This window comes from Anomaloglossus baeobatrachus, chromosome 1 (assembly GCF_048569485.1).
Source record: "Anomaloglossus baeobatrachus isolate aAnoBae1 chromosome 1, aAnoBae1.hap1, whole genome shotgun sequence".
NCBI lineage: Eukaryota > Metazoa > Chordata > Amphibia > Anura > Aromobatidae > Anomaloglossus > Anomaloglossus baeobatrachus.
In genome coordinates, this window is record NC_134353.1 from 862015825 (window position 1) to 862153216 (window position 137392).

Sequence of the window (137392 nt, forward strand, 5' to 3'; positions counted from 1 at the left end):
ACGTTCCTCTCTGCGTCCTGTGCGGCCACCGGAGTGACGATTTTTGCCGCAACAGGCCAAAACCGATTCAAACATGAGTACATGCGGCACAATCCGGAGCTAATAAAAGTCTATGAGGTAAAAACGCACCTATTGGCAAAAAGAACCCGGATGCGTTTTTCCCACAAAGCGCTGGATTGTGGCGCACAGCAAAAAACTGATGTGTGAAAGCAGCCTAAGGGCTTACTTGCCTGAAACGCATCAGTTTTTCCACCTTCATAGATGGATCTGTTTGGTTTTTCACTTTTTTCAATAAATGATTGATTTTATTACCGAATGGTCATGCCATTAACCTTCCTTCATTTTCCATTGTGGATTACTGTGCTCCACCAGTGAAATCAGCACCCACTGGTTACTTCTATCCCATTTGGAATATTCACCAAACATGGTGAGCTTTCAATAATTATTTTATTTATAATGGTGTAAGGCTTGTGCGCTTGTTGCGTAGTGTCCATGCTGAAAAATCTGCAGCGATTTGGCAGTGCACGTGCGCTTCAAATCGCTGCAGAAACATTGCATAATGGATGCGGTGTGTCTGCAGAATAGATGCCGATTGCATGCGCTCGGGATGCTGCCTCTCCCATAGACAGAGTGGGTGCGGCATCCAAAGTGCACGAAATAAGTGACATGTTACTTTGAGCGGTGATTTGGATCAAAATTTCAGCATGCAAATCGCTGCGCTCTCAAACGCAACGTGCAGATGGATTATGCACAACCTTCATATTGTCCTGGGGACGCATGCGTTTATGTTGCAGTGCAATACGTAGCGTAAACGCATGAAATTACACAATGTGCGCACATATCCTTAGATGGCAGCCAGACATGTATTCAAGGGAAGGCATGTATCGCAGTGGTGGTTATCCTCTGTGATGCAAGCTCTAGTACAGTTAGTACTAAAAGAGTTCTTGGGATGCATCAGGGACAGGTTTTACGAGCAGTCAGAGAGATGGGCCAATCTGGCTGCTCACATACCTTACCCATGGGTGTGGTACATTTGTTAAAATACGGACTGTTTGTCTCACCCATGGTCTGTGTGTGGAGGATGCTACACCTCCAGAGAGAAACTCCGCGTGAAAGGAGGGTTTCTTATCCTGATCGGGTGAGTCCACAGTGAAATGGACTTCTTATTTTTCGGTTTTGTATCTTTATGCTGGAAAGGCTTGCTTTATATTTTTTCTTCCGGAGCAGTTTATGGTATCTGAAAATAAACCAGTCGGACTGTTTAACTAGAAGGTGTTCCTGTTGTTACTTCAATAAGCAGCTGAGTGAGTAGCATCATCACATTGGGTATTGTCACGTGTGCGTCATGTGTGTCAGAAAGTCATGTGGTTTCAGGCAATCGAAGGTCACAGCGTTTGGCTGCGCAGAATGCTCCCTGACCTTCCATTGTTCCTGCTGTCACTATTCATTGGTATAGGTAGCTTTTCTGCTGGATTCATGTCTCTCCCTTTTGGACTCAACAGGAGCTTGCCTTCCACCCAACTGTTGATGGTCAGTATTCCCTTGGTGATTAAATTCCCCTTCCTTCCTTTGGACTGTGCTTTCAGTCCTCGGCAGTTCTTTCAAGCCGAGGTTGCAAGCAGGTGGCTTGTACTCCTTTGTGGTAATGTTGCTGAAAGCTCTGCTGAAATTCTACCTGACTCAACTAATAAGTAGTTCATGCTTTTCCCCGTGGGCCTCCTTTTGGTCTTCAATAGATGTTTAGTGGGGTTGATGAAGAGCTCAACTTACCTGTTCCCTATTTAGGGCCCAGTACTAGGGATACCTAGGGTCAGGTATCTGGCTCGGCGTATAGGTGCAGAACCTATTTAGGATGGTGAGGGACCCCAGGGACCAGCAGTAGGTTCGGTCAGGGTCACCATCTTCTCTCTCCCTAGACACAGAGTTTCCCTTCCCTTTCACCGTGCGCTTGGTATTGCCCATAACTAGCGTGAAAGACTAAATTACTTACGGTAATGGGATTTTCCAGAGTCCACGACAGCACCCACGAGAGAGGGATCCGCCCCCTTCAGGACAGGAAACCTACGGATAAAAAGGGGCGGTCCCCCTCCCTCATCAGTTGGTTTCAGAGAAAAATGGAGAGGAACCGCCAGAAATTAGTCACAATACAAGACAAAAAGTAGAACCATCAACCCCAAAGGGTGAAGAAAACAAAGGGTAGGGGTGTAAAGGGTGCTGTCGTGGACTCTGGAAAATCCCATTACCGTAAGTAATTTAGTCTTTTCCTTTCGCCACGACAGCACCCACGAGAGACTTATAGAGATAACACACTTAGGGAGGGACCACCATCTGAAGAACCGATCTCCCAAAGGAAAGGTCAGAGGAGGAAGAAAGGTCCAACCGGTAGTGCTTATAAAAAGTAGAAGGAGAGGACCAGGTAGCAGCCTTACAAATACTGTCAATGGAGACATTCGACATGGCAGCCCAAGATGAAGCCATCGCCCTAGTAGAGTGAGTCTGTACAGGAGATGGAAGGGGTTCCTGTTTTGATTCATATGCAACAGCAATAGCATCTCGCATCCATCGGGCCAATGACTGTTTCGACACTTGATGACCACGTCTGGAACCCTGAAAGGCAATAAACAAAGCCCTATCCTGTCTCCAAGGGGCTGTCCTAGAGATATATGTGAGAATAACTTCCTTGACGTCTTGTGTATGAAACCTGCATTCCTCTGGTGTGGAAGGGTCAGGAAAGAAGGAAGGAAGAATGATTTCCGCATTTCGGTGAAACTGTGATGCTACTTTAGGCAAATATGCCGGGTCAGTCCTAAGAACAATATGATCTGGGAAGACCCTAAGGAAAGGAGGATCTACAGAAAGAGCCTGAAGATCACTAACACGCCGAGCCGAAGTGAGTGCAACTAAGAGGCAAGTCTTAAAAGAGAGCAATTTGTCAGACGCCTTGGTAAGTGGTTCAAAGGGTGGACGGGTTAGGGAATCCAGAACCAGAGTGAGATCCCAGGGTGGTGTACACGGGAGACGAATCGGCTGACCCCGGTCACAGGCCTTGATGAAACGCATGACCCATTTATCTCCCGCTATATTAGAATTATAGAGGGCGCCCAGAGCTGACACATGACCCCTAAGGGTACTGACTGACAGACCCAGATCTCGCCCAGACTGGAGAAATTCCAGAATGGAGGAAATGGGGACCACCGAAGGCACGGCATCAGGGAAGGAGAGAAGGAACCGGTGCCATACCCGACCATACTGACGGGTAGTTACCGGTTTCCGACTCTGCAGTAAGGTATCTACCAGTCGACCGGAAAACCCCCGTGAGTCTAGTAATGCCCTTTCAAATTCCATGCCGTCAAGTGGAGTCCCTTGACGTGTGGATGCAGGAAAGGACCCTGTGATAGGAGATCCGGACGGGATGGGAGAACCCAGGGATCCGTCACTGACATCTGTCTCAGGAGGGAGAACCAGGGACGCCTGGGCCAGAAGGGAGCTATAAGGAGAATGCGAGCCTGGTCTTCCCTGATTTTCCGAAGTACTGTTGGGAGAAGAATAATGGGAGGAAAGGCATAAGCAAGACTGTACTGCCAGGGAACCTGAAGAGCATCTAACACTGTTGGCTGATCCGCCCTGTTCAGGGATCCAAACAGCTTCAACTGCCTGTTGGCTCTGGTAGCAAACAAATCTATAACCGGGAGGCCCCAGTACTGTATGATTTGAGCAAACACTTCCTGATGTAAGACCCATTCTCCCTGATAGAGAGTTTGCCTGCTGAGAAAATCCGCCTTGACATTGTCCACCCCTCGGATGTGGACTGCAGAGAGGGATAATAGATGAGTCTCGGCAAGTTCCAACAGTTGAACCGCCGTGGACATGAGGGAAGACGATCTCGTTCCCCCTTGGTGGTTGATGTATGCCACCACCGTCTGATTGTCCGTACAAAGTCGTACATGGGTTCCCCTGAGGAGGGGAAGAAACGACATCAGAGCCTGAGAGACCGCCATCAGTTCTTTCCAGTTGGAGGACTCGTCTGATTCTTGCTGGGACCAAAGACCCTGGGTCATAGAATCTCCCAGGTGAGCCCCCCACCCCCAGGGACTGGCGTCCGTCGTGAGGACATTGGTGGGGTGAACATGCCATTCCTTCCCCTTGGTTAAGTTCTCCTCCCGAAGCCACCAAGTCAGGGATGCACGTGTAGTGTCTGTCAATCTCAGAGGATGATCGAGTGACCCTGGATGGGATCGTGCAGCTGCCAGAACCTCCCACTGAAGTTGTCGGGAGTGAAGTTGGGCCCATTGGACAGCGGGGATACACGAGGTCAGGGACCCCAACAGGGACATTGCAGAACGGAGGGATAGAGACGTGTGAGTCTGTGTGCGCCGTACAATCCTCTGGATTTTTGCTATTTTGTCCACTGGTAGAAAACAACGCTGTTGTCGAGAATCCAGAAGCATGCCTAGGAAAGACTGAAAAGTTGATGGCGTGAGTCTAGATTTTTGGAGATTCAAAAGCCACCCCAGACTACCCAAAGTTGACATAGTATTATGGAGACGGAGAGAACACTGTGCCGCCGTGTTACCCACAACCAGTAGGTCATCTAGATAGGGGATCACGAAAGTCTGCTGCTCGCGAAGGTAAGCGGTGACTTCCGCCATTACCTTAGTGAAAATCCGAGGGGCGAGTAAAACACCGAAGGGCATGGCCGTGAACTGGAAATGGTGAACAGAGTTGTGCATAAAGAGTGCCACCCGGAAGTATTGCTGATAAAGTGCGTGAATCGGGACGTGGTAATATGCATCTTTGAGATCAAGGACCGCCATGTAGCAGTTGGGATAGAGCAACTTTATGGTGGTCAGGAGTGATTCCATTTTAAACCGTCGGTATGTAAGAAAGAGATTAAGTTTTCGTAAATTAATTATGGTCCTAAATGACCCATCAGGCTTTGGAACTAAGAAAAGAGGGGAGTAAAACCCTCGTCCCCTCTCATGTAACGGGACAGGCGTAAGAACCCTTTTGTCCACCAGAGTGAGAACCTCCGTCACCAGTGCATTATGTTGATCCTCCGACTTCCTAGTGGGTGTCAGACAATACCATTGTGGAGGTAGGGAAGTGAATTCTAGCCGGAGACCGTGAGAAATCAAATCAAGTATAAAGGAGCTGGACGTGATGGTTTTCCAAAGGGGTGCAAAAAACCTTAGTCTGCCTCCCACCGGAACCCCCCCATCATTGTTTATGGAACTTCCTACGGGAGGAAGGGTTTCCAAACAGGGTCCCCTTGGACCCAGAGGCGGGGTTGTCCGATCTATCCCTGCGATCAGGTCGTGTGGCCTGGAAACGACGTTTGCGATACGGGAGCCTAGAAGGAGGAGCAAATGCATTAGGGAACCCCTTTTTACTATCACCCGCCTTGGTGAGGATGTCATCCAGCTGTGGACCAAAGAGGAACTCACCCTCACATGGAAGTGCACATAGTCTCGATTTTGAGGATGTGTCTCCCTTCCATGATTTTAACCAGAGTGCTCTCCGGGCTGCATTAGAAGACCCTGCCGCTCTGGCCGCCAGGCGAACAGAGTCGGCAGAAGCATCCGCCAAGTAATTAGCTGCGTCTTTGAGTAAGGGCAGCGAGGAAACTATCTTATCCCTGGAGGTACCCGACTTAAGCTGCTTGTCTAGGGTATCTAGCCAGACTGAAAGTGACCTGGCTGTACATGTTGCAGAAATTGCTGGTTTCAGTGCCCCAGCAGAGGCTTCCCAGGTTTTACGCAGGAAGGCATCCGCTTTACGGTCTAGAGGGTCTCGTAGAAATCCCATATCCTCGAAAGGCAAGGCTGATTTTTTTAGAGGATTTCGCTATGGCCACATCTACTTTTGGTACCTTGCACCATTGAGACAAGTCTGCATCATCAAAGGGGTATCTCCGTTTTGAGGAAGACGGGAGAAACCCACGATGATCTTGTTTCTGCCACTCCTTGAGAACAAGGGTTTTTAGAGCCTCATTCACAGGAAAGGATTTCCTTTTCTTCTGAGTGAGACCCGCAAACAGGGTATGATCAGCAGTCTTGGTGAATTTCTCTTCTGCAATCCCCATGGTAGATCGAACAGCCTTTACTAATGAGTCCATCCCATCCAATGAAAAACACGCCTTTCCAGCCTCGTCAGAAGAGGATGAGGTAGAGGCCGAAGAAGCATCACTCTGGCTGTCAGCTGAGTCAGATGGGGGGGAATCATGCTGACGGTGAGATTTCTTAGATTTTTTAGGGCCGTGCAGTGACTGAAGAGAAGCCTGAATTTCAGTACGTATCAGTTCCCTGAGATCCGGAGGGGGGTTGGTGGAAGCTGAAGCCTCCCCCCGAATAGCTTGGATACAGGACCTACAAAGCTTCTGTATATAGTCCTTGGGGAGGGGACAGGCACACAGTGGGCATTCCTTATTATTATTTTTAGCGGTGCTTTTCTTAGGACCCTGGAACAGAACCGGAAGGGAACATCAGTATAGGGTACCATTCATGAAGGTCACTCACCCATATCAGTAAAAGAACGGATACCGGCTTTGGAGGTGGGGATGAACGATTTGTCCGGTCCTTGGAGGATGCAGAGTCCTCGGTCCGTTTACGACCCGTGGAACTCCTGGTGTCACTCGAGTCCTTACGTCCAGTATCTCTGGATGGAGAGGTGTCCCGGGCAGGGGAGTCGCGGGGATCTTCCATCTTTGAAGTCCGCTCTTATCTCACCACTCCTGCATCTCTGTAACTCTGAGACAATGAGTGCCGACGCAGCAAGTCCCGGACACGCCACCCCCCCGTGCGCGTACACGTTACCGCACGCACGTGGTGCAGGGGAAGCGCCAGACTCGCTGCACACAGCAACTCACCGGCCCTTGATTACTCCAGGCACGTCATCAGGAGAAGTCCACGTCCCAGCCATCCGTTCTCCCGGAAGTGTCCTCACTTCCGGGTCCTGCCGGAAGTCGCGCGTGAGCTGCGTGGCAGTTTCCGGACACGCCCCCCCCGGCACACGCTCCACGCTCCGAAGGAGCTGGAAGCATGCAGCACAGGGAGAGCACCGTTCCACAAACAGCCTACTTACCGGCGCGATCCTGCAGGCGCCATTTCCCCAGAGGTCAGCCTAAGCCGAGGGAAAGAGGACGGGATGCACCGGAGGATGGAGTCCACGAGGGGAGCTCCACCGACCGTGCTTCTGGAATCCTGAGCTCCGCCGTTCCCTCAGACACCGCACGGACTCCTGGACCCAGGTATGGTAGGTTCCGATCCTTCCAGGACAGGAAACCAACTGATGAGGGAGGGGGACCGCCCCTTTTTATCCGTAGGTTTCCTGTCCTGAAGGGGGCGAATCCCTCTCTCGTGGGTGCTGTCGTGGCGAAAGGAAAAAAACGGATTTTTGTGTACTCACCGTAAAATCATTTTCTCTTAGCCATCATTGGGGGACACAGGACCATGGGTGTTATGCTGCCTATCCATAGGACGACACCAAGTAGATGCAAAATCATAGCTCCTCCTCTGCAGTATACACCCCCTGGCTGGGCCAGGCAAGCTCAGTTTTAGTACACAAGCAGTAGGAGAAAAAGCCAGTAAAAACTTACCTAAACAGAGGAACATGAGGAAAGGAAAAAAAAAAAAAAGTGTCATAACCAAGTAAGGTACTGAGAGAACCAAGGCACAACAGGGTGGGTGCCGTTTTTCTCTGACGCCTCATTGGGGGACACAGGACCATGGAACGTCCTAAAGCAGTCCATGAGTGGGAAAAATAAAAACAAGACAACGCAACCCAAGGACTAGGAACCAGTCCCAGACAGCCTGGAGCACCTACTGACAGAAGGTGCTCTACTGTCGTTTGCAGAATTGTCCTACCCAGATTTGCCTCAGCTGAAACCTGGGTATGGACTCTGTAATGCTTTGAAAACGTATGTAGGCTAGACCAGGTCACAACCTTACACACCTGTTCCACTGAAGCCTGATGCCGAATGGCCCAGGAGGCGCCAACTGCTCGCGTGGAATGAGCTCGTAGCCCACTAGGAATGGGCTTGAGTTGCTAGCGGTAGACTTCCTGGATCGCAGAGTGAATCCAGCGAGCCAGAGTCGCCTGTCCCTTTTTAGGCCCATCAGGAATGACGAACAAGGAGTCAGTTTTCCTAAAGGGGGCTATCCTGGATATGTAATATCTGAGAGCTCTGACGAGGTCTAACGAATGCAGAGACCTTTCCACCCTATGAACTGGATGTGGACAAAAGGAAGGCAGAACAATGTCCTCGTTCAAATGAAACGGGGTAGGAACCTTTGGAAGAAAATACGGAAGGGGGCACAGAACCACCTTGTCCTGGTGAAAAATCAGAAAAGGCTCGCGGCAAGAGAGTGCTGCTAGCTCCAAAACCCGTCTGATGGACGTAATTGCCACCAGGAACGTTACCTTCCAGGACAGAAAAGCAAGGGAGGATTCCTTGAGAGGTTCAAAGGGAGACCTCTGGAGACCGTCCAGAACAAGATTGAGGTCCCATGGTTCCAGCGGCCGTTTGTACGGGGGAACTAGATGGGAAACGCCCTGGAGGAAGGTCTTGACCTGCGTTTTTTGAGCCAGGCGGTATTGGTAGAAGATTGAGAGTGCTGAGACCTGCCGTTTAAGGGAACTGAGAGCCAACCTGCAGAAAATCGAGAATTCTGCGGATGGCCAGAGGCAGAGACTGGACGTTACTTTCCCTGCACCATGAAAGGAAGATTTTCCACGTATGGTGGTAAATGCGGGATGAAGCAGGCTTTCGGGCGCTGATCATGGTGGAGATAACCGCGGGGGAGAATCCTGCTCTTGTTAATACCCAGGTCTCAATGGCCAAGCCGTCAGCTTCAGGGCTCTGGAGTTCTGATGGGAAATGGGCCCTTGTGTCTGCAAGTCTGGGATGTCTGGAAGGCACCACGGTACGTCTACAAGCATTTGTACTAATTCGGCGTACCAGGCGCGCCTGGGCCAGTCCGGTGCTATCAGTATCACCGGGACTCCCTCTGCCTTGATTTTCCTGATTACCCGCGGCAGCAGAGGTAGGGGTGGAAATATGTAAGGCAGGCGGAGGTGGAGCCAGGAGCAGACTAGAGCATCTGCGCCGATGGACTGCGGATCGCGTGACCTGGCTATGAACGCGGGTACCTTTGCGTTCAACCTTGAGGCCATTACATCCATGTCTGGTGTACCGCAGCGAGTGCGGATGTGTAGGAACACTTGTGGGTGGAGAGACCACTCTCCGGCGGCCAGGCCTTGGCGACTTAGAAGTCTGCTGCGCAGTTCTCTACTCCCGGTATGTGTACCGCTGATATCACTGACCTTGTCGATTCGGCCCAGCTGAGGATCCTGTGGGCCTCGAGATAAGCTGCCTTGCTGCAGGTGTACCCCTTGGCGATTGACGTAGGCTACAGCTGTCGCATTGTCCGATTGGACTCGAATCTGATGACCCGCTAGCAGAGGGCAGAATGCCCTGAACGAGAGGGAGATCGCGCAGATTTCCAGGATGTTTATGGGTAGGGAAGACTCCTGGGGCGTCCAACGTCCTTGAGCAGTGTGGTGCCGGTACACTGCTCCCCAGCCTAGGAGGCTGGCGTCCGTGGTCAGGACCAGCCAGTTCACTGGGAGAAAAGATCTCTCCTTCGATAGGGATGAGGACCGAAGCCACCAGCGGAGTGCGTACCTGACTGAAGGCGTCAGGTGAAGATGTCTGTCCGGGGAGAAGGGGCTCTTGTCCCAGGCCGCTAGAAGGGCTAGTTGCAGTGGGCGGAGGTGCAGTTGAGCAAAGGGTACTGCTTCCATAGCCGCCACCATCCTGCCGAGCACCTTCATGCTGAATCGATTGGAGCGAGACGGAGGACGTAGAAGGCAGCGTACCGCTCGTTGAAGAGCGATCGCCTTGTCCAGGGGGAGATGGATCAAGCCCCGACAGGTGTCCAGGGACATGCCCAGGAAGGTGAAGGATCGTGATGGGATCGGGGATGATTTGTCTAGATTCACTAGCCACCCTAAGCGAGATAGGGTGTCCACAGTGATCTGTACGCTGGTTGAGCAGTCGCGGAAGAAGGGGGCCTTGATGAGGAAATCGTCCAAGTAAGGAAGAACGACTACTCCCCTGGCGTGAAGGACGCTCATGGTGGCCGCCATGACTTTGGTGAAGACCCTTGGTGCGGTGGCAAGGCCGAAGGGTAGAACTACGAATTGAAAGTGGGAGTCCTGAACTGCGAAGCGGAGGAACGTTTGGTGATCTGGAGCGATGGGTATGTGCAGGTACGCGTCCTTGATATCTATGGAGGCGAGGAATTCCCCTTCGACCATGGATGCAATAATGGACCTTAGGGACTCCATTCTAAATCTCCGTACGTGCACATGTTTGTTCAGGTGTTTGAGGTCCAGGATGGGTCGAACTGACCCATCCTTTTTGGGGACCACAAAGAGGTTGGAATAAAAACCCCTGAACTTCACGTCGTCCGGGACAGGTATTATCACTCCTCCTGTTTGGAGCGAGTGGATTGCTGAGAAAAAAGCTTTGCGTCGTTTTCGAGTCTTTGGGGGGTTTGAGAGAAAGAACCGACTCGGGGGTCGGGTCCTGGTAACCGGAAGACACAAGGTCTCGCACCCATTTGTCGTCTCAGGTGGAGATGTGTTGAAAAGAGCCGCAGTCGAACTCCTACAATGAGTGTGTCTTCTGGGGCGCCGAAGGAGTCATGAGGGGAGAAAACGTCGTGGACGAGTCTCCCTAGTCCTGGACTGTTTCCGTCTAGGCTGCCATGACGAAGTGGGTTTCGGGGAGAGCTGAGGTCGGTCCCTGCGTAGTCCGCGGCTGGCGGCGGGAACAGCACGGGATGTCGGCCAACCAATGAGTTCCGAAGGAGCGGAACGAGGACTGTGGATGTCTGGTGAAGGACGTCCTTGACTTCAGCTGGGGGAAGGAGGTACTCTTTCCTCCCGTGGCGTCAGAAATGAGCTTGTCCAGATGTTCGCCAAACAGTCTGGAAAAAAGGGAAGGTGAGCTTGTCCAGACGCGTGAGAGACTTCTTGGAGGCAGAGTCCTCTCGCCATTGTCAGAGCCAGAGAGCTCTACGGATGGCTATGGTATTTGAGGCAGCAAACGCTGCGCAGGTAGCAGCGTCCATGGAGGCCTGCATGAGGTACTCCGCCGCAGCGGCAATTTTGAGCTGTTACCTCTGTGAAGGTATGAGGGAACTGGGATTCCTCAAGTGAAGTGTTAAGGGATTCTGCCCAGACCGAGATCGCCTTTGCGACCCACACAGAGGCAAAGGAGGGCGAGAGGGAAGAACCCGCAGCCTTAAAAAGCAGAGCGGGTGAGGTGCTCCAACTGTCTGTCGGGTCCTTGATGGAGGAACCATCCGGTAAAGACAGGAGCGTCTTTGTGGCAAGGCGGGAGACCGGGGAGGTCAACCGAGGGCGGATCGGCCCAGCCCTTAGGGGCAGGTGAGGCAAAAGGGTACCGGGACTCCATGAGTTTTCGGTTACCGAAGCGCCTGTCAGGCTTCTCCCTTTGCTTTGTATGGATATCCTGAAACTCTGGGTTATCAGCGAAAACCTTTTGGGGTTTCCTTGCCCTCTTAAAGGAGACCACATGGTCAGTGGTAGTGGACGGGGGATCCTGCACATGCAGTTTGGTTGACTGCTGCTATAAGGGAGTCTATTGCAGTTTGATCATCTGGGGAGGCTGAAACCAAGGAATCCTCGTGGTGTAAACCGCATTCTCCCTCCTCCAGCTCTTCAGAAGCCGTGGAGCATGGGGGAGAGTCTGCCCTGTGTGCTCACGAGGGAGAGCCATGGGGGCCATGAGAGGGTGCTGGAGACACCCGGCCGGCTCTTTTCCTGATCCCTGCAACCGGTGAAGCATGTGCACGGATTACCTCAGAAGGATCCTCCATAGGGGTATCCTCAGGCTGCGTTCCGTCCAGGGGCCCAGAAGGGTGTGGAGGACGACATTGCATAGCCAGAACCAGGTTTTGTGACAGTTTTTCCATGGATTGGGACAGAAACTGTGCCCATTCCGGTGGGCTGGGAGCCCTAGGCTCTGGGCTGACTGCTGCGGCGGTGGTGTCTTGGGGAGGCTATAAGGGCATAGGAACCACAGAGAGGTGTGTTTACGTGGTAGCTCAGCGTGGCAGGCAGTGCAGGCTGAATAGTAGACTATGTGAGCCTTAGCGCTCTTAGTGCCCTTAGCATTCTGCATGTTCCCAATAGGAGTATGCCAGGAGGGGGAGCAATGGTCAGCAGAGCTACAAGTGAAGCAAGTACCTCACCAGAATCAGCCAATGGCCCTGCGTCCTCAGGAAGGAGTAAGCTCTGATTTGAACTGTTACCTCTGTGTGGAGATCTTCGCACGCTTTCCGGGAGGGGGTGGGGGGGGGCTTAGCGCTAAAAATAAGTCAGTGTGCCCCTCTGCTGTTGGTAGCAAAAAAACGGCGGGAAGGGAGCTTATGTGACATCTCCCTCCAGTCAGCACACAGCTTGTCACCGAAGGATAATCTCTGCCGGCTTTCTATAATCAGAGCCGCAGCTGGAGCAAATAAACAGAGCAAATAAACAGTGTGAGTTCCTGAGCTCTTGGCCCTTCCCCCCGCCACCGGTAAATTATCTGTGCAGATTTTCTGCAAACAGCGAGGGACTATACCCCACCCCCCCCCCCTCCACCAGCACGCAGCTAGGGAAAGAATTAACACTGTGTTCAGGATCCCTGGGGCTCTCCTCCTTGCAATCAGCAAGGGACTTTCTGCACTGTCTTTTCTCCCTTTGCCTGGGAAACCAGTCAGGGGGGATCTCACCTTAAACACTGCCTCAGTCCAGGCAGTGGGAATAGCAGAGTCAGCCTGCTGTATCCGGTCACACAGTGCAATGTTCAACTCAGAGCCTGCAAAGAGGGGCTGAAGAATTGTGCTTCTGCCCTGGGCTCTGGAAAATCGGTGCCATCAGACCTGTCGTCCAGTGAGATGCAGCCCAGGATCCAGCGTAGCAGAAGGGGGTACGTGGAGGCAGCACTCAGTGTTCCCGCCCGTTGATGGTATTAGAAGATCGGTCCCAAAAGGAAACTGTCGCCCTCAAAAAATAACAAACCTTGGAAGATGTGCCTCCTACAGACACTAAGCTAAAACTGAGCTTGCCTGGCCCGGCCAGGGGGTGTATACTGCAGAGGAGGAGCTATGCTTTTGCATCTACTTAGTGTCCTCCTATGGATAGGCAGCATAACACCCATGGTCCTGTGTCCCCCAATGAGGCGTCAGATAAAGTATATGTTCTATCTATGAAAAACACAAACAAAACTCAATGTCTCAATAAAGCTTATAGCTGACAGAAGAACATTTTGACTGTAACAGGCGATGTTCAGAAGGCTGGTTGCTTGGTGTAAGCAGTGTGTGCAGGCATGCATGAAAAGGTCTTGATTAGATGACCATAAAATCTGACTTAACTCAGGTCCTGAGGAACGTAATAAATCCTTGCCATTAGCTCAGATCACAGGGAAGGCCCAGAAACCGTCCGTGATAATCCATATAAAACGAAGCAGTGAAAGAAGTTGTGATCACACTGTGGGCAAAACTTTTTTTTTTCCCCTTTTTAGCTTTCCTTTAAAAATCGGATTATAAAAGAATGAAGTTTCCTGGGAGAATGTCTGATATCCGGAGGTTTTATTGAACAATTATAGAAAAATAAAGCCTAATTATAAATATTCATCTCTCAAAGTCTCACATCCCTGTATAAAATGAAGACATTGGTCCTTCCAACCTCCGAGAACGCGAGTGCCATGCATGGTTACATTGTAGGTGTCTGCAGACACCGACCCCATCATGTTTGTTCTTGTCAATCTATATCCCCTCTAAATTTCATTCAGGTGGAAACCTGGAACACAAGGCCCAGACCTCAGATGCTGATGAAGTGTCCTGGGCAGGCCACAAAATGTACATTTTACTGAAAGGCACAATACAAAGGAAGAGGTAAAAGGACAAAAATAAAATATATTATATCCCATATGATGAACACATAAAACGTTCCACTTCTGTAGGTCTGTGCAATACAGCGGTAAATCCCTTGTCTGTGGGTGGATGAATCAAAGAAAAAAAAAAGGAATGGTAGATTGGCGGTGACTTTACCACTGTGGCATCCTTCTGGTATGACAGGTACACACAATCCCCTCCAGGATAAAGCTCCTCTTGTCCGAGAAGTAAATGGTAAATTCAGCTTTATATCATTGTATAAAAACATCCTGATTTACATTACACAAAGACAAGAAAATAAAAAGGGATGTATAAAATCCAGGTCTATACAACATATGATTTCTGAACACTTGGGCTCAAGTCTGTGGTTTCCCTTGTGGTATACAGGTAGAATACTATGTGTGGGGCGGCCGGGCGGTCACATAATGTAGGTCCCATCCTTATAATACTTGATGGTGTCCATCTGCTGGGTCATCACCAGGACTTCTTGAAAGCCGGTGCTAAGGCCGGACATGTGCTGGAAATAAGCTTCCTTCTCCACCTGGATTGTGAGGTTATTGACGCCAACGTCTTTCAGAACTGAAGTTACCTATAGGAATACAAAGACATGGGGATCATCATAACTGGGTGAGCAGGTTGGGAGGGAAAAAAAAAAAAAAAAAAAAAAAAGACATGTCCATCGAGTTCAACCTTTCTCCACAAGCTACACACTATTAAATCACTAGATTATTTACCATTTGTTGGGTGAAAAGCTTTCAACCCTTTTTTAAATGCTGTAGTACAGTTCTGTTTTTCCGAAAATAAACCCTACCCTGAAAATAAGCCCTAGTTGCGGTTCAATAATGAAGTGTCCATGCAGATTAAGAAAAAAAAAAAAGAAGGGAAAGAATATTGCAGGACACGTCTTATAAAAAGCAGTCACCAGACCCCAGACGGTAGGAAGGTTGTAGAACGTATCGAGGACCGTGATACTGTACTGCTTCAGGCACCTGGGACGCAGTGAAATGCGAGGACCTGAGGTGGAATGCATTGATACGTTCCACCACAGGTCCTTGCGTTCCACAGTGCTACCGTCCAAAAGCAGAACGGTACCACCGGATGTTTCTGTGTATGTCGCTGTTCCTGCAATCTGATGTGTGTGGGCCGGAAGCAGGGGAGGACCGCTGTGGAGCACACAAGGACCTGCTGGGAGCACCTGCACCTGCCTTTTTTGTGCAGTAAACTTACACCTCCAAACCATGATCCCCACAAATAAGCCGCTCCCGAAAATAAGCCCTAGCACATTTTTCGGCTCAAAAATAATACAAGACAATGTCTTATTTTTGGGGAAACATGGTATCTGCCATTATTACCTCTTGTGGTTGGACATTCCACAGTCTAAGCTGCTCTAACTGTAAAGAATCCTTTGATATTTAGCTGTTGTAATTGCCTTTCCTTCACATGTAATAAATGTCTTCTGGAGGGAAAGTGATTACAGCAACTTAATAAACGGATTTTTGTGTACTCACCGTAAAATTGTTTTCTCTTAGCCATCATTGGGGGGACACAGGACCATAGGTGTTATGCTGCTTATCCATAGGAGGACACTAAGTAGATGCAAAGATGTTAGCTCCTCCCCTGCAGTATACACCCCCTGGCCAAGCCAGGCTACTTCAGTTTTAGTACACAAGCAGTAGGAGAAAAAGTAACAAAAAACTGAGTGAATACTCATAACAAAAAAAGTACTGAGACAGAAAAAAGCTAAGGCCCAACAGGGCAAAAGGGAGGGTGCTGTGTCCCCCAATGATGGCTAAGAGAAAACGATTTTATGGTGAGTACACAAAAATCCGTTTTTCTCCGACACCTCATTGGGGGACACAGGACCATGGGACGTCCTAAAGCAGTCCATGGGTGGGTCGCAGCCTTACACCTCTGTTCCACTGAAGCCTGATGCCTAATGGCCCAAGAGGCGCCAACTGCTCGCATGGAATGAGTCCGCAGCCCACTAGGAATGGGCTTGAGTTGCAAGCGGTAGACCTCCTGGATCGCAGAGCGAATCCAGCTAGCCAGCGTTGCCTATGAAGCTGCCTCTCCTTTCTTAGGCCTTTCAAGAATGACGAACAAGGAGTCTATGTTCCTAAAGGGGCTGTCCTGGGTACGCAATATCTGAGAGCCCTCACAAGGTCTAGCAAATATAGAACCCTTTCCACCCCATGGACTGGGTGTGGACAAAAGGAAGGCAGAACAATGTCCTCGTTCATATGAAACGGGGAAGTAACCTTCGGAAGAAAATCCGGAAGGGGGCGTAGAACCAACTTGTCCTGATGAAAGATCAGAAAGGATTCGCGGCAAGAGAGTGCTGCCAGTTATGAAACTTGTCTGATGGACGTAATCGCCACTAAGAGTGTTACCTTCCAGGAGAGAAGAGCAAGAGAAGATTCCTTAAGAGGTTCAAAAGGGGACCTCTGGATACCGTCCAAAACGAGATTGAGGTCCCATGGGTCCAGCGACCGTTTATACAGGGAAACTAGATGGGAAACACCCTTGAGGAAAATCTTGACTTGCGGATTGCAAGCTAGGCGGTATTGATAAAATATTGAGAGATGAAACCTGCCCCTTAAGGGAGCTGAGGGCCAACCCCTTTTGCAACCTGACTGCAAAAAAAAAAAAAAAAAGAAAAAATATCAAGAATTCTGGGGATCGCCAGAGGCATAGGTTGGACATTAGATTCCCTGCACTGGGAAAGGAAAGTTTTCCACGTACGGTGGTAAATACGGGATGAAGGCCGGCTTTCGGGCACTGTACATGGTGGAGATGACCGCAGGAGAGAATCTCGCTCTTGTTAAAGTCCAGGTCTCCATGGCCAGGCCGTCAGCTTCAGGGCTCTGGAGTTCTGATGGGAAATGGGGAAATGGGCCCTTGAGTCAGCAGGTCTGGGATGCTTACGAGGCGCCATGAGCAATTGTACTAATTCAGCATACCAGGCGCACCTGGGCTAGTCCGGTGCTATTAGTATCACCGGGACTCCTTCTGTCTTGATCTTCCTGATTACTTGCGGCAGCAGGGGCAGAAGCGAAAAACATGTTAGGCAGACTGAAACGACTTCAGGAGACTAGAGCATCCGCGCCAATGGACTGTGGATCACGTGACCTGGCTAAGAACGCGGGTACCTTTGCGTTCAACCTTGAGGCCATTAGAGCCACGTCTGGTGTACTCCAGTGAGTGCAGATGTGTGGCAACACTTCTGGGTGGAGAAACCACTCTCCGGCAGCCAGGCCTTGGCGACTTAGAAGGTCCGCCGCCCAGTTCTCTACTCCCGGTATGTGTAACGCTGAAAACACAGATCCCCGTCGATTCGGCCCAGGTGAGGATCCTGAGGACCTCGAGATAAGCTGTCTTGCTGCTGGTACCTCCCTGCCGATTGACATAGGCCACAGCTGTTGCATTGTCCAATTGGACCCGAATCCAACAACCTGCTAGCAGAAGGGGGGAATGACCTGAGCGCGAGAAGATCGAGCTGATTTTCAGGATGATTTCTGGGAAGGGAAGACTCCTGGGGTGTCCAAAGTCCCGAAGCAGTGTGGAGCCAGTACGCTGCTCCCCAGACTAAGAGGCTGACGTCCGTGGTCAGGAGTAGCCAGTCCACTTGGGGGAGAAAAACTGCTTCTCGATATGGAAGAGGACTGAAGCCACCAGCAAAGCGCATACCTGACTGAAGGTGTCAGGTGAAAAGTTCGTCCAAGGAAAAGGGGCTCTTGTCCCAGGCAGCTAGAAGCGCAAGCTGCAGTGGGCGGTGGTGTGGCTAAGCGAGCAGCACTGCCTCTATAGCTGCCGCTATCCTACCTAGCACTCTCATACTGAATCGTATGGAGCGAGAGGAGTACGTAGAGGGCAGTGTACCGCTTGTTGTAGAGCAGTCGCCTTGTCTTGAGGGGAAAATATCAAGCCCCGAAGAGTGTCCAGGGACATGCCCAGGGAGGTGACGGATTTTGACGGGACCGGGGATGATTTGACTGGAGTCAGAAGTCGCCCTAAGAGGGATAGGGTACCCACAGAGATCTGCATGCTGGTTGAGCCCTTGTTGAGGAGGTCATCCAAGCAAGGCAGAACAGCCACTCTCCTGGCGTGAAGGTCACTTATGGCGGCCGCCATGACCTTAGTTAAGACCCTTGGTGCTGTGGAAGAGTCGAGGGTAGGCCCACAAATGTAAAAGAAAAAAAAAAGAAGTCCTGAACCGCGAAGCGGAGGAACTTTTGGTGAGCTGGAGTGATGGGTATGTGCAGGTACGCGTCCCTGATAGCTAGGGAGGCAAGGAATTCTCCTTCGACCATAAAGGTAATAATGGACCCTAGGAAGTCCATTCTGATCTCCTTACGTGCACGTTTGCTCAGGTGTTAGAGGTCCAAGATGGGACTGACCCGTCCTTTTTTGAGGACCACGAGAGGTTGTAATAGAAGGCCTTGAACCTCTCGCCGTCCAGAACAGGTACCATCACCCCCGCCGTTTGGAGAGAGTGGATTGCTGAGGAGAAGGCCTCGTGGTGTTTTGGAGCCTTTGGCGGGGTTTGAGAGAAAAGACTGACCAGGGGATCAGGTCCAGAATTCAATGTGGTAACCGGAAGACACAAGGTATCACACCCATTTGTGGTCTGAGGCGGCGGCCCAGATGGAGGAGGACGAGACTCCTCGGTCTTTGTCTAGACTGCCAGGACGAGGTGAACTCTGGGAGCGCTGAGAAGGTCGGGCCCTGCGTGTCTAGTAAAAAACATCCTGGGCTAGAGTTGGGGGAGGGAGGTACTCTTTTCCTCCCGTGGCGTCAGACAAAAAAAAAAAAAAAAAAAAGCCTGTCCAGATGATCGGCAAACCATCGGTCTGGAAAGCAGTACTGTGAGAGGCTTCTTAGAGACAGAGTCCGCTCTCCATTATCGGAACCAGAGGGCCTTACGGATGGCTATGGTATTTGAGGCGGCAATAACTGCGCAGGTAGCAGCGCCGAGGGAGGCCTGCATGAGGTACTCTGCCGACGCAGCAATGTGAACTGTTACATCTGTGAGGGTCTGAGGGAAACTGGTAGTCCTGGTGCCTGTGCGACCCACACGGAAGGGGAGAGGGACCCGCGGCCTCGAGGCAGAGCGATCGAGCTGCTCCACTTGTCTGTCTGTCGGGTCCTTGAAGGAGGATCCATCAAGTAAAAGACAGGAGTGGTCCTTCAGGCAGGCGGAAGCCGGGTGAGGGTCCACCGAGGCCGGATCATCCCAGCCCTTAGAGACCGCTAAGCCAAAGGGTTACCGGGACTCCATAAGTTTACGGATACCGAAGCGGCGTTAAAATACTTTTTTTTTTTTTTTTTTGCGGTTTCTTCACCCTTTTAAAGGAGACCGCAGGGTCAGTAATAGTGGATGGGAGATCTTCCACATGCAGAGTTTTGGTTGATTGCTGCAATAAGTCCATCGCTGCTTGATCGCTCGGGGAGGTTGAAACCAAGGAATCATCCCGATACAAACCTCATTCCCCTTCCTCCGGCTCCTCAGAGACCGCGGAACATGTGGGAGAACCCCATCTGTGTACCCCAGAGGGAGAACCATGGGGGTCATGCCCTTTTTCTGATCTGCAACCGGTGAAGCAGAGGGCTGATTCTTATCAGAAGGTGTATATAGAGGTGTCATCAGGCTGCGTTCTGTCCAGGGGCCCCAAGGGGTGTGAGGACGATGTTGCATAGACAGCACCAGGTTCTGGGAACTGTGCCCATTCCGGGGGGCTGGGAGCCGTAGGCTCTGGGCTGGCAGCGGTTGCTGCGGTGGTGGCGGGGGAGGGGGGGGTAAGCTACAGGGGCACCGGACTCACAGAAGGAAGAGGTGCTATCATCCCCTAGTAGCTCAGCGTCTTATAGTTGTTGCTGTAGTTGTGCAGGGCATAAAACGTGACTGCAGGCCCTGGCTGATGAGCCACAAACTCTGATTGTAATGAGGGAGCAATGCTCTGCAGAGGTAATATGCAAGTGAGGCTATAACTCACCCAGAACCCTGATGACCCCTCCCCCCCTCCTCCTGCGTCCCAGTTCTGGGAAGGAGGAAGCCAGCTCAGAGACGCCCACAGGCTCTGATCACAACAAGAGGGAGCAATGCTCTGCAGATCCTGTGTGAGGGATCCATCAAGTAAAAGACAGGGGGGTGTGGCTTATCGAGTGTCGGAGAGGACGGGGCTTAGCTCTGACAAGAACGCATGAGAAAATATAATAAACAAAAAACAAAAAATGGTGGGAAGGGACTCCCCTTCCCTCCTCCAGCCCTGCACAACAATGGTGGACAGAAAAACCTCTATAAGTGTACCACAGCTGCGGCTGCACTGAGTCCTGGGAGCTCTCCCCTCCCCCCGCCACAGGTGGAATGCTATGCAGGAGTCTGCAATCACAGCCCATGTGCCTCCAGTCAGTGTCACCTTTGCTCCAATATCCTGTCAGGGAGCCAGTGTGCAGATTCTGACGCCTGCTGTGCCTGGTCACAGAATGTGTATCAACTCAGAGCCTGCCAGAGGGACTGAGGAAGTTTTTCATCTGCTCTGAGCTCTGGAAAAATCGGAATGATCTCACCTCAGCTCCTGTGGAGATGGCAGTCTGATGCCTGGTGACACTTGGTGCAGAACGTGTATCAACTCAGAGCCTGCAAGAGGGGCTGAGGAAGTTTTCATCTGCTCTGGGCTCTGGAAAATCAGTGCCATGAGACCTGTCGTCCAGTGAGTAACAGCCCAGGATCCAGCGTCGCAGGAGGGGGTACGGGGAGGCGATACTCCGCGTTCCCGCCTGTTGATGGTTTTGGGAAATCGGTCCCCGAAGGAACTGTCACCCTCTAAAAACAAAAAATTCTTGCTGTAGTAGTCTGCAGAGATGTGCCTCCTATAGACACTAAGCTAAAACTGGAGTAGCCAGGGGGTGTATACTGCAGGGGAGGAGCTAACATCTTTGCATCTACTTAGTGTCCTCCTATGGATAAGCAGCATAACACCCATGGTCCTGTGTCCCCCAATGAGGCGTCAGAGAAAGGAAATATTTCTTTACAGAGAAGTTACACTACTGTAAGAAGGAAAATAGGCAGATACTGGATCAGCATTTATGGCCATCCAGTAATCATGGACAAGTCAGATCCGCCAGAGCTAGAGTCACTGTATGTAGCATTTCTTTGCTGTAACAAAGAGAGGGGAATAAAGTAAGGTAGACAAAGGGTTCATCTTATGCGGTGACCCTATTACAGCTGTAAATTCTTTACCATTTCCCATAGGAGGATCAGACATTAGATATTATACTGTATTATACCTGTTGAATGATCCGCTGTTCCACCACATCTGACATCACTTGCACGTGTATAGTCCCTGCAACGATCGAGGCCGAGTGGCGCCAAAAATGTGGATCCCGATAAGAAATCAGACCATCAATATTAGAGATCTGTAAGGAGAACAGACTGGTTCACTGGCGGCTCATGAGTTATGTGCAGAAAACAAAAGCCTGAGACACAAATTACTGCAGTGGACACTTGTAATAAATATATATAGCCAAGGAGGAGAATCATAGTACTAATTCAATATACTAGTGCATGAGTGTGTGTGATATTCATATTTTCCTATTTATGCAATAAATCATTGCTATAACTTATATGAAGGGTGTGTGCCCATGATCAGTGTTTGCAGTATTTTGCATGCGGCGTGCATTTGCTGCATCCAAAACGCTGCGGTGTACAGTACAAGCACAGTGGATGGGATTTCTAGAAATCTCGTGCTCACTGTGAGTGTACGGCCCACAGAGAAAAATGACCTGCGGTCTGGCTTTCAGAACCACAAGCTTGTCAATTCTTTGCTGCGGAGTCACAAGCGTCCTCCATAGGGAGAACACAAGCGAGAGACCGCAGCACCCCAAATCCTGATTGTGGGCGCAGGCAGCTGTGGTCTCTTGCAGAGGAGACTCGCAGCCCCGCAGGTCAGGACCCGCCACGTCTAGGATGCAGCGGATCCTGATCGTGGACACCTACCCTAAGGCCTCCATGAATAAATAGGCAGATTCTGAGTGAATCTCCCCGAATCACAGACATGCACAACCCACATAAAAGGATTATCTCCAGGATGTCCCAGGAACGGATCAGCCTTGGTTCCTGCCCCAATCTCATCAGACTCATACATTACTATGGGGCTGAGTTCAGGTCTGGGCACTCACTGCTGCTCCGTGCATCATGGTCCGTACCTCGACTGTGACAAATGTATGTGTGAATCTAGCCAAAAGCCAAGCTTACACCTTACTTAGCAAATCAATAAAGATGTAACATGATGGCAATATCTCCTATTTAGGGCAACATGAATGAGAACTATTCTACAATTTCTACCATTTTTTTTTTTGTTCAAAGCAAGATCATAGTCAATGTAAAAATCCTTCCAATTCATAAAAAGCTTTCAAAAAAAACCTTCTACATGTACCAAGGCACAGAAATCCACAACGATGATCTATTGGCACAAGCAGACAGTCGCCCGTGCACGGAGGTGTACTTAAATAGTCACTTCTGCAGCCCGTGCCAAAAACAATCATGTGGCTGAACACTAGTGCCGTGATGCATCCGTCAGTACCGTATATGCCGGCGTATAAGACGACTGGGCGTATAAGACGACCCCCAACTTCTGCCCTAAAAATATAGAATTTGGGATATACTCACTGTATAAGACTACCCCGCTCCCAAATGAAAAAAAGTCTGCTTTGATTGCAACATGTTAATTTTAATTCCGCGAGAGCCGTACAATATGTTTTTAAAGGGCCATTGACAGATCAATCGCTCCAATGTTCACTTAGTACAGCAGGAATGCTCCTCCCTGCTGTAAAAAGCCACAACTGGACTGAAACAATGGTACTACACTCTGCTACAAACAGACACACACAACTCTGCTAAAAACAGACAAACACACACAACTCTGCTACAAACAGACAAACACACACAACTCTGCTACAAACAGACAAACACACACAACTCTGCTACATACAGACAAACACATAACTCTGCTACATACAGACAAACACATACAACTCTGCTACATACAGACAAACACATACAACTCTGCTACATACAGACAAACACATACAACTCTGCTACATACAGACAAACACATACAACTCTGCTACATACAGACAAACACATACAACTCTGCTACATACAGACAAACACATACAACTCTGCTACATACAGACAAACACATACAACTCTGCTACATACAGACAAATACACACAACTCTGCTGCTCTGTGGGGCCTGCACCCGCGGCTCGGCGGGTACAGCACCCGCGGCATCGGCGGGGGGGGGGGGATTGGCAGGGCATACATCTGGGGGGTTAGAAGCAGCTCACCGGGGCCCATAATGGGGAGGCGGGGAGGGCATTTACCCGATTAGGTCACGGTGGAGAGGGGGCCCACACAGCGCCGGACAGAAGCTCGCCTCCTTCATCTGTGGGACTGAGAAGGCGGTAGCTCCGCCCACAGATGAAATTCAAAACAGGATGTCTGCGCGCCTTAAAGTGACGGCGCCGCAGATTGCTGCCGAGGACTGCGGTCCCCGGAACTCGGCCGGGGGCAGCAGAACTATAAAGGCGAGTGGGCCCCGGCCAAGGGACAGGAGAACTGACGAGGCCGAGTGGGCCCCCCGGCTCTCCAGGGCCCCGGCATTTGCCCATAGACAGGTAGGAGCCCTGTCTGCGAGCCAGATACGGCCATCAAAAGAGCCATATCTGGCTCGCGAGCCATAGGTTCCCGACCCCTGCTGTATGATATATACCGTATTTTTCGCTTTATAAGACGCACCTGATTATAAGACGCACCCCCAAATTTGGTGAAGGAAAAGATAATTTTTTTTTTTTAATGTTAAAATGGGGTCCATCTTATAATGCCAGTGTCCCTCTAACAAATCATATAGGGTATATGTCCCTCATAGCCCCCCATCCTAAACTTAGCCCCCTTAATCTGGATATGGCCCCCTTATATTGAATATAGCCCCCTTGTGATGGCACACGTTCCCCTGTGCTGCCTATGGTCCCCTATGGATTGCACACGTTCCCGTGTTAGATAACGCCCCCATGCTGCTGCCCATGGCCCCTATAGATCGCACAAGTCCCCCTGTGTTAGATATCGCCCCCATAGTGCTGCCCATGGCCCCTATAGATCGCACAAGTCCCCCTGTGTTATATATCGCCCCCATAGTGCTGCCCATGGTCCCTATAGATCGCACAAGTCCCCCTGTGTTAGATATCGCCCCCATAGTGCTGCCCATGGCCCCTATATAGATCGCACAAGTCCCCCTGTGTTAGATATCTCCCCCATAGTGCTGCCCATGGTCCCTATAGATCGCACAAGTCCCCCTGTGTTAGATATCGCCCCCATAGTGCTGCCCATGGCCCCTATATAGATCGCACAAGTCCCCCTGTGTTAGATATCTCTCCCATAGTGCTGCCCATGGCCCCTATATAGATCGCACAAGTCCCCCTGTGTCAGATATCGCCCCCATAGTGCTGCCCATGGCCCCTATAGATCGCACAAGTCCCCCTGTGTCAGATATGGCCCCTAGGCTGCTGCCCAAAGTAAAATAAAACCCTCTTTCCTTATCTCCTGCAGCGCTGAGCTCCCTCCTGTCTGGCTCCGTGCTTCTGTTCTTCCACTTCCTGGTTCTCAGTGCGGTCATGTGATCGGCACAGCAGGCTGAGCTCTCTGCCTGCCTGATCACAGTGGAAGCTGGGACACGGGGAGAAACGCTGCAGGGGTAAGTAAAGCTTTTTTATTTTAGAATGAGCAGCAGCCTGGGGGCCAAATCTAACACAGGGGTGGGCATGTGCGATCACACTGGGACGCAGGCTCATATAATATGCACCGCTGCCCCAGCCCCTCACTGCGTGCGATTTCAGCACCATTGGAGATGGACAGCGGCTGTGCATATTATATGAGCGGGTGCAGGAGATCAAAGGCTGCCGCAGCAGTGTTCACCTGCTCCCAGCACAGTGCCCCCACCTCCCCTGGACGCTGCAGTGTACATATATATATACACCCCCCCCCCCCCGTATATCCGGCGTATAAGATGACCCCCCACTGTAGCCATTATTTTAAGGGGGTAAAAGAAGGGAATTTTGTTTACTTACCGTAAATTCCTTTTCTTCTAGCTCCAATTGGGAGACCCAGACAATTGGGTGTATAGCTTCTGCCTCCGGAGGCCACACAAAGTATTACACTTAAAAGTGTAAAGCCCCTCCCCTTCTGCCTATACACCCCCCGTGCCTCACGGGCACCTCAGTTTTGGTGCAAAAGCAAGAAGGAGGAAAGTTATAAATTGGTTTAAAGTGAATTCAATCCGAAGAAATTTCGGAGAACTGAAACCATTCAACATGAACAACATGTGTACACAAAGAACAACAGCCCGAAGGGAACAGGGGCGGGTGCTGGGTCTCCCAATTGGAGCTAGAAGAAAAGGAATTTACGGTAAGTAAACAAAATTCTCTTCTTCTTTGTCGCTCCATTGGGAGACCCAGACAATTGGGACGTCCAAAAGCAGTCCCTGGGTGGGTAAAATAATACCTCTTAATAGAGCCGTAAAAACGGCCCTTTCCTACAGGTGGGCAACCGCCGCCTGAAGGACTCGCCTACCTAGGCTGGCATCTGCCGAAGCATAGGCATGCACCTGATAGTGTTTCGTGAAAGTGTGCAGGCTCGACCAGGTAGCCGCCTGACACACCTGCTGAGCCGTAGCCTGGTGCCGCAAAGCCCAGGACGCACCCACGGCTCTGGTAGAATGGGCCTTCAGCCCTGATGGAACCGGAAGCCCAGAAGAACGGTAGGCTTCGAGAATTGGTTCCTTAATCCACCGAGCCAGGGTTGATTTGGAAGCCTGTGACCCCTTACGCTGGCCAGCGACAAGGACAAAGAGTGCATCCGAGCGGCGCAGGGGCGCCGTACAAGAAATGTAGAATCTGAGCGCTCTCACCAGATCCAACAAGTGCAAATCCTTTTCACATTGGTGAACTGGATGTGGACAAAGAGAAGGTAAGGAGATATCCTGATTGAGGTGAAAGGGTGATACCACCTTATTATTATTATTATTATTGTTTATTTATAGAGCACCATTGATTCCATGGTGCTGTACATGAGGGGGTTACATACAGAATACATGTACACGTTACAATAGACAGACTAGCACAGGGGGAAGAGGGCCCTGCCCTTGCGGGCTTACATCCTAAAGGATTTTGGGGAGGAGACAGTAGGTGGGGTGTAGGTGGGGCGGCAGCTCCGCACGGGGGTGGGGCGGCAGCTCCGCACGGGGGTGGGGCGGCAGCTCCGCACGGGGGTGGGGCGGCAGCTCCGCACGGGGGTGGGGCGGCAGCTCCGCACGGGGGTGGGGCGGCAGCTCCGCACGGGGGTGGGGCGGCAGCTCCGCACGGGGGTGGGGCGGCAGCTCCGCACGGGGGTGGGGCGGCAGCTCCGCACGGGGGTGGGGCGGCAGCTCCGCACGGGGGTGGGGGCGGCAGCTCCGCACGGGGGTGGGGGCGGCAGCTCCGCACGGGGGTGGGGCGGCAGCTCCGCACGGGGGTGGGGCGGCAGCTCCGCACGGGGGTGGGGCGGCAGCTCCGCACGGTGGTGGGGCGGCAGCTCCGCACGGTGGTGGGGCGGCAGCTCCGCACGGGGGTGAAGCAGTGAGGTCATTGAAGGTTATAGGCATTTCTGAACAGATGAGTCTTTAGGTTCCGTTTGAAGCTTGCGAGTGTAGTAGATAGTCTGACGTGTTGAGGCAGTGAGTTCCAGGAGACTGGGGATGCTCGGGAGAAGTCTTGGAGTCGGTTGCATGAGGAGCGAATGAGAGAGGAGGATAGAAGGAGATCTTGGGAGGACCGGAGGTTACGTTTTGGAGTGTAGCGAGAGATTAGTTCAGAGATATATGGAGGAGACAGATTATGGATAGCTTTGTAGGTCAGTGTTAGTAATTTGAATTGGATACCACCTTAGGGAGAAATTCCGGAACGGGCCGCAGAACCACCTTGTCCTGGTGAAACACCAGGAAAGGAGCTTTGCATGACAGCGCTGCTAGCTCAGACACTCTGCGAAGCGATGTGACTGCTACTAGGAAGACAACTTTCTGCGAAAGGCGTGAAAGAGAAATATCTTTCATTGGCTCGAAGGGCGGTTTCTGAAGAGCCATCAGAACCCTGTTCAGATCCCAGGGCTCTAACGGACGCTTGTAAGGAGGGACTATGTGACAAACCCCCTGCAGGAACGTGCGTACCTTTGGAAGTCTGGCTAGGCGCTTCTGGAAAAAGACAGAGAGCGCTGAGACTTGTCCCTTAAGGGAGCCAAGCGACAAACCTTTTTCCAATCCGGATTGAAGGAAGGAAAGAAAGGTAGGTAAGGCAAATGGCCAGGGAGTAAAACCCTGATCAGAGCACCAGGATAAGAATATTCTCCACGTCCTGTGGTAGATCTTGGCGGACGTTGGTTTCCTGGCCTGTCTCATAGTGGCAATGACCTCTTGAGACAACCCTGAAGACGCTAGGACTCAGGACTCAATGGCCACACAGTCAGGTTGAGGGCCGCAGAATTCAGATGGAAAAACGGACCTTGAGATAGCAAGTCTGGTCGGTCTGGTAGTGCCCACGGTTGACCCACCGTGAGATGCCACAGATCCGGGTACCACGACCTCCTCGGCCAGTCTGGGGCGACGAGGATGGCGCGGCGGCAGTCGGACCTGATCTTGCGTAACACTCTGGGAAACAGTGCCAGAGGAGGAAACACATAAGGCAGTTGAAACTGCGACCAATCCTGCACTAATGAGTCTGCCGCCAGAGCTCTGTGATCTTGAGACCGTGCCATGAATGCCGGGACCTTGTTGTTGTGCCGGGACGCCATTAGGTCGACGTCCGGCATCCCCCAGCAGCAACAGATCTCTTGAAACACGTCCGGGTGAAGGGACCATTCCCCTGCGTCCATGCCCTGGCGACTGAGAAAGTCTGCTTCCCAGTTTTCTACGCCCGGGATGTGAACTGCGGATATGGTGGATGCTGTGGCTTCCACCCACAGTAGAATCCGTCGGACCTCTTGGAAGGCTTGCCGACTGCGTGTTCCGCCTTGGTGGTTGATGTATGCCACCGCTGTGGAGTTGTCCGACTGAATTCGGATCTGTTTGCCTTTCAGCCACGGCTGGAACGCTTTTAGGGCTAGGTATACTGCCCTTATCTCCAGAACATTGATCTGCAGGGAGGACTCTGGCTGAGTCCAGGTACCCTGAGCTCTGTGGTGGAGAAAGACCGCTCCCCATCCTGACAGACTCGCGTCCGTCGTGACCACCGCCCAGGATGGGGGTAGGAAGGATTTCCCCTTCGACAATGAAGTGGGAAGAAGCCACCACCGAAGGGAGGCTTTGGCTGCCTGAGAAAGGGAGACGTTCCTGTCGAGGGACGTCGACTTCCTGTCCCATTTGCGGAGAATGTCCCATTGAAGTGGACGCAGATGAAACTGCGCAAAAGGAACTGCCTCCATTGCTGCCACCATCTTCCCTAGGAAGTGCATGAGGCGCCTCAAGGGGTGTGATTGGCCTTGAAGGAGAGATTGCACCCCTGTCTGTAGTGAACGCTGTTTGTCCAGCGGAAGCTTCACTATCGCTGAGAGAGTATGAAACTCCATGCCAAGATATGTCAGTAATTGGGCCGGTGTCAGATTTGACTTTGGGAAATTGATGATCCACCCGAATCTCTGGAGAGTCTCCAGAGCAATGTTCAGGCTGTGTTGGCATGCCCCTCGAGAGGGTGCCTTGACAAGCAGATCGTCCAAGTAAGGTATCACCGAGTGTCCCTGAGAGTGTAGGACTGCTACCACTGTAGCCATGACCTTGGTGAAGACCCGTGGTGCTGTCGCCAAGCCGAAAGGCAGTGCCACGAACTGAAGGTGTTCGTTTCCTATGGCGAAACGTAGGAAGCACTGATGCTCTGGTGCAATCGGTACGTGGAGATGAGCATCTTTGATGTCGATTGATGCCAGGAAGTCTCCTTGGGACATTGAGGCGATGACGGAGCGGAGCGATTCCATCCGGAACCGCCTGGTTTTCACGTGTTTGTTGAGCAGTTTTAGGTCCAGAACAGGACGGAAAGATCCGTCCTTTTTTGGCACCACAAACAGGTTGGAGTAAAAACCGTGATCCTGTTGCTGTAGAGGAACAGGGATCACCACTCCTTCTGCCTTCAAAGTGCACACCGCCTGAAGAAGAGCATCTGCTCGCTCGGGGGGCGGAGATGTTCTGAAAAAACGAGTCGGAGGACGAGAGCTGAACTCTATCCTGTAACCGTGAGACAGAATGTCTCTCACCCAACGGTCTTGTACCTGTGGCAGCCAGGCGTCGCAAAAGCGGGAGAGCCTGCCACCGACCGAGGATGCGGTGTGAAGAGGCCGAAAGTCATGAGGAGGCCGCTTTAGAAGCGGTTCCTCCGGCGGTCTTTTTAGGACGTGACTTAGACCGCCATGAATCGGAGTTCGACTGACTCTTCTGTGGCCTGTTGGACGATGAGAATTGAGACCTGCCCGCGGGCCGAAAGGACCGAAATCTCGATTGTCCCTTCCGTTGTTGAGGTCTCTTCTGTTTGGGCTGGGGTAAGGAAGAATCCTTTCCCTTGGATTGTTTAATGATTTCATCCAATCGCTCACCAAACAGCCGGTCGCCAGAAAATGGCAACCCGGTTAAGAATTTTTTGGAAGCCGAGTCTGCCTTCCATTCACGTAGCCACATGGCCCTGCGGACCACCACCGAATTGGCGGATGCTACCGCCGTACGGCTCGTAGAGTCCAGGATAGCATTAATGGCGTAGGCCGCAAACGCCGACGCCTGAGTGGTTAATGACACCACCTGCGGAGTAGAGGCACGTGTGACTGCATTAATCTGCGAGTGACAAGCTGAAATAGCTTGGAGGGCCCATACGGCTGCGAATGCCGGAGCAAAGAACGCGCCGATAGCCTCATAGATGGATTTCAACCAGAGCTCCATCTGTCTGTCAGTGGCATCTTTGAGTGAAGCCCCATCTTCCACTGCAACTATGGATCTAGCCGCCAGTCTGGAGACTAGAGGATCCACTTTGGGACACTGAGCCCAAACCTTGACAACGTCAGGGGGGAAAGGGTAACGTGTGTCCTTAAGGCGCTTAGAAAAGCGTTTATCTGGACAAGCTCGGTGCTTCTGGACTGCCTCTCTGAAGTCGGAGTGATCCAGAAACGTACTCAATGTACGCTTAGGAAACCTAAAACGGAATTTCTCCTGCTGAGAAGCTGACTCCTCAATTGGAGGCGCTGGGGGAGAAAGCTCCAACACCTGATTGATGGACGCTATAAGGTCATTCACTATGGCGTCTCCCTCTGGCGTATCTAGGTTGAGAGCGGCTTCAGGATCAGAATCCTGATCTGCCACCTCCGCTTCATCCTCCAGAGAGTCCTCCTGCTGAGACCCTGAGCAGTGTGATGAAGTCGAGGGAATTTCCCAGCGAGCCCGCTTAGGCGGTCTGGGACTGCGGTCCATGTCAGAGATCTCATTTTGGGACCTATAAGTCACCCCAGGAGCATTTTGCTGCTCCAACTGAGGGGGGCCTGGGGTCAATGAAACAACAGTGCCCGGGGCCTGAGTTACCGGCCTGGACTGCAAGGCTTCTAGTATCTTAGCAGACCATTTATCCATACTCTCAGACAGCTTGTCAGCAAATATTGCAAACTCTGTCCCTGTCACCTGGACAGTGGTAACAGGTGGTTCCCCTTGGGCCACCAGTGGCAGAGGCTCCGGCTGAGTAAGTGCCACAGGGGCAGAGCATTGCACACAATGAGGATCGGTGGAACCTGCCGGTAGTATAGCCGCACATGAAGTACAGGTGGCAAAGTAAGCCTGTGCTTTGGCACCCTTGCTTTTTGAAGACGACATGCTGTTGTCTCCTCTGAGTACAATGCAGGAGGTATATAGCCAAAAATCAACAGTGCGACCGTACAGTGTAAGTGTACAGCATATAAGCATATATATATATATGTACACTTCGGCACTCAGTGGGGCCAGCACCCAGGTGCTGCTTACCGACCGCTAAAAGCGGTTGTGTGATCAACAGATTCCCTTGCCTGGGTCTCCCAGAGCCGTGCTTTCTCTCCTCTCCAGCGTCAGAGTTGCTGACAGTAATGGCTGTCGGCGTTCTGTGGGGAGGAGGGGGCCGTGGGCGTGCCCCAGAAAGTGCGGGAATCTGATGCCCCACTGTGCTGTATGAGGGGGGAGGAGAATACACAGTATGCTCCAGCCCTCAGCGCTGACGTCCTGTGCAGCGTCCCGCCCTTCCCCTGACTGGCAGGCCTGGGGGCGGGAGAAAGCGAAACTAGGCCGCAAAAGCCGGGGACTAAAGTTATAAGCGCGGCCGGCAAACAAGCGCGGCCGGCGCGGTAGTCCCCGGCGCACTAACACACCCAGCAGCGCTGCGGTGTGTATGGCACAAGCGCTTCATGCGCGGTCCCCCAGGGGGACACAGAGTACCTCCAGTAGCAGGGCCTTGTCCCTGACGATACCCAGCTCCTGTCCAGCAGATTCCCCAGGGGCTGCGGAGGGAGCACGGCCTCAGTGCCTGGAGACCGAATAGGATCCCACTTCACCCAGAGCCCTGCAGGGATGGGGAAGGAAAACAGCATGTTGGCTCCTGCCTGTGTACCCGCAATGGGTACCTCAACCTTAACCGCACCGCCGACCAAAGTGGGGTGAGAAGGGAGCATGCTGGGGACCCTGTTATGGGTCCTCTTTTCTTCCATCCGACCTAGTCAGCAGCTGCTGCTGACTAAGATGTGGAGATATGCGTGCATGTGTGCCTCCTTCGCACAAAGCATAAAAACTGAGGTGCCCGTGAGGCACGGGGGGTGTATAGGCAGAAGGGGAGGGGCTTTACACTTTTAAGTGTAATACTTTGTGTGGCCTCCGGAGGCAGAAGCTATACACCCAATTGTCTGGGTCTCCCAATGGAGCGACAAAGAAAGTCGTCTTATACGCCAGTATATACGGTAATAGCATTAATGTTACCTCTGCTCCCACATATTTGCCAAACTAAATTCTACATATTTCCAAATTGTGGTATGATTCTTGGTGAACCTCCTCCTTTTACTGCAGATTTAGGATTGTGCCATCTGCTTTCATTGATCTGAACTATACACTAAAGAAAATCTGACCTATTCATACTGGGTAGGTCACCAGATGAGGCTGGTGTACTTACTTTGATGGATGTAAAATTCATTTCTAAGGTTTTCCAGCCCGATATTCAAATGAGCATCTCACTGGACTCATAAGCAGCTAAAAATGTATTAACGTAAAAATAAAAAAATCTAATATATAAAGCTGAGTATGTATGTATGTATGTATGTATGTGTACACGTATGTCCGCTAAAGGAATCAGCACCGTCGCATTTACAATCACAAAATTTTGCACAGACACTCCATGTGACTCAGGGAATGTCATAGACTATGTTTGGGTGGGAAAATTTTACCCCGCGATTTACAGTTACTCTCTAAAAATCCTGCCTCCATTAAACTGAGTGGAGGTGGGAGCTATAGGTTATTAATAGCAACTGTCAGTGGTTGCTATAGGAACAAAGAAGGGAATTTTGTTTACTTACCGTAAATTCCTTTTCTTCTAGCTCCTATTGGGAGACCCAGACAATTGGGTGTATAGCTTCTGCCTCCGGAGGCCACACAAAGTATTACACTTTAAAAAGTGTAACCCCTCCCCTCTGCCTATACACCCTCCCGTGCATCACGGGCTCCTCAGTTTTGGTGCAAAAGCAGGAAGGAGAAAACTTATAAATTGGTCTAAGGTAAATTCAATCCGAAGGATGTTCGGAGAACTGAAGACCATGAACCAAAAGAACAATTCAACATGAACAACATGTGTAAACAAAAGAACAACAGCCCGAAGGGAACAGGGGCGGGTGCTGGGTCTCCCAATAGGAGCTAGAAGAAAAGGAATTTACGGTAAGTAAACAAAATTCCCTTCTTCTTTGTCGCTCCATTGGGAGACCCAGAGAATTGGGACGTCCAAAAGCAGTCCCTGGGTGGGTAAAAGAATACCTCGATAAAAAGAGCCGAAAAACGGCCCCCTCTTACAGGTGGGCAACCGCCGCCTGAAGGACTCGCCTACCTAGGCTGGCATCTGCCGAAGCATAGGCATGCACCTGATAGTGTTTCGTGAAAGTGTGCAGACTCGACCAGGTAGCCGCCTGACACACCTGCTGAGCCGTAACCTGGTGCCGCAATGCCCAGGATGCACCCACGGCTCTGGTAGAATGGGCTTTCAGCCCTGAAGGAAACGGAAGCCCAGAAGAACGGTAGGCTTCAAGAATCGGTTCCTTGATCCACCGAGCCAAGGTTGACTTGGAAGCCTGCGACCCCTTACGCTGGCCAGCGACAAGGACAAAGAGCGCATCAGAACGGCGCAGGGGCGCCATGCGAGAAATGTAGAGCCGGAGTGCTCTCACGAGATCTAACAAGTGCAAATCCTTTTCACATTGGTGAACTGGATGAGGGCAAAAAGAAGGTAAGGAGATATCCTGATTGAGATGAAAAGGGGATACCACCTTAGGGAGAAATTCCGGGACCGGACGCAGAACCACCTTATCCTGGTGAAACACCAGGAAGGGGGTTTTGCATGACAGCGCTGCTAGCTCAGACACTCTCCGAAGTGATGTGACTGCCACTAGGAAGGCCACCTTCTGCGAAAGGCGTGATAGAGAGACATCCCGCATCGGCTCGAAAGGTGGTTTCTGAAGAGCCGTTAGCACCCTGTTAAGATCCCAGGGTTCCAGCGGACGCTTGTAAGGTGGGACTATGTGGCAAACTCCCTGCAGGAACGTGCGGACCTGCGGAAGCCTGGCTAGACGCTTTTGACAAAACACGGAAAGCGCCGATACTTGTCCCTTGAGAGAGCCGAGAGACAAACCCTTGTCCATTCCGGATTGAAGGAAAGAAAGAAAAGTGGGTAAGGCAAACGGCCAGGGGGTAAAACCCCGATCAGAGCACCAGGATAAGAAGATCCTCCAAGCCCTGTGATAGATCTTGGTGGACGTTGGTTTCCTGGCTTGTCTCATAGTGGCAATGACATCTTGAGATAACCCTGAGGACGCTAGGAGCCAGGACTCAATGGCCACACAGTCAGGTTGAGGGCCGCAGAATTCAGGTGGAAAAATGGCCCTTGAGACAGCAAGTCAGGTCGGTCTGGGAGTGCCCACGGTTGACCCACCGTGAGGTGCCACAGATCCGGGTACCACGACCTCCTCGGCCAGTCTGGAGCGACGAGGATGGCGCGACGGCAGTCGGACCTGATCTTGCGTAACACTCTGGGCAGCAGTGCCAGAGGAGGAAATACATAAGGCAGTCGAAACTGCGACCAATCCTGAACTAATGCGTCCGCCGCCAGAGCTCTGTGATCTTGAGACCATGCCATGAATGCCGGGACTTTGTGGTTGTGCCGAGACGCCATGAGGTCGACGTCCGGCGTTCCCCAGCGGCAACAGATCTCTTGAAACACGTCCGGGTGAAGAGACCATTCCCCTGCGTCCATGCCCTGGCGACTGAGAAAGTCTGCTTCCCAGTTTTCTACGCCCGGGATGTGAACTGCGGTGATGGTGGAGGCTGTGGCTTCCGCCCACAGCAGAATCCGCCGAACTTCTTGGAAGGCTTGACAACTGCGTGTGCCGCCCTGGTGGTTGATGTACGCGACCGCCGTGGCGTTGTCCGACTGTATGCGGATCTGCCTGCCCTCCAGCCACCGATGGAACGCCTTTAGGGCTAGATACACTGCCCTTATCTCCAGAACATTGATCTGAAGGGAGGACTCTGTCGGAGTCCAGGTTCCCTGAGCCCTGTGGTGGAGGAAGACCGCTCCCCACCCTGACAGACTCGCGTCCGTCGTGACCACAGCCCAGGATGGGGGCAGGAAGGATTTTCCCTTCGACAAAGAAGTGGGAAGAAGCCACCACTGAAGAGAGGTTTTGGCTGCCAGTGAAAGAGAGACGTTCCTGTCTAGGGACGTCGACCTCCTGTCCCATTTGCGGAGAATGTCCCATTGAAGTGGACGCAGATGAAACTGCGCAAAGGGAACTGCCTCCATTGCTGCCACCATCTTCCCTAGGAAGTGCATGAGGCGCCTCAAGGGGTGTGACTGGGCCCGAAGGAGAGAGTGTACCCCTGTCTGCAGCGAACGCTGTTTGTCCAGCGGAAGCTTCACTATCGCTGAGAGAGTATGAAACTCCATCCCGAGGTAAGTCAGTGATTGGGTCGGTGTCAATTTTGACTTTGGGAAATTGATGATCCACCCGAACCTCTGGAGAGTCTCCAGAGCAATGGTCAGGCTGTGTTGACATGCCACCCGGGAGGGTGCCTTGACTAGGAGATCGTCTAAGTAAGGGATCACCGAGTGGCCCTGAGAGTGTAGGACCGCCACCATGGATGCCATGACCTTGGTGAAGACCCGTGGGGCTGTCGCCAGGCCGAAAGGCAGTGCCACGAACTGAAGGTGTTCGTCCCCGATGGCGAAACGCAGGAAGCGTTGATGCTCTGGTGCAATCGGCACATGGAGATAAGCATCCCTGATGTCGATTGATGCTAGGAAGTCTCCTTGGGACATCGAGGCGATGACAGAGCGGAGAGATTCCATCTGGAACCGTCTGGTTCTCACGTGTCTGTTGAGCAGTTTGAGGTCCAGAACGGGACGGAATGATCCGTCCTTTTTTGGCACCACGAACAAGTTGGAGTAAAAACCGCGACCACGTTCTTGAAGGGGAACGGGGATCACAACTCCTTCTGCCTTCAGAGTGTTCACCGCCTGAAAAAGTGCATCGGCTCGCTCGGGGGGCGGAGATGTTCTGAAGAAACGAGTCGGAGGACGAGAGCTGAGCTCTATCCTGTAACCGTGAGACAGAATGTCTCTCACCCATCGGTCTTGGACATGTGGCCACCAGGCGTCGCAAAAGCGGGGGAGCCTGCCACCGACCGAGGATGCGGTTAGGGGAGGCCGAAAGTCATGAGGAGGCCGCCTTGGAGGCGGCTCCTCCGGCGGTCTTTGGAGGACGTGACTTAGACCGCCATGCAGAAGAGTTCCTCTGGCCCTTCTCTGACCTGTTGGACGTGGAAGATTGGGACCTGGCTGAGGGCCGAAAGGACCGAAACCTCGATTGAATTTTTCGTTGCTGAGGTTTGTTTGGTTTGGACTGGGGTAAGGACGAGTCCTTTCCCTTGGATTGTTTAATAATTTCATCCAATTGCTCACCAAACAAACGGTCGCCAGAAAATGGCAAACCGGTTAAGAACTTCTTGGAAGCAGAGTCTGCCTTCCATTCGTGTAGCCACATGGCCCTGCGGACTGCCACCGAGTTGGCGGACGCTACCGCTGTACGGCTCGCAGAGTCCAGGACGGCGTTCATGGCGTAGGACGAAAAGGCCGACGCCTGAGAAGTCAAAGACACAACTTGCGGAGCAGAGGTACGTGTGACCGCATTAATCTCAGACAGACAAGCTGAGATAGCTTGGAGTGCCCACACGGCTGCAAAGGCCGGAGCAAAAGACGCGCCTATGGCTTCATAGATGGTCTCATCAGGAGCTCTATTTGCCTGTCAGTGGCATCCTTGAGCAATGAACCATCTGCCACTGATACTACGGATCTAGCCGCCAGTCTGGAGACTGGAGGATCCACCTTGGGACACTGAGCCCAACCCTTAACTACGTCAGGGGGGAAGGGGTAACGTGTGTCATTAAGGCGCTTAGTAAAGCGCTTGTCCGGAAATGCTCTGTGCTTCTGGACAGCATCTCTGAAGTTAGAGTGATCGAAAAACGCACTCCGTGTACGTTTGGGAAACCTAAACTGGTGTTTCTCCTGCTGCGAAGCCGACTCCTCTATAGGTGGAGTTGGGGGAGAAAGATCTAGCACCTGGTTGATGGACACTATAAGGTCATTTACTATGGCGCCCCCTTCAGGTGTATCCAGATTGAGAGCAACGTCAGGATCAGAGCCCTGAGCTGCGACCTCCGCTTCATCCTCCAGAGAGTCCTCATGCTGAGACCCTGAACAGCGTGATGAAGTCGGGGAAGGTTCCCAGCGAGCCCGCTTAGCCGGTCTGGGACTGCGGTCCGTGTCGGAGTCCTCCCCGTGGGACCTAGGTGTCACCCCAGGAGCACTCTGCTGCGCCGACCGAGAGGGGCCTGGGGGCGATGAACTCACAGTGCCCGGGGCCTGTGTTACCGATCTGGACTGCAAGGCTTCTAGTATCTTAGCAGACCATCTGTCCATAGACTGAGCCATGGATTGTGAAAGCGACTCAGAGAGTTTCTCAGCCAAAACTGCAAATTCTGTCCCTGCCACCTGGACAGTGGAAGCCGGCGGTTCTACCTGAGCCGAGGGCCCCACCAGTGCCCGAGGCTCCGGCTGAGTGAGTGCCACAGGGGCCGAGCATTGCACACAGTGAGGGTAGGTGGAACCTGCAGGTAACAGAGCCGCACAAGAGGTACAGGTTGCAAAATAAGCCTGTGCCTTGGCACCCTTGCTCTTTGCGGACGACATGCTGTTGTCTCCTCTGAGAGTGATCAGTGAGGGTATATAGCCAAAAGCAAAACCATGCGGCCGAACAGAGAAATGTATACAAAGATATATATATACATACACTTCGGCACCCTAGGGGGGCCAGCACCGGTTAACCGGTGTGGCTTACCGACCGCCCAAAGCGGTTGTGTGTCCACCAGATTCCCTGCCTGGGCCTCCCAGAGCTGCAGAGCTCGTTCTGAAATCCTCCACCGGCAGAAGTGATTGTAAAAATGTCTGCCAGAGCTCTCAGGGGAGGAGGGAGCCGTGGGCGGTGACTAATGAAGTGCGGGAATCTGGTGCCCCACAGTGCTCAGTGAGGGGGGAGGAGGACACCTAAGTATGCTCCAGCCCTCACTGCCGACGTCCAGTCGACCGTCCCGCCCTTACCCCTGACTGGCAGGCCCGGGGGCGGGAGTTATGGTACTAGGCCGCAGAAGCCGGGGACTAAATTTAATAACGCGGCCGGCAAACAGGCGCGGTCGGCGCGGTAGTCCCGGTCGTCACAAAAAAACAGCAGCCGCTGCAGCGTCTGTAACACAGGCGCTCCATGCACCGTCCCCAAGGGGACACAGAGTACCTTTTAGATACAGGGCCTGTCCCTGATGATACCCAGTCTCCTGTCCGGCAGATTCCCCCAGGGGCTGCGGAGGGAGCCCGGTCCCAGTGAATGGTGACCGGTTAGGATCCCACTTCTCCCAGAGCCTCTAAGGGATGGGGAAGGAAAAACGGCATGTGGCTCCAGCCTTTGTACCCGCAATGGGTACCTCAACCTTAACAGCACCGCCGACTTAGTGGGGTGAGAAGGGAGCATGCCGGGGGCCCTGTTGGGGGCCCTCTTTTCTTCCATCCGATACAATCAGCAGCTGCTGCTGACTAAAATGGGAGCTTGAGTGAATGTGTGCCTACTTCCACACAAAGCATAAAACTGAGGAGCCCGTGATGCACGGGAGGGTGTATAGGCAGAGGGGAGGGGTTACACTTTTTAAAGTGTAATACTTTGTGTGGCCTCCGGAGGCAGAAGCTATACACCCAATTGTCTGGGTCTCCCAATGGAGCGACAAAGAAATAAACTGTTAGTATAAGAAGCTTATATGTGAGGTAATATGATGTCAGTGGGGAGACGGATAGAGAGAGACAGAAAAAGACAGAGACAGACAGACAGACAGACATACACAGACAGAGACAGATCGGGAAAGAGACAGAGAGATAAAGACAGAGACAGCCCGGGCAAAGAGACAGCCCGGGCAAAGAAACAGCCCGGGCAAAGAAACAGCCCGGGCAAAGAGACAGCCCGGGCAAAGAGACAGCCCGGGCAAAGAGACAGCCCGGGCAAAGAGACAGCCCGGGCAAAGAGACAGCCCGGGCAAAGAGACAGCCCGGCCAAAGAAACAGCCCGGCCAAAGAGACAGCCCGGCCAAAGAGACAGCCCGGCCAAAGAGACAGCCCGGCCAAAGAGACAGCCCGGCCAAAGAGACAGCCCGGCCAAAGAGACAGCCCGGCCAAAGAGACAGCCCGGCCAAAGAGACAGCCCGGCCAAAGAGACAGCCCGGCCAAAGAGACAGCCCGGCCAAAGAGACAGCCCGGCCAAAGAGACAGCCCGGCCAAAGAGACAGCCCGGCCAAAGAGACAGCCCGGCCAAAGAGACAGCCCGGCCAAAGAGACAGCCCGGCCAAAGAGACAGCCCGGCCAAAGAGACAGACAGAAAGACACACACAGACAGATACAGAGATGGAGACAGATAGACTGATACAAATACAGACAGAGATAGAAACAGACAGATAAGGCAAGAGACAGACAGAGAGACAGACAGAGACTGGGAAAGAGACAGAGAGACAGTTACTATCCCGGGCAACGCCCTGGTACTACAGCTAGTAAATGAATAAAATTGACATCCAGTCTGACAGTTTGAAAGTATGTACACCCTCAGGTCTAACTGAATTTCTCAACTTCTTTGGCTGATTCGCACCAGTCTCCTGCTTTCCGGGGGGTGGAGAGCTCATGTTTGATTGACAGTTAGATCCAGTAGCATCATTGAGCGGCCGACCCAAACTATGTACTATATGATGCTGGAAGCAGAGGCAAGCATTGGAAAAGTGAAGAGGCACTGAAGCCGGCCAGCTTAAGAGTTGCATTTACAAGCTCTAACATAAGGAGCTTGTAAAAGCTGCGCTCATTGCTTGGAGACAGACCACCGCTGATATATTGCAGAGGCAGCTGGTAACATAAGCAACAAGTAGTAAACATAACTTTCAATAATGAAGAGGATTTTTATTAAACAGTTACCTGCAAAGTTGAAAGGTTGCTTATTGTTACAAGCACTTTACAATTTTAATAATTTATGGATATGAGAATACATATTTAATGATATTGTAAAATCCTGTGACAGAGCCACTTAACACCCATTACACGTGGTCAATTAATAGCAGAGGAAACCTGCTAAGAAATAAATAATTGAATTCACCTTCTCAAGCGCCACATTGATCCCCTTCTCAATTTCAGGGGGAATTCTCAGGAGGATCACTTGGCAAGCATCCTTCAGGAGAGGCAGGACGCTCCCAAATATCAAGACAGAAATGAACAGGGAGCACAGAGGATCTGCTATCAGCCAGCCGAACTGTCGGATCAATATGGTGGATGCAATGACACCCACGCTGCCTAGCGTGTCAGCCAGCACATGTAGAAACACACCTGCAGAGAAGCGAGAGGGGTCACAACAAACTACAACCCGGCCTCAGGCATCAAATCATTGCCGAAGTGCACCATGAACGCTGTACTCACCACGCATGTTTGCATTCATTCCTGCTCCAGCGGATCCATGAGAATGACCATGGTTGTGCGCATGTCCGTGTTCAACCTGAGAATGGCCATGACCGTGTCCGTGACTATGGCCGTGTCCATGGTGCGAATGACCATGATCGTGGGAAGAACACCCTCCTCCGCGGGAGCCACCGTGGGAGTGGGCGTGACTAAAGGCACAGATACCAACGAGATTGACAAGAAGGCCCCCGACTGACACTGGCTGTTGAGACAGAACAGATCATTTAGTATTTGGACTTATTTTTATCAGGAAATACGACTAATGAGATAAATGGAGTGTACAAGATTATAAAAAAAAAAAAAAAAAAAAAAAAAAAAAAGCCCCCATATGTCACCACCCATGAAGAAGAAACTATAACAGACTTTTTATTTGTTTGCAGATGTACCAGATCTCCAGACCGGTTCAGTTGCAGAGGAGCCCAGAAGTTAAGTAGGTAGCCATCACCAAGCAGCCAGCAGCCTAGTGTCTGCTGGATTGCAGGTATTCTTCCTAGAGTAGCAACTACCAGAAACCTCTGATGGCCACTTATTTTCTTGGGGCTCACAACTATTGGGTATATTGAAATTTAACAGCCCTATACTTCTCTCTTCCATTATCTGCCATCATGAAGAGTGAGGAGACCAAGTATTTTAAAGAGGTGGTTCACTACTTAGCTTTACTAGCCACATAGATAAAAGGTTCGGAAACAAGGCTTCTCTCAAATACCTTGTGTAGGCAACGGTGCATCCGAGCTGCGCTATTACGGTTTGCTCATCCCCATCGCGTGACCGCCGGGCTCCGTGACCTGTGAGATCCGGTCATGTCACATCAATTTCCTGTTCCCCTGACATCACCACAGCCGGCCCCAGTCTCTGTGAGTGACTGGGCTGTGGTTGGAGTTCCACCACTCAGCACAGTGGTTGCGGCGCTCTGCAGTGAAGGAGGTAGGTCTTGAGATGCTGGGCTGTGATGAGCGGGGAAAACCTGCTCACAGCCCAGTCACTCACAGAGACAGTGGCCGGCCGCCTCGGTGATGTCGGGTCAACTGGAAGTTGACATTACACAACCAGATCTCAGAGTTCACAGAGCCTGGGGGTCACGCGATGGGGATGAGTGGACCACAATAGCGCCGCTCAGAGGCACTATTGCCAACACAATTTGAGAGAAGCCTTGTATGTGAACCTTATATCGATGTGGTTAGTAAAGCTAAGTAGTGAATCTCCCCTTTAAATAGTTCACAGATGAGTGAATAGATTTGCAGAATCCTAGTCTGGTAGCCACATCACTATTTCATGGTGGCTGTAAAGGTAGCCCTGGATATTGGCTACTTCGTTACCCCTTATATACATACAACATTATTCTTCAGCCCATAGAGTGAGGCATTTTAACTCTTGTAACGATTAATGGAAACACTTCCATACTTACTGTTAACATATCTGTATTGATGTCAGGGGGATCAAAGATCCGGCCCACGGCCTCAATAAACACAAAGAATGAGATCACAACCAGGAAGAGGCCATTAATAAACCCGGACAGTATTTCCACTCGGCCGTACCTGAAATAGTAAGAAACAAAATTTGTAATATATAATGTTAGGCTACATGTATAATAAAAATATCATGGATGTACTGTATAGTGCAGCCACATGAGATCTATATAGAGAAATACACGTTCTTACCCATAAGAGAATATCCGTGTGGCTTTCCATCGGGTCATTAGTGCAGCGATAAGTCCCATCACAAGAGCAGAGCAGTCAAACAACATGTGGAAACCATCCGATAGCAATCCAAGGCTATTGGTCCACACTCCATAGAAAATCTCCACGAATGTGAATGCCTAAAAATCAGAAGGAAGAGGAATACATCATCAAAGAATGGAATATAGTCCATGGCACTGGCGGGGTCCCCAATTGACCTCCACTCTCTTAGACGCAACTTACTTAATACTTATACACTACACAATTAAAACTGCAACAAGAAGGAAAAGTTGTAGAGGTCTAGAAATCGCAGCATGGATAAGCATGTTAACGATATACAAGTGATGAAAACATGGAAACAAACTTTTCGAAAGTGTGAGTGCCACGTGCAGAAATCCCCGCACTTAGCCTTGGCTGCTGCTATAAGTGAGATTGTTCTGCCACACTGAATCCACTTTGGCAACTCATCAAGATCCACCACTGGCAGCTCCCTCTGCAATTGCTGTGCAATATCGTCCCGGATGTCCTCAGCTTGAGACAAGTCCAGAGACACTACAGGTCATGATATCACCATTAGGCCACAAAGGCTGCTCACATGGGGCCTGCAGTAGTTGTAATGAAAAATGGATTCTGGGACACTTTGGGTAAATGATTGTACCACTGGTTCCACACAACCAAATCAATACAACAATGAGCTTGTTAGATGGAGACAGGAAGGCTGACATTTAGGTCTATCCTCTTCAGTCATCTCACTTTTACCTTGGATGTGATCGATTTGACTTGGACACAGATTGGTCTGGAGACCACGTGGGCAATGCCAAGAAGAGGCGAGGGAACGTCACACTAGTCCGTTGGGCATCATATTATATGGTAGCCAGACAACCTAGTCTTAATTGCAGTTACACTAACAGCTCAGTGTTACATTGATTTTGGTGGTGGATCCAAAAGGTACGACCATTTCTCCTAAGTGTTTCAGGAGTCATTTTTCAACGTAACACTAGGCCACATATTGCTCGTCTTATTGTGAATAGCCTGCATGGTCTATACGTAATTGGAGGTCATCCGGGACGTCACCGGCAATCACAAAGGGAGCTGCCAGCAGCGGATCTTGATAACTTGTGCCTCAAGTGTATTAAGCAATGCAGAACATTCCTCTGACAACCATTAATAACCCCCAATAGCAGCCAAGCTGTTTAAGTTGGGGAATTTCTGTCTGTGCTGCTCATTCGTGCTCTTCATAGGCAAATCCTAAAAAATGGAAACAACATTTAAAAAAATCTCAATTTGTTGAATAACATGTCTATCAATCATGTGATTTCCATCATATCATGACTGTTCCTTCTTAGTGTTACAATGTTGAGGAGTATATACACACACCAAGCTGGAGAAGTCATGAGCGTTTAGCCCCAAGTGCTTAGATGTTGTTGCGATTCACTGATAGAGATGGTGTAAATTGCTCATCACAGGCAGTACCCACCAGATTTAGACACAGAAAATAGAAGATCTGCCTGGAGTCATACTCTTCGAGAATCTGCTTTAGGGAATCCTTTATGAATCTCGGCATGGAAGGGGACGTGCTGTGCAGGGCGTCTCCCATGAAGGTATAGAGAGGCGTCCCTTCAGGTGAGTAGCCTACAAGGGTGCCCTTCTGTCCTTTCCTGGAGGCCGATGCCAGGATATTTGCAGCTGCAGGATGAATTTAAACAGGACGGTAAGTAAATGGATATCATACAGTAAAGAATGCACAAATACAACAGCAGCTTATACCTGGGATAGCAATGTGGCTTATATTATGTCTCTAGGTTGCATGGACAGATCGTGTGAAGTCCAACAGTCTCATTGTGCTGCTCTGTCATATCCACACTAGGTGCCATATATTCAAAAGCATTGGCATGAAGAATGGCATGATCTGTTTTCCCTGTTAGATTTTGTACAAGCCTTAATATAAAGTGAAAGGTGAGGTAAGAGTTCATAGGTGTGTAAGCACTTTGGTCGTCTAAGTTTAGTGTAGTATGTCATGAACAACGGCAAAACCACTGGCAAAGCATTGCTGCTAGGTTTTAGCTAAAACTCGGATCACAGGGGCAGTTTTCCCCTGTGACCAGGGCTGATATTGCTGCCCTAGTTACAGTGGAAAATGACAAAATAAAAAACAAAAAACAAAAAATAAAAAGCAGAAGGTATTTTATGATCTCATGGGGAACAAATTATGTTGTGACCACAAGTAAATAGGAATTTAGGAAGCAGTCACATCACAAAAATTGTCGGGGGATTCAGTTTGTATAGTTAAAAAAAAATAAAAAAAAAATGGTAATGAATCCACCAACCTATTGTGGTTAAAAAAACCCACACAGACCGCCAGAGAGGAGGTGAAATTAAAGAGAAACTGTCGTCGGGATCAGACATGATACACTAAATGTATGGGTATAAAGGCGCTGTGCTACTGATTTAATAGCTACCTTCACTGTAGAAATCCACTGCCTGGTTATTCCATAATCACCATTAGATGTTCTGGTGGAATGAGCTGTTTGTACAGTAGAAGCAGCCGAGGGGCCGTGGCTGAGCTGAAGACCCTTATCTACATTTAGGTCAAGCTGTACGAACACTTCATTTCACCAAAATTTCTAATTGTGATTAACCCCTTCACGACTGGCCGATTTTGCGCTTTCCGTTTTTTCACCACTCTTCTTCCACGATCCGTAACGTTTTTATTTTTCCGTCAATATAGATATGTGAGGGCTCGATTTTTGTGGAATGAGTTGTACTTTTAAATGAAATCAAGAGTTTTACCATATAGTGTACTGGAAAACTGCAAAAAAAATTGCAAATGCAGAAAAATAGCAAAAAAGTGTGATTGTTTTTGAGAAATTTTATTCACTGTGTTTACTATATGGTAAAACTGATGTGTCGGTGTGATGCCTGTGGTCGGTGCGAGTTCGTAGACACCAAACATGAATAGGTTTACTTTTATCTAAGGGGTAAAGAAAAAAAAAAATCAGAAGTCTGTCCAATAAAAGTGGCGTATGTTTTGTGCCATTTTCCGCGACCCATAGTGTTCTCATTTTTCGGGATCCATGGCTCAGTGACTGCTTATTTTTTGCGTCTCGAGCTGACGTTTGTAATGGTATCATTTTTGTGCAGATGCTACGTTTTGATAGTCTGTTATTGCATTTTGCACAAAATTTGTGGCGACAAAAACACGAAATTTTGGCGCTTTGAATTTTTTGCCGCTACACCACACCAAATGTGTGTATATTTTTTAACCCTTTAATTTTCAATAGGGCGAAGGGGGGGGCAGGGAATTTGAAATTTTAGGTTTTTTTAATTTTTCAAAACTTTTTTTTTTTTATTTACTAGTCCCCCTAGGAGACTTTAAGAATCAACAGTCTGATCGCTCTTCCATATCTGCTGATCACAGCTACACAGCTGTGATCAGCAGATATGCTCATCTCCTATCTCACACAGCTCTCAGCCGTGTGCGATAGGAAGCGAGTCTTGTGAGCTACAGGAGTCATCACATGACCCTGTTCTACCATGACAACCACCGAATCCACGTGATCATGTCACGTGACTTCTGTTGTCGGGCGGTGAGTAAACGGAATACCGCTACCACTATTATTCCACTGACAGTTTTACAGCGGCATTTAAGGGGTTAACAGATACGGACGGATGACGGATCTGCTCGTACCTGTAGGCACACATATCAGCTGTATAAATCAGCCCGCGGCAGCCAGGGGTGATTAACACTATGACCGCTAGGACGTAACTTTACTGCCTGCGGTTGTTAAGGGGTTCAAGAATAACCAGGCTGTGGAAGTGAAGGTAGCTATTAAATCAGCAGCACAGCGCCTTTAAGCCCATACCCTTTACTGTATCTTGCTTGATCCTTATGTCAGGTTCTCTTTCAGTCAACAGTTTTATATCTCATAAACTAAGGCAAAAAGTAAGAATGTAGCAGGCACCACCCATATATTAAAAGGAATCTGCTAGGTACTAAGTACGGCACCCGGGGGAACATTAACTTTATTTCTCCCAGGAGATGCCGGCTTTCAGTCATAGAGGTGTGTCTTGGACTGACAAATCATGCTCCACAGATTCACTGCAGAGCCAGTTGTTAGCAAAAGTATACTTTCGGCCAGTCACTTGACCGCTGCAGCTAATCACAAATTGCAGCAGTCCTGATGACTTCACACCAGAGCAGACAGCACTTCCAGAGCTGGTGCAGGCCTCCCTATTGGGCATAGTACACTGGATTGCAGCGGGACTAAAAGGAAAATGTGCCACAGATTGTTGTATTAAAACCGTTCATGCCTAGAAATAAAAACAATTTTGGTATTCACATTAAAAAAACTGTTTCTCGTTAGTCTTTATTGGGGGACAGAGAACCATGTGTGTCTGCTGCCACCTTGAGGTTGACATAGATATTACATAAAACTAAAAATTGTCTCCTCCCCAGCAGACTAGCATCCGGCCTCCTTAGTTTAATGAGAAAGCAGTGGGAGAAGTAACAGTCAAGCTTAGAAGAAAATAATAAATTACAATTTGGCACCAAGAGAAGGACAAAGCTAAATATACAGCCAATCGGGCACCCAGGGAGAGAGCTGTGTCCCCCAATGAAAACTAACTAGAAACAGACTTTATGGTAAGTACCAAAAATCTACTTTTCTCAGTCCTTCATTGGGGGACATAAAACCATGGCACATCCTAAAGCTGGCCTTGGGTTGTGAATGAAAACCAAATATACTGTAACCACAGACGTTTCACACTTCTGCCTAAGCTGCCGCCTGCGCATCTTTCTGACAAGAATTACATCTGCAGAAGAAACAGTGCGGACCCTGTAAAACTTTAATGATGAATGAGCACTCAATCGAGTATCCCCTTCTTCACTCACAACCCACACCCCCGATTCAGGGGAAACACCCGAAGATCTGAGGGAAGAGGAAAGTGCCGGAGGGAAGCAGCACAACACAGGGCTATTGTAGGGGACCTAATTCTTTTGTCTTGAACAAGGCTAGAAGTTAGTGAAGGCCAGACTCCATCTTCTGCTCCATACAAACACGCGCTATGGGGGGACGGGCAGGAGGCCACAAGGCTAAAAGACCACCACCTGGTACCTGATTGTAAAATGGGCTAAGATACATGGGGTCTACCCATACAGGCGCAAGGATACAAACTGAACAATTACAGCCTGTACTCTGCCACTACAAGGGTGAAAGAGAGAGTACAATTACGCCCTGTTACCCTATAAGTCATTGAGCTGAAAAGTAAAAAAGAGAAACAGTTAACATCTAACTTGGTCTCTATGGGCCAACATCTGAAACAGACCCTGCCCCCAATGGAGGAGGCTGGATGCCGTCAGGCGAGGTTAAACTGCTGGGGGGATGAGCCAATTTTTAGTTGTGTGCAATATCTGTGTCAGCCTCCAGGTGGCAGCAGACTAGCTCATGGTTCTGTATCCTGAAATGAAGCGATCAAGAAAGTTTTCAGTATTGGACAAATCCTTTAAATAGATACAGTGGAACCTCGCTTAACGAGTAACCCAGTTAGCGAGTATTTTGCCTAACGAGCAAAGCTTGCTGTAAATTTGTAACTCTGTTTACGAGAAAGCTTTGATGTACGAGCAAAATACTCACCGCACACACTTCTGGTTCCGTACATCCACCGCGCTCTAACTCGCACTTGCAGTCCACACAAACGCACACAAGCACGCACAAACACAAACAAACACGCACACACATACAGTATTATGCTCACCTTACCTTCCGTTCCATCGCCGGCCTCATGGTTCTTGTAGTTCGCCGGTACATCGCGACAAGGGAGGAATCCTCGCGGCGAACTACAAGAACCATGACGCTGGCGAAGGCACGGAAGGTAAGGTGAGCATAATGTGTGTACCTTCCGTTCCATCGCCGGCCTCCTGGGTCCTGTAGTTCGCCGGTATAGGCTGTGTATCGGCATTCGGCAAGCATCGCGACGAGGCAGGAACTTCACCTGTCAGCCGCTACTCAAAGGCAGCGCGCTGGCCAATCAGAGGCAAGAGGCTCCTGCCTTTGACGTCAGCGCTCTGGCAGCGGAAGTTCCTCCCTCGTCATGATAGTTACCCGATACACAGCCCGTACCAGCGAACAGCAAGTCCCAGGAGGCCGGCGATGGAACGGAAGGTAAGGTAAGCATAATATGTGCGTGTGTGGAATAGCACAATAGGGGACCAGGATGGGACATTTAACAAGTTGTGGAACGAATTGTCTGCATTGCAATGATTTCCTATGGGAAATCTTGCTTTGCTGAACGAGTAACTTGGTTAACAAGCACACTCCCAGAACGGATTGTTCTCATTAACCAAGGTTCCATTGTACTTTGAGAAAAGAAGTTAGTCTTCCATGAAAACCGTATTGTGACAACAGTTATTTCCCACACAGAAATATAATGATACCAAAATGCAAACATCGTCTAGCACTTTTATGGGCTGAAACACAACATTATTGCTCCACCTAGTGGTCCGATGTTAGATTTGCAAACATTTTTTTCCAGTTGGAGCTGTTCAGTGGAGAGTAAGTCTATGTAAAATAATGAGCCTATATAATGATTAAACTACCACACAGTGTGTAAATGTCATCCCACAAGAATATAGTATTAAAGATATCACCCAGTATACTGTAGCAATAAGCCCGTTAATAAGGCACAATCAGGAGGTGAAACCCCTAATCAACTAAGTACACATCTGCAATACCTCACCCATGTCAGGTCAGACACCCTGTGTAACGTGCCCCAATGCGCACGTTTCGTGTTTCTTCCTCGGGAGGAAGGCCGTGGCTTATTGCTACAGTATACTGAGTGATCTCTTTAATACTATATTCTTGTGGGATGACATTTACACCAGGGCTGTGGAGTCGGAGTCGGAGTCGTGGAGTCGGAGCTCATTTTGGTGGAGTCGGAGTCGGAGTTGGAGTCGGTATAAAATGCACCGACTCCGACTCCTAAAATATATAATAAATTGGGGACAGGAGTGCAATGCAGAATGTGCTGAATATTTTACTAAATAATAACATTTAGTATAATGCTTATATTTAAGTGAAAAATTTATTGTAGTATAATGTGAACATCAGACATTTAATTGTTTTTATGATACAATAATCAAGATATTAGGATAGAACATAAAATATTTATTGGATACAACTTTAGAACACAAAAAACTAATAAATTGTAAATATGTAATATTATATATATATATACACACAGTGTATATACACACACAAGATATATATGTAATCTACTGTATATTACATAGTGTATTACATATTTACAATTTATTACAGTTTTTTGTGTTCTAAAGTTGTATCCAATAAATATATTTTATGTTCTATCCAAATATCTTGATTATTGTATCATAAAAATTATTAAATGTCTAATGTTCACATACACATATTCATGTACTACAATAAATTTTTCACCTAACTATAAGCAATATATGTAGGAGTCGGAGTCGGAGCCGGAGTCGGAGTCGGAGCCGGAGTCGGAGTCGGTGCAAGAGAATTTGAGGAGTCGGAGTCGGAGTCGAAGGTTTGGCTTACCGACTCCACAGCCCTGATTTACACGCTATGTGTGGTCATTTAATCCTTATATGATTTGGGTTTTGGACCATATATAGGATTCATCTTGTTGTACTGGAACATATGGGATTCTCTGTGATCCAGCATATCATGTACCCCCATACTGCCCACACCTGTCATGTTTTACACCTAGTATCTTTGCTAGGGACTCCCTATGTTCACCTGATCCTTATTGAGTGGATGTTATTCATTGTATTTTACCTCTTGCTGTGAAAATAATTTCTCTAATAAAACTTTTTCTATTTTTTGCAAGAAGGTTTTGTGCGATTACATCATTTATGAGTCATGTTTATGGCTCTGACTACTTTAACCCTTGGTTCGCTTATTTTCATTCTGTGTGAACCCTTAAATAGGTTTGTATGCTGTCCATTTGTGCCACGGGTCACACTGCCCGTTGGTCCGATAGTTTGGAAGAAAGTCAACGTGATAAGTTTTATAGACCATAATGATGGTAAAGGCAGCTCCTGCACCGTCCACACAGCGGATGAGCACACAGAGTTGCACATGCAGCCGGTCACATCTGCAGTTTGTTCACCACCATGTATGTATAAATCCACTGCAATCATACGGCAATTGCAGAAATCACACACAAGGTAAAGACTTGGAGCTGTGAATCTGCACACATTCGGACAGCCTCAACATTCGACATTACTGGAGTGTATGGGCTTGGTTCTACAGAATAGAAGATGTGGATCCGTCCTTACCACTACTACTCACATAACAAGAAGAAAATGGCGCTGACGACCACCCCTCCGGACAGCACATGTTCAGTACTCAGCTGGTGTGCCGGCTTATTCATCGCTCGGAGCTGGTCAGTAATAGGATGAGTCCAGAAATTGCCAAGAAGCAACGCGCTCAGAGCAATGACAAAGAACCCGTAGCGGGCACATTTTGAGATTTCCATTTTAACTGCGCAAACGGACTCCACGTAGAAATCCAGAATCATGACGGAGAAAATGACGGTGACGAATGGCATTACCAGGGACCACCACGACTCCACTTTGCTCTGAAATGAGGGAAAAACACAACATTTGGACTTAGAACCAGCAGTTATATAGCTCAAACTACCAGAAAAAAAAAAAAATATTAAAAAGCCTTTAGTGCCATGTTAAAAAGAGATCATATCATTCAAATTTTGTTTGTTGGTAAAACATTAAACATAAAGAGATCATATCGAGTCTTCAAACGTTATAAACCTGCTTATATGTGTTTAATCTGTAGGTTAAAACAGCATTACAATGTTGTCCTGCCACTTTACTGAAAGTGCAGCTACTGGGAGAAAATTAACTTTATTCCTCCTGGGAGCTGCTGGCTTTGGCTTTCAGTCATAGAGAAGCAGCCGTTGTGGCTTCAGTCACTGCTCAGCACACAGTGAGTGTTAGCTATAAGCTTGCCTGTGCAGAGCGAGCCATAAGTAAACGTGAAGGGGCAAGACTATAGCAGACACTCACTATGTACTCAGCCGCACCTCTATGACTGAAAGCTGGCGGCTCCAGAGAGGAAATTAGGTACATTTTCTCCCTGTAGCTATGCTTTCAGGAAGGTGGCATGACAGCAATGCAACTATCAGCGTAGATACTAGAGTAACCCTCTAACTGTTCTGCAAGCTTGTAGTTTGGTGACATGACAGGTGCCCTTTAAAAAAAACAAAAAAAAAAACCAAAGAAAAAACAAAAAAGTTATTCTCTATCACGTAATAAGTAATGTATGAAGTATGACACTACGGTTCCATTTCCCTTGTTACAAAGTGGTGTCCCTAGCCGGACAGTGTCAAAATACTCCTCATTATATCAGTAATACCCATATGTCACTTAGTTCATATATTTCCTTGAGGAATAACATAGGGACGGCATAACACAGTGTTGTAATAAGTAATGCAGATATCTTAAAGAGACAAGTATATAATAAAACAGATCAGAGCTGACACGTCCCCTAATGTTTATTATGGCGATGACCATTCATCAGGGGTAACCATAGTGTTGAGTATTTGGCCATTTTTCCCCCCTTTTTACTTAAATGCATGTAGTTTAAATTAAACTTTATTTTTGTAATTGAGTTTTATTGAAACTTTTGCACCATTTGCCTATTGTAGCATCTGTGCCGGACTGTCTATTGCTAGCTGAAGGATGAGCTAACAGAATCTGTCAGTGAGCTTGTTCTGATGAGAAGGACGGAACTCTTATTTGCCTTTTTATAAGCCAGTGTCCGCTGATTTATTACCACATGAAAGCCAGCTTGGTGGTCATAAATCTGGGGAGAAGCTGAGAAAACTAGATGAGAGGTACAAGCTCACTCATGGATCCTCCGTTAACTCATTCTGCAATAAACAACGTTCAAGGAAAGAAAAGAGCCTGTACATGCCAAACGGTACAAATGCCTTAAAGGGAACCTGTCACCACTTTTTTGCCTTATAATCTGCGGCCACCACCACCGGGCTCTTATATACAGTATTCTAATATGCTGTATATAAGAGCCCAGACCGCTGTGTAGAACATAAAAAACACTTTATAATACTTACTTAACGGTTGCGCGGTTGGCCATATGGGCGTCTCCGTTGTCCGGTGCCAGTGCCTCCTCTTTCGGCCATCTTCGTCCTCCATCTTCAGAAGCCGCGGTGCATGACGCGTCCGACGTCATACACACTCGCCGGAATTCAGGTCCTGAGCAGGGCAGATCAAAGTATTGTAGTGCGCCTGCGCAGGATCGGCGAGTGTGTATGACGCAGACGCGTCATGCACCCAGGCTTCAGAAAGAGGACGAAGATGGCCGAAACAGGCGGCGCCGGCACCAGAGAGCGGAGACGCCCATATGGCCAACCAAGTGACCGTTAGGTAAGTATTATAAAGTGTTTTTTATGTTCTCACAGCGGCCTGGGCTCTTATATACAGCATGATAGAATGCTATATATAAGAGCCCGGTGGTGGTGGCCGCAGCTTATACGCCAAAAAAGTGGTGACAGGTTCCCTTTAACGGAACCATTTGCTGAAATTATTTTTAGCCCAAAAATACAATCTTTTATGTAAGAAAATAATCCCAAAAGATGTGCAGATCGTTAACGTCAATCATTCCCAGCCGTAAGGAGCATTCAGCCCGAGGCTGAGCTTACTGAGGAGTTACAGACGGATCTGGTTTCTCTCTTTTTTCTCTAAGTGTCATCTGGACACTTGTATAAGACATGACGTAAGGCGTCTACAGATGGGCATGGCGATTACCTCGGTAGTTGCAGTGAGCACGATGACCCATGGGCACAGCAATATGACAGAGACCAGGTGAGACAACGCTTGCAGACGCTTGGCTCCACCGATATCTAGAGAAAGCTTTCTGGAAGCTGCGTGGAAACCAACATTGAAACATAAAGCTAACACAAGCAACAGCACTCCTCCCTGAAATCACAAGAAAACAGAGGCACGGCCATTAATACAGCCTTATTATTCAAGAATAAAAAAAGTAATAAAATATACGGGTCCAGATACAGTGGAGGAGTAATGAAAAATGTGAGAAATCCCAAAAAGCCACATACAAGCAGATCATGTGCAGCACGGCTTCATTAAAGGGGAGAATCTGCACAGGACGCTATGCTCTGTGCACACGTTGCTGTTTACATGCATTTTTCCTTGAAGATTCTAATCAATACTACAAGGAAAACTCATCCCAGCAAAGTCTATGAGAATTGTGACTTGCTGTGCACACGTGGCTTCTTTTTTATCTGCAGATTTTGTTGACGAAAGAAGCAGCGTGTCAATTGTTTCTGTGTTTCTATAATCCCCTGCAATGCTATATTACTACAGGGGATTACATCTGATACTTCGCCTCACACACCGTGCATACAGCATGGTGTGAGAGGCTTTCTGTAGCTCAGTAACCCGGGGTCATCATGCCATGACAGTGATCAAGTCCCTGTGATCGCATTACAGGGACCCGATCATCAGGGAGAGGTGATTCCTCTCCCTTCCTTCTGAATGCTGCGTGACACTGATCGCAGCATTCAGGGGTTTAAACTGCCAGGAGTGGCGCAGGTATCGCTCCGCGCAGAGGGAGCCGAATCTTGGCTGTAACATCAACCGGAGACCGGGTGGCGATCTCGGGGGTACAGTTCCGAACCCCAACGATCGCCATGAAAGAAAGGAAAAAAAAAAAAAAAAAGAAAAACAGCAGGAAAATATGCAACTGAAAAAAAATGCATAAATTCGATAAAAAAATGCTTGTTTTTTCAGCTGTATTTTTCTTGCCAAAACATGCTTTTTTATATGCAAAATATCTGCAAAAAAAAAAAAAAGCAACGTGTGCACATAGTCAAGGCCGGGTTCACACAAACATACGCAAATTTATCCATTTTCATCCAAAATAAAAACAAATTATGTTTTTCCTTATGTATTATGTCGGTCTTCATGATCTGCATTGCTTCGGTGTGTCCATTTTGTATGTCGGCATGGCGTATGGTTTTTACATGAACAATAAATAAAGGTCAAATCCACTTTCCTATCGGAATAATTGGAACGCATTGATGAAGACCGCATGCATACATATGGTAACCCGTACGTGAGCAGTTTTTTTCCCCCGCACACACTGACTTATAATGGGTGACTGATCCCGAATGCAGACTAAACTAGCCACACTGCAATTTTTTACATGCAGACCATGGGTCCGCGTGTAAAAACGATTGTGTGAAGTAGCACCCTACCTTACGTTGGTCCTTGTGCACACAGACTGATTCAGACTAGGTGTGAACAAGCAATTAAAGGGAATCTGTCACCAGGTTTTTGCACCCCCATCTGAGTACAGCATAATGTAGAGACAGAGATCTTGATTCCAGCGATGTGTCACATACTGAGCCCTCTTCTGTCATTTTGATAAATTCAATGTTTTATCTCCCAGTTCAGCAGGAAGTCTCACACATTTACCCCAATAGTGAGACAGTCGACAGCCCAACACCTATCTCCCTTTCTTAAAGGGAAGCTATCAGCAATTTTTTGCTCCCACATCTAAGAGCAGCATAATGTAGAGACAGAGACTCGGATTCCAGCGATGTGTCACTTACTGAGCTGTTTGCTGTCATTTTGATAAAATCAATGTGTTCTCTGCTGCAGATCCAGCAGTTATACATAACTCATTAATATGCTGGACTACCTGCATCACACCAAGTAGTCCTGTAATGATAATCTACTGCTGATTAATCAGTGATGTTATTAAAACTACACTAAGCAGCCCAGTAAGTGACACATCACTGGAATCAGGATCTCTGCCCATACATTATATGCTGCTCTCAGATTAGGTGGAAAAAACCTGGTGACAGATTCCCTTTAATGAGTGACAACTGCAGGTTTCATCTTTGTAACCTGCACCTATTTCAGTCTTGTCCAGCGTCATAGCAAGAGTTATTGGGTGCCAATGGAGGCAACCCTGCTCGTGGCGCTACTCAGTTTGTGTAACGCCCATCGATGTGAATAGGGGACACATTGAACTGGTTTAGCAATGGGAGGTTCACAGCGGACATATCAAATATAGGAGTACCCCTTTAACTTGAATAGAGCGGAGTTGCCATTCTCTCGAAAGAAGGTGCACAAGAAAAAGGCCAAAAGGACTGTAATCCCTTTGTTCTTGAAGATAAGCGGGAGTAGGTGGTCAGATTCCCACATCTACATTATATTCTGACCAACAATCAGGAGCAACAAGTACGCTTGACTCCTTCACTAGACAAATAGGGAGATTTAAGAGCCTGAGAAAGCAGTGGTTGCTATAAAGGCAGCCATATTGGTTGTCAGACAGCTTCTCAGACATAAATTGTCTTGGACTACCCTAACTCGGAAAGATAAGACGCAGATCTTTGCTTTGGGAGCGCTGATGAGGTCTGTGTCCATTTGAGAATACGGAGAGAGTTCCCAAAAAACACAGAGCACAGGACAGTTGAAGGCGTCTGCAACCATTTCACTGCATTTGTGCAAAAATGGACAAACTGCGGCTGTAGGATACAGATGGCACCAGAAATACACTTATACAGGTGGAGAAAGACCATCAGATTCTTCTTACCTTGTGGTCGGCCACACCTAAGAGGGAGAAAGCCGTGTACAAGAAGTGTGTAAGTGCACTGTCGTGATGTCCTTCAGCTACACGAGGAACGTTAAGGGTGAAATGATCGGATCATAAGAAAGTGTTCATCTGGGCCTGTTCTGGCCATAGAAGATTGACGGCCTGCAGATACCAAGAGTGACCTTCCTGCCTATCACCACACAAGTGCAGCTGTCTCCTTATTTCTACCTCCTGATTTTTTCCCCCGGTGGCATGCCCATCTAGAAGGCAGCATGCCCAAATATCTCTTTCCATCAATTTGCAAATTTTGTGATGGAAACGCACTGCATGAACTACTGTGCCTCTTCATTGATGAATTATTTTCTGACAAAAAAGGGAATTTTGTTTACTTACCGTAAATTCCTTTTCTTCTAGCTCCTATTGGGAGACCCAGCCAATTGGGTGTATAGCTTCTGCCTCCGGAGGCCACACAAAGTATTACACTTTTAAAAAAGTGTAACCCCTCCCCTCTGCCTATACACCCTCCCGTGGACCACGGGCTCCTCAGTTTTGGTGCAAAAGCAGGAAGGAGAAGAAGGGAATTTTGTTTACTTACCGTAAATTCCTTTTCTTCTAGCTCCTATTGGGAGACCCAGACAATTGGGTGTATAGCTTCTGCCTCCGGAGGCCACACAAAGTATTACACTTTAAAAAGTGTAACCCCTCCCCTCTGCTATACACCCTCCCGTGCATCACGGGCTCCTCAGTTTTGGTGCAAAAGCAGGAAGGAGGAAACTTATAAATTGGTCTAAGGTAAATTCAATCCGAAGGATGTTCGGAGAACTGAAACCATGAACCAAAAGAACAATTCAACATGAACAACATGTGTACACAAAAGAACAACAGCCCGAAGGGAACAGGGGCGGGTGCTGGGTCTCCCAATAGGAGCTAGAAGAAAAGGAATTTACGGTAAGTAAACAAAATTCCCTTCCTCTTTGTCGCTCCATTGGGAGACCCAGACAATTGGGATGTCCAAAAGCAATCCCTGGTTGGGTAAAAGAATACCTCGATAAAAAGAGCCGAAAAACGGCCCCCTCTTACAGGTGGGCAACTGCCGCCTGAAGGACTCGCCTACCTAGGCTGGCATCTGCCGAATCATCGGCATGCACCTGATAGTGTTTCGTGAAAGTGTGCAGACTCGACCAGGTAGCCGCCTGACACACCTGCCGAGCCGTAGCCTGGTGTCGCAATGCCCAGGACACCGACGGCTCTGGTAGAATGGGCCTTCAGCCCTGCAGGAATCGGAAGCCCAAAAGAACGGTAGGCTTCAAGAATCGGTTCCTCGATTCACCGAGCCAAGGTTGACTTGAAAACCTGAAATCCCTTACTCTGGTCCGCGGTAAGGACAAGAGCGCATCAGACCGGCGCAGGGGCGCCGTGCGAGAAATGTAGAGCCGGAGTGCTCTCACCAGATCTAATAAATGCAAATCCTTTTCACATTGGTGAACTGGATGCGGACCCAAAGAGGGTAAGACGAAACGGGGATACCTTAGGGAGAAAGTCCGGGACCGGACGTAGAACCACCCTATCCTGGTGAAACACCAGGAAGGGGGCTTTGCATGACAGCGCTGCCAGCTGAGATACTCTTCTGAGTGATGTGACTGCCACTAGGAAGGCCACCCTTTGCCTTGCCCACTTTCTTTCGCAAACGGCCAGGGAGTAAAACCCTGATCAGAGCACCAGGATAAGAAGATCCTCCAAGTCCTGTGATAGATCTTGGCGGACGTTGGTTTCCTGGCCTGTCTCATGGTAGCAATGACATCTGGAGATATCCCTGATGACGCTAGAAGCCACCACACAGTGAGGATTAAAGCCGTAGAATTCAGAAGGAAATATGGCCCTTAAGGCAGCAAGTCTGGTCGGTCTGGGAGAGTCCACGGTTGACCCACCGTGAGGTGCCACAGATCCGGGTACCACGATCACCTCGGCCAGTCTGGAGCAACGAGGATGGCGCGGCGACAGTCTGACCTGATCTTGCGTAACACTCTGGGCAGTAGTGCCAGAGGAGGAAATACATAAGGCAGTCGAAACTGCGACCAGTCGTGAACTAGCGCGTCTGCCGCCAGAGCTCTGTGATCCTTGGACCGAGCCATGAATGCCGGGACTTTGTTGTAGTGCTGAGACGCCATTAGATCGACGTCCGGCGTTCCCCAACGGCAACAGATCTCTAGAAACACGTGCGGGTGAAGACCATTCCCCTGCGTCCATGCCCTGGCGACTGAGAAAAATCTGCTTCCCAGTTTTCTACGCCCGGGATGTGAACTGCGGAGATGTTGGAGGCTGTGGCTTCCGCCCACAGCCGAATCCGCCGAACTGCTCGGAAGGCTTGATGACTGCGTGTGCCGCCCTGGTGGTTGATGTACGCAACTGCCTTGGCGTTGTCCGACTGAATTCGGATCTGCCTGCCGTCCAGCTACCGCTGGAACACCTTTAGGGCTAGATCCACTGCCCTTATCTCCAGAACATTGAACTGAGGGGAGGACTCTGTCGGAGTCCAGGTTCCCTGAGCCGAGTGGTGGAGGAAGACCGCTCCCCACCCTGACAGACTCGCGTCCGTCGTGACCCCAGCCCCGGCTGGGGGCCGGAAGGATTTTTCCTTCGCCCAGGAAGTGGAAAGAAGACACCACTGAAGAGAGGTTTTGCTGCAAGGGAAAGAGAGACGTTCTTGTCTAGGGACGTCGACCTCCTGTCCCATTTGCGGTGTCCGATAGAATCGGACGCAGACGAAACTGCGCAAGGGAACTGCCTCCCTTGCTGCCACCATCTTCCTGGGACAGTGCATGAGGCGCCTCAAGGGGTGACTGGGCCCGAAGGAGAGATTGCACCCCTGTCTGTAGTGAACGCTGACTATGCAGCGGAAGCTTCACTATCGCTGAGAGAGTATAAAACTCCATCCCGAGATAAGTCAGTGATTGGGTCGGTGTCAGTTTTGACCTTGGAATTTTGATGATCCACCCGAACCCCTGGAGAGTCTCCAGAGCAATGGTCAGGTTGTGTTGACATGCCACCCAGGAGGGTGTCTTGACTAGAGGATCGTCTAGGTAAGTGATCACCGAGTGGCCCTGTAGGACCGCCACCACTGCTGCCATGACCTTGGTGAAGACCCGTGGGGCTGTCGCCAGGCCGAATGGCAGTGCCACGAACTGAAGGTGTTCATCCCTGATGGCGAAACGCAGAAAGCGTTGAAGCTCGGGTGCGATCGGCACATGTAGATAAGCATCCTTGATGTCAATTGATGCTAGGAAGTCTCCTTGTGACATCGAGGCTTCAGAGTGTTCACCGCCTGAAAAAGTGCATCGGCTCACTCGGGGGGCGGAGATGTTCTGAAGAAACGAGTCTGAGGACGAGAGCAGAGCTGTATCCTGTAACCGTGAGACAGAATGTCTCTCACCCATCGGTCTTGGACTGGGGCAAGGACGAGACTGTCTAGTAACTTCATCCAATTGATCGCCAAACAAACGGTCGCCAGAAAATGGCAAACCGGTTAAGAACTTCTTGGAAGCAGAGCCTGCCTTCCATTCACGTAGCCACATGGCCCTGCAGACTGCCACTGAATTGGTGGATGCTACCGCTGTACGGCTCGCAGAGTCCAGGAACGGCGTTCATGGCGTAGAACGAAAACACCTACGCCTGAGAAGTGAAGGACACAACCTGCGTGGCAGAGGTATGTGCAACCGCAATAATCTCAGCCAGAGAAGCTGAGATAGCTTGGAGTGCCCTCACGGCTGCGAAGGCTGGAGCAAAAGATGCGACTATGGCTTCATAGATGGATTTCATCATAGGCGTTATTTGCCTGTCAGTGGCATTCGTGAGAGATGGACATCTGCCCCTAATACTACGGATCTAGCCGCCAGCGTAGAGACTGGAGGATCCACCCTGTGACACTGAGCCCAACCCTTAAGCACGTCAGGGGGGAAAAGGGTAACGCGTGTCAATAAGGCGCTTAGTAAGCGCTTGTCCGTCAAGTTCTGTGCTACTGGACGGCCCCTCTGGAGTTAGAGTGATCGAAAACACGCACTCCTGATGAAGTCGGGGAAGGTTCCCAGCGGGCCCGCTTAGCCTATCATAGGCCGCGGTCCGTGACGGAGTTCTCACCGTGGGATCTGGGTGTTACCCCAGGATGTTGTACCGACCCAGAGGGACCCGGGAGCGATGAACTCACAGCTCCCTGGCCCTGTGTTATCGGTCTGGACTGCATGGCTTCCAGTATCTTAGCAGACCCTCTGTCCATAGACTGAGTCCTGGAATGTGAAAGCTATTCAGAGATTTGCTGATTCCATCATGCAAACTCTGTCGCTGTCATCTGTGCAGTGCCTGTAATATAGCCGCACAAGAGGTACCGGTTGTAAAATAAGCCAGTGCCTTGGCACCCTTACTCTTTAAGAGCAGACAACAGCATGTCGTCCGCAGAGTAATCAGTGAGGGTATACAGCCAAAAGCAAATAATGCTGCCGAACAGTGAGATCATATACCATATAAATAAACATTATATATATATATATATATATATATATACACTGCGGCACCAAGGGGGGGACAGCACCTGAAAAACTGGTGCCCCCCAGTGCTCAGTGAGGGGGAAGGAGGATACCAACGTATGCTCCAGCCCTCCCTGCCGACGTCCAGTCGGCCGTCCCGTCGTTACCCCTGACTGGCAGGCCCGAGAACGGGAGTATATGGCACTAGGCCGTAAGAGCCGGGGACTAAATTTAAAAACGCGGCCGGCAAACATGGCGCGGTCGGCGCGGTAGTCCCAGTCTCACAAACCAGTCAGCAACCGCTGCGGCGTTTGTAACACAGATGCTGCATGCACCGTCCCTCAGGGGACACAGAGTACCTTATGATGCAGGGCTCTGTCCCTGTAGTCACAAAAGTGCGGGAATCTGGTGGCCTATAGTGATCAGTGAGGGGTGTCGGAGGACAGCGAGGTGCGCTCCAGCCCTCACTGTAGGCATCATACCGACCGTCCCGCCTTTCTCCCTGACTGGCAGGCTCAGGGGCGGGAGATTAACACACTAGGCCGCAAAAGCCGGGGACTAAAGTAAAAACCGCGGCCGGCAAACAGGCACGGTCGGCGCGGTAGTCCCAGACAAAAAATCCACACCGCAGTCGCAGCTGCGTCTGAGGCCAAGGTGCTTCATGCACCGTCCCAACGGGGACACAGAGTACCTGTAGATGCAGGGCCATGTCCCTGACGATACTCCGTCTCCTGTCCGGCAGATTCCCCCAGGGGCTGCGGATGTGGCTTGTGGCCACCAGATTCCCTGCCCCGGGTCTCCCTCAGCTGCAGCCAGAAGTTGCTGAAAACATGGCTGACGACGTTCTCTGAGGAGGAGGGAGGCGTGGGCGTAGTCACAAAAAGTGCGGGAATCTGGTGCCCCAGCGTGAGTAGTGAGGGGGGCGGAGGACAGCTCAGTGTACTCCAGCCCTCACTGTCGGCGTCATACCGACCGTCCCGCCCTTTTCCCTGACTGGCAGGCCTGGGGGCGGGAGAATCCCATACTAGGCCGCAAAAGCCGGGGACTAAAGTTAAAACCGCGGCCGGCCGGCAGTGCATGGTCGGCGCGGTAGTCCCGGACCCATACCCACGCCGCAGTCGCTGCAGCGTCTGGGCCCAAGGTGCTTTATGCGCCGTCCCAACGGGGACACAGAGTACCTGTGGATGCAGGGCCATGTCCCTGACGATACTCCGTCTCCTGTCCGGCAGATTCCCCCAGGGGCTGCGGAGGGAGACCGGTCCCAGTGTCTGGATGACCGGATAGGATCCCACTTCCCCAGAGCCCCTAAGGGATGGGGAAGGAAAACAGCATGTGGCTCCAGCCTTTGTACCCGCAATGGGTACCTCAACCTTAACAGCACCGCCGACTCAGAGTGGGGTGAGAAGGGAGCATGCTGGGGGCCCTGTTATGGGCCCTCTTTTCTTCCATCCGATATAGTCAGCAGCTGCTGCTGACTAAAACGTGGAGCTTGCGTGAATGTGTGCCTCCTTCCACACAAAGCAAAAAACTGAGGAGCCCGTGATGCACGGGAGGGTGTATAGCAGAGGGGAGGGGTTACACTTTTTAAAGTGTAATACTTTGTGTGGCCTCCGGAGGCAGAAGCTATACACCCAATTGTCTGGGTCTCCCAATGGAGCGACAAAGAAAACATAAATTGGTCTAGGTAAATTCAATCCGAAGGATGTTCGGAGAACTGAAGACCATGAACCAAAAGAACAATTCAACATCAACAACATGTGTACACAAAAGAACAACCAGCCCGAAGGGAACAGGGGCGGGTGCTGGGTCTCCCAATAGGAGCTAGAAGAAAAGGAATTTACGGTAAGTAAACAAAGAAGGGAATTTTGTTACTTACCGTAAATTCCTTTTCTTCTAGCTCCTATTGGGAGACCCAGACGATTGGGTGTATAGCACTGCCTCCGGAGGCCACACAAAGCAATTACACTAAAAAGTGTAAGGCCCCTCCCCTTCTGGCTATACACCCCCAGTGGGATCACTGGCTCACCAGTTTTAGTGCAAAAGCAAGAAGGAGGAAAGCCAATAACTGGTTTAAACAAATTCACTCCGAAGTAACGTCGGAGAACTGAAAAACCATTCAACATGAACAACATGTGTACCCGAAAAACCACCAAAAATCCCGAAGGACAACAGGGCGGGTGCTGGGTCTCCCAATAGGAGCTAGAAGAAAAGGAATTTACGGTAAGTAACAAAATTCCCTTCTTCTTCGGCGCTCCATTGGGAGACCCAGACGATTGGGACGTCCAAAAGCTGTCCCTGGGTGGGTAAAGAAATACCTCATGTTAGAGCTGCAAAGACAGCCCTCCCCTACGGGGAGGCAACTGCCGCCTGCAGGACTCTTCTACCTAGGCTGGCGTCCGCCGAAGCATAGGTATGCACCTGATAATGTTTGGTGAAAGTGTGCAGACTCGACCAGGTAGCTGCCTGGCACACCTGTTGAGCCGTATCCTGGTGTCGTAATGCCCAGGACGCACCCACGGCTCTGGTAGAATGGGCCTTCAGCCCTGATGGAACCGGAAGCCCAGCAGAACGGTAGGCTTCAAGAATTGGTTCTTTGATCCATCGAGCCAGGGTGGCTTTGGAAGCCTGCGACTCCTTGCGCTGGCCAGCGACAAGGACAAAGAGTGCATCAGAGCGGCGCAGGGGCGCCGTGCGGGAAATGTAGATTCTGAGTGCTCTCACCAGATCTAACAAATGTAAATCCTTTTCATACCGGTGAACCGGATGAGGACAAAAAGAAGGTAAGGAGATATCCTGATTAATATGAAACGAGGATACTACCTTAGGGAGAAACTCCTGAATGGGGCGCAGCACTACCTTGTCCTGGTGGACCACCAGGAAGGGAGCCTTGGATGACAGCGCCGCTAGCTCAGACACTCTCCGAAGAGACGTGATCGCTACCAGAAAGGCCACTTTCCGTGATAGTCGAGAGAGTGAAACATCCGTCAGAGACTCGAAAGGCGGCTTCTGGAGAGCAACTAGTACCCTGTTCAGATCCCATGGATCTAACGGCCGCTCGTACGGGGGGACGATATGACCAAACCCCCTGCAGGAACGTGCGTACCTGCGGACGTCGTGCTAGACGCTTCTGAAAAAAACACCAATAGCGCCGAGACTTGCCCTTTAAGGGAGCCGAGCGACAAGCCCTTTTCCAACCCAGATTGCAGGAAGGAAAGAAAAGTAGGCAATGCCAATGGCCAGGGGGACACTCCTTGTACAGAGCACCAGTAAAAGAAAATCTTCCACTTCCGTGGTAGATCTTAGCAGACGTGGGCTTCATAGCCTGTCTCATGGTGGCAACGACCCCGTGGGATAATCCTGAGGACACTAGGATCTAGGACGCAATGGCCACACAGTAGGTTCAGGGCCGAAGAATTCAGATGGAAAAACGGCCCTTGGGACAGTAAGTCTGGCCGGTCTGGTAGTGCCCACCATACGGGGACACAGAGTACCTGAAAGTTGCAGGGCCTTGTCCCTGAACGGCACTCCCGCTCCACATCCAGCAGGTTCTATGGGTCTGTGGATGGAGCCCGGCCTCATGGCTTGGTGGCCGGAAAGATCCCACTTCCTCAGAGCCCCTCAGGGGGATGGGGAAGGAAAACAGCATGTGGGCTCCAGCCTCCGTACCTCAACCTTGCAAACCACAAGTGGGGTGAGAAGGGAGCATGCTGGGGGCCCTAGTATGGGCCCTCTTTTCTTCCATCCGATATAGTCAGCAGCTACTGCTGACTGAACAGTGGAGCTTATGCATGGATGTCTGACCTCCTTCGCACAAAGCAGAAAACTGGTGAGCCAGTGATCCCACTGGGGGTGTATAGCCAGAAGGGGAGGGGCCTTACACTTTTTAGTGTAATTGCTTTGTGTGGCCTCCGGAGGCAGTGCTATACACCCAATCGTCTGGGTCTCCCAATGGAGCGCCGAAGAAATTCCCTTTTTCTTTGTCGCTCCATTGGGAGACCCAGACAATTGGGACGTCCAAGAGCAGTCCCTGGGTGGGTAAAAGAATACCTCAAAAAAAGGAGCCGAAAACGGCCCCCTCTTACAGGTGGGCAACCGCCGCCTGGAGGACTCGCCTACCTAGACTGGCGTCTGCCGAAGCATAGGCATGCACTTGATAGTGCTTCGTGAAAGTGTGCAGACTAGACCACGTAGCTGCCTGACACACCTGCTGAGCCGTCGCCCGGTGCCGCAATGCCCAGGACGCACCTACGGCTCTGGTAGAATGGGCTTTCAACCCTGAAGGAAGTGGAAGCCCAGAAGAACGGTAGGCCTCGAGAATCGGTTCCTTGATCCACCGAGCCAAGGTTGACTTGGAGGCCTGAGAGCCCTTACGCTGGCCAGCGACAAGGACAAAGAGCGCATCGGAACGGCGCAGGGGCGCCGTGCGAGACACGTAGAACCGGAGTGCTCTCACTAGATCCAAAGAGTGCAAATCCTTTTCACACTGGTGAATTGGATTAGGGCAAAAGGAAGGCAAGGAGATATCTTGATTTAGATGAAAGGGGGATACCACCTTAGGAAGAAATTCCGGGACAAGACGCAGAACCACCTTATCCTGGTGAAAAACCAGGAAAGGAAGGGGGCTTTGCATGACAGCGCTGCAAGCTCAGACACTCTCCGAAGTGATGTGACCGCCTCCAGGAAGGCCACCTTCCGAGAAAGACGGGAAAGAGAAACATCCCGCAGCGGCTCAAAAGGCGGCTTTTGAAGAGCCGTCAGAACCCTGTTAAGATCCCAATTGTCTGGGCCTCCCAATGGAGCGACAAAGAAGAAGGGAATTTTGTTTACTTACCGTAAATTCCTTTTCTTCTAGCTCCAATTGGGAGACCCAGACAATTGGGTGTATAGCTATGCCTCCGGAGGCCACACAAAGTATTACACTAAAAGTGTAAAGCCCCTCCCCTTCTGCCTATACACCCCCCGTGCTCACGGGCTCCTCAGTTTTGGTGCAAAAGCAAGAAGGAGGAAAAAATTATAATTGGTTTAAAGTAACTTCAATCCGAAGGAATATCGGAGAACTGAAACCATTCAACATGAACAACATGTGTACACAAAAAACAGGGGCGGGTGCTGGGTCTCCCAATTGGAGCTAGAAGAAAAGGAATTTACGGTAAGTAAACAAAATTCCCTTCTTCTTTGTCGCTCCATTGGGAGACCCAGACAATTGGGACGTCCAAAAGCAGTCCCTGGGTGGGTAAATAATACCTCATAATAGAGCCGTAACCGGCTCCATCCTACAGGTGGGCAACCGCCGCCTGAAGGACTCGCCTACCTAGGCTGGCATCTGCCGAAGCATAGGCATGCACCTGATAGTGTTTCGTGAAAGTGTGCAGGCTCGACCAGGTAGCCGCCTGACACACCTGCTGAGCCGTAGCCTGGTGCCGCAAAGCCCAGGACGCTCCCACGGCCCTGGTAGAATGGGCCTTCAGCCCTGAGGGAACCGGAAGCCCGGAGGAACGATAAGCCTCGAGAATTGGTTCCTTGATCCACCGAGCCAGGGTTGACTTGGAAGCTTGTGTCCCTTTACGCTGGCCAGCGACAAGGACAAAGAGTGCATCCGAGCGGCGCAGAGGCGCCGTACGAGAAATGTAGAATCTGAGTGCTCTCACCAGATCTAACAAGTGCAAATCCTTTTCACATTGGTGAACTGGATGAGGACAAAAAGAGGGTAAGGAGATATCCTGATTGAGATGAAAGGGGGATACCACCTTAGGGAGAAATTCCGGAACCGGACGCAGCACCACCTTGTCCTGGTGAAACACCAGGAAGGGGGCTCTGCATGACAGCGCTGCTAGCTCAGACACTCTCCGAAGCGAAGTGACTGCTACTAGGAAAACCACTTTCTGCGAAAGGCGTGAGAGAGAGATATCCTTCATTGGCTCGAACGGTGGTTTCTGAAGAACCATCAGCACCCTGTTCAGATCCCAGGGTTCTAACGGGCGCTTGTAAGGAGGTACGATGTGACAAACCCCCTGCAGGAACGTGCGAACCTGTGGAAGTCTGGCTAGGCGCTTCTGAAAAAAGACAGAGCGCAGAGACTTGTCCCTTAAGGGAGCCTAGTGACAAACCCTTTTCTAATCCGGATTGAAGGAAGGACAGAAAAGTGGGCAAGGTAAACGGCCAGGGAGAAACACCCTGAGCAGAGCACCACGACAGGAATATTTTCCACGTCCTGTGGTAGATCTTGGCGGACGTTGGTTTCCTAGCCTGTCTCATGGTGGCAATGACCTCTTGAGATAATCCTGAAGACGCTAGGATCCAGGACTCAATGGCCACACAGTCAGGTTCAGGGCCGCAGAATTCAGATGGCAAAAACGGCCCTTGAGACAGCAAGTCTGGTCGGTCTGGTAGTACCCACGGTTGGCCGACCGTGAGATGCCACAGATCCGGGTACCACGACCTCCTCGGCCAGTCTGGAGCGACGAGGATGGCGCGGCGGCAGTCGGCCCTGATCTTGCGTAACACTCTGGGCAACAGTGCCAGAGGAGGAAACACATAAGGGAGTTGAAACTGCGACCAATCCTGAACTAAGGCGTCTGCCGCCAGAGCTCTGTGATCTTGAGACCGTGCCATGAACGTCGGGACCTTGTTGTTGTGCCGGGACGCCATTAGGTCGACATCCGGCATGCCCCATCGGCAACAGATCTCCTGAAACACGTCCGGGTGAAGGGACCATTCCCCTGCATCCATGCCCTGGCGACTGAGAAAGTCTGCTTCCCAGTTTTCTACGCCCGGGATGTGAACTGCGGATATGGTCGAGGCTGTGGCTTCCACCCACAGCAGAATCCGCCGAACTTCCTGGAAGGCTTGCCGACTGCGTGTCCCGCCTTGGTGGTTGATGTATGCCCCCGCTGTGGAGTTGTCCGACTGAATTCGGATCTGTTTGCCTTCCAGCCACGGCTGGAACGCTTTTAGGGCAAGATACACTGCCCTTATCTCCAGAACATTGATCTGAAGGGAGGACTCTGTCTGAGTCCAAGTCCCCTGAGCCCTGTGGTGGAGAAAGACCGCTCCCCACCCTGACAGGCTCGCGTCCGTCGTGACCACAGCCCAGGATGGGGGCAGGAAGGATTTCCCCTCCGACAGAGAAGTGGGAAGAAGCCACCACTGAAGGGAAGCTTTGGCTGCCCGAGAAAGGGAGACGTTCCTGTCGAGGGACGTCGACTTCCTGTCCCATTTGCGGAGAATGTCCCATTGAAGTGGGCGCAGATGAAACTGCGCAAAAGGAACTGCCTCCATTGCTGCCACCATCTTCCCTAGGAAGTGCATGAGGCGCCTCAGGGGGTGTGACTGACCATGAAGGAGAGATTGCACCCCTGTCTGTAGTGAACGCTGTTTGTTCAGCGGAAGCTTCACTATCGCTGATAGAGTATGAAACTCCATGCCAAGATATGTCAGTGATTGGGCCGGTGTCAAATTTGACTTTGGAAAATTGATGATCCACCCGAAACTCTGGAGAGTTTCCAGAGCAATGTTCAGGCTGTGTTGGCATGCCCCTTGAGAGGGTGCCTTGACAAGTAGATCGTCTAAGTAAGGGATCACCGAGTGTCCCTGAGAGTGTAGGATTGCCACCACTGTTGCCATGACCTTGGTGAAGACCCGTGGGGCTGTTGCCAGGCCAAAAGGTAGTGCCACGAACTGAAGGTGTTCGTCCCCTATGGCGAAGCGCAGGAAGCGCTGATGCTCTGGCGCAATCGGTACGTGGAGATAAGCATCTTTGATGTCTATTGATGCCAGGAAATCTCCTTGGGACATTGAGGCGATGACGGAGCGGAGCGATTCCATCCGGAACCGCCTGGTTTTCACATGCTTGTTGAGCAGCTTTAGGTCCAGAACGGGACGGAAGGATCCGTCCTTTTTTGGCACCACGAACAAGTTGGAGTAAAAACCGTGACCCCGTTGCTGAAGAGGAACCGGGATCACCACTCCTTCCTCCTTCAGGGTGCCCACCGCCTGCATAAGAGCCTCGGCTCTGTCGGGGGGTGGAGATGTTCTGAAGAAACGAGTCGGAGGACGAGAGTTGAACTCTATCCTGTAACCGTGAGATAGAATGTCTCTCACCCATCGGTCTTTTACTTGTGGCAGCCAGGCGTCGCAAAAGCGGGAGAGCCTGCCACCGACCGAGGATGCGGTTTGAGGGGGCCGAAAGTCATGAGGAGGCCGCTTTGGGAGCGGTTCCTCCGGCGGTTTTCTTAGGACGTGACTTAGACCGCCATGCATCGGAGTTCCTCTGATCCTTCTGAGGCCTTTTGGACGAGGAAAATTGAGATCTGCCCGCGGTCCGAAAGGACCGAAACCTCGATTGTACCTTCCGTGGTTGAGGTCTGTTTGGTTTGGACTGGGGTAAGGATGAATCCTTTCCCTTGGATTGTTTAATGATTTCATCCAATCGCTCACCAAACAAGCGGTCGCCAGCCAATGGCAAATCGGTTAAGAACTTTTTGGAAGCAGAGTCTGCCTTCCATTCACGTAGCCACATGGCCCTGCGGAGTACCACCGAGTTGGCGGATGCCACCGCCGTACGGCTCGCAGAGTCCAGGATAGCATTAATGGCGTAGGACGCAAACGCCGACGCCTGATTGGTTAAGGACACCACTTGCGGGGCAGATGTACGTGTTACTGCATTAATCTGCGCCTGACAAGCTGAGATAGCTTGGAGTGCCCATACGGCAGCGAATGCTGGGGCAAAAGACGCGCCTATAGCTTCATAGATGGATTTCAACCATAGTTCCATCTGTCTGTCAGTGGCATTTTTGAGTGAAGCCCCATCTTCCACTGCAACTATGGATCTAGCCGCCAGTCTGGAGATTGGAGGATCCACCTTAGGACACTGAGTCCAGCCCTTGACAACCTCGGGGGGGAAGGGATAACGTGTGTCCTTAAGACGCTTGGAAAAACGCTTGTCTGGACAGTCTCGGTTTTTCTGGATTGCCTCTCTGAAGTCAGAGTGATCCAGAAATATATTTAATGTACGCTTTGGAAACCTGAAACGGAATTTCTCCTGAGAAGCAGACTCCTCAATTGGAGGAGCTGGGGGAGAAATATCCAACACCTGATTGATGGTCGCTATAAGGTCATTCACTACTGCGTCACCTTCAGGCGTATCTAGGTTGAGAGCGGCTTCAGGATCAGAATCCTGATCTGATACCTCCGCTTCATCCTCCAGAGAGTCCCCCTGCTGGGACCCTGAACAGTGTGATGAGGTGGAGGGAATTTCCCAGCGACCCCGCTTGGTCGGCCTGGGACTGCGGTCCGTGTCAGAGACCTCACCCTGGGACCTATGGGATACCCCAGGGGCACTTTGCTGTTCCAATTGAGGGGGACCAGGGGTCAAGGATTGGATAGAGCCCGGGGCCTGAATCACCGGTCTGGACTGCAATGCTTCCAGAATTTTAGCAGACCATTTATCCATAGTCTCAGACAGTTTGTCAGCAAAGGCTGCAAACTCCGTCCCTGTCACCTGGACAGTGGTAGCAGGTGGATCAACCTGGGCCACCAGTCGCAGAGGCTCCGGCTGAGTAAGTGCCACAGGGGCAGAGCATTGCACACAATGAGGGTCAGTGGAACCTGCCGGTAGTACAGCTGTACATGAGGTACAAGTTGCAAAGTACGCCTGTGCTTTGGCACCCTTGCTTTTTGCAGATGACATGTTGTCTCCTCTGAGAACAACCAGGAGGGTATATAGCCAAAAATCAACAGAGCGACCGTACAGTGCAATGTATATATATATATATACACTTCGGTACTCAGTGGGGCCAGCACCATAGGTGCTGCTTACCAACCGCTCAAAGCAGTTGTGTGGTCACCGGATTCCCTGCCTGGGTCTCCCTGTGTTGTCTCTCCTCTCCAGCATCTGAATCGCTGACAGGAATGGCTGCCGGCGTTCTGTGGGGAGGAGGAGATCGTGGGCGTGCCCAAGAAAAGTGCGGGAATCCAGTGCCCCACTGTACTGAGTGAGGAGGGAGGAGGATACTAATGTATGCTCCAGCCCTCCGCTGACGATCCGTGCAGCGTCCCGCCCCTTCCCTGACTGGCAGGCCTGTGGGCGGGAATAAACGACACTAGGCCGCAGAAGCCGGGGACTAAAGTTATAAGCGCGGCCGGCAATAAGCGCGGCCGCGCGGTAGTCCCCCGGCGCACAAACACACCCAGCAGTGCTGGAAGGTGTCTGGCACAAGCGCTCCATGTCCGGCGCACTAACACACCCAGCCGTGCTGGAAAGTGTCTGGCCCAGGCGCTGCATGTCCGGCGCACTAACACACCCAGCCGTGCTGGAAAGTGTCTGGCACAAGCGCTCCATGTCCGGCGCACTAACACACCCAGCAGTGCTGTTATGTGTCTGGCACCAGCGCTCCATGCGCGTTCCCCACGGGGACACAGAGTACCTCATAGTAGCAGGGCCTTGTCCCTGACGATACTCAGCTCCTATCCTGCAGATTCCCAAGGGCTGCGGAGGGAGCACGGCCCCAGTGCCTAGAGACCGATCCTGGATCCCACTTCACCCAGAGCCCTAAGGGATGGGGAAGGAAAACAGCATGTGGCTCCTGCCTGTGTACCCGCAATGGGTACCTCAACCTTAACAACACCGCCGACAAAGTGGGGTGAGAAGGGAGCATGCTGGGGGCCCTGTTATGGGCCCTCTTTTCTTCCATCCGACCTGGTCAGCAGCTGCTGCCGACCAAGCTGTGGAGCTATGCGTGGATGTCTGCCTCCTTCGCACAAAGCATAAAAACTGAGGAGCCCGTGAGCACGGGGGGGTGTATAGGCAGAAGGGGAGGGGCTTTACACTTTTAGTGTAATACTTTGTGTGGCCTCCGGAGGCATAGCTATACACCCAATTGTCTGGGTCTCCCAATGGAGCGACAAAGAAAACCTGTGTCTTAAGGGCTTTGCTCCTTGTGGACGACATGCTGCAAGCAATAAGTGTCCCTTAGGAGAGCGACCACTGAGGGTATATGGGAAAGGGTTAAACAGCCGTTCCGAATATATAGAATATATGTAGATAGATATATATATGTGTGGCTTACCAACCGCTGGTGTCCTCCAGGTTCCCTGTCGTGGGTCCCCCAGAGCTGTAGAGATGTGCAGCTGCAGCATACACCGGCAGAATGCCAAACAAGGCTGCCGGAGCTCTCAAGGGGGGCGTGGAGCCATGGGCGGCGCCGGCCAAAGGCGGAAATTTGGAGGCCCCATAGTGGTCAATGTGAGGGGAGGGGAGGCATGCCAAGATGCTCCAGCCCTCTGTCGGAAATACCGCCCTTCCCCCTGACAAGCAGGCGCGGGGGCGGGATTTTTCGCGACTAGGCCGCGATGAAGCCGGGGACTAAATTTAAGGCCGTGCCCGACAAGCAGGCACGGCCGGCGCGGAAGTCCGATGAAAAAACAACGGACGGCGCTACTGGGGAGAGACGTGACCTCTCTCCCCGTACCGTCCCCCCATGGGACACAGAGTACCTTGAAGGTGCAGGGCCCGGTCCCTGGGGATGAAAACGCTCCGATCCAGCAGGTTCCACCAGGGGCTGCGGATGGAGCACGGTCTCAGTATGTGAATGACCGATGAAGCTCCCACTTCTCCCAGAGCCGCATAAGGGATGGTGAAGGAGACGGCATGTGGCTCCAGCCTTTGTACCCGCAATGGGTACCTCAACCTTAACAACACCGCCGACATAGTGGGGTGAGAAGGGAGCATGCCGGGGACCCCATAGGGGACCTCTTTTCTTCTGTCATACTATGTATGATAAATCTTTTTATTTTTTTTTTTTTTTCTGAGTGGATGTGTGCCTCCTTCCACACAAAGCATAAAACTGAGGAGCCAGTGATCCACGGGAGGGTGTATAGGCAGAGGGGAGGGGTTACACTTTTTTAAAAGTGTAATACTTTGTGTGGCCTCCGGAGGCAGAAGCTATACACCCAATTGTCTGGGTCTCCCAATGGAGCGACAAAGAAAGTATAGTTTTAGCTTTGAGAATAAGGAACCTGTCTCCCACTAAACCACAGGACCTTTAGGTTAAGCCACTATTCCAACCTTTTTAATTGCACTGCTAGATTGGTGATTTAAATGTAAGCCGTTTGCCCTGTCTTGTACTCCGCCACCGGCGTCTTCATTTGTTATTAAGCTATGTGCGCACGTGTGCGCTCTGCAGCGCACCTAAAAGGTGCGCTTCAGTGTGCAGCTGAAAAGCTCCGTTCTGAAGCGCATGGTGCCGGCAGAGAACGTGCGCTCTGCATGCTGCCTCTCCCTATAGACAGCATGCAAACCGCACGGAAGAAGTGACATGTCACTTCTTAGAACGCAGCGATTCAGGCAGCAGCCGAATCGCTGCGTTCTAATATGCCACGTGCGCACGGCTCCTGCACAATCTCCATAGACTGTGCAGGGGACGCAGGACGCATGCAGTTACGCTGCGCTGCAGATCGCAGCGTAACTGCATGTAATACGCACACGTGCGCACATAGCCTTACTCCCGCTCCGGTCGGTCTCCTGTGATTTGTTTCATAGAGCACACCATAGAGCCTCGTTCTGGCTCTCATAGACTTGCATTGAGCACTTGATAAATAACTTCTGACTTCTGGCCAGTCAGAAGTTACAGCCCCAAAATGGCACCGTGGGACTGAAGTGACGTGGGATTTACATTTAAAGTGCCACTTTAGTGGTGACCCCCACCCCCCAGCTAGAGTGCTCCTTTAAATACCCACAACTTATTTTAGTGAGTCTTTCATGCTGTGGCAGGAAAATGGATGGGATTTATAGAAATCATATGCCCACTCTGATTTTTTTTTTTTTTTTTTTTTTTACACAGTGAAATCTTGACCTGCAGTGTTTTTGAAATCCACTACATGTATAATTCTCTAACATGTATGTTGAGCTTTATGTGCGGATTTTCCACATGAAATTGGATTAAGGTATGTGCCACTGCCCACGATCAGTAACAGCAGTGTTTTGGATGCAGTGTGTTTCCACTGTGTCCAAATCGCTGCGTTGTACAGTACAAGTACAGTGGATGGGACTGAAAGCAATCCCATGCCCACTGCGCTTCTTTTCTCTGCAGCATAAACTGACATGTAGCGCGGCTTTCAGAGCAGCAGTATGTCAATTTATGCTGTGGAGATGCGAGTGTTCTCCATGGGGAGAACACAGACAAAGTCCACATGCCCTGCACCTGGATTGTAGGCACGGGCAGCTGTGGTCTCCTGTGGAGAGCACTCGCGGCTCCACAGGAGAGGACACGCTGTGTCCAGGACGCATCGTGTCCTGATTGTGTGCACCCACCCTTAGGCATAGTAAATCTGCAGGTAAAGAATGCATGCAATCTGCACATGATTGTATCAAAGTTCTGTTGAAGCCAATTACCAGGAAATCTCAAAAACAAAAGCAGCTTTACGGAACCCATCACCAGGTTTTTCCCATCTAAACTGTGGCCACCACCAGTAAGCCCCTTATATACTCCGCATTCTAGAATACTGTATATAAGAGCTCAAGCTGATCTGTAGAATATAAAACATATCTTTTATTATACTCACCTGTGGGGCGGTCGGGTCCAATGGGCGTGATTCGGCGCCTCCTCTCTTCCTTCCATCGCCATCCTCCTTTTCCAACTCCGTGTGGATGACGCATCCTATGTCATCCACACAGAGGCTTCCGTTGCGCTCCTGAGCACTTCTCTCTGCCCTGATGAGGGTGAAACAAAGTATTGTAGTGCGCATGCGTTCTTTCATGTTCCTCAGCACTTGCGCATCACAGTACTTTGCTTTGCCCTCAGCAGGGTACAGAGAAGAGCGAGTGCACAGAAGCCTAATGGAAGACTGTGTGGATGACATAGAATGCATCAGACACATGAAGCTGGGAAGGAGGACGGCAATCGCAAGAAACGAGGAAATGCTGGACCGAGACCAGTGGTGCCCATCGGACTGCTCCGCGGGTGAGTATAATAACTGGTCTTTTTTATGTTATACAGAGCGGCCTGGGCTTTTATATACATTATTCTGGAATTCTGTATATAAGAGCTCACTGGTGGTGTCTGCAGCTTATAATGGAAAACACTGGTGACCGGTTCTCTTTAAAACATAATATTCAAAAAAAACAGCAAGTCACTTAATTTATCAAATAGGTGCAGAAATTCTGCAACATCAAAAATTCAGCAAATACTCCTCATGGGTACGGAGCTTTGGCAGTGCTAATTATGGCTCCAACGTTTTACTAACACTTGTGTTTTCCACACTGTCTGGATGAAGACGGCACCTCTTAGTGAATTTGGTGCCTCCTTCCGCTGCCATGCAAGAAATGTCACTGCGTCAGGGGCTGGAGGACAATTCAGGCATAATTCAGGGTACCAATTTGGGCCTTAAATATATTGGTACTTATAGAGCTCTGTTAACTCTTAGGGTCCCGTTACACATAGCGACGTACCAGCGATCCCACCAGAGATCCGACCTGGCAGGGATCGCTGGAACGTCACTACATGGTCGCTGTTGAGCTGTCAACCAGGCAGATCTCCACAGCGACCAGCCATCAGCAACCAGCGACCCGTGTAGCGACGGCTCCCTGCACACTCAGAACGGCGCTCGTTGGTCTTCCGCCATCAAACACGTTGATGCGTGCTGCACAGCGGGGGACCAATGAGCAAAAAAATGGTCCTGATCGTTGTGTCACGATCAGCCACCTCGCAGCAGGGGCCGCTCGCTGCTGCTTGTCACACACAGCGATATCGCCGGCGAGGTCACTGATACGTCACAAAACCTGTGACATTTCAGAGATCTCGCTATGTGTGACGGGGGCTTTAGCTCACACAAGCAGAGCACAATCTGTTTGACGAGCAGTCATCATAAAGCTCATACCAAGATTACTATCATCTGTCCTCAAGGAGGTTGAGGCACACGGATTAAACAGATTCAGAAAAGCTAGAGGCATCACACAAGGATACGGTGCTCAGCAATTTTAGCCATCAGATCATCATTGTCGAAGAGTAGTAAACATATAACAGCAATGATGAAAAACGCGGCCCCCCGAGTCTGAGGAGAGAGAAACAGATGTTAAAAACACCAAGATCATGTGCAGGAGACGCTGCAAAATACTGATCAGGACAAAGGAAAATATGTGCGTGCAAAGCTGATACTGCTATACAGCCTGTCCACCCATATCCTGTCCACCGCCATTAACTTGAGAACGGCGGCAGCTATAGGCATAGAAGTGGTGTCTAGGTATAGTAAAGTAGCCATGCGCTATGCAATGAAACCACCTATAGCGCCACCTGGTGGAAAACAACGGAGTTAGCATTTTTATCTTGAAAACAGAACGAGAGAAAAAAAGTGAATTTTAAAAAATTGTAGGGCATCATCAATTCAATACAAATCAACACCTTGCATACAGAAATGCTATGATATGAAACCCATGCCCCCCCCCCCCCAAAACATTGACTGCTGGTCACGCATATGGCGCTCATTTAACTTTGATGCTCAAAGTGGCCATCGTCAGCTGCAATGCACATCTGGACTCTGGACAGCATACGGTATCTTGCTGCATGTTGTGCAATATGGTAGGTGACACGTTTGCACAAGCATCTATAATACGTCGTTGTAGGTCCTGCAATGTTGGTGGAGGGGTCGCATACACCTGCTGTTTGATGTGACCTCACAGAAAGAAGTCCAACAGGGTCAGGTCACATGAGTGTGGAGGCCACTCCATGCAGCCACCATACCCAATGACTTGTAGGAAGGTCTCCATGAGGTATCGCTTCACGTCCGCAGCCTTGTGAGTTTTACACGTTCTAATCATAGCATTTCTGTATGCAAGGTGTCGATTCGTATTGAATTGATGATGCCCTACAACTTTGTAATTCCCTTTTTTTTCCCTCTATCTTGTTCTGTTTTCGAGATAAAAATGCTAACTCCGTTGTTTTCCACCAGGTGGTGCTATAGGTGGTTTCATTGAGTAGCGCATGGCTACTTTACTATACCTAGACACCACTTCTATGCCTGTAGCTGTCGCCGTTCTCATGTTAATGGCGGTGGACAGGATAAAAAAAAATATATATACATTATCTGTATCTTATTTTTATTCATCACATTTTAACACCAGTCTGTTAAATATTCATGACATTAAAGGGAATCTGTCACAAGGTTTTTGCTCCCTTATCTGAGAGCAGCATAATGTAGAGACAGAGACCCTGATTCCAGCGACGTGTCACTTACTGGGCTGTTTGCTGTTATTTTGATAAAATCAATGTTTTCTCTGCTACAGATCTAGCAGTTATACAGAGCTCATGAATATGCTGGACTACCTGCAGCACGCCAAGTAGTCCTGTAAGGCTGAGGCCACACGGGGATTAGTGCGAGTGTTCACATGACACTCGGCACACGCTTGCAGCACAGCGGGAGCCAAGTGTCATGCGACTGTGGTTCGATCCTGCGATCAGACCACAGTTGCACAGGGGAGGGCTGGCGCTGCGGAAAGGAGGGAGGGATCTATCTCCCTATCTCCTCCATTGCCGGCTGATGTGAGAATTGCATTGTACACCGCTGTAATGAGAGTGCAGTGCGATGTTTCTCGCGCCCCATAGGTTGGAATGGGTGCTAGTGGAACAAGATCGCATTGCATCCATAGCATGCTGCAACTGTTTTCTCAGTCCAATTAGGGCTGAGAAAACAATCACTCATGGGAGCTGCTCCATAGAGTAATATTGGTCCGAGTGGAATGCGATTTTTTTATCACATTCCACTCGCAACGTATTACTCGCCATGTGTGCTGACCCTAATGATAATCTCCTGCTGATTAAACAGTGATTATATCAAAACTACACTAAGCAGCCCAGTAAGTGACACATCGCTGGTATCAGGATCTCTGCCCCTACGTTTTGCTGCTCTCAGATTAGCTGGCAAAAACCTGGTGACAGATTCCCTTTAACGTCCTGTTTTTTTATAATTTTTTGCATGGATGGGACAACAAAGAGACAGTGGGAAAGAGAGAGGGAAAACACAAGATAAAGAGAATTTTGTTTACTAACCGTAAATTCTTTTTCTTATAGTTCCGACATGGGAGACCCAAACCATGGGTGTATAGCTTCTGCCTCCGGAGGACACACAAAGTACTACACTAAAAGTGTAGCTCCTCCCTCCGAGCATATACACTCCCCGGATGACAAATCCAACCAGTTTAGTGCCAAAGCTGAAGGAGGACATCCACCCATAAGTAGAGATAGAGTAAAGCCCGGAATAACCGGAACCTCTGTCTACAACAACCGCCGGTGAAAACACACGGAACAAGAAAGATGCCAACAGGCAACAGGGAGGGTGCTGGGTCTCCCATGTCGGAACTATAAGAAAAACAATTTACGGTAAGTAAACAAAATTCTCTTTTTCTTCATCGTTCCTTATGGGAGACCCAAACCATGGGACGTCTCAAAGCAGTCCATGGGTGGGAAATAGACAAACTGAGAAGTAGGCAAACCTAACTTCACAAAATGGGCGACAGCCGTCCGAAGGATGCGTCTGCCCAAGCTCGCATCTGCCGAAGCATGAGCATGCACTTGGTAGTGCTTCGAAAGGGTGTGCAGGCTAGACCAAGTGGCAGCCTGACAGACCTGCTGAGCCGTAGCGCAAGAGGCACCGACAGCTCTGGTCGAGTGCGCCTTAATCCCCGGCGGGGGAGGCACCTGAGAACATTGGTAGGCATCAGATATGGCCGACCTAATCCAACGAGCTAGGGTCGGTTTAGAAGCCGAGAAACCCTTGCGCTGACGTGTGGTCAGCACAAAAAGAGAGGTGCACCGCCTAAAAAAACAGCGGTGCGTGACACATAGATCCGGAGCGTCCGCACCAAATCTAAAGCATGCAACGCTTTCTCAAAGCGATGCACAGGGGCCGACAAAGGGAAGACAATGAAATGTCCTGGTTAAGGTGGAAAGGAGACACCACCTTAAGGAGAAGGCCCGGAGTCGGACGGAGAACCACCTTGTCTTGGTGAAAAACCAAAAAGGGTGACTCCGAAGAGAGCACAGTCAAATCAGAGACTCTCCTGAGAGAAATTATGGCCACCAGAAAGACCACTTTCTGTGAAAGACGAAACAACGAAACCTCCCTAAGAGGCTCAAAGGGGGGTTTCTGTAAGACCATGAGGACCAGATTAGGGTCTCAGGGATCCAGAGACCGCCGGTAAGGCGGAATGATGTGAGATGCGCCCTGCATGAAGGTGCGCACCTGGGCCAGCCGGGCGATATGCCGCTGGAACACCGCTGACAGAGCCGAGACCTGTCCCTTGAGGGAATGAGGGACAGTCCTAGCTGCAGGCCGGACTGTAGAAAGGACAGGATGGTCGGCAAGGAAAAAACGGCCAAGGAGCATGGCCGGAAGAACGACACCAGGACAGGAAAATTCTCCAAGTCCTGTGGTAAATCCTGGCCGAGGAAGACTTCCGAGCCTGAGTCATAGTGAAGATGACCTCGGAAGGAATGCCTGAAGCCGTAAGGATTCAGGGCTCAAGAGCCACGCCGTCAATCTGAGAGCCGCAGAATTCTGGCGGAAAACGGACCTTGTGAGAGAAGGTCTGGCCGGTCCGGGAGATGCCACAGCACCTCTACGGACAGACGGAGCAGGTCTGGGAACCAAGCTCGCCTGGGCCAGTCTGGGGCGATGAGTACGACCCGACGGTCCTCCATTCTGATCTTGCGCAGGACTCTGGGCAAGAGAGCTAGAGGGGGAAACACGTAGGCCAGATGGAACTGGGACCAATCTGGAACCAGCGCGTCCGCTGCCAAGGCCTGAGGATCGTGGGAGCGAGCCACGTAAACCGGGACCTTGTTGTTGTGCCGGGATGCCATTAGATCCACTTCCGGAGTGCCCCGCCTGCTAAATTGACCGGAACACTGCCGGATGCAGGGCCCACTCGCCGCTGTCCACGGTTTGACGGCTGAGATAATCTGCCTCCCAGTTTTCTACGCCTGGGATGTGGACTGCGGATATGGAGGACTTGGAGTCCTCCGTCCACTTAAGGATACGTTGAACTTCCAACATTGCTAGGCGGCTGCGAGTCCTAGGAGTACAGCCCTGATTTCCAGCACATTGATCGAGAGGGCTGATTCGGACGGAGTCCAAGTGCCCTGTGCTCGGTGGTGGAGAAACACTGCTCCCCAGCCGGATAGACTGGCATCCGTGGTGAGAATCACCCAGGACGGGGCCAGAAAGGAGCGTCCCTGGGACAGAGAGAGGGGCCGAAGCCACCACTTAAGAGAGCTCCTGGTCTGTGGCGACAGAGCCACCAGCCTGTGCAAGGAAGAGGTCCTCAAAGAAAAAACCCCACCATAAAATTCAACACTTTATTTCATAGATCAACAAGTACAAACTTAAAAACAGAGTTGGTTTGATACCCTAAGTCACTAGTTAAAGGGGGGGCATACTGGGCCAATTCCCTATTGTGACCCTTCCTATCAGCAGGGGTCGGCACCCTACATATATGACCGTTATGGCGCCCCTGCTCCAACGTGGACTGACCCTTCTTGCCCTATACTGACACTATTATTCGTGCTGCTGATCTCAATGAGAGCTTCTGTATAGTGTTTCGTGAAGTTCTCATGCATCCACCCAAGCATTCAAATAGTGGAATTTTCAATATATGTCTATAATTTCCCTGATGTTTAAATTAGACATCTCAGCAATACACGTGATCAGTTAGTCTAATAGAAGGTGCTGTCCATCTTGTATCAAACTTCGTATATCACCAGTAAATAATGTAGCCCAATCGCCACTGCTTCGCCACTTGGCATAGCTCACTGCCCATTAAAAATTGTTGTAGCCAAATCGCCTACTGCTTCGCCATAAGGCATAGCTCCTTGCCCGACGCGTTTCTCCTCCTGAATCAACAATCGAGCGGAGGTTCATCAGGGGCTATTCAGGGCTCAGTTGCATAGATGTCAGACTGCAATTATCAATATACCTGTATTAGATGATTAATCACCACATTAGGAGTCCACACAACGCAATTCTATATGGGGCCATTACTCACATTGCAATAGTGCCAAAAAATAGTAATTCAATCCTTCAATAAGGTAATGTCGTTCCCACTGAAATTATATACATATACATGTAAGTCCAACACATTCTCATTAGATTACAGAGATCAGCGGACCATTTTATAGAGCCCAGTACTCACTCATAGTCAGATATTGTCTTGGACTGCCTGTTCCTATTTATGCCATAGATGCCCATTTCCTCAGTGAGGTATCAGCTGTGAAACAACATAAAAATCCACTCAACACCTCCTCAGCTCCTTCATATTCTCCAGGTCAAATCAATGATCCATATCGTTAAAAGGTACTTACTCAGGTATCTCATTGTATGGGTTTTGAGGCTGGCCACACTTCAATGGTGGATGGATACTGGCGCCTAGCTTACTGCCGAACAATGACAAGTTTAAATCCCCCTCCTTGTCAGCGTCATATTGCCTCATTTCCGGATCGTTATTCAATGCCGGTCATCCAGGGGGGAGGGAGGGAAGAGAAGGAGGGACGTGATTCGTGTGGCCTGACGTCCATCAATACTGCCCACAAACGTGACGCACGATAACACACCTCCCGGCCGTCACATGATTGGCCGTCACGGCGTTACCATGCATGTGATCGTTAGGGGGAGGAAAGGAGGGGCGTGATTTGTGCGGTCTGACATCCCAAGTGATTGGTTGAAGGTTTCTGATAAAATAGTATGGCTGGCTTTTTGTCCGGTCCAATTGGGGACAATACTTGGCTTAATGATGCCAAGGAAGCTTTCTCTGAACTGCTCAGTGAGGACACCCCTGTGCAAACTCAAACCCTAAGATCGATTTTTTCGGAATTGTTGATAGGATATAAAGAAAATATAAAGTCATGGTGGGAGGTGCAGTCCCTTGACAATTATATCAAGAATAGGGTAGTCCCCAGAGGCTTACGCATCCTGATTTCACCTGCGCCCAGGTCGAGATCACCAGAACTACTAGCGAAGTGGGAAGAGGAATCCGTTTCTTCATCCTTGAGATTCATGGGAATTCTTCTCGAAGAGGAGAAAAATACATTACAGAAAACGACGACAAGATTGCAGGAACTCATAGAGACTGCCCTCAAGCATAAGGCAGAGACAGATTTCTCTAGCAGAGAGATAGCATTGAAAACCTCGGTTGAACGCTATAGAATCAGTATCAAAGACAGGAAACACAAGAGATTTATAAGAGATCTGAAAGACTTTAGGGAGAAGCAAGCATACAATTTTCAAGATAATAGCCGCAATTTCTATCCTGGTGAAGTCTCATCTACAGAGGCAGAGTCATCGGACTCAGAGAGTAGGACTAGTAGGAATCCATGGATTCCAAGAGGATCTGGAAGGAGGAGATGGAGGGGAGGTTTCAGAAGGGGAGGAGGACCAAAACACAATCAAAACATCCACCAGGGGAACACAGATGGCAATGGATCATCTGGCTCTGGATTATCGTCTACATCAATGGCCCCCCCACTTCCCCCTCCATCCTCTTTTTTAGAAAGGAGGGATATGAGACCTTACGATTTAAGGGACCGGGTGCCATCGAAAACGAACAGGGCTTAGGCGGGGTGGGGGACGATACAGGAAACAGGACACAGGTCATCAATTTATCGGATTATCAATTATCAGAAACCGAACTATCGGTATTGAGGGCAGGGTTGGGCTTTGTACCCACAGTAAGATTTGATGCATTCACATGGGTGAAAGACCTAAACCTTTTCATTCGAAAGTTAAAATGGAAAAAATATTTCGCAATAAATAATCGAATGAAATGCCAAAGACTAGATCTACCATCGGACATGATGGAGGATTTTGACATACTGATGGAGTTGGAGGAGGAAGGGAGGAGATTGGAAGGTGAAGGCCCTTTCTCCACTCTAAAGAACAAAAGTACTAAAATGCCCCCGCCAGGGGAACATGATAGTACAGAGATATTTTGTAAATTGGTGACCAATGAACTGATGAAAATTAACCCTAAACATAGTCCCGCCCCCGCTAATATGACTAGACAAGAAAGGGAGGCCCTAAGTAATTTGGGAGAAAAACTTGGAAATTGTGGTCAAACCGTCTGATAAAGGCGGGAACACAGTGATCATGAATAGATCAGAATACGTACAAATGTGTTTGATACTCCTTAATGATAGAGATACATATGAAGTTCTCAGGAAAGATCCAACTGACATCTACAGGGGTGAACTAAAGGAGCTCCTAGATATAGCGAGAGATGACAGGTTAATCTCTAAAGAGGAATTGGAGTTTTTGTATCCCAAACATCCTAGGATAGCTACATTTTATACAGTACCTAAAGTACACAAAGGGCTCAATCCCCTAAAAGGACGACCAATCGTCTCGGGGATTGAGGCCCTTTGTCAAAATATTAGCACTATGTGGATCAAGTCCTACGATCGTTCGTAACAGCCCTACCATCGCACATTAGGGACACGATGGACCTACTCAGAAGAATAGAGGGTCTGACAGTTGAGAAAGAGGCCATCCTGGCATCAATAGATGTGGAATCATTATATAGCCGAATCCCCCATGAACATGGCCTAGGTGCTATTGATCACTTTCTTTCATCACGTGGGATTCAATATGGTCCTCACAATAGATTTATACGAAACCTCATGGAATTTATCCTCACCAAGAACTACTTTATTTTTGACTCAAGATTCTACCACCAGCTCAGGGGCACTGCGATGGGGAGCCCTTGTGCTCCCACATACGCAAACTTGTTCCTGGGCTGGTGGGAGGATACAGTGGTATTTGGTGAAGAGGACACGATATGGAGCCCCCAGATCAGTTTCTGGGGGCGATATATTGATGATGTGATTATCATATGGTCCGGCACTGAGGAGTCATTTATTTCATTTGTGGGATATCTCAACAATAACAATCTGGGACTCAAGCTAACATACGAAATAGGAGGTGATAAGATTCCTTTTTTGGACACCTTCATCCAGAAAGACATCAATGGACGGTTAAAAACAAACATCTACAGAAAACCTAATTCCACCAATAGCTTATTGCACTGGAAGAGTTTCCATCCTACCCCGTTGAAGAGAGGGATTCCCAAGGGGCAGTTCCTGCGATTACGCAGGAACTGCTCCTTGACAGAGGACTTTGACAAACAGTCGAGGTGCCTGAGGAATAGATTTATCCAAAGAGGATACCCTCTGGGAACAATAAATGCGGCCTACGAACATGCCTGGCAGAGTGAACGGACCAAACTATTGGTACCAAGACAGAGAAATGAGGACACTCTGAAAACCAGACTGATTGGTACGTATGACGACCAGAATGGAAAAGTAATGGGGATTTTGAGGAAATATTGGGGAATACTAGCCAGTGACCCAGACATTGGTGAAGCAATTACAAATTCACCATCGGTGACCTACAGGAGAGGCCGTACAATAAAGGACCATGTGGTCCATAGTTTATACACTCCCCCACAAAAAGCAGGAACCTGGCTAGACCAGAGAGAGACGGGGACTTTCAGATGTGGCAAATGCTCATTCTGTAGATATATCACTCCATCAAAGGATTTTACAAGCGTGAGTACTGGGAGTACATACAAGAACAGAAACTTTGCCAATTGTAGGACGGAGGGAGTGGTCTATTTGTGTACGTGTTTATGTCCACTTAACTATGTGGGGAAAACAAAAAGACAACTGAGAGTCAGGATAAGCGAACATCTGGGAGATGTGAGGAATAAAAGGGACACCCCCATCGCCCGCCATGTTAATGGATGTCATGGCGGGGATGTGGGAGTTCTCTCCTTCAGGACCATTGAAACCATACCGGTCCCGATGAGACGTGGGGACTGGGACAAAATAATTATCCAAAGAGAGACCCGATGGATCTTCTGGTTGCGAACAATACATCCAGAGGGGCTCAATGAGCAGTTGAGCTTTGTAAGCTTCATTTAATTTAATACAGGACAAATTTAGCCAGGACACACATAATAGCCCTTCTAATGGAAGGAGAGTGTTAAAATGAGGCTATGTATATATAACTAGCCAGTATGAGCATCAGTTTATATATATGATCAATGATGAAGTCAGATTAATGGTAGGGTAGACCAGTGATTAATTAGAAATGATTATTTCCCATGGAGTCCTTAGAATTCATATTTCTTTTGGGAAGATCAGGATATGTGTGGGTGTAAAATAATAGGATATTGGGGGTAGTGGGAATTGAAGGGGAGGAGGCAATCATAACCAGGATGTGTTAAAGGTTCCGGTATGGCACCTGGGCATAAGTTATTATGGAGTATATAATCAGAAAGATACATAAAATATAGTGGTAAATAGGGACGCCTTAAAGTAATGGAGCCCTTATAGACCTTAAACGCATTGGATAAGCAGTACCCCGCGTAATGGTAACGGGGGTTTCTGACATTATGCATATTTATAAAACCGGAAGTAGGGCATCCTGATTCTGGCCTGTAAAAGATGCATGAACCTTTGCCAGTACAGGAAGTGAGGTGACCGGATGACTTCCCACATAAGGTTAGTGTGGGGAGTGAAGGCAGGAGGTAACGCCGCCCCCCCACCGACATGACGATAAGCATCATATGCATGGGAGCGCCAGGACTGCTGATTTTGTGACGGCCGGGAGGTGTGTCACCAGCGTCACGTGGTGGGCGGTATTGACGGACGTCAGACCGCATAAATCACGCCCCGTCTTTTCCCTTCCCCTAGATGACCGGCAAGGGATGACGATCATATGCAGGGTAACGCCGTGACTGCCAATCATGTGACGGCTGGGAGGTGTGTCATCGGACGTCACGGTGTGGGCGGTATTGACGGATGTCAGACCGCACAAATCACGCCCCTCCTTTCCTCCCCCTAACGATCACATGCATGGCAACGCCGTGACGGCCAATCATGTGACGGCCGGGAGGTGTGTTATCGTGCGTCACGTTTGTGGGCAGTATTGATGGACGTCAGGCCACACGAATCACGTCCCTCCTTCTCTTCCCTCCCTCCCCCCTGGATGACCGGCATTGAATAACGATCCGGAAATGAGGCAATATGACGCTGACAAGGAGGGGGATTTAAACTTGTCATTGTTCGGCAGTAAGCTAGGCGCCAGTATCCATCCACCATTGAAGTGTGGCCAGCCTCAAAACCCATACAATGAGATACCTGAGTAAGTACCTTTTAACGATATGGATCATTGATTTGACCTGGAGAATATGAAGGAGCTGAGGAGGTGTTGAGTGGATTTTTATGTTGTTTCACAGCTGATACCTCACTGAGGAAATGGGCATCTATGGCATAAATAGGAACAGGCAGTCCAAGACAATATCTGACTATGAGTGAGTACTGGGCTCTATAAAATGGTCCGCTGATCTCTGTAATCTAATGAGAATGTGTTGGACTTACATGTATATGTATATAATTTCAGTGGGAACGACATTACCTTATTGAAGGATTGAATTACTATTTTTTGGCACTATTGCAATGTGAGTAATGGCCCCATATAGAATTGCGTTGTGTGGACTCCTAATGTGGTGATTAATCATCTAATACAGGTATATTGATAATTGCAGTCTGACATCTATGCAACTGAGCCCTGAATAGCCCCTGATGAACCTCCGATCGATTGTTGATTCAGGAGGAGAAACGCGTCGGGCAAGGAGCTATGCCTTATGGCGAAGCAGTAGGCGATTTGGCTACAACAATTTTTAATGGGCAGTGAGCTATGCCAAGTGGCGAAGCAGTGGCGATTGGGCTACATTATTTACTGGTGATATACGAAGTTTGATACAAGATGGACAGCACCTTCTATTAGACTAACTGATCACGTGTATTGCTGAGATGTCTAATTTAAACATCAGGGAAATTATAGACATATATTGAAAATTCCACTATTTGAATGCTTGGGTGGATGCATGAGAACTTCACGAAACACTATACAGAAGCTCTCATTGAGATCAGCAGCACGAATAATAGTGTCAGTATAGGGCAAGAAGGGTCAGTCCACGTTGGAGCAGGGGCGCCATAACGGTCATATATGTAGGGTGCCGACACCTGCTGATAGGAAGGGTCACAATAGGGAATTGGCCCAGTATGCCCCCCCTTTAACTAGTGACTTAGGGTATCAAACCAACTCTGTTTTTAAGTTTGTACTTGTTGATCTATGAAATAAAGTGTTGAATTTTATGGTGGGGTTTTTTCTTTGAGGTATTTTGGTTCTAAGACCCCCCAAGTGATTGGTTGAAGGTTTCTGATAAGGAAGAGGTCCCTTGTCCCAACAGCGAAAAATGTCCAGCTGCAGGGGACGCAGATGGAACTGGCAAGGGGAACCGCTTCCATTGACACCACCATCTGACCCAGCACCTGCATGAGGTGCCTGATAGAATGACGGCGGAGCCTCAGCAGAGAGCGAACCGCTAGATGAAGGGACTGCTGTTTGACTAAGGGCAGCTTCACAAGTGCCAGCAGAGTCTCGAATTGCATCCCTAGGTACATAAGTTCCTGGGTCGGGGTCAGAGTGGACTTGCAAGCGTGGCGAGAGTGAGCGAGACACTCCGCTGAGAGTGAGCGAGACACTCCGCTGAGAGTGAGCGAGACACTCCGCTGAGAGTGAGCGAGACACTCCGCTGAGAGTGAGCGAGACACTCCGCTGAGAGTGAGCGAGACACTCCGCTGAGAGTGAGCGAGACACTCCGCTGAGAGTGAGCGAGACACTCCGCTGAGAGTGAGCGAGACACTCCGCTGAGAGTGAGCGAGACACTCCGCTGAGAGTGAGCGAGACACTCCGCTGAGAGTGAGCGAGACACTCCGCTGAGAGTGAGCGAGACACTCCGCTGAGAGTGAGCGAGACACTCCGCTGAGAGTGAGCGAGACACTCCGCTGAGAGTGAGCGAGACACTCCGCTGAGAGTGAGCGAGACACTCCGCTGAGAGTGAGCGAGACACTCCGCTGAGAGTGAGCGAGACACTCCGCTGAGAGTGAGCGAGACACTCCGCTGAGAGTGAGCGAGACACTCCGCTGAGAGTGAGCGAGACACTCCGCTGAGAGTGAGCGAGACACTCCGCTGAGAGTGAGCGAGACACTCCGCTGAGAGTGAGCGAGACACTCCGCTGAGAGTGAGCGAGACACTCCGCTGAGAGTGAGCGAGACACTCCGCTGAGAGTGAGCGAGACACTCCGCTGAGAGTGAGCGAGACACTCCGCTGAGAGTGAGCGAGACACTCCGCTGAGAGTGAGCGAGACACTCCGCTGAGAGTGAGCGAGACACTCCGCTGAGAGTGAGCGAGACACTCCGCTGAGAGTGAGCGAGACACTCCGCTGACAGTCTGCACTGGATGAAACCCTGACTAGAAGGTCGTCCAGGTAAGGAATCACTACCAACCCCTGGAGGAGCTGAACCGCAACTGGTGAATACACGAGGGGCCGTGGCTAACCCAAAGGGGAGAGCCACGAATTTGAAATGTTCCTCTCCAATTACAAAACGTAGCCAACGCTGGTGTGAAACTGCGAATGGCACATGCAGATAGACATCTCTGATGTCGATGGATGCCAAGAAATTTCCTTGGGTCATTGACTGATCGCAGAGATTCCATGCAAAATTGCCGCACCTGAACATGCTTGTTGAGAAGCTTGAGATCCAGGTCGGAAAGCACCGTCCTTCTCGGGGACTAGGAAGAGATTTGAGTAGAAATCTCAGAACCGTTCCCAGTCGGGAACTGGTACAATTATTCCATTGGCCTGCAAGAGTGCCACGGCCTGTGAGAAGGCGGCGGCCTTGGAGCAGGGGGGAGTTGACAGAAAAAATCTGTTTGGCGGCTGGATAGAATTCTATTCTGTAGCCGTGGGAGATGGTAACCCACACCCACTGATCGAAGACGTGTTGAAACCACACGTCGCCCAAGAGGGAGAGCCTGCCACCGACCAAGGACGTTACTGGCGCGGCCAGATAATCAAGGGGAGGCTGCCTTGGTGGCAGCAGCTCCTGCCGACTTAGGACGCGGCTTCATGCGCCAGTTGGTTTACGGACCTTGGCTGAATTAGTGGACGAGGCCGAGGGCTTAGCGGACGACCAGTTAGAGGAAACGAAAGGAACGAAACCTCGACTGGTTCCTGCCCTGGAAAGGTTTCCTGGGTTGTGGCATGGAAGTACTCTTCCTGCCAAAAACTTCCTTAATAATTTCATCCAGTTGTTCACCGAATAGACTGGTCCCAGCAAAAGGGAATCCAGCAAGGAACTTCTTAAGAAGCATCTGCCTTCCACTCTCGAAGCCACAGGAACCTGCGGATAGTGAGGGAAGTAGCTGAGGCCACCGCAGTGCGGTGACAGTCTCCAGCTATAGGATGAAAAGACTGAAGCCTGGAAGTTAAGACAACCATGTCGGGCATAAAGACCCTGGTGAGGGAACGCTTCTTCTCCCGAGAAGCAGAGATGGCTTTGAGAGCCCGCACTGCTGCAAAAGATGGGGAGAACGAGGCCCCTGCCACCTCATATATAGATTTGTCCAGAAGGACAACTTGGCAGACAGTGGGATCTTTAGAGAGGTGCCGTCAGCCACTGACACAACTGTCCGAGCTGAGAGACTAGACACCGTAGGGTCCACCCTTGGTGAATGAGCCCACTCCTTGACCACCAGTGGTGGAAGGGGGAAACAGTCATCAGAACTACGCTTTGGGAAGCGTCTGTCAGGACAAACTCTGGGTTTGGTCACAGTGGCCTGAAAAAACTGGAGTGGTTAAAGAACACACTCCCCGTTCTCTTAGGCAAGGTATACTGATGCTTTTCTGCTAGAGGGGGTTGCTCCCCTGATACAGGCGGATTGAGGTCCAGTACAAATATAATGGACGCAATCAAATGATTAGCATCTGCGTCACCTTCGGACAAAATGGTACATGGAGTAGCGTCCGAGCCCCTAGTAAAGGCATCCTCCCCGTCCTGCGAGTCAGCTCGTGAATCAGAGCCGCGGGACGAGGAAGGAAAGGGGACCCTGCGTCTCCATTTTAGGAGGACGGGGTCTGAGCCAGATGAAGAATCCTCTGTGAGCTTTGCTGAGCGAGCCGTAGCAGCAGAAGCGCCCTGAGAAGGGGGCTGATGCATGCTCAGCAGTGTCCGGGACAGCTGTCCCCTGGAGAGAGGGATTCTACTCAAGCCGGGGGGTTCAGCCACCGGAGCCGGAGCAGCCGGAGGGACCACTGGGGATGAGCTTCCAGGCTGCGGCACCACTATGTTAGAACAGGCATCACAATGTGGTTATGTGCTCGGTACAGACAGTACGAGTCTACATGCGGTGCATAATAAAAACAGCCTTGCAGCCCTGCTCTGATAAAAGACATGCTGCAGAAGTGGGGGCTCTGTCCAGAAAGACCCCCAGCAGAGTATATAAACAGGGTATATAAGCAGCTGCACAACCGGTGGTTGTGGCTTGCCAGACCGTTTAACATAGGAACATCTCTGTGCCCTCCAGATCCCCCAGAAGTGGGGGCTCTGTCCAGAATGACCCCCAGCATAGTATGTAAACAGAGTATATAAGCAGCTGCACAACCGGAGGTTGTGGCTGCCAGACCGTTTAACAATCTCTGTGCCCTCCAGATCCCCCAGAAGTGGGGGCTCTGTCCCAGGCCCCCATTTGCCACAATGTGTTATGAGACATTGAGAACGCTGAGAAAATGGCGTCCGCAGCGAGGAGAGGGGGCGGGGCCTACTCAGAGCAGAACGGAGGGCAAATGAGGTATACAGGGGAGGGAATCTTTCCTCAGTGAGGAGTGTCCCTTCCCTGTGCTGAATAGCCGCTGGGCGGAGCCGCACTGTCCCCTGCACTGACTGACATGCAGGGGTAGAGAATCGAAACTAGGCCTCAGGCGAAGCCGGGACCTAGATTTAAACATGCGGCCAGCGTGCAGGCACCATCGGCGCGGTTCTCCAGTGACAACTGGAGAACCGGCCGGAAATGTTAACACAGTTATAAAACACACTCTCCCCCAATATTAAAGTACAAGGGACCCCTGGAAAGACCACCGTCTGTGGTAATAACGTCTCAGTACTTAGCTTGTGAGACGCAGGTGCCAGGTCCCTGGGGGATGATCGCTCCGTCCGTCAGGGTCCTGAAAGGGCTGCGGATGGAGACCGGTCTCCTGCAAAGCAGTGAGAACCGTGATGGCTCCCACTTCAAGCCAGAGCCTCAGGGGATGGTGAAGGAGCGCGGCATGTGAAGGCTCCAGCCTTGTAATATCAACCTTAACAGCACCGCCGACACAGTGGGGTGAGAAGGGACATGCCGGGAGTCCAGATTGGACCCGCTTTTCTTCCAAATCTTTGAAATCAAAAATCAAAAATCAGAGGATGCATGTGTGTGTGTGACCTCCTGAACACAAAGCATTGAACTGGTTGGATTTGTCATCCGGGGAGTGTATATGCTCGGAGGGAGGAGCTACACTTTTAGTGTAGTACTTTGTGTGTCCTCCGGAGGCAGAAGCTATACACCCATGGTTTGGGTCTCCCATAAGGAACGATGAAGAAAAGACAATTTCAGGAGACAGTCAGTGCGCTACATTTACTTTGTAATATAAAAAACACACTCTGGAAAGAGGAGTAGAAAAAAAATAAAAATGTCAAATAAATACCTTGGACGGTACTCCGCTGGAACCGGTGAAGAGTACGGTCAGCAACGTTACAACAACAATATCACTATGTTCAAACAGCAGCAAAGTCCTAGAAAACAAAGACCACAAATCAGTGACACAGATCACCAGATACAAGAATATAAAAAGCATGTAAACACCATCACAACGCTGACAAAGGGAAACACTACACTAAAAATTAACTGGGAGTTTTCCATTTATAATGGCCCAAGGACACTTCAAGATGATGAGGGAGCAGGAGCGGCTGTGAATCCCCCCAGTGGTCTGCGGCTGGAGGTATAGATGGTTTATGCCATTATGAGGCCCAAGTGAAAATGCTTTTTGCAAAATGTGAATGTCACATTAACAAGCATTATAGGGAATCTGTCATCAGGTTTTTGCCACCTAATCTGAGAGCAGCATAACGTAGTGGCAGAGATCGTGATTCCAGCGATGTGTCACTTAAGGTACCGTCACACTAAGCAACATCACTAACAACATCGCTGCTGAGGCACAACTTGCTAGCGATGTTGCTGTGTGTGACATCCAGAAACAACCTGGCCCCTGCTGTGAGGTCGCTGGTTGTTGCTGAATGTCCTGGACCATTTTTTAGTTGTTGCTCTCCCGCTGTGAAGCACACATCGCTGTGTGTGACAGCGAGAGAGCAACAACTGAATGTGCAGGGAGCCAGCTTCTGCGGATGCTGGCAACCAATGTAAATATCGGGTAACCAAGAAGCCCTTTCCTTGGTTACCCGATATTTACCTTCGTTACCAGCGTCCGCCGCTCTCAGCTGTCAGTGCCGGCTCCCCGCACACGTAGCTGGAGTACACATCGGGTAATTAACCCGATGTGTACTGTGGCTAGGAGTGCAGGGAACAGGGAGCCGGCACTGGCAGCGTGAGAGCGGCGGACGCTGGTAACGAAGGTAAATATCGGGTAACCAAGGGAAGGGCTTCTTGGTTACCCGCTGTTTACCGTGGTTACCAGCATCCGCAGAAGCCGGCTCCCTGCTGCCTGCACAAGTAGCAGAGTACACATCGGGTAATTAACCCGATGTGTACTGTGGCTAGGTGTGCAGGGAGCCAGCGCTAAGCGGTGTGCACTGGTAACCAAGGTAAATATCGGGTTGGTTACCCGATATTTACCTTAGTTACCAAGCGCAGCATGCTTCCACGTGTAGCGACGCTCCAGCGATCACTGCCAGGTCAGGTTGCTGGTGGGATCGCTGGAGCGTCGCTTAGTGTGACATCTCACCAGCGACCTCCTAGCAACTTACCAGCGATCCCTATCAGGTTGTATCGTTGTTGGGATCGCTGGTAAGTTGTTTAGTGTGACTGGGCCTTTACTGTGCTGCTTAGTGTAGTTTTGATAAAATCACTGTTTAATCAGCAGTAGATTATCATTACAGGACTACTTGGTGTGCTGCAGGTAGTCCAGCATATTCATGAGCCCTATATAACTGCGAGATCTGCAGAAGAGAAAACATTGCTTTTATCAAAATGACAGCAAACGGCTCAGTAAGTGACACATTGCTGAAATCAGGGTCTCTGCTCCACATTATGCTGCTCTCAGATAAGGGAGAAAAAAAAAACCTGGTGACAGATTTCCTTTTAGCCTCAGACACACACTTTACCTATAAAAATATTAAAAATTGAGTGTCCTCAGTGGCAAATATTTTTTAACCCCTTCATCCACAGGCAATTTTCCACTTTGGCTTTTTCCTCCTTTTCTTTTGAGAGCCATAACTTTTTTACTTTTCAGTCAATATAGCCATATGAAGGCTTGTTTTTTGCGGGATGAGTTGTACTTTTTAATGACAAAATTCATTCTACCAAACAGTGTACTGGAAACTGGGGGAAAAAAATCCAAGTGGGGTGAATTTACAAAAAAAGGGAAATTCCACAATAGTTTTTTTTTTATCAAATTGACGGGTTAATATGATCCACTAGTTTATGATATACATATGATATAGGTATGATTACGTAGATTATAAACATGTATAGTGTTTTTGTTTTTTTTTATTTAAATAGTGAAAAAAAAAATTTTTTAGAAATTTGTAAAAAAATAAAGGGAATTTTGTTTACTTACCGTAAATTCCTTTTCTTCTAGCTCCTATTGGGAGACCCAGACAATTGGGTGTATAGCTTCTGCCTCCGGAGGCCACACAAAGTATTACACTTTAAAAAGTGTAACCCCTCCCCTCTGCTATACACCCTCCCGTGCATCACGGGCTCATCAGTTTTGGTGCCAAAGCAGGAAGGAGGAAACTTATAAATTGGTCTAAGGTAAATTCAATCCGAAGGATGTTCGGAGAACTGAAACCATGACCCAAAAGAACAATTCAACATGAACAACATGTGTACACAAAAGAACAACAGCCCGAAGGGAACAGGGGCGGGTGCTGGGTCTCCCAATAGGAGCTAGAAGAAAAGGAATTTACGGTAAGTAAACAAAATTCCCTTCTTCTTTGTCGCTCCATTGGGAGACCCAGACAATTGGGATGTCCAAAAGCAATCCCTGGTTGGGTAAAAGAATACCTCGATAAAAAGAGCCGAAAAACGGCCCCCTCTTACAGGTGGGCAACTGCCGCCTGAAGGACTCGCCTACCTAGGCTGGCATCTGCCGAATCATCGGCATGCACCTGATAGTGTTTCGTGAAAGTGTGCAGACTCGACCAGGTAGCCGCTTGACACACCTGCTGAGCCGTAGACTGGTGTCGCAATGCCCAGGAAGCACCGACGGCTCTGGTAGAATGGGCTTTCAGCCCTGCAGGAATCGGAAGCCCAAAAGAACGGTAGGCTTCAAGAATCGGTTCCTTGATCCACCGAGCCAAGGTTGACTTGAAAACCTGAAGTCCCTTACTCTGGCCCGCGATAAAGACAAGAGCGCATCGGGCCGGCGCAGGGGCGCCGTGCGAGAAATGTAGAGCCGGAGTGCTCTCACCAGATCTAATAAATGCAAATCCTTTTCACATTGGTGAACTGGATGCGGACCCAAAGAGAGTAAGAAGATATCCTGATTGAGATGAAACGGGGATACCTTAGGGAGAAAGTCCGGGACCGGACGTAGAACCACCTTATCCTGGTGAGACACCAGGAGGGGGGCTTTGCCTGACAGCGCTGCTAGCTCAGACACTCCTTTGAGTGATGTGACTGCCACTAGGAAGGCTACCTTTTGCGAAAGGCGAGATAGAGAGATCCCGCATCGGCTCGAAAAGTGACTTCTGAAGAGTCGTCAGCACCCTGATAAGATCCGAGGGTGCTAACGGACGCTTGTAAGGTGGGACTATGTGGCCAACCCCCTGCAGGAACGTGCGGACCTGCGAAAGCCTGGCTAGACGCCTTTGAAAAAACACGGAAAGCGCCGATACTTGTCCCTTGAGAGAGCCGAGAGACAAGCCCTTGTCCATTCCAGATTGAAGGAAAGAAGAAAAGTGGGCAAGGCAAACGGCCAGGGAGTAAACCCTGAGTCAGAGCACCAGGATAAGAAGATCCTCCAAGTCCTGTGATAGATCTTGGCGGACGTTGGTTTCCTGGCCTGTCTCATGATGACAATGACGTCTGGAAATATCCCTGATGACGCTAGGAGCCAGGACTCAATGGCCACACAGTCAAGTTTAGGGCCGCAGAATTCCGAAGGACAAATGGCCCTTGAGACAGCAAGTTTGGTCGGTCTGGGAGTGCCCACGGTTGATCCACCGTGAGGTGCCACAGATCCGGGTACCACGATCACCTCGGCCAGTCTGGGCGACGAGGATGGCGCGGCGACAGTCTGACCTGATCTTGCGTAACACTCTGGGCAGTAGTGCCAGAGGAGGAAATACATAAGGCAGTCGAAACTGCGACCAGTCCTGAAGTAGCGCGTCTGCCGCTAGAGCTCTGTGATCCGTGGACCGAGCCATGTATGCCGCGACTTTGTTGTTGTGCCGGGACGCCATTAGATCGACGTCCGGCGTTCCCCAGCGGCAACAGATCTCTAGAAACACGTCCGGGTGAAGAGACCATTCCCCTGCGTTCATGCCCCGGCGACTGAGAAAATCTGCTTCCCAGTTTTCTACGCCCGGGATGTGAACTGCGGAGATGGTGTAGGCTGTGGCTTCCGCCCACAGCAGAATCCGCCGAACTTCTCGGAAGGCTTGACGACTGCGTGTGCCGCCCTGGTGGTTGATGTACGCAACCGCCGTGGCGATGTCCGACTGTATTCGGATCTGCCTGCCCTCCAGCCACCGCTGGAACGCCTTTAGGGCTAGATACACTGCCCTTATCCAGAACATTGATCTGAAGGGAGGACTCTGTCAGAGTCCAGGCTCTCTGAGCCGAGTGGTGGAGGAAGATCGCTCCCCACCCTGACCGACTCGCGTCCAATTGTGACCACAGCCCCGGCTGGGGGCCGGAAGGATTTTCCCTTCGCCCAGGAAGTGGAAAGAAAGAGAGACGTTCTTGTCTAGGGACGTCGACCTCCTGTCACATTTGTGGTGTCCGATAGAAGCGGACGCAGACGAAACTGCGCAAGGGAACTGCCTCCCTTTTTTGCCACCATCTTCCTTAGAAAGTGCATGAGGCGCCTCAAGGGGTGTGACTGGGCCCGAAGGAGAGAGTGCACCCCTGCCTGTAGTGAACGCTGATTATGCAGCGGAAGCTTCACTATCGCTGAGAGAGTATGAAACTCCATCCCGAGGTAAGTCAGAGATTGGGTCGGTGTCAGTTTTGATCACAGAGTGGCTCTGAGAGTGTAGGACCGCCACCACTGCTGCCATGACCTGGTGAAGACCCGTGGGGCTGTTTCCATGCCGAAGGCAGTGCCCCGAACTGAAGGTGTTCGTCCCCGATGGCGAAACGCAGGAAACGTTGAGGCTCTGGTGCAATCGGCACATGGAGATAAGCATCCCTGATGTCGATTGATGCTAGGAAGTCTCCTTGTGCCATCGAGGCGATGACAAAGCGGAGAGATTCTGTCCGGAACCGTCAGGTTCTCACATGTCTGTTGAGCAGTGTGAAGTCCAGAACGGGGCGGAATGATCCGTCCTTTCTTGATACCACGAACAAGTTGGAGTAAAAACCGCGACTACGTTCTTGAAGGGGAACGGGTAACGCAACTCCTCCTGCCGTCAGAGTGTTCACCGCCTGAAAACGTGCATCAGCTCGCTCGGAGGGCGGAGATGTTGTGAAGAAACGAGTCGGAGGACGAGAACTGAGCTCTATCCTGTAACCGTGAGACAGAATGTCTCTCATCCAACGGTCTTGGACATGTGGAGACCGCTCCCCTGACCTGGACCGCCATGCAGAAGAGTTTCTCTGGCTCTTCTGTAGCCTGTTGGACGATGAGATGGGGACCTAGCTGAGGGTGCTAAGGTCTCTTTGGTATGGGCTGGGTAAGCACGAGTCCATTCCTTTGGAATGCTCAATCGATTCATCCAATTGTGCGCCAAACAATCGGTCGCCAGAAAATGGCAAACCGGACAATAGCTTCTTGGAAGCAGAGACTGCCTTCCATTCTCGTAGCCACATGGCCCTGCAGACTGCCACCGGATTGGCGGATGCTACCGCTGTACGGCAAGCCGAGTCCAGGACAGCATTCATGGCGTATGATGAAAAAACCGACGCCTGGGACGTCGAAGACGCTAATTGCGGAGCAGAGTATGACCGCATTAATCTCAGACAGAGCAGCTGAGATAGCCTGGAGTGCCCACACTGCTGCAAAGGCTGGGGCAACGGACGCGCCTATGGCTTCATAGATGGATTTCATTAGGAGCTCAATCTGCCTGTCCGTGGCATTCTTGAGCATTGAACCGTCAGCCACTGCTACTACGGATCTAGCCGCCCGTCTAGAGACTGGAGGGCCACCTTGGAACACTGAGCCCAACCCTTAACCACGTCAGAGGGGAAGGGATAACGTGTGTTATTAATGCGTTTAGTAAAACGCTTGTCCGGGAAGCCCTGTGCTTCTGGACAGCATCTCTGAAGCATTGAGAGCCACGTCCGGACAGAGTCCTGGGCTGCGACCTCCGCCTCATCCTCTAGAGAGTCCTCAAGCTGAGACTCTTGATGAAGACGGGGAAGATTCTAAGCAAGCCCGCTTAGCCGGTCTGGGACTGCAGTCCGTGCCGGAGTCCCCCACGTAATAAGTAGACCAGGAGCCCGCTGCGTCGCGGACCGAGCGGGGCCTGTGAGCGATCCCGCAGTGCCCGGGGCCTGTGTAAGGGGCCAGTCTGGGCTGCAAGCTTCTAGTATCTTAGAAGACCATATGTCCATAGACTGAGCCCTGGATTGTGAAAGTGACCCAGAGAGTTTTTCAGCAAAAGCTGCAAACTCTGTCTCTGCCGTCTGGACAGGGGACGCCGGCGGTTCTACCCGGGCCGAGTCCAACCAGTGCCCCAGGCTCCGCTGAGCGAGTGCCACATGGCCAGAGCAATGCTCACAGTGATCACTGAGTATGTACCGCCGAACTGTGACGATGCATACAATATTTATAATATATATATATATATATATATATATATATATATATATATATATATATATATATATATATATATATATATATATATATATATATATATATATATATATATATATATATATATATATATATATATATATATATATATATATAATATATATATATATATATTACATACAGTTCAGCACTCTAGGTGGCCCAGCCCGATGGGAAGAAGCCACCTGGCTTACCGACCGCTCAAGCAGTGTGTGCTGCTTAAAAACATGGCTGTCGGCGTTTACAGGGGAAGAGGGGGCTGTGGGCGTAACCCCAAAAGTGCGGGAATCTGGAGTCCCGGAGTGAAAAGTGAGGGGGGCGGAGGACAGCCAAGTGTGCTCCAGCACTCACTGTCGGCGTCAGACCGACCGTCCCGCCCCTCCCCCTGACTGGCAGGTCCGGGGGCGGGAGTTTAAGGCACTAGGCCGCAAAAGCCGGGGGCTAAAGTTAAAAACCTCGGCCGGCCAGCAGGCGTGGTCGGCGCGGTAGTCCCGTACTACCCCCGCAGTCGCCTCCAAGTCTGAGGCCAAGGTGCTCCATGCACCGTCCCCGAGGGGACACTGAGTACCTGTGCGGGGATCTGTGCCGTAGATGATTAGTGAGGGGGGCGGAGGACAGCCCAGTCTGCTCCAGCCCTCACTGTCGGCGTCAGCCCGACCGTCCCGCCCTTCCCCCTGACTGGCAGGTCCGGGGGCGGGAGTTTAAGGCACTAGGCCGCAAAAGCCGGGGGATAAAGTTGAAAACCGCGGCCGGCCAGCAGGCACGGTCGGCGCGGTAGTCCCGTACCAACCCCGCAATCGCTGCCAAGTCTAAGTCCAAGGTGCTCCATGCACCGTCCCTAAGGGGACACTGAGTACCTGTGCGGGGATCTGTGCCATAGAGTGAATAGTGAGGGGGGCGGAGGACAGCCAAGTGTGCTCCAGCCCTCACTGTCGGCGTCCGACCGACCGTCCCGCCCTACCCCCTGACTGGCAGGGCCGGGGGCGGGAGTTTAAGGCACTAGGCCGCAAAAGCCGGGGACTAAAGTTAAAACCGCGGCCGGCAAGCAGGCGCGGTCGGCGCGGTAGTCCCGGCGTCATACCAATCCCTGCAGTCGCTGCAGCGTCTGAGGTCCAGGTGCGCTATGCACCGTCCCTAAGGGGACACAGAGTACCTGTAGATGCAGGGCCCTGTCCCTGATGATACTCAGTCTCCTGTCCGTCAGATTCCCTCAGGGGCTGCGGAGGGAGCCCGGTCCCATGCCTGGATGACCGGATAGGATCCCACTTCTCCCAGAGCCCCTAAGGGATGGGGAAGGAAAACGGCATGTGGCTCCTGCCTGTGTACCCGCAATGGGTACCTCAACCTTAACAACACCGCCGACTCAGTGGGGTGAGAAGGGAGCATGCCGGGGGCCCTGTGAGGGGCCCTCTTTTCTTCCATCCGATAAAATCAGCAGCTGCTGCTGACTAAAATGGGAGCATGAGTGCATGTGTGCCTCCTTCAACACAAAGCATAAAACTGATGAGCCCGTGATGCACGGGAGGGTGTATAGCAGAGGGGAGGGGTTACACTTTTTAAAGTGTAATACTTTGTGTGGCCTCTGGAGGCAGAAGCTATACATCCAATTGTCTGGGTCTCCCAATGGAGCGACAAAGAAAATAAATAAATAAAAAATTTGCTTGTATTGCCATTTACCAAAACCTGTATCGGTTTCATTTTTTGGGATCTGGGGCTGTGTGGGGATCACTATTTTGCACCACGAGTTGATATTTTTACCGATATGATTTTGGGCTAGATACAATGTTTTGATTGCCTCTTATTGCATTTTATTCATTATTGCGGAGAAAAAAAAATGCAATTCTGGAGTATTGATTTTTTTTTCTCATTACGCCATTTACCCCCCAGATTAATGTAGTTTATATTTTGATAGATCAGCCATCATGTGCCTCTAAAAGCGGTGTGCCTCCCACAGCTGTTAAAGGCACATGATGGCTGATTAAATCAGTCATCCTGTGCAGAGAAAGATGCAGGTTCTCAAAGGCCGGGACACGACTTTTCACGTACACGTACGTCACAAGGCCTAAAGGGGTTAAAAAGGTATAAGCCAAAAAGGACTAAATTTCATGGTTGGAGGAAAACTGCTGATCACTTGAGGTGCCAGGGGCCGATCAGTGATCGCTGCTGCCTTGATGATAGGTCTTTCTCTTTTCTCCGCGGATTCTGAAGACTTCACATCAATGGAAGAATAAGTTTTTATTTTTAAATATAATTGCAATTACCTTAAAGGCCCACAAAGTGTAAGGCCAAAGAACCACAGGAGTGAGATAATGCAGCCAACGAAAGCATGTTTCACAATACTGATCCACTAGAAAAAAGGAGACAAGAAAGGGTTAATTCAGTCATGAACAAAGCCTCTGCCTACACTACATCTGATCACGCTGATATAACCACAAATGTGAGCTGATCAATCACTGCATGCGGCTTGCACAGGGCCGGGCATCACTCATACCCAAGCACAGCGCTGCTCGCTTGAGATTTTTTACTCATCAGTTACTCGAACTTTGGGTTGTTGAACCTCGAGCCTAAAAAGTACCGTCACACATAACGAGATCGCTAGCGAGATCGCAGCTGAGTCACGGTTTCCGTGACGCAGTAGCGATCCCGTTAGCGATCTTGTTATGTGTCACACCTACCAGCGATCAGGCCCCTGCTGTGAGGCCTGCTGGGCAGGACACATCGCTGTGTTTGACAATGTGGGACAGGGTCACAGTGACTGCTGAGATCGTTATACAGGTCACTACTGCGACCTGTATCGTTCCTGCATCGCTGGTAAGATCTGACTGTGTGAGATCTCACCAGCGACCTCCCAGCGACTTACCTGCGATCCCTATCAGGTCGCATTGTTTTCGGGATCGCTGGTAAGTTGTTGTGTGTGACTGGGCCTTAAGGTTTGCTCATCTCGAGTCTCTGTCTCTACATTATCCTGCTCTCAGATGAGGTAGCAAAAACCTGGTGACAGATTCCCTTTAAGAACAGGAGACTGGTGTTGGGTTGTCCACTGTCTCACTATTGGGGTGAATGTGTGAGACTTCCTGCTGAGCTGGGAGATACTGTGTGGGGGTCGTGTGGAACCTCTGTACTCCTCTTTTACTCCATGCTGAATATTATAGTAGAAGCAATGTAAACTGAATTACTGTGCATTATGGAACTTGAAGGGGGCTATAAAGGAGAAAATACAGGGTAATCTGTCTTTTGTTCAGAGCAAAATGAATGTGGCAGTCTGTTAAGTATATAGTGAGAGGTGCAAAATAATGCATTCAAGCAGTTTTCCCTCCACTATGAGATTAAATGGATGGCCCGAAGACCCCCAAAAATCTCCATCCCTACCTAAAACTATTGTCTAATATATTTGCACTAAAAATTTCCTATCCTTCCCAAACTGCACTACCTAACTGCTATAATGTATTTGTTTCCCTACTTCCCCTCTTATGAAGCTTTGTTTGAGAACCCCAGTGCATGATGGGATACTAAACAAAGCGTCCTCAGGGTGCAGAGGCTGCGGTCACTGCCACAGCCTCCCTGAAACAAAGCATCATCAGTGAGGCACGTTCCAAGGGCTGGTAAGAGTGCACTGTAAGTGCGGTGTCAGAATATGAGGTGTACAGGGACCAGCAAGTGATGTCACAAGTCTCTGTACGCTAGGTATTCTGACCCCGCACTGACAGTGTACTCTGCTCTGTTGTTGGATCATTACTGCTGATGGGTGACAACAGAGAATGTGTTGTTATTGTGCACATCGCACAGTGACAGAGCAGGGCCTAGCCCAGCTCCTGAAACAAGTATCAATTATGACGTTTCAGCGAGGGGACAGACTGTGACTGTCTGCATCATTAGCCACATGAGAGCAAATGCCCAAATCATGTTTTCCAGATCATAAGAAATAAGCCCAAGTGGAGCCACTGACAGTAGCTAAAAAGAAACATGAACAAAGCCTAAGGTCATGTGCACATGTTAAGTATTTAATCCATTTTGGTCACAAAAATTTCCTAGTGCCAGCAAAGTGAATGAGACTCCGGATGTCTCTTGCCATCGTTATTTTTTTTCCTTGCAGATTTGAAGGAATGTCACATCTGCATCATCTCAAATCTTTCTGCATCTTTAAAGTATTTTTCACAAATTCCAATCAATGGGGAAAAAATGCAAGTTAAAAAAAAAAAAATAAAAAAAATAAATAAATAAATAAATAAATGTTTATTTTACGTTGCGTTATTCCTGCCAAGAGACATGATTTTGGTGTATAAACAAACCCCAAGAGTAAAATAGTCCTGGCAGGTTTGATAGAGGAAAGGAATCAACTGTGTAGGGGCTGCGGCTGGGAAACGCAGATTCACTGACGCTCTTTAAAGGGAACCGGTCACCAGATTTGGCGACTATAAGCTGCGGCCACCACCAGTGAGCCCCTATATACAACATTCCAGAATATTGTATGTAAGAGCCCAGACCACTGTGTATATCGTAAAAATCACTATTATAATATTCACCAAAAGGGTGGACCGGTCCGATGGGTGTTGCTGCTTCCGGTCCGGAGCCTCCTCTCTGCTGCGATTGCCGTCCTCCTTCCTTGGAGGCCCGTGTGCATGTTGTGTCCTACGTCTTCCACACAGGCCAACATTGAGAATCTTGCGCAGGCACACTTTGATTTGCACAAAGTATTGTAGTGTGCATGCGCGGGCAGTCTTTTCCTTTCCTTGAGCCTGCGCATTACAGTACTTTGATCTACGCTCAGCAGGGAAGATCAAAGTGCACCTGAGCAGGATCGCAGTGTCAGCCTGTGTGGATGATGTAGACACGTCATCCATACTGGGCTGGGTAGAAGGCGGAGAGAAATCACAACAGGCGCCGGACTGGAGAGAGGAGGTGCCAGACCAGAAAGCGGCGACACCCACTGGACTGGACCGCCCCCTAGGTGAGGATTATAAAAGTGTTTTTTACATTCTACAGAGCTGTCTGGGCTCTTATATACAGTATTCTGGAATGTTGCATATAAGAGCTCAGTAGTGGTGGCCACAGCTTATAGTCACCAAATCTGGTGACATGTTCCCTTTAAGACAATGCAGACGTGCGGTCCCTGGCCGATGCCACTACATAGTTGATTTACTGTTCAGCTCTGCAACTGCTAACATCCAGCTACTGCCAGCCCCAGCTGATCGGTGCGGGTATCCTATGTATAGGTGACAAAATAAAAAGGAGCAACCCATTAACAACATGACTATTCCCTTTATGTTTACATCACGGTCTATCCTCTTTAGTGAAGCCACTCGTGTCACATTTATGAAATCATATGCTCTACAGGGTGAACCATGAACTCACTTGGCGTCTTGTAACCGTCTTCCCAGAAGAAAATGGTTTTTGAAACAAAACCATAAAAATTGCACACCTGTAGAGAGCAAAGACCAACATGAGAGCAGAAGAGGTAATAGCAACAGGTACAGATATCACATGTATACTTTATATTACACATTTCCAGAGAAGATTATCCCAAAACCAAACAATCCCAGCCCTGAGATCATCCTGGAGTCAGATCAGGTAAAACAGGTTATTCAGTGACAGCACATACAGTATTACCTGAAGACCGTGATTATATAAAAGGTATTAAGCCCTTAAAAGGGAATCTGTCAGCAGGATCTGCCGTCTATATGGGCATGTAGGTCATAGGAAGCTGAAGAAAATGATACCTTGATATCTGTGATCTGATATCTTATTCCACATCTGCAGTGATATCAGGAGAGTAGGCTATCAGTCATTACATGTCTCACAAAAATAATCCCTGGAGGTAGATTCTCAGGGAGATCTGTGCTTGGCCTATAGATCTTAACAGCTCATTTACACATTACACAAAGTGGATTTCTCAGGAATAAAGATATCGGATCACAGATATCATGGTATCATTTTGTTCAGCTTCCTATGACCTATATGCCAATAGAGACTTCTTAGACTGCTTTCACACTTCCGTTGTTTTAAATCCGCCAGGTCTGTTGTTGCGACGGAACCGTCGTTTTTTTTAGCTGTCAACAGACGTAACGGATGTGTTATTTCACAGGATAACATTCACAAGAATCCTGTGAAAAAACTGATCTGTTGCGTCCGTTACATCCGCTGTGTGTCCGTTTTTTGACGGATCCGTTGTGATCCATTTGTGTTTGGGACAACCCAATGGGTGTGCCAAACATGCTGGCAGGGCATGCTCAGTAGAACATGACAGAATCCAGCACTGGATTCCGTCGTGTGACGGATTACGGTGGAATCCAGCACCATAAACAGCCATTATAGCTTTTGACGGATGGAAACGGAATCCTGAGGAGTGCGTTTCTTTGACGCTCCAAAAAACGTTACATTCTGCGTTCCTTCCGTCCAACGGTCAGTCACTAAATGACTGATCCGTCACGTGGCGGATGCAACGCAAGGCCATCCCGTGCAATCAGTCGTTAATACAAGTCTATGGGGAAAAAACTATATCCTGCTAAGTATTTTGCAGGTTACCGTATTTCCTCAAGGCGACGGATTTAAAACAACGGAAGTGTGAAAGCAGGCTGAGGAGGGTTCATCCTACTGACAGATTTCCTTTAAGTAGGGGTTTTTTTTTTTCCTTTTCAATTTTTGCTCATTTTTTTCTCCTCTTGTTCCAAGAGCCATAACTTTTTTGCTTTTCCTTTGACAGTTCTTATCTTTTGTGAGAGGAGTTGAAGTTTTGAATGACCATTTGTTTTGGCATAAAATATACTTGAAAAAATTGCAAGAGCAAGCAATAAAACTACAAAAAAAAACCCCAAAACAACGCAAGTCTATTGTTTTTAGGGAGGTTCGTTTATACGGTGTTAATTGTTCAATAAAAATGACCTGGCAATATGATTCAACCAAAAAGTGAAATTAGGATTCTTAATGGTATACATTGCCATACAGTCGTGTATTTCATATTAGCCATTGTCTCATCGCTCCAGCAACAAAAATTTAAAAAGACAAAGTGGCAGGATGTATGTTGGGAGTCGATGGTGGCCACTTGCCACATCATTGATCACAAAAACAGAGGTCCTGTGTCTCTACTGTGAATAATGCAGTAGTGAGCATGTGCAACCACTGCTCCATTCACTGGCTATATCAGCAGTGCTGTGTCAGCTGCATACATTGTGTACTTCCAGATGTTGTAAGGTAAGTTATTAGCTGTTGGACTACCGGGAGCAAAACATAAATAAAGTGATATCGATGATCTATCCTATGGAGTCTTAGGCGGGCTTTGCACACTACGACATCGCAGGTGCGATGTCGGTGGGGTCAAATCGAAAGTGATGCACATCCGGCGTCGCAGTAGATATCGTAGTGTGCAAATCCTTTTTGATACGATTAACGAGCACAAAAGCGTCGTTAATCGTATCATCGGTGTAGGGTCCGACATTTCCATAATTTTGTTGCAGCGACAGGTACGATGTTGTTCCTCGTTCCTGCGGCCGCACACATCGCTGTGTATGAAGCCGCAGGAGCGAGGACCATCTCCTACCTGCGTTCCAGCTGCAATGCGGAGGAAGAAGGTGGGCGGGATGTTTACATCCTGCTCATCTCCACCCCTCCGCTTCTATTGGCCGCCTGCCTGTGACGCCGCACGACCCACCCCCTTAGGAAGGAAGCGGATCGCCGGCCAGAGCAACGTCGCAGGGCAGGTGAGTGCATGTGAAGCTGCCGTAGCGATAATGTTCGCTACGCCAGCAATCACAAGATATCGCTGCTGCAACGGGGGCGGGGACTATTGCGCTCGACATCGCAGCATCGGCTTGCGATGTCGCAGCGTGCAAAGCCCCCCTAAGTCTTTTTTAAAAATAGTATAACTATTGCAGGTGACATTATTTGAGTCTAGGCTAACTTCATGAGTGGATAAAAAACTTGTCCCAAGTCTCATCCATTAAACGCAGACATTTGTTTTTCCATTTATCATCCTTATGCAAATCAGTTTTTATATGGCAGCAGTTATTAAAACTTCACAACACTATATATGAGGGGCTGCTGATAAGTCTTTGGCTTTACCCATAAAGAAACGAGATTGGATGATGAAACTTTACATTTATTCCACATCTGTAGCAGCCATGGCATCAAAAATGGTGTGACATTTGGTACCCTTGAGATGTTTCTTCAGGTTTGGAAACAGATGGTGGTTGGTCAACCAGCTGGAAGCCCAGCTCAGGCAGTTTTGCCGTGGTTGCTTGTGCAGTGTGAGCGGAGGCGATGTCTTGTGGGAACAAGATTCCTTTGGACAGCTTGCTGCGCCTTTTGGCCTTCATAAGCTGCCTTCAATTGGTCCAAAAGTTCAATGTAATACCTTGCATTGATGGTAGAACCCTTTTGAAGGTAGTCCACTAGCAGCATGCCCTCCTTATCCCAGAACACAGATGCCATCACCTTGGTGGTTGATTTTTGCACCCTGAACTTCTTTGGATTAGGAGAACCACTGTGCCTCTAATCTTTTGACTGCTTGTTTTCAGGCTCATCTATAGTGATCAGTTGATCCAGGAAGTTCTTATCAGTCCGGAAACGCTGAAAAATGGCAGTGGAAGTTTTCACGCGCATGCTTCTCTGCTCTGTTGTCAGACATTTGGGGACCCACTTTGCAGATCGCTTCCTCATGTCCAAATGTTCATGGATAGTGACACAAACACGTCGTTCATGGGAAATCCCCATGATGTCTGCTATTGCTTTAGCTGAAATTCATCCATTCTCCAGTATGAGGTTGTGCACAGCATTGACGATCTCCGGAACAACAACCACTCTCGGTCGTCCAGGACGTTCCTCATCATTGGTGCTGAAGTTGCCAGTTTTAAATTTGGCAACCCAGTTCTTAACTGTGGAATATGAAGGGCATTGATCCCCCAATGTCTGTGAAATATCACCATGAATATCCTTCGCGGACTTTCCTTACAGAAACAAGAATTTTATCATCATCTGCTCTTAGTTGCTGTGAATATCGCATTAGACTCTGCCATTTTGCTTTCCCACGTGCATAGAACACTGTTGCCATAAGCAACAAACACAAAATTTTGAAAACATATATTAGACACATAAGGCTTTCATGTGATGTAGCATTCGTTACCATAGAAACAAAAAAGATCACAAAGCCAAAGACTTAGCAGCAGCAGCCCCTCGTATAGTTTGCTCTGTCAAAGATTTGCAGCGTGTCCGTAAAAATCAGAGGCTTCATACGGAATATGATTATTTTTGCATACTCATAGGGTATGGGAATCTGACGCATGGAAGAAACTAATGCATGATGCAAAATTTTTCACACAGAGATTTGGTCTGTGGAAAAACAAAAACAAAAAAAAAGAAACACCAAAAAGAAAATGAAAAAAAAAAACAAAACTCAAAAGAATCAACAGAAAACAAAACTCTTTTGCACGGCCCCATTGAGTAACACTGGCCTGTGTTCCGTACATTTTGTCCTTTTTTTTTTTTTTACGTACAGCACTAGCACTGTGTGAACTTGGCCTTACAAAAAGTAAAAGGAATTACCATATTTTCCGGATTATAAGACGCACTTTTCCTCACAAAAATTTGAAAATCTTAAAATCTGAACATAGCTTACCGGGAGGTGAATTGGCGGGGGGCTGTCTGTGCGGCTCTGTGTGCGAGCGGCTGGGTGCGTGCGGCCGGCAGGGTGCCTATCGGTGCCCAGCTGCCTCCCTGTCCCGGCGGCCGGCTGGCTCTCTGTGCAGGTGGCCTGCTGACTGTCACTCTGTGCGGCCAGTCAGCTGTGCAGCGGGTGTCCTAGTCTGTCCGCGGTCTCGGCTTCAAATGATGGCGCTGGGAATCAGCGCGTGCGCAGATGGAGCTCTTGGATGAGAGCTCCATCTGCGCACGCATCACTCCGGGCACCATTTCTTTGAAGCCCGAACCGCGGACATACTGGGATGCTCGTCGCACCAGCCTGCTCCATCACACAATCATAGCAGCTTCCGCTGCCCCCACTGACCCGCCACAGCCACCACTGACCCACAGCCAGCACAGCCTCTGCCTCTTGTGACCCCTGTTCCACCACCACTGCCGTCCCCCTCAGGTAAGACAATGCTGGAGTATAAGACGGACCCCATTTTTTTTTTTTACCTTTTTTTCTCTCTAAATTTGGGGTGCATCTTATAATCCGGTGCGTCTCATAAAACGAAAAATACGGTAGTTTAATACAAAGACTGAAGTTATAAAAAGCCGCTATGCTTTGGATTCTTCCAGCATGGTCGCAGTCTGTCCTTTCCTGACAATGACGGATACCGCTCCCCAGCATGTATCCTGCTATACAGGTAAATACAGGCGTGAGCTCCCCGCACCCACAGCCGGACACTGCACACATGGAACACGGGAAAAGGAGTTGAACAGTAACTAAACTTATCTTTTTTCCATAAACCTACAACACATGAAGCTCTATGGTCTCTTTTTCTCTCCTGCTCTTATCATTTGCTCTCAAAACCAGATACGAGATCAAATGACACCTGCTGCCGATGGAGAGGAGGGGGAATAAGCTGGGAGGAAAAAGTCAGTGAAGCCATTCGTGACAGAATCCTGCAAGGGGGAAAACTACAAAATAATGCCGGATACAAGTGTTATAAAAGCCAGAATGTGTTATTCCTCCTGCACACGCCATAACTTACTCTTAGGCCTCATTCACATATCCAATTTTTTAACATGCAAGAAAGGCGTATTAAGAGTGTCGTCCGATTTTCTCACATGGAGACTTTTTTTTGTTTTTTCATTTATCTGTCTTTTCCATTCTGACAGTAGATTAAAAAAAAAAAAAAAAAAATCGGACCGCGGATGTCATCAAAGTGAGGTCCGATTTGTTCATGGTTTCATTGACTTGCATGGCTATTTTGATCCAAACCTCTGATCAAAATCAGACACATCTCTGGCGATTTTCTGTGGACCTCTCGGTCAGTGCAAAGTCATAGACATATGAATTGCTCCACAGATTATCAAAGGTGTGAATGCTATGCATGAAAATCATAAGTGTGACTGAGGACTTAAAAGGAACCTGTCAGGTGTAATATACACCCAGCCAGAACCACGAGCAGTTCTGGATGCATATTGCTAATCCCTGCCTATAGTAACATTGATAAAGGGATGTTTAGAAAAAGTATTTCTAAAGATTCCTTATGATATGCTAATGAGGCCAGCGACTAGTGGCAAGGGTATTAGTTCCCTTGGCTAGTTGGCCCCCTTAGTATGTAAGCACGACCTTGTGGGCATACTAACATGCTAATGAAGGCGCAGTGTCAGAGGATGGTCACTCTCACCTCTCTGCTGCCACCACTGGTTTTCGGCTCAGTGGACACGATCAGAACGTCCCTGGAGTTTCGGTCATGCGCACTACACCAGTTTGAAGCCGGGTCACGTACGCCTGGCTTCATAGTGCATACGACTGGAAGTCCAGGACTTCTGATCATGCGCACTGGGCCGAAATCCAGCGTCGGGTGCGGTGGCAGCAGAGGTGAGTGCGACCATACCTCTGACACTGCGCATTCATTAGCATGCCCCTGTGGGTGTACTTACATGCTAAGGGGGCCGACTAGCCAAGGGAACTAATGCCATTGCGACTGGTCACAGGCGTTGTTAGCACATCATAAAGGATATTTAGAAATAACGAAATCTTTAGAAAAATTACCTATACTACTAGACACAGGGATGGTTAGATAGGGATTAGCAATATGTATCCATAATTGCTCGTGGTTTTGGGTGCATACTGCACCTGACAGGTGCCCTTTAAAGTCACCTGAACGGACAGGCACACAGACACTGTTGCCTTTAGTGTGCGATACCCCCTTGTGCGCACTCCTCCTCTTCTCTGCACAGAGGCCCTGCTCACATAAGCCGCATATAATGCAGGTTCAGTCTAGATTCATAGTCACACTAAACGTCATGCACACCTTGTGAAATAAAAGCAGACAAAATGTCCCCACCATTTGCATTAAACCTACTGCATGTCGATTGTGGGGTACATTTTTAATGCAGACTGAATAGAACACTGCGATCGTCACTGCATCCACATAGGTGACAAGTTCCCCTTCCAAACTACACTACAGCGTAGGTGGAAGACATATACAGCAATAGGCTACTTACCCCAATTTTAATATAAAGATAAACTGTACAATATGGACTACTTTTAGTAGATCGTAGGACTCAAAAATACCAACAGCCTTCAGGAACTTTATAAAGCAGAGAAGAAAGATGTATCTGGTCAGTCTGCAAAAAAGAAACAGGTCATGTAAGAAGGTGTATGATCACACATCATCCAATAATACAGTTATAGGAGGCAACTGAAGAATCCGGCTGTGAACACACAATGTCCTCGCCTTATGGGGGATGTGATCTATCTCATAGGCACTTCTATCACCTAGAGGCCTCGGCCGCTGAGCTCACAGCAGTAATGGAGGCCTCCAGGGGTAGGAAAGTCTACAAGACAAAGCTATTGAGTGGGGGGTAACAATATACCATGTACACAAGCTATACACAAATAATCAGACCCAATTATATAAAGGCCCCTGATCCCCAAGTATCAGTGCAGCCCTGTGAGTGACGTGGAGGGGCGATGGGCTCATAGCAGTAAGTCAGATAAGAGCGTCTGTCCTGGATACTGCCCCTCCACACACAGTGAAGGTGAAGGTGAGGCCGCAGGGCCTGGGGCAGTGCTGCAGATCGGGCACTGCTGATAGTACGCAGCTCTGCACAGCTCCATACTGACTATGGCAAATGACAGATGTGTGACAAGTGACAAAAAGTCCAACATATTTGGAATCATGTACGACTTTATGCTGCAGTAGGTCAATATGAAACCAAAGGAAATCAATAGATGTTATGTCACCGTGATTTCAATGACTTCTTGTGAAAGAACCTGCCAAGTTGTACGTGGCATCCAATGTATGGACAGCAAGGTATAGCACAGGAGAAGCTGAGCACAATGATGGATTCATAGAAACTGTAACACTTTATTCACTGAAACCCCTTGTGTTTGCATCCATGACTCCAGGGGGCGGTCCTACTAGTGATTGACAGCCATCTTTGCATGCACAGTAACATAGGAAAGACTGTCCATCACTAGCAGGACCGCCCACTGGACTCATATGAATACAAACTGCAGAGATTTCAATGCAAGTTTTACTGAAACTTTTAGCACAAAAAAAGTAAATCAATCTGCTCAGCTCCTCCTGCTCTGTAATATGCTGTATGCATACTGCTCAGGCCAGTGAATGACTGCAGCGGTCACATGAGGGCTACTATGCTGGAATAGCAAAGGATTTAAATGGAACCTGTTACCCCCAGAAACGCTGCTTACTTATAAATATAGTTGTAATCTACAGGTAAATGATGGTTAAAACCTGCTTTACTGGAGCAGCAGCTGCAGGGGGAAAAGGAACTGTAATCCACCTACAGTCGCTCGCTTCCAGTCTTCAGGGTGGTGCAGGGAGAGGCAACAATCTGTGCTCAGTAGTGATCACGGCTGTAGTCACTCCTGGCAATTTATTGATAGTCGGATACACACACCGCAGTCTGTCACTGCGTCAAGTGATGATTGTCAAGCAGTCTGTCAAGCAGTCAAGTGATGATTGTAAAGGGCCCCACACACATTACACTTCAGTTGTGTGAACTCACCAACATCGAACGTCAAGTGTATGTGGCCCTCAACAGATGAATGTTGCAAGAGTCAAGGATCTGACATGTCTGACTTCAGACGTTTGATCCGTAGAGATAAACCTGCCCCAGACGTCTAACAGGGGCTCGCTCACACACAAGACAGGAGCTCAGCAGAGGGGGAATCAGGGAAGACGGTGCTAATCAAAAGGATGGCCGAAAAAATATTTGGCTCATAGTAGATTACAATTATAGCAGAAGGCAGTGTTTCTGGGGATGACAGGATTAATGGTCCCCGTGTTCCTTGTCAGTCCCTGATGTCAGTAATGGTCCTCACACTCCGGGCAGAGCCCTAATGTCAGTGCCGGTCCCAGGGCTCCGGTCAGTTCCCTGATGTAGGTACCGGTCCCTGCTCAGATCTCTGATGTCAGTACCGGTCCCCACACTCCGGCCAGGTGCCTGTGATCTCGGTGCCGGGCCCCGCACTGTGTGCCAGTCGCTGTGATGTTGGCGCCGGTCCCCAATGTCAGCACTGGTCCCCTTGCTCCGGTTCGGTCCTTGATATCAGCGCCAGTCCCTGTGCTCCAGGCCAGTCCCCGATGTTAGAGACAGCGGTTCCTGTGCTCCAGGCCGGTCCTGATGTCAGCGCGGTCTCCGTGCCAGTCCTCGATATCAGTGCCGAGCCAGTCCCCGATGCCAGCGTCGGCCCCCGGGCACGTCCCCGATGCCAGCGTCGGCCCCCGGGCACGTCCCCGATGCCAGCGTCGGCCCCCGGGCACGTCCCCGATGCCAGCGTCGGCCCCCGGGCACGTCCCCGATGTCAGGGCCGGTCAATAATGTCAGCGCCGGTCAACGTGCTCCGGGCCGATTCCTGATGTCAGTGCCGGTCCCAGTTCACTGGGCTAATCCCTGATGTCAGTACTGGTTAGCGCCGGTCCCTGATCTCAGTGTTGGTTTCCGTGCTCTGCGATGGTCCCTGATGTCAGTGCCGGTTTCCGTGCTCTGCGATGGTCCCTGATGTCAGTGCCGGTTTCCGTGCTCTGCGATGGTCCCTGATGTCAGTGCCGGTTTCCGTGCTCTGCGATGGTCCCTGATGTCAGTGCCGGTTTCCGTGCTCTGCGATGGTCCCTGATGTCAGTGCCGGTTTCCGTGCTCTGCGATGGTCCCTGATGTCAGTGCCGGTTTCCGTGCTCTGCGATGGTCCCTGATGTCAGTGCCGGTTTACGTGGTCTGCGATGGTCCCTGATGTCAGTGCCGGTTTACGTGGTCTGCAATGGTCCCTGATGTCAGTGCCGGTTTCCGTGCTCTGCGATGGTCCCCGATGTCAGTGCCGGTTTCCGTGCTCTGCGATGGTCCCCGATGTCAGTGCCGGTTTCCGTGCTCTGCGATGGTCCCCGATGTCAGTGCCGGTTTCCGTGCTCTGCGATGGTCCCTGATGTCAGTGCCGGTTTCCGTGCTCTGCGATGGTCCCTGATGTCAGTGCTGGTTTACGTGCTCTGCGATGGTCCCTGATGTCAGTGCCGGTTTCCGTGCTCTGCGATGGTCCCCGATGTCAGTGCCGGTTTCCGTGCTCTGCGATGGTCCCCGATGTCAGTGCCGGTTTCCGTGCTCTGCGATGGTCCCTGATGTCAGTGCCGGTTTCCGTGCTCTGCGATGGTCCCTGATGTCAGTGCCGGTTTCCGTGCTCTGCGATGGTCCCTGATGTCAGTGCCGGTTTCCGTGCTCTGCGATGGTCCCTAATGTCAGTGCCGGTTTCCGTGCTCTGCGATGGTCCCTGATGTCAGTGCCGGTTTCCGTGCTCTGCGATGGTCCCTGATGTCAGTGCTGGTGCCAGCTGATAACGTCAGTGCTTATCCCCGTGCTCAGTGCCGGTCCCTGCGCTCCGGACCCCCATCCTTCCTGGTCTATACGTTATCACCTGTTCTGTTCATGGATAACGTCTATCTACCAGAAGACCCCTGGAGTGCTGCCCTCCAACAACAAATGCTGCAGGGCGACCCCACTCCACCTGGGACACATTCAGGATAATTGGAGAATGACCCCCTCCTGCTCCTATAGGGGGCACCAGCAGTGCGATTTCCCTGTAACACTACTGAACATGAGTTGCGGCACTATAAGTCCCAGCATGCTGACAGCTGCTTGCCTCATACACGCAGGCACTGCTATGGACACCTCCTCACCTGGACTCCGGGGCATCCACAGGCCCCAGCCGGCCACTGCTCATCACATTGCTGCTGTACTTCTCGTCCATGCCGGCGGCTCCCTATAACCTCATGTAGGCTGCAGGAATTAGCCCCCTACAGGCCGGGACACCGGCGGAGGGCCCTGCGGGGCGGCGAGTGAAAGGAACCGACTGACAGCCGGAGACCGGACACATATTCCGGATACACAGCCTCCAGCACTGCCAGCTCGCCGGCCTGCGCTGCTGATGGACGGGAAACGTCACTAGTCACGTGATTTCTGCTAATACGGAAAGCGACTGGGGAAATATTCCTCCCATACGTGTAAGCAGCGTTTACCTGGAAGTATAGGGAGGCGGTGGGGACAAACTTCATGGCAATGCGTTTGCTGGTCTTTGAACCCTAATAAGTTTCTAATGATTGAATCTCACTTATTTCTTGAACTTTGGAGAATCCTCAGTGGACATTACCTGAGACAAACAGCCGAGAAACACTCCCAGTAAAAAAGTAAGGGTATGCTCGGGTCCAGCGCTGCTGCAGCTGCTCGGTGGCTCGAGCGGTGGGCCGGACCCGGGGACTCGAGCAGCGCTCCTCGCCCACGAGTGAAAAGGGGTGGTTTGTTTGGGGAGATAGTTCGTGACTAGTGATGAGCGAGCATGCTTGTTACTACTCGGTACTCGCACGAGTATCACTGTACTCGGGCTACTCGGCGGGGACCGAGTAATCTCGCAATACTCGTGCTGTACTCGGGGTCTTCATGTTGGCGCTCTTTTTACAGCCATCCCTTATGCAGGGATTGGCTGGCAGACCACTGCAATGCCACAGCCCTGTTGTGGAATTGCAGTGATTGGCCGGCCCTCACAGCATGACCGTGCCTTTAGCCCGACACTTCCCCGCTCGGCTACGGCCCCTCCCGCACTCCACTCCGCGTGTATATATATATGCACGCTTTCACACACACGCACGTTTTTTTTTTTAATTTACAGTTTTATGGTTTCTACATGCTGCCGGTGGTCATTTCAGAATAATACTCGGGTCCCCCATAGGATAACATTGGGCTCGGTGCTCGGGCCGAGTACACGAGTATCTTGGGATGCTCGGCCCGAGCCTCGAGCACCCGAGCTTTTTAGTACTCGCTCATCACTATTCGTGACGCCACCCACGGGTCGTGGTGATTATCGGCACCACCGCTGCTGGTCACGGGGATCCCGGGAGAGATGGTAGGGAGCAGCTAGGATGTTGTCCCCTTCGTGGGTAGGGGTTGGTGATCCCAGGGGGCCCGGTGGTGATACGGAGAGGCTGGATGGCTGGGGTGCAGGGGCAGCGTGGCGCGGTGTCGGATGGCACTGTCGTACTCACTCAGACACAGATGCACAGAGTCTCTGGTAAACCAAACGGCTGGATGGACGGGTCCCGCAGCCGGCTGCAGTGTTTGTGCTCTCCCTGGACAGGTGATGGTGGCTGTCTTTCCCTTCACCTTGTTAGAATGGTCTGACTCCTGTGGTTGCCCACCGGTAGTCCGCTCCCCGGCGTATAGGTACCGAAGGAGCCCGTTTTGCCCGCAGGCTCTGGCCCTTGGATCTCTAGCCTATGGCGGTGGCTGTGTATCCTCATGGGGTGGACTGTTGCCTTCTGTCGGGTCTTGGTTGTTAGGAAACCCCTAGGGTTCCGGTCACACTCGGATTTGACCGTTGTAGGCGGCTCCAAGCCTAGTCGGGGTCCGATGGCCCTGCCTTTGTGCTTAACTTCACTCCGCTCCCCGGCTCGGTACCGGCGGGCCACCGCCCGACCCCGTCCTACGGTTCCACAGAGATCCACTAACTCCTGCAGACGGCCACCACCGTCTGCCAACCTTGCTGTTTGTGTCTGGGCCCCTACCCAGACACCGACAGTTTCTGACCTCTCCTTTTCACTGTCTACTCGAATCTCTGTCTCTTTTTCCCGCCTCCAGACCTGTGAACTCCTCGGTGGCTGGGGCCAACCGCCTGGCTCCGCCCCATCTGGTGTGGACATCAGACCCTGGAGGGAGGCAACAAGGGTTTTTGTTTGACTGGTGTGACTATCCAGGGGAGGGGGTGTGTGTGTTGTTATGTCTGTGATTACCTGGCTAGTCCAGGGCGTTACATTCCCCCTTGTTGAAATGCAGACCGTCCGCGGGCTGCCCGTCCATCACCGGTTTTATTTTTCTGCAAAAAATAAATAACATGTAAAACCTAAAACATAAGCATATTTTTAGTTCTTCCCTTACGGGAGGCATGGCACTTTAACGTTGCAAACATATGTAAAACACTTTTAATAATAACGGACGGGTTCATGTTCATCCGCTTCCCCACCCAAGCAACCTAAACCTTGATGCTGCCCCTAAGAAATGGGCAGCACCCCTGTTCCCCAGTCCGTAAGCAGGAACTCTGTTCCAGGTCACCCAAGCGGGAACGGGTACGGTGTCTCGCACCCGGCTGTCACTTCAGGGAACCCCACGTCCAGGGGGACCCCTGACCCCCGGAGGATGGCCACCGGTCTGGTGGTGGCCGGACCCCAGCCTGCTCTGCTGCGGGTCCTTCCTCCAATCTGCCTCTCCGGAGGCGACAACGGAAAACAGCCCACAACTTATTTACAAAGCCACAAGTTCGTGGCTGGCCTGCAAGTTATCGGCCTTGTTCATGAGTAGTTTCTCATGTGGGCTGTTTTGATGTAAACATACTGATGGTCCCAACGGGGACAACACTTTCCTTCCACGGACGGTAATCAGGTAAGTCTTCGGATTAATTAGCTTTCATTCAACTATTTACACAATCAACATGCTGCACCCCTAGATGGTTGTTTGCCTATACCTAAGCGGGGGCCTGCCTAGGTTGGGGCGTGTGGACCTTCTAGGCCCAATGTCGTCTGTGGAGGGCAATGGGACAGAGAAGACAACCGGTTCCTCGTCCCGTCTGTCAGATATGGCAAGGGGAGGGGGTATAGGTGCATCCGTGGGCGTTAGTTCGAGTGGCTCACTGGGGGCCGTTTCCATCTCCATTTCTTCCACGTGTTGTGGGAACATTATCACCGGAACAATGACCGCGCCGTTCTGCGTAGGCCAGTCTGCTGGAAAGTCACCTATCACTGTGTGGATCACCTCTTTTTCTTTTTCCCCGTTCGGTATCGGAACCGGAACTTCGTTTGCCAACCTTAAGGGAGGTGGGCACCTCTTCAGGTGATCCCTGGAAACTGTAGCCGCAGTCCTTCCCTGGTTGCGACTAATCAGATAAGCCTTTTCATTCTCCCATTCCGTGAGCTGTATGACATACGGGGTCTTCTCCCACTGGTCATCAAGCTTATGAGTTCTTCTCTTCCGCTTCAGCACCACATCCCCGGGCTCAAAGGGGGTGGCTGGAGCCCGCTTATTGAAGCGCTGCTCCTGTTTCTCTCGGCTCTGACGCAGATTCTTCTCCACATTTTTCTAGACCTGCCGGTACTGCGCTTGCCGCCGGACATCCCAGTCTGCTGTCGAGGGGAGGGCCTCTGGGGCTTCCAAGTCCATTTCCAGGTCCACCGGATGCCGCCCCGGTCGGGCTCTCATCAGATACGCCGGTGTGCACTTGGTAGAACCGCAGGGAATGTTATTATACATGTCTACCAGGTCAGGCAACTTCTCCGGCCACAGGTTTCGCTCTTCCAATGGTAGTACCTTGAGGAGATCCAGAACTAAATGGTTCATCTTTTCACACATTCCATTAGTCTGGGCATGATATGGCGTGGTCCTGATCTTGCAGCCGTATAATTGGCAAAATTCTTGGAACACTTCTGCTTCAAAGACTAAACCCTGGTCCGTAAGCACTCTCTCTGGGTATCCGTGCGGTCGACAGAAGTAGGCCTGGAATGCCCGAGCTGCGGTACGGCCGGTCAAATCTTTGACTGGAACAACCACCACAAATCTGGAGTAGTGGTCCACAATGGTCAAGGCATAGGAATATCCATTCCGGCTGGGTGTGAGCTTGACGTGGTCCAAGGCAACCAGCTCCAGCAGTTGATGGGTGACGATCGGCTGTAGAGGGGCTCTTTGGCTGACTTCATCCTTCTTTCTCAGCGTACAGGGGCTGTACTCTCAGCACCAGGCCTCCACAGATTCTCGCATCCCACTCCAATAGAACCGCTCTCTCAGCAACATCTCCAGCTTCTTCCAGACAAAATATCCGGCACCATCGTGATATGCCTGTAGGACTTTGGGCACAATGGCCTGAGGAACCACCAGCTGGCGAACCTTCTTGTGAGTCTTCGGGTTGATCAGTTCCCGATACAGCTTCCCTTCGTGCAGGTACAGCCGGGCTCGTTCTTTCCACAGCCGCTGAGCCTCAGAGGGAGCTGCAGGATCCATTCCGGAGAAGCCTTGCTGAATCATGGTCTTGACCAGCTGGACGGCAGGCGCTTGGTCTTGGGCTTCTTGCCATCCCTGGCTGGGTAGCGGGTCCAGTTTCGCCTGTTGCTGTTTGACATGTAGTTTCTCGATCGGTGGCCGATGGAATGCGGGCAACTCGATTTCTTCGAGGTTATCGTCTTCTGGCCCCCTATCCGGCAGGTGGGGCATCTGGGATAACGCGTCCGCGTTGGTGTTGTTGCGGCCGGCTCTGTATTTGATAGTGAAGTCATAGTTAGACAGCCTAGCCACCCACCGTTGTTCCAGAGCGCCCAGCTTGGCCGTGTGCAGATGGGTCAATGGGTTATTGTCCGTGTAGGCAGTGAATTTTGCCGCTGCGAGGTAATGTCGGAATCTCTTGGTGATTGCCCACACCAGGGCCAGGAACTCAAGTTTGAAGGAGCTGTAGTTTTCAGGGTTCCTTTCCGTGGGTCGGAGTTTTCTGCTGGCATAGGCGATCACCTTTTCTTTCTTGCCCTGGACCTGGGACAGGACTGCCCCCAAGCCCACATTGCTGGCATCGGTGTAGAGGACGAACGGAAGGCTGTAGTCGGGGTACGCCAGGACTTCTTCTTTCGTCTGTCAAGGCCGTCTTCAGTTGGTGAAAGGACTCTTCATGCTTCTACTCCCACACAAACGGGGGTTCAGGGCCTCTGCCACTCCTGGTTTGTCCCACGAGGAGGTCTTGCATAGGTGCAGCCATCTTCGTGTATCCCTTGATAAAGCGGCGATAATAGCCCACCAGGCCCAGGAACTCTCACCTCTCTCACTGTGGTCGGCCTCGGCCAGTCCTGGATATCCGTGATCTTCTCGGGATCTGGGGCGACACCTTCTGCAATCACCACGTGTCCGAGGTACTGTACCCTAGGCTTCAGTAGATGGCACTTGGAGGGCTTCAGCTTCATCCCAAATTTGGCAAGGGACGCAAACACTTCAGCCAGGTGCTCCAGGTGGGCCTCGTACATCTGGGAGTATACGATCACATCATCTAGATACAGCAAGACCGTTTCGAAATTGAGATGTCCCAGGCAACACTCCATGAGCCGTTGGAAGGTTCCAGGGGCATTTCACAGCCCAAACAGCATGCTGTTGAACTCGCAGAGTCCCATGGGAGTTGCGAATGCAGTCTTCTCACGGTCCTCTGGTGCGACCGCAACCTGCCAGTAGCCGCTGGTAAGGTCAAGGGTAGAGAAGAAGTTAGCAGTTCTCAGCGCAGCTAGCGACTCTTCGATATGGGGGAGAGGATAGGCATCTTTATGCATTATCTGGTTGATCTTCCGGTAATCCACACGCATTCTCATGGTGCCGTCCTTATTCTTCACCAGCACCAGTGGGGCTGCCCAGGGACTACAACTATCCCGAATGACCCCTGCCTCCTTCATGTTCCTCAACATGTCTTTGGCGCATTGATGATGTGCTGGCGGGATGGGCCTATACTTTTCTTTGATGGGTGGATGTATGCCTGTAGGGATATGGTGTTGAACCCCTTTAATCCTCCCGAAATCTAATGGGTGCTTGCTGAAAACCTGTTCATACTCCTGTACTACCCTGTATACCCCCTCTTTGTGATGCATGGGTGTGGCTTCAGTGCCTACATGTAGTTCCTAGCACCAGCCCTCTAACTGTTCGGGGGGTATATGTTTACTGTCAGGGGGTGCGGAGGTAGGCGGGGCGGATTCGTGAATAGTGTGAGGGTCTAGGGTAAGCAACTTGGCAAGGGTAGCGTAGCGGGGAAGCCTAACTTCCTCCTCTCCCCAATTCAGCACTCTTACAGGCACTCTCCCCTTTTTGACGTCAACCACCCCTCTGGCCGCCATCACCGTGGGCCAGTGTTCAGAAGGCGTGGGTTCCACCATCGCCGGGTAGTCGCGCCCCTGGGGGCCTACTGCTGCCCTGCACCAAATCATCATCTCGCTTCTGGGTGGCACTACCAAGGGGGCCACATCCATCACCCTAAGGCTACTTTCACACATCCGGATTTTTGCTCTGCGGCACAATACGGCGTTCTGCAGAAAAACCGCAACCGGCGTTACAAAAGCCGGTTGCGGTTTTTTTTTTGCATAGACTTACATTAGTGCCGTATTGTGCCGCAGGGGCTTGCGTTCGGTCCGGTTTTTGCCGCATGCGGCAGATTTAGCCGATGCGGCGGCCGGATCGAACGTTCCCTGCAACGTTTTTTGCTCCGGCAAAAAACACCGCATCGCGCCGCATCCGGCCGCTGCGGCGCATTTTTCAATGCATACCTATGGAGGCCGGATGCGGCGTGATGCGGAAAAAACCGCATCCGCTCGCCGCATGCGGTTTTTTCCACTGCCCATGCTCAGTAGCATGCCGCAACCGGAAAAAAACGGACGGGCCGCATGTAAAAACTTATGCAAAGGATGCGGTGTTTTCGCTGCATCCGTTGCATAGTTTTCACAGCCGGATTGAGCCGCACTGCTCAAACCGGATGTGTGAAAGTAGCCTTACTCCACCAATCTCTCCACCCATCGAATTCACTTGTTGCCGATATAGGAGGGCCCAGATCTCACGCTGCACAGCCCTCTGTCGGCCTCCTCCTGCTGTGGCGGACAACTGCTGCAACAAACTCAGCACAAGAAGAGAAAAGATATACCAAAAATGGGATCATCAACACGGTATTAGAATCATAGAAAAATATTTTTATTAATTACTGAAAAAATTTGTGTGGACAGATCATGGCCCCAGGGAACAAGGGCACACATACAAACAATTAAAAACATTTAAAAGCCAGAATTGGCATGGTTCCCCAGCACGCCAACCTCCAATATATGAATACAATGATATAAATAAAGTACCTCTAGTATTGAACAACTAACCCTCTATACAATAAAGTTGGTACAAATGGACCCACTGGTGTATAAATAAGGTACTTCACAGAATCGTAAGGGGGGGTGTTTTTATGCGGTAAATATAGATCACAAATAACACCACGCATGTCATGTGGTCATTAATGACAAAATATGCATAAATAAATCTGCCCAGAGGACAATAAACCCCACGCCGAGTACCCGCAATATTAGGTCAAGATAGGATAGAGAAGTGGATATCCGCAAATATAGCTGATTTGTATCATAAAGCAAAGGATATTACATATATCAAGCCTGGAGTAACTCAAGTGTAGATACAAACATCTGAGTCATCCAATTCATGACAAAAAAAATATTTGTCAGTGGTTATGTCATGGACGATGACAAATTAGAACAGTGACCCCAGATGCCAGTGCAAAATCAGCAGTACATGCTAGGGAGATACAGATCCCGGTAGTAAAAAAGTGACCTGCAATAAGTCATTTATAACCAACAATGTTGTGTGTAGTGAAGAAATCACCCAGCCCTTTTTTAAAAGCCGGTAGAGTATCTGCCATTACTACCTCTTGTGGTAGGGCATTCCACAGTCTGACTGCTGTTTCATTTTTTTTATTCCTCAATCGTGCTATTATGTGCCACTAAATCCATCCATACTATTATTATGATAATATAAACCTTTTATCATGCAGATAGCATCACTTGGTGTCTACCAGCGGCAGCTCTGATGTTTACTTCCATCTCTTCCACTCTCCAGGCTTACTGGGTGCTAATGCTAAAAGTTCCATCATGCATTGCTGCAGCCTGTGATCCAGCACTTAGCTCTCCCCTCTGTTCTCAATCCTGTGCTGCTAAAGATATTAGAAGATACTAAGGGGTGCTTCACACATAGCGAGATCGCTACCGAAATCGCTGCTACGGCACGGTTTTGGTGACGCAACAGTGACCTCATTAGCGATCTCGCTGTGTGTGACACTGATCAGCGATCTGGCCCCTGCTGCGAGATCACTGCTCGTTACACACAGCCCTGGTTCGTTTTCTTCAAAGGCGCTCTCCCGCTGTGACACAGATCGCTGTGTGTGACAGCGAGAGAGCGACGAAATGAAGCGAGCAGGGAGCAGGAGCCGGCATCTGGCAGCTGCGGTAAGCTGTAACCAGGGTAAACATCGGGTAACCAAGGTGGTTACCCGATATTTACTTTAGTTACCAGCCTCCGCAGCTCTCACGCTGCCTGTGCTGCTGGCTCCGGCTCTCTGCACATGTAGCTGCAGTACTCATCGGGTTAATTAACCCGATGTGTACTGTAGCTAGGAGAGCAAGGAGCCATCGCTAAGCAGTGTGCGCGGCTCCCTGCTCTCTGCACATGTAGCTGCAGTACACATCGGGTTAATTAACCCGATGTGTACTGTAACTAGGAGAGCAAGGAGCCAGCGCTAAGCAGTGTGCGCGGCTCCCTGCTCTCGCGGTTATGATCGCTGCTTCGGCTGCTGTTTGACAGCTAAGCAGCGATCATAACAGCGACTTACAAGGTCGCTGTTACGTCACAGAAAATGGTGACGTAACAGCGACCTCGTTGTCGCTGTCGCTTAGTGTGAACCAGCCCTTAGTGTCAGACCAAGCCAGGGTAGGTACCAGCCCATCTGACCATTGTCATATGGCCAGTACAGTCCTGTCACTGAGTTTATTCTGCACTTTTCAGCTGTTCACATCAGTGATTGGATTAACTAAATCCTTTGCTTTTGAAATGCAGATCGCAGCACTTCACTAGGTGTCAGCCCCTCCTATTACTGCTGAATGAAGCAGTCAGCTCAGCTTGTGTGAGACTAATTGTGATTCACTCCAAAACATCCACACTCATCATCAGGAGCCCAGTGACAACTTCCTTTCAGTTGCTCCGATTTCTGTGGTGGAAAAGGAAGTATCAGACGAGGAAGAAAGATCTGCATAACAGTCCAGTACTAGGTGATCCCTGCTGAGATGCGCTCATAGAAGTTGTACAGTGCCTACAAGTAGTATTCAACCCCCTGCAGATTTAGCAGGTTTGATAAGATGCAAATAAGTTAGAGCCTGCAAACTTCAAACAAGAGCAGGATTTATTAACAGATGCATACATCTTACAAACCAACAAGTTATGTTGCTCAGTTAAATTTTAATAAATTTTCAACATAAAAGTGTGGGTCAATTATTATTCAACCCCTAGGTTTAATATTTTGTGGAATAACCCTTGTTTGCAATTACAGCTAATAATCGTCTTTTATAAGACCTGATCAGGCCGGCACAGGTCTCTGGAGTTATCTTGGCCCACTCCTCCATGCAGATCTTCTCCAAGTTATCTAGGTTCTTTGGGTGTCTCATGTGGACTTTAATCCTGAGCTCCTTCCACAAGTTTTCAATTGGGTTAACGTCAGGAGACTGACTAGGCCACTGCAACACCTTGATTTTTTCCCTCTTGAACCAGGCCTTGGTTTTCTTGGCTGTGTGCTTTGGGTCGTTGTCTTGTTGGAAGATGAAATGACGACCCATCTTAAGATCCTTGATGGAGGAGCGGAGGTTCTTGGCCAAAATCTCCAGGTAGGCCGTGCTATCCATCTTCCCATGGATGCGGACCAGATGGCCAGGCCCCTTGGCTGAGAAACAGCCCCACAGCATGATGCTGCCACCACCATGCTTGACTGTAGGGATGGTATTCTTGGGGTCGTATGCAGTGCCATCCAGTCTCCAAACGTCACGTGTGTGGTTGGCACCAAAGATCTCAATCTTGGTCTCATCAGACCAGAGAACCTTGAACCAGTCTGTCTCAGAGTCCTCCAAGTGATCATGAGCAAACTGTAGACGAGCCTTGACATGACGCTTTGAAAGTAAAGGTACCTTACGGGCTCGTCTGGAACGGAGACCATTGCGGTGGAGTACGTTACTTATGGTATTGACTGAAACCAATGTCCCCACTGCCATGAGATCTTCCCGGAGCTCCTTCCTTGTTGTCCTTGGGTTAGCCTTGACTCTTCGGACAAGCCTGGCCTCGGCACGGGTGGAAACTTTCAAAGGCTGTCCAGGCCGTGGAAGGCTAACAGTAGTTCCATAAGCCTTCCACTTCCGGATGATGCTCCCAACAGTGGAGACAGGTAGGCCCAACTCCTTGGAAAGGGTTTTGTACCCCTTGCCTGCCTTGTGACCCTCCACGATCTTGTCTCTGATGGCCTTGGAATGCTCCTTTGTCTTTCCCATGTTGACCAAGTATGAGTGCTGTTCACAAGTTTGGGGAGGGTCTTAATTAGTCAGAAAAGGCTGGAAAAAGAGATAATTAATCCAAACATGTGAAGCTCATTGTTCTTTGTGCCTGAAATACTTCTTAATACTTTAGGGGAACCAAACAGAATTCTGGTGGATTGAGGGGTTGAATAATAAATGACCCTCTGAATAAACTTTTCACAATTTAAAAGAAAAATAAAAACAGAAATAACATTCTTTTTTGCTGCAGTGCATTTCACACTTCCAGGCTGATCTACAGTCCAAATGTCACAATGCCAAGTTAATTCCGAATGTGTAAACCTGCTAAATCTGCAGGGGGTTGAATACTACTTGTAGGCACTGTACATCCAATACAAGTATAGTACAAAAGGTATTATTTAACCTTTGTCAGGCTGCATAATTTTGCCCATAGCTGCCACTAAGTCCTAAATTAATCATTGTAGGCGTCTATGAGACACCCCCAATGATTAACTGGTAATTTAAAGTTATATAAACACACACACAGTGAAAAAATCCTTTATTTGCAATAATAAACACAAACAAATACCCTCGTTCACCATTTTATTAAACCCTAAAAACACTTCCAGCTCCGGCGTAATCCACTGAGGTCCCGCGTCGCTTCCAGCTCTGCTACATGAAGGTGACAGGAGCAGCAGAAGAACACCGCCGCTCCTGACAGCTCCACGCAGCAACTGAGGTGAGTAGCGCGATCAGCGATGACGTCACTCAGGTAACTCGCGGCCACCGCTGGATCTTCCAACTGTGACAGCAAGTCGTCAGTGACAGCGATGAAGTCACAGGCGAGTTGCTGTCTCGGGTGGAGGATCCAGCTAGCCGCGGGTAACCTGAGTGACGGCAGCGCTAATCGCGCTGCTCACTTCAGTCACTCAGGGGATTAGCGGTCACCGGTGAGTCCTTCACGGGGGACCGCTAATCAGGACGCGACACACAGACAGAGCCGCAGGATGACAATGAAGTCAGGTAAAATGCATCCGACTTCATTCTGATCGTGCGGCTCTATCTGTGTCTGCTGTCAGCGACTATTCAGCTCTGCTGAATGGCAGATGACATAGAAAAAAGGGATCCCATACGCATCAAACACGCATTACACACGCTCTGCTAGTCAGTAAATATTTTAAAAAAAGCATCGCACTTGCATTGCACACTGACCTAACGTGAATTAAAATCAGCCGAGTTTTTTCATGCAAGTCGGACCGATTTTACACGCATAAGTGTGTTTCCAGCCTAACAAAATGGCTCCTAGCATATTTTCTGTACAGCAACGCTACTCCATGCTTTGCTCCAGCAGTTCCAAGAGTTACCCAGAAGCCACTGGAAAAGTGGAAATTTCTTTGGACAGTGACCTCTTCCTTCACAGAATCCCACAGGCCTATGGTCGTCACCCCTGAATTGTTAGAAGCAGGGCCACGTTCTGTAGCCGTCCCTCCAATAGTGGTATCCCAGCAATTAGTTTGCCCCACAAATACCCCAATTTTTATTAACTCTAGGAATAAAATGTGTTGTCACCAATTTTACCCCATTTGAGTTTTTTAAAATTTTTGACAGCAAGTATTAAAGTAATTGCTTATTTTCCCTCTATCTCCATCCTCCTCCTCTAATTGTATTGACAGCTCTGGCTTCATAGAGCCAATAGAGCCAGAAAAGCTAAAGATAGATGAAAAATAACAGGTGGGAAGGTGCACTTATATGTGTGGCCCCTCCTTGGTGCACCGAGCGTCTGTACTTTGTATTAAGGCTATGTGCACACGTTGCGTTTTTTTCAGCGCGGAAAAAAACGCACCCTCTGGCAGAGGGGAGAATTGTAAACCATGCTTTTTGGAAAAAACGCATCGAAAACGCATGCGTTTTTCATGCGTTTTTTTAGGTGCGTTTTTTAAGACTTGTCAGTGTTAATAAAGTTGGTTGAACACAGACCTTTGGAAAAAAAACCTTTGGAATGGAAGGAGCACCATTTGAAGTTTAGAAAAGTTGAAATAAACTTCGCGCACCATGTCACATTAGCAGGGCCTCTTGGGTACCTATATATCAGAAAACCCCCACAAGTGACCCCATTTTGGAATCTGCACCCCTCAAGGATTTTATTCAGGAGTATATTAAGCATTTTGAATCCACAGCTACTTCACCCAAAATGTTGCTGTAGCAACAATATTCTCACTGTTGGGCTATGTGGCCGTGATCCAGCGACACGACGTCTAGTACAGTGTCAGCTTTCCTGCAGAGATGTGAGTGTTGTCCACGGGAGAACGCAGCTGCCCATGCCCACGATTTGGGTTCAGGCTGCTGTGGACTTTAGCTCTATTCTACCTGCAGAGAGCACTCTCGTCTCCACAGCATAAATTGACATGCTGATGCTCGGGAAGCCACGCCATCGATCAGTTTATGCTGCGGAGAAAAGAAGCACAGTGGGCATGGGATCTCCAAAAATCCTTCCACTGTGCTTCTCCTGCACAACGCAGCGTTATGAATGCAGGGAAAACACTCAGCGCCCAAACCACTGCAAAACCCGATTGTGGGCACACAGTCTAAAAAGCGTCAATGGATGAATGGATGTCAAATACATATATAACGTCCCACCCCCTGCATATTCTAAGCTGGCACCTTTAGTACCTTTCATGTGGCACTAAAGGGTGCCTAGCCTAGTATTTATCCCAATAAAAAATCAATGAAAAAAATGGCGTGGGGTCCCCCCTATTTTTGGTAGCCAGTTAGGGTAAAGCAGACAGCTGTAGCCTGCAAACCACAGCTGGCAGCTTCATCTTGTCTGGTGATCAATTTGGAGGGCTCCCCAGGCTTTTTTTTAATTTATAAATAAAGAATTAAAAATCAAAAAGATCACCAGCCAAGGTGAAGCTAACAGCTGGGGTCTGGTATTCTCAGAGTGGGAAGAGCCATGGTTATTGGACTCTTCCAAATCTAAAAATAGCAGGCCGCAGCCGCCCCAGAAGTGGCGCATCCATTAGATGCGCCAATCCTGGCGCTTCGCCCCAACTCATCCCGTTGCCCTGGTGCGGTGGCAAACGGGGTAATAAATGGGGTTGATACCAGATGTGTAATGTCACCTGGCATCAAGCCCAGCAATTAGTTATGTCACGGCGTCTATTTGATACCAGACATAACTAATTGACAGTAAACAAAAGCAAAAAAAAGACAAAAAAAATTTTATTAGAAAAAACACTCCCCAAATCATTCCCTCGTTCACCAATTTAATCAAAAAATTTGAAAAAAAATGGGTCCGCAGAAATCCATTTGGACGTCCCACGTCGGCTCTGGACCTTCTAGAATATGGGGGATACGTTCAGGGAACGTATCCCCCATATTCAGGGAGACCCTCCATTTGAGGAGAGTGGGTGCCAAAAATCTGCATCCACTCTCCCCAAGACACAGCTGCAGACTGCCGAGCAGCCAGCACAGCTCTCTGAACACAGTGCTGGCTGTCAGCTGATCTGCACATGTGACCGCACTGACCGGCGTCTGCTGTGGAGGAGGAGGGGGCCGCGGGGGATCAGCGCTGCGACCGGACAGGTAAGGGGGAATACCGGGGGGAATAGGGGGTGACCTGGCAGGGCCTGGGGGGCATTTTCCAGGTAAATGCCTGCATTCTGGCATGCCGACCAAGCCCGCGGACCGCAACAAAAAAGCAGCTCACTGCGTTGTAGCTGCGTTCTGACCGGCATCATTGATTTCAATGAGGGAGAGAACACAGCCACAATGCACAAAAGAAGTGACATGCTGCTTTTCTTTCCGCACCGATTTTTGGCATCCAAAACGCAGCGTGTGCACTGATTTTTCGGCTTTCTCATACACTTTGCTGGGAAAGCTGAACGCATGCAATTTGCCACTGAAACGCTGCGGTTCTAAACGCAGCGTTTCCGCGGTAAAAAACGCATCGTGTGCACACAGCCTAACAGTCATTTTGTGCTGACAAAGTCCCTCGAACAGTCCACTATATTGTGAAGGCCCCAACTGATCAAGCAATTTTTGCCAGTTTTCTGTTGCATAAAAAGTTTGACTTTTGGTGTTTTTATGATAGTCCCGGCCTGGTTTTGAAACGTGGACACAGCTTAGCTAAGTGTGGGTACAAAAGTGGCATACATTACAACAGAATTGTATTCTAGTGCCTTAATGATGTACATTTTTTTTGATGTCCCCTGGAAGATCTGCCAATTAGGGATGAGCGGATCTGTGGAAGTTCAGACTTGACCTCGAAATCCATATAAGTCAATAGAGACCCTAACTTTTCTGCTGTAAAATGGTTGTAATAAGGGCTAGGGGGCTGCAAACGGACACAAAATGGGGGCGCTGCAGCCTTTCATCAAACCGTATTGGCATACAAATAGTACCAAAACTCCGAACTTAAACGTTTTTTTAAAAGTTCCAGTCTGAGACCCGGATAACTGTTATCCAGTACAAACCCCAAACTTTATCGTTCTGTCTGCTCATCCCTACTGCCAATTTTATTAAGAAGCCCTCGCCTCAGCGCACTCTTTATGAAGTCTCGTGTTCAAATCACTGATCTTGATGAATTTGGGCCTGAATTTCCATTGCAAAAGATATTTTACCGATGTCCTAATCTGATCACTTGATGAGACAGTGGCACTTAAGGGGGCTTTACACACTACGACATCGCTAATGCGAACTCGTTGGGGTCACGGAATTGGTGACGCACATCCGGCCACATTAGTGATGCCGTTGCGTGTGACACCTATGAGCAATTTTGCATCGTCGCAAAAACGTGCAAAATCGCTCATCGGTGACATGGGAGTCCATTCTCAAAAATCGTTACTGCAGCAGTAACGAAGTTGTTCCTCGTTCCTGCGGCAGCACACATCGCTCCGTGTGACACCGCAGGAACGAGGAACCTCTCCTTACCTGCCTCCCGGCTGCTATGCGGAAGGAAGGAGGTGGGCGGGATGTTACGTCCCGCTCATCTTCGCCCCTCCGCTTCTATTGGGCGGCGGTTCCGTGACGCAACTGTGACGGTCACAGCGACGTCGCCGGACAGGTAAGTAGTGTGACGGGTCTGGGCGATGTTGTGCGGCACGGGCAGCGATTTACCCGTGTCGCACAACAGATGGGGGCGGGTACCCACGCTAGCGATACCGGCACCGATATCGCAGCGTGTAAAGCGGCCTTTAGGCTATGTTCACACTGGGCGTTTTTGCAGCGTTTTTTATCTGCAGATTTGTCTTGGTTTTATGCAAATCCATGCTAATAAAACGCTCCTTTTTACAGTCCCAGCAAAGTCTATGAGATTTCTGAAATCTCCTGCACACACACAAACACATCAGGACTTTTTCTTGACTGTTTTTTGAACCACCTTTTGGTTTTGCTACGTTCTGAAAAGAACGAACATGTCAGTTCTTTGCAGCGCTTTTGCCACAGTTTTCACCCAAATGACAGGTGGACTCGCAGACACCCTGCATCGGCGGGTCTAACCGGGTTAATAAAAAACCCGGTTAGGCCCGGAATTGATCCAGGTTATCTGGCTGGCACTTAAAAATGGTGGTGGGGATAGGGGGAATTGGAGCAGGTGCGCTATATTTACCGAATCACCAGCGCGGCTGTATGCTCCCGCGGTCCTCTTCTTCCCCACTCATTACATATTCACCACTTTCATTTGTGATTGGTTGCAGTCAGACGCGCCCCCAGCATCTTACTGCAACCAATCACCGACCTGGTCTGCGGGTCTATACAGGGTACGAGTGAGCCGCGCATTCAGCGGTGACCTCACTCAGGCTATTTACGGTCACAGGTATCGTCAGCTGTGACCGGGAATCACCGGAGTGAAGTGACCTCTGATTGTGCGGCTCATTCATTCTCTGGAGCTCACAGTAGGCAGTCCTGTTTTATGGCGCTCGCTGTGATCTTCAGATGTAGCAGAGCTGAATCACCGTGGGACCTCGTGTGGATTACGTTGGACCTGCAGGGCTGTGATTATGGGGTTAATAAAGTAGTGAAACAGGTGGCTTTTTGTATGTTATTTCAAATAAAGGACTTTTTTTTGTGATTGTGTTTATTTCTTGTCACTTATTACAGATTGGTAAAGGGGATATCTCATAGACGTCTGCCATTACCAATCTAGCTGCTTAGTTGCAGCTATGAGATGCGATTAACCCCTGATATTTCCCCGATTGCCACCGCACCAGGGCAATTCAGGAAGAGCCAGGTAAAGTGCTGGGATTGTCGTATCTAATGGATGCGACAATCCTGGGTCTCTCCAGCCTGAGAATACCGGCCCCAAGCTGTGGGCTTTATCTTGGCTGGGTATCAAAATTTGGGGGGGGACCGCACGCTGGTTTTTTTTTTTTTAATTATTTATTTAAATAATTAAAAAAACAGCATGGGGTCCCTCTTATTTTGATACACAGCCAAGATAAGGTCACAGCTGGGGGCTGCAGCCTGTAGCTGTAGGCTTTATCTGTGCTGGGTATCAAAATATGGGTGGACACTACCTCATTTTTTCTATTTACTTATTTAGTTTTTACTGTACAATAGACCCACAGATTCCAGTGTGAGGGGGAAGCAGTGAATATGCATGAGGCTAACGAGCGACACTAGAAGTAGGAGTGGCCACAGGAGCAGGTACGGTTGAGCCTAGAATGTATGGGCTCTTTCCAGGTTAGTGGGCATGACCAGCTGGGTTAGTGGACCTGAACGATGTTTCCTCCTTTCATTACAATCATGCTTCAGTGCCCGCCATGTGATAGCCTATTGAAGGACATCATACCTGAAAGGAGCCCATAAACTCTAGCATCTACTGGAGACTGGTAAGTATAGCGTGCTTGCTTTACTTTTTTTTTCTTCCTACCCTTTTTTTTTTTTTCTTTTTTAGTACCCGAGTGCCGGATCCAGGTCAATCCCTTTCCGGCCCAGCACTCTGGTACGAAAACATTCCCAGGAGACATCCTGTCACAAGATCAGGTTTTGGTCAGAAAAAAATGCTACAAAAACGTCCTTGGCTGTGACCTAATTTCCAGACAAGGACGTACAATCATTGTTAGGTCATTGACCTTAATGGATAGCAGATGCTGTGAGGTGAAAGAAAAGCAAACTATATTACTAACCTGTCATTAGAAAAAGCAACACAATGTCTGGCACAAATGCGTGTAGTAGATAACGTATGTAGCATGGGTCCAAGCTGAGAGCATAGATACGGTACCAGAACCAAGACTAGGTCATTGATGTGGAAACAAATCCAAGCTATCAGCAAAGATATAAGAAAAATCTCAAGTTTAGGGGATAAATGTAGCACTAAGGTCCCTTTCACATTGCGTTTCAGTGGCTCCATCGGGACATACGTCCGAAATCCCGCCCCTTCCCCACAAAACGTGTTTCGGACGTATGCGCCGACAGGGCCATTGAGTATAACGGAGCAGACAGAGCAAGCATATGCTCTGTCTTGCACCATTTTCGGGTCTATACACTTTCTGCATAGGTAACGAGGGTTGACCTCGGGGAGATCAACATCCAACACCGCGGAGACACCATCACGTGTTTCTCAACACAGTGACACTAGAACAAAGCCCCCTGGGAAAATATGCAAAACAAGAATGCCGCGGAGACACCATCACATGTTTCTCAACGCTGGCGGGAAACTAGCCTTCTACTAGGCATTGCTCCCACTAGCCAGTTTCCTACTCCACACTGATGAGGGGCAAATACCCCGAAACAGCTGACTGTGGATGGATACCATGTTTTGGTATAAGCGGTTTCCTTGACTGGAGACTGCCCTTCCCGTGGTTGTTCTTTCCCGGTGAAAGAACTGGCTAGTTTCATGCCAGCGTTGAGAAACATGTGATGGTGTCTCCGTGGCATTCTTGTTTTGTATACGCTTTCTGCAGGCGGATGCCCAAACGTAGCAGACTAAACGTAGCAGACTTCATGCAGCATTTGCTTGGACCTGTCCCGCCCACAGCCATGACTCAGTCATGGGTACGGGACTGCAATAGACCAGGTGAGTGCTGCTGAGAGCAGTTCTGCTATTTATATGTGAGGCCGCATGGCACATTTTATAAAAATATTTTAGTGTAGGACTGCTTCAAATGAGATTTGCCGTGACGTGGCGAAGCAGCTCAAGAAATTGCAATTTTTTGCCAAAAATCTCAAAAAAAAAAAAAAAAAAAAATTTTTATAATGCAGTTTGGAATATTTGATGCCTTAGTGCACACTGGTGCTGGCTCTTTGTTGTTTCTTTTTTGAATTGGTCGGTGGTTGACCTCCACCTTGCTATGCACCCCAATTTGGGATGTATTCCATCTGTATAGATTTTGGCGTTTGGTGACTGTTCACATTGGGTCATCAGGCTTTGTCCACAGGCTATATATATACTTCATGCAGCATTTGCTTGGACCTGTCCCGCCCACAGCCATGACTCAGTCATGGGTACGGGACTGCAATAGACCAGGTGAGTGCTGCTGAGAGCAGTTCTGCTATTTATATGTGAGGCCGCATGGCACATTTTATAAAAATATTTTAGTGTAGGACTGCTTCAAATGAGATTTGCCGTGACGTGGCGAAGCAGCTCAAGAAATTGCAATTTTTTGCCAAAAATCTCAAAAAAAAAAAAAAAAAAAAAAATTTTTATAATGCAGTTTGGAATATTTGATGCCTTAGTGCACACTGGTGCTGGCTCTTTGTTGTTTCTTTTTTGAATTGGTCGGTGGTTGACCTCCACCTTGCTATGCACCCCAATTTGGGATGTATTCCATCTGTATAGATTTTGGCGTTTGGTGACTGTTCACATTGGGTCATCAGGCTTTGTCCACAGGCTATATATATACTTCATGCAGCATTTGCTTGGACCTGTCCCGCCCACAGCCATGACTCAGTCATGGGTACGGGACTGCAATAGACCAGGTGAGTGCTGCTGAGAGCAGTTCTGCTATTTATATGTGAGGCCGCATGGCACATTTTATAAAAATATTTTAGTGTAGGACTGCTTCAAATGAGATTTGCCGTGACGTGGCGAAGCAGCTCAAGAAATTGCAATTTTTTGCCAAAAATCTCAAAAAAAAAAAAAAAAAAAAAAAAAAAAAAATTTTTATAATGCAGTTTGGAATATTTGATGCCTTAGTGCACACTGGTGCTGGCTCTTTGTTGTTTCTTCTATGTTTGGGTGTTGCCTGCAAAAAGCGTATACACCCGAAAATGGTGCAAGACAGAGCATACGCTTGCTCTGTCTGCTCCATTATACTCAATGGCCCTGCCGGCGCATACTTCCGAAACATGTTTTGCAGGGAAGGGGCGGGATTTTAGATGTATGCCCCGACGGAGCCACTGAAACGCAATGAGAAAGGGGCCTTATTAGTCAGAAAATGCACATGCATAAATCTATATACTTAATTAATAGGACCCATCACTAGTGATGGGCGGACTCGGACAGTAAAAGTTCAGATCCGCACAGTTTCAAAGGTGCCCTGTTGCCGGACTCAGGCCCAGTATTCCAGGTATTGATCTGGATCCGGCACTGGGGAAATTAAAAAAATAAATAAAGGAAAAATAAAGAAAATAAGAATGAAGCGAGCACATCATACTTACCGAGGCTCCTCAGCGGCTGTGCCCTGCTCCGGCAGCCGTCACCATCAATTGGGAAGAGCCGGGTAAAGCACCGGGCTTGTCGCATCTAATGGATGCAACAATCCCGGGAGGCTGCAGGCTGCTATTTTTAGACTGGACCTGCCCAGCCTGAGAATACCAGCCCCCAGGTGTCGGGCTTTATATTGGCTGGGTATCAAAATTGGGGGGGACCGCAGGTCGGTTTTTAAATTATTTATTGAAATAATAAAAAAAAAGAAAAAAGCTGCATGCGGTTCCTTTTATTTTGATACACAGCCAAGATAAGCGCACGATTGGGGGATGCAGCTTATGGCCATATGCTTTATCTATGCTGGGTATCATAATATGGGGGGACCCTACGCCAAATGTTTTATTTCTTTTTATACCACAATAAATGCATGTAGCGCCTGTGATTGGAAGCAGTCAGCTGACACACTGACACTCAGGCTGGGGGCGCGTTTGACTGCAACCAATCACAGGCGTCGGTGGGCGGGGAAACCAGTGCATATGGATGAGCAGTAAAAAGTGGCCCAGGAAGTGAATGTGCGGCCTGGAAGCAGTTACAGCCGCGCTGGAGCCTTGGTAAGTACAGCGCCTGTGTAGCACCCACGGGGCAAGGGGTGAAATGTTTACTCGTCGCCGGGCTTGGTGATGTTGGGTCTGGGGATTGCACGGGTCGCCCTATATGGTTTCGTGACCCCGAGGTGTACAATAAAAGGGCAGGATAGTGATGAAGGAATGAAAGTTTGTCTCGTGACGCCACCTGTGGTACGTGGCCAGGGATTAGCCGCCGCTGTGGGTGATGACCTCCATGGCTGATCGTGTTGCAGCAAGGGTGGTTCTGCTCCCCACAGGTGGAGCGGGCCCCGGCGAAGTGATGGGGGAGACGGTGGCCATTGGAGCGCGGGGCGCCGGCAATAAAGGAGTGACATAGCAATTGCGGTTCCAAGTCGTTTACTCACAGTTCGTAGATTACCCGGAGGCATCGGTCTCAGCTGCGATTAAGCTCCACCCAATCCTGGGTAAGTCAAAGGTCAGAACCGGTTTGGTAGTCTGTGGCCCCTTCCTCCTTGCGCTCTTTAGTGTAGATCCCCAGGACCTGAAGGGCTTGGAGACCCCGGTGTAGTGTTAAAGTGCATGTCCCATCTGCAGGTGCCACGGGTCCGTGGTGGGGCCTGACTTAGAGCACAACCCCGGACTCTATGTAGCACTGTGCTCCGGGAACTGTGGTGGCCAGAGGGACATGCAATTGTGCCGCCCCAGTGGGAGCAGCTGAGCTGCTCGGGTCCGGGTTGTGGCTCGAGGTTCTCTGGACCCGAGGTCGTGCGGCCACTCAAATGAAAGGCTGGTATTTACAGGGGAGTTGATGTATAGTTCGTGACGCCACCCGTGGTATACGGTAATTTGGGAGTAGCGCCGCTGCCGTTGGGAGTACCCGGGGTGATGAAGTAGAGCAGCAAGGTGTCATAGCCTTGTCATGGGTAGGGGGAATGCCCTGGGACTCGGTGTGGGGGGTGCGTGGGATGCGGGAGTCAATCTCGTTCTCACTCAGTTCAAAAGCAGACGCTGACAACCGGGTAAACCAATTCTGTGTGCCGCTGAGGGGAGCTCGTCCGGGTCCCGTCCCCTATGGTGTTGCCTGGTGATCCGTGACCTGCCTCCTGGCACCAAGTTTAGCTTCAACTTGGTGGCCCAGTAGTATGGAACTTGCTGGGTCCCGCTCCCCACTGTAGCTAAGTGTGGGAGCTTGCTCTCAGGGCTCACGCTTGGGATTTTCTGGACCGTTTTGGGTTGGAAAGTCCTATCCCCCTCGTTGCGCTAGTGCCCCGATTCTGGAGCGGGTGGGAACAGATCATAAAGGCTCCGATCTCCTCAGGTGAATTGTCGGGTTGCCTGAAGCTACTCCCCGACCTAGGGTCCGTGTACCCTGTCGTGCCTTCGGTCCCGGACCGGTGACAGTGCTAGGCTGCCGGCTGTCCTCCTCGACAGGTCCAGACACCTTGCCACAATCCCCTGTGACTGGGGGTCCGACTCCTCTAGGCCCAGACCACCATCTGCAACCTAGATGACTTCTCCCGGAGCCACCACTCCCAACTTCCTCTCACTCTGACTACACACTCCGACTCTCTACACTCCTCACCTACCCTCCCTGACCCCCCAGGTGGGTGACTCTGTTTCACTCAAGCCTTACACTGGTGTGCCTGGTGGGTGTGGTGCAGGGTTTATCTAGGATTTGATTTGCTGTTGGAGGCAACACCATTAAGATAGGGACCCAGAACCAAGAGGGAGGTCGAATACCGTATGGAAGGGCAGTTTGTGCAGTACCCTATGACGACTTGATAGTCCAGGGGCGTCACACAATCCCCCTGTCCCACAGATTCTGGTGATCCAACGTGAAGTCTGTTACACCCTAGGGCTCTGCACCCTGATTAGTGCCAAGGGAGCAATGAAGCTCTCCCCTTGGCAACCGTGTTTCTCCTTCATCCCACAGGAGATATCGGTCAGCCATCTCCTCCACTGTCATCTCCTGCTCCTTCCAGTCTGCCCCAACTATAGAAGCTCTGAAGCACTCTCTATAGCGACTGTGTTCTTCTGAGTCTCAGACTATTCTGAGGTGAATGTGTGTGTGCTTTCTCTTCCCCTGTCCTACCTCCACCTTCCTGATAACTCACTGGTGGCTAGGAAAAACCCATTGTTATGTGACCACCTTTAGCCCAGTTTCAGTGTGGCTGCTAAGCTGTGTGTGTGTTGTGTAAGTGAAAACCAGTGGTTAACCTCTTCCTTACCCGGGATGCAATACCCTGTGGCGACTGAAGCCTCAGGGGCTCCACACCTGCTCCCATGCCCCTGTCCTTTCTACCAACATTTTTAATCATCAGATTTTGGTCCCCATAGACTTATATGGGGACCGGAATTTGACCCAGAACCGGATTTTAGAAACCAGATCAGCAGGATCAGTCAGTTTTTTGTGAGTCTGCTCATCACTAGATACTATATAGTATCACATATCACTGATATTTCACTCATTATCATGAATTATGAAGATACTGAATAATATAACATATCACTGGTATTTCACCCTATATCATCTATGTATGGAGATACTGTGTAATATAACATATCGCTGGTATTTAACTTGTTATCATCAATGTATGGAGATACTGTATAACACAACATTTCACTGCTATTTCACCCTATATCATTTACGTTTGGAGATACTGTGGCCCCCTGGGAAAGACAACGAAACGTGCGCGTCGGGTCACATTCTCAAAGCACAGCGTACCCACTATGGGTGAGTGTAACATTGCCCTTGGTATTTTTGAAATATAATTTAGGATTTTTTCCATTGTCTCTTTTATCACTTTGAGCACTGGGTGCATGAGCTACCACTGCCACCTAGGCTTCCTTGATGGCAGTGGGATCATTTGACTTATTGGAATGGTATCAATACCATATAAGGACATTGGGCAGTAAACTCACTTAATGGGGTTCCCTGTGCTGTGTGTTTTTGGGATCTTCACTATTTTCTACTTGGTCATTAATTATTTATGAAATGTGATGTATGGACTTAACCTTTTTCCTCTTGCTGTTTTAATGTAGCAATAAACTGTTTTCTACTTTTGCAATATGGGATTCACTGGTCTTTATTATCTGGTTATTGATATCTTGGCTTTGACTAGCATTACCCCCTGTCTCTCTTATGTCCATTTAATTCTGTATTTGGGGTTTAGTTTCTGACCAAGCATTAATATGGTCTCCTTATCTGCCGTAATTCGTGTTTCTTATATAATATACTATATCGCTGGTATTTCACTTGTTAACATCAATGTATGGAGATACTGTATAATATATCACTGGTATTTCACCCTATGTATAATAAAATAAATATAATATATATAATAAAGCATATCACAAGTATTTCACTTGTTATCATCTGTGTATAGACATACTGTATAATATAACATATCTCTGGTATTTCACTTATCATCTGTGCATTGGGATTCTTTATAATATAACATATCGCTGATATTTCACTTCTTATCTATCTATGGAGATACTGTATAATAAAACATATTGCTGATATTTCACTTCTTATCTATCTATGGAAATACTGTATAATAAAATATTGCTGGTATTTCACTTATCATCTACATATGGAGATACTGTATAATATACCATATTTCTGATATTTCACTCA

At 49.7% G+C, this 137392-nt stretch overlaps 1 protein-coding gene across 1 annotated transcript; it reads right to left on the reverse strand.

Annotated features, from left to right (window-relative positions):
• Window positions 1-13639: 13639 nt before the first annotated feature.
• SLC30A5 (solute carrier family 30 member 5) lies at window positions 13640-113408 on the reverse strand. Its single transcript, XM_075342454.1, has 16 exons — window positions 113149-113408; window positions 109460-109582; window positions 102683-102749; window positions 99592-99677; window positions 90836-90923; window positions 75165-75252; window positions 55688-55764; window positions 52873-53043; window positions 50378-50666; window positions 43528-43736; window positions 42033-42190; window positions 41780-41909; window positions 40336-40576; window positions 40019-40245; window positions 21255-21383; window positions 13640-14556 (listed from the first exon to the last, which is right to left on the reverse strand). The coding sequence occupies exons 1-16, from the start codon at window positions 113217-113219 to the stop codon at window positions 14386-14388; spliced, it is 2325 nt and encodes a 774-aa protein (XP_075198569.1). The 5' UTR covers window positions 113220-113408; the 3' UTR covers window positions 13640-14385.
• Between the last annotated feature and the right edge of the window lie 23984 nt (window positions 113409-137392).

Coding starts and splice junctions, on each gene's coding strand:
- SLC30A5 (XM_075342454.1), bottom strand. CDS start 113,219: ATGGACGAGAAGTACAGCAGCAATGTGATGAGCAGTGGCCGGCTGGGG. Junction 109,583..113,148: donor GTGGATGCCCCGGAGTCCAG/GTGAGGAGGTGT, acceptor TCTTTTTTGCAG/ACTGACCAGATACATCTTTC. Junction 75,253..90,835: donor CCAGCGGAGTACCGTCCAAG/GTATTTATTTGA, acceptor CTCTCTCCTCAG/ACTCGGGGGGCCGCGTTTTT.